The 144,179-nt window shown below is 33.8% G+C and overlaps 11 protein-coding genes, 2 long non-coding RNA genes and 2 pseudogenes across 17 annotated transcripts; 8 read left to right on the top strand and 7 right to left on the bottom strand.

Moving 5' to 3' along the window:
- Positions 1–835: 835 nt before the first annotated feature.
- Positions 836–5,093, bottom strand: LOC146907620 (tropinone reductase homolog At5g06060-like; annotated as a pseudogene). The gene is made up of 6 exons (XR_015020167.1): positions 4,875–5,093; positions 4,567–4,774; positions 2,610–2,634; positions 2,204–2,395; positions 1,999–2,099; positions 836–1,031 (listed from the first exon to the last, which is right to left on the bottom strand). The product of XR_015020167.1 is annotated as a tropinone reductase homolog At5g06060-like (transcript).
- A 4,280-nt stretch (positions 5,094–9,373) lies between these two features.
- Positions 9,374–9,929, top strand: LOC146907619 (uncharacterized). Its single transcript, XR_015018729.1, has 2 exons — positions 9,374–9,493; positions 9,598–9,929. It is a non-coding gene; the product is annotated as an uncharacterized LOC146907619 (long non-coding RNA).
- A 762-nt stretch (positions 9,930–10,691) lies between these two features.
- On the top strand, positions 10,692–19,934 carry LOC146907618 (transcriptional adapter ADA2b-like). Its single transcript, XM_085724912.1, has 12 exons — positions 10,692–10,864; positions 16,649–16,704; positions 17,196–17,395; positions 17,618–17,683; positions 17,804–17,929; positions 18,024–18,099; positions 18,230–18,276; positions 18,322–18,403; positions 18,529–18,745; positions 18,873–19,083; positions 19,185–19,394; positions 19,493–19,934. The coding sequence occupies exons 1-12, from the start codon at positions 10,692–10,694 to the stop codon at positions 19,682–19,684; spliced, it is 1,656 nt and encodes a 551-aa protein (XP_085581038.1). The 3' UTR covers positions 19,685–19,934.
- A 3,086-nt stretch (positions 19,935–23,020) lies between these two features.
- On the bottom strand, positions 23,021–28,726 carry LOC146907617 (tropinone reductase homolog At5g06060-like). Of its 2 annotated transcripts, none has more exons than XM_085728924.1 (5): positions 28,454–28,726; positions 27,736–27,943; positions 27,441–27,657; positions 24,889–25,001; positions 23,021–23,385 (listed from the first exon to the last, which is right to left on the bottom strand). In XM_085728924.1, the coding sequence occupies exons 1-5, from the start codon at positions 28,543–28,545 to the stop codon at positions 23,218–23,220; spliced, it is 798 nt and encodes a 265-aa protein (XP_085585050.1). In that variant the 5' UTR covers positions 28,546–28,726; the 3' UTR covers positions 23,021–23,217. The 2 variants fall into 2 exon arrangements, with proteins under 2 accessions (XP_085585050.1, XP_085585051.1); XM_085728925.1 differs by having other exon boundaries at positions 23,021–23,357; positions 28,454–28,691.
- A 5,654-nt stretch (positions 28,727–34,380) lies between these two features.
- Positions 34,381–37,730, bottom strand: LOC146907616 (tropinone reductase homolog At5g06060-like). 2 transcript variants are annotated; one of them, XM_085728923.1, is made up of 5 exons: positions 37,587–37,730; positions 37,147–37,354; positions 36,849–37,065; positions 36,585–36,755; positions 34,381–34,652 (listed from the first exon to the last, which is right to left on the bottom strand). In XM_085728923.1, exons 1-4 carry the CDS (start codon positions 37,676–37,678, stop codon positions 36,586–36,588), a joined length of 687 nt encoding a protein of 228 aa, XP_085585049.1. In that variant the 5' UTR covers positions 37,679–37,730; the 3' UTR covers positions 34,381–34,652; position 36,585. The 2 variants fall into 2 exon arrangements, with proteins under 2 accessions (XP_085585049.1, XP_085585047.1); XM_085728921.1 differs by having other exon boundaries at positions 36,643–36,755.
- An 18,831-nt stretch (positions 37,731–56,561) lies between these two features.
- On the top strand, positions 56,562–61,265 carry LOC146907615 (uncharacterized). 2 transcript variants are annotated; one of them, XM_085728919.1, is made up of 5 exons: positions 56,562–59,072; positions 59,671–59,817; positions 60,234–60,409; positions 60,492–60,563; positions 60,849–61,265. In XM_085728919.1, exons 3-5 carry the CDS (start codon positions 60,374–60,376, stop codon positions 61,074–61,076), a joined length of 336 nt encoding a protein of 111 aa, XP_085585045.1. In that variant the 5' UTR covers positions 56,562–59,072; positions 59,671–59,817; positions 60,234–60,373; the 3' UTR covers positions 61,077–61,265. The 2 variants fall into 2 exon arrangements, with proteins under 2 accessions (XP_085585045.1, XP_085585046.1); XM_085728920.1 differs by having other exon boundaries at positions 58,669–59,058.
- Positions 61,266–65,852: 4,587 nt separating this feature from the next.
- On the bottom strand, positions 65,853–66,359 carry LOC146907614 (uncharacterized). Its single transcript, XM_085729131.1, has one exon. The coding sequence runs from the start codon at positions 66,357–66,359 to the stop codon at positions 65,853–65,855; it is 507 nt and encodes a 168-aa protein (XP_085585257.1).
- Positions 66,360–72,816: 6,457 nt separating this feature from the next.
- LOC146907613 (uncharacterized) lies at positions 72,817–73,448 on the top strand. Its single transcript, XR_015019263.1, has 2 exons — positions 72,817–72,979; positions 73,265–73,448. It is a non-coding gene; the product is annotated as an uncharacterized LOC146907613 (long non-coding RNA).
- Positions 73,449–74,014: 566 nt separating this feature from the next.
- On the bottom strand, positions 74,015–76,943 carry LOC146907612 (uncharacterized). Its single transcript, XM_085729130.1, has 4 exons — positions 76,796–76,943; positions 75,211–75,305; positions 74,803–75,048; positions 74,015–74,408 (listed from the first exon to the last, which is right to left on the bottom strand). The coding sequence occupies exons 1-4, from the start codon at positions 76,941–76,943 to the stop codon at positions 74,124–74,126; spliced, it is 774 nt and encodes a 257-aa protein (XP_085585256.1). The 3' UTR covers positions 74,015–74,123.
- Positions 76,944–82,291: 5,348 nt separating this feature from the next.
- On the top strand, positions 82,292–83,383 carry LOC146907611 (transcriptional regulator TAC1-like). The gene has a single exon (XM_085727049.1). It carries the CDS (start codon positions 82,396–82,398, stop codon positions 82,873–82,875), a length of 480 nt encoding a protein of 159 aa, XP_085583175.1. The 5' UTR covers positions 82,292–82,395; the 3' UTR covers positions 82,876–83,383.
- Positions 83,384–95,212: 11,829 nt separating this feature from the next.
- LOC146907610 (uncharacterized) lies at positions 95,213–97,121 on the bottom strand (annotated as a pseudogene).
- A 5,374-nt stretch (positions 97,122–102,495) lies between these two features.
- Positions 102,496–105,930, top strand: LOC146907609 (glycosyltransferase (DUF604)). Its single transcript, XM_085726689.1, has 3 exons — positions 102,496–103,454; positions 104,206–104,751; positions 105,475–105,930. Exons 1-3 carry the CDS (start codon positions 102,582–102,584, stop codon positions 105,586–105,588), a joined length of 1,533 nt encoding a protein of 510 aa, XP_085582815.1. The 5' UTR covers positions 102,496–102,581; the 3' UTR covers positions 105,589–105,930.
- Positions 105,931–113,137: 7,207 nt separating this feature from the next.
- LOC146907608 (protein PSK SIMULATOR 1-like) lies at positions 113,138–114,970 on the top strand. The gene has a single exon (XM_085726718.1). It carries the CDS (start codon positions 113,422–113,424, stop codon positions 114,880–114,882), a length of 1,461 nt encoding a protein of 486 aa, XP_085582844.1. The 5' UTR covers positions 113,138–113,421; the 3' UTR covers positions 114,883–114,970.
- A 955-nt stretch (positions 114,971–115,925) lies between these two features.
- LOC146907607 (L-type lectin-domain containing receptor kinase S.4-like) lies at positions 115,926–118,887 on the bottom strand. The gene has a single exon (XM_085726435.1). The coding sequence runs from the start codon at positions 118,476–118,478 to the stop codon at positions 116,484–116,486; it is 1,995 nt and encodes a 664-aa protein (XP_085582561.1). The 5' UTR covers positions 118,479–118,887; the 3' UTR covers positions 115,926–116,483.
- Positions 118,888–119,113: 226 nt separating this feature from the next.
- On the top strand, positions 119,114–124,217 carry LOC146907606 (uncharacterized). The gene is made up of 9 exons (XM_085727935.1): positions 119,114–119,572; positions 119,652–119,741; positions 120,172–120,281; positions 120,412–120,504; positions 120,953–121,059; positions 121,182–122,761; positions 122,859–123,028; positions 123,529–123,613; positions 123,812–124,217. The coding sequence occupies exons 1-5, from the start codon at positions 119,463–119,465 to the stop codon at positions 121,000–121,002; spliced, it is 453 nt and encodes a 150-aa protein (XP_085584061.1). The 5' UTR covers positions 119,114–119,462; the 3' UTR covers positions 121,003–121,059; positions 121,182–122,761; positions 122,859–123,028; positions 123,529–123,613; positions 123,812–124,217.
- Positions 124,218–144,179: the final 19,962 nt, after the last annotated feature.

Raw genomic sequence — 144,179 nt, 5'->3', positions numbered from 1 at the left:
AACGAACAACTTATCGGTCGAACATAACTTGATCTCCACTCACCAACGAATTTCAAAAGAAAATATCAATGAATGGTAGATTGAAGGAATTGATAAATTAGAGAAAGGTGGGTCGAAGGAGCGGAGACGAAAGAGTTAAAGACGGGACACGAGGGATGAAGGAGAGGACGACATGACGGAGGTGAGGGTCGGAGGAGAGGATGGTGGAATAGATTGGGCTTGTTTGCAATCTCATATTTAGTGTTTGTGATTATTGGGGATCTGGAGAGTGAGAGGGAAATTTTGGGGTTTGAGATTTGGAGAATGAAATTTTGGGGTTTTAAGCGTGTGTTTGGGGAAAATATAGAGGAGAGTATCTATCTATATGTCAAGGGCAAAAGCGAATAATGTAAAAAATGTTGCGGCGATTGCCCAAAAGGGTCGCCAGAACCGTCACAGTAATTAGATTGCGACGGTTATTTTTGAAGGGTTGCAAATCTAGTGTTGTAAAATTGCAAATTTCTTGTAGTGCAACAAGGCTAAGTCTATTATGCAGCTTCTTGATAAAGTTAAAATGTCTATATTTGGTTGGCTGAAAACTAGAAATGTTTGCTTTCCATTTGGTTATCATATGCGGTGGCAGCAACCCCTTATATGTTTGGGGATTAACCAACTATTTTTTCGTTTTTTTCCTTTGTTCTTGTTGATAATATAATTCATATTCACTTGTTAAAAAAAAGTCTTGAAACATAACATATATACTTATAAGTTTGAACAATTACAAATAATTTTGGTTTTGCAGATTGTACACAAACCATGAAACCAAGTTAATCCATAGACTATGTTATTTTCTTCATTTTCTAATTTTAGGCAATAAAACTTTAAAGTATTAAACCTCCATCTGCAGTGATAATCTGTCCAGTGACATATGAAGCAGCTGGGAGGCAAAGAAAAGCAACCAATGCTGAGATGTCCTTAGGTTCTCCAACACGACCAACAGGTGCACTAGAAGCTAGATCATCCATGGTGATCATATCAAAAGCCTTAGATTTCTATAACAAAAGTGGTTTAAATAATGGTTAAGAACATTATTGCTACATAACTAATTAACAACATAATATGCAAGAGGATATAAGAGGAAGCTTCTTGTTAATTTTTCTTACTTGCTTGTAATCTTTGCATAATTTTAATGTGTTATGTTACACTATTCTTGATTAAGCATTTCCCTTCTTGATTTTGTTAATGTTTTGTAAAAACTCATTTAAAAGTGATTTTAGAACTACCGTAAAAAGTAAGTAGTTAGCATTTAGTCTTCCTTCAAGTAAAATTCTTTAGAAAAAATAAATTCCTACAATTTAATGAAAAATGTTGAACGGCTTAGTTTTTTTACAATGAACCATAAAAAAATGGTGTATAAGATTAGGAAAAATTAATGGCTTTTAAGTTTCATTCATTCCCTCAAAAAAGTTTCACTTCTTATCCATCAATATTTCCCTCACTGTCCATCTTATCAGGAATATCTAAATTAAAGTACACATTATTTGATATATCATTTATATAAATGTTATAATTTGTATCTACAGTCCATATATAATATAAAATATGTTAAATTACACATGATGTTCTTTAAGTTATTTAATTATAACATTTTGGTCCTTTTAGTTTTTTTCGTGACACTTATGTCTTTTAAGTTATATTATTGTAACAAGTTAGTCCTTTAAGTATTTTTCCGTAACACTTAGATCCTTTAAGTTATTTAATTGTAACTTTTACGTCCCAAATAACTTATGTTTTTAAAATCTGAAATCCCCCAAATTGTTACAGTTAAATAATTTAAAGTATCAATTGGTACGGAAAAAACTTTAAGGATCAACTTGTTACAATTAACTAACTTAAATAAGTGGTACGTAAAAAACTTTAAAAGACCAATTTATTATAATTAAATAATTTAAAGATCTGTGGTGTAATTTAGTCTATAAAATATCACAAATCATAATAAAAAAAATTAAAATCACAAGCCAGGATAGATTCCAAAAGGTCAGTAGGTGCAACGACATTTGCTCGAATATTATCCTTTGCCCATTCCAATGCTATGTTTTTGGTCAATTGATTCACTGCTCCTGAATTTAAAAATATTATATTTTCAATGTTCAATTATCATATGCAACTCAAATTTCTCCTTCATCATTTCCATGTTAAAGGATATAAACATAAGAAAACATACCTTTAGAGGCCGCATAGATAGAACAAGCATCAAATGCTTTTAAACCTCCAACAGAAGATATGAACACTATGCTTCCATATCCAGATTCTTTTAGGAGTGGGTATGCTAGTTGACATAGATGGTAACCAGACTCAAAATTTGTACCCATTGTGGTTATTATATCTTCGGCTGTATAATCTATTATGGGTTATGATAGAAGACACCTTTTGTGAAGGTGTCTTTTATCAAGTTACTCTATGAGCATTTGTTAAAAGACACCAACTACTTTTTATGAAGGTGTCTTTTATCAAAGTTATAACTAAAAAAGTGAAAATCACACCTTGAGGTGTGACTTGATAAAAGACACCACACTACTTTTTATGAAGGTGTCTTGTAACATAACCCATCTATTATTTTCTTATGTGTAGTGTACATGTGGCAGCATTATTTACCTAAAAAATAAATATAAAAATACATCAGTTATAACCGTTGATTTGACTGAAAATTAGATAAATGAGAGAATTTTAAAATAATAACCGAATATCAGTCGCATATATGATCATTTACAATACAAAATGATGTGTACATGGTTGGAAGTAATAATTGATAATAGAAATATTAATTGATTTTTCAAAGGGAAGCAGGAATTTTAGGAAAATAACTTGGACCTTTCAAAAATATAAAAGAAAAAAACTTGGATCAAATGGATATACTATTTGCTTACAAAAGGAGTTTGGATGATTGTGGTTAGAATAATTAGGGAATTTAATGTGGCTCTTTTGGGAAAGTGGTGTTGGGGTTTAGGGAGGAAAGAGATAGGTTGTAGTATAGAGTTTTAATGGCACACTATACCGAGGTTGGAGGTAGGATTGGTGTAGGTGGAATGTTAGGTTCGGTTTGGTCAAAAATCTTTATGGCATAAGTGAATGGGTCCATTTGGGGATAGGGAATTGATTCTTGGATAATTTAGGTCGTATAGGTCGGTGATGGGTCGTGTACGTTGTTTTGGTGGGATTAGTTAATTGAGAACTAACCGTTAGAGATTAACGTGACCATGTAGTTTACTTGTTGTTAAGTAAACCATAGTTAGTTAAAGTTTACCATTGTGTATAAAAGAAGAACACTAGTTGTGTATATAAATAATGTGAACACTAGAATGCAATTGTATAGATAGATAGTGAGTGTGAATCATTGTTGATTCCATTACAAGAGAATAAAATTTTCGCATTTCAATTTCCACTTGTCCCTCTTTTCCTATCTCTATCATTTTCCTCTCTGATTTATTCACTTTGTTTTTATGATTCACATGAGTTTTATCACAAATTAGAAGCTTATCTTAACATTTTGCAATAACATGATCTTTCACGATGCATGTAGAAACTCATAGATACGTGGGAATGTATTCAAGAAGTTTTAATCAAAAAGTTGTAGTGTGGATTATAGAAGAAGTATTTACGAAACCAACCAGATCAATTTCAATTTCTTTCTGAGTTGGTTACGGCAAGGAACTCATCAATAATGTAACAACCACGACCTCTCCAAAACTCATTAAGTGTCAACCAACTCATAATTAAATTATGTAACAACCACCACTTGTGCGTTTGTTTCAAATTATCTTCGTAGATTTCTGGAAATAAAACGATAGGAATACACATGCATATGTTTGTTACAAGTTTATCAAATTTGGTAAACTTGAAACAAACGCACTAACATCAAGTTTATGGTTTATAGTTTATAATACGATTAAAAATTTCGTTTGATAAACTATATTTTATAAGAACTTTTTTTTTTTAGGGAAATATTTTATAAGAACTTATAACTTATTTTCATGAGATTATAAAGATTTTTGATAAATTAATTTAAGTAGCTTATAACTAAGTTTATAGTTTATCACTTTTCTATCTCTATTTTATCTTTGCAATCTTAATTGAAAAAAAATTATATGAATTAAACGCATATTTTTTTTGTGTCACTATTTATAAACTAATTCAACTGTTAATTTTATCAAACATTCTAAACTCAATCAACTAACTTATTCGTTATTAGTTATAAACTAGCTTATAAGTCATTCGTTATAATCGCATCTGATATAAACTAGTTTATCCGTATCCGTTATTTTTTATCAATCAGAACTAAGAGTTAGTTAGAAATTGTTAATATATAGTTAGCTTGTTGATCGGTAGTTAGTTTGTTGATTCTTTACTATACATCAAAATGCAAAGCATCTCATCCTCAATCAATCAATGAGTTCTCTTTATCAAGCTTTCAACTTTATTTGTCATGTATCTTTTACCATGTCAATTGTAACAAATTGTAATCAAGATCAAATATAAATGATTAAATCTTACTAGAATATTCTTTCAAAAAAAAATAAAAAATCTTACTAGAATATTGAGTTTTCCATGAAAGATTGAAGCAACAGTTTCCATCAATTTTTCACGTTGGTCACGCAATAATAAATCACAAGTTGACCCTGTCACACAAAATCCTTTGCCTTTCCACTCTTCCAAACATTTGTTAATATCATCTTGATTTCGTGCACATATATGCACACTTGCCCCAAATTCCGCTAATTCTTCCACAATTGCGTGCCTGATTCACAATTGAAATTGAAAAGAAAAAATAAAATGAGAAAATAATTTGTATACATTTCTTAAGCAAATTTATGAACATAAGAGATAAGATAACTGACCCTATGCCTCGAGTTCCTCCAGTTACAAGAGCTGTCTTCCCTTGAAGTGACCATCTTTGATCTTTGAATGTCAACTTTGTTTCATCCATATTTCTTGCTTCTATAATCAGTGAGGAAAGGAAAAGCAAATTACGATTTAATAGCTCTCAAAATGCAAGAATACATAAATATAAATACTTATATACAGATGGATAAATCCTTGAATAAGATGCAAACTTAACCCGTGTTTGGTGGCAAGGTTGATGAGACACAATACAATTTTTTTATAAGAGAGACTAACTAATATTTTCTTCATAAGTAAAAATAAGTGTATAATTTTTTTGTGGGACAATAAAAAAGTGTACAATTATATTAAGTATTAGAGTTTTTCTTTTTAGCGTATTTAAAAAAGTATTAGAGATTTTTTTTTTTAAGAAAAAAGTATTAGAGCTTTTTTTTTTGAAGAAAAAAAAAAGTTTAGAGATATTGACAAACGAATGTGGCCATATTATACAAGTGCCAACCGAATAGTAACAAAAAGAAAGTAAAAACGATAAAAACAATGCCATCTTAAAAAACAGAAGAAAAATAAATCCATCAAAATAGATTGTATTTTGTATGTCCTCGTGGGCTTATCTTAGTTGATAGGGACAATGCATAAAATATGCAAGGTTCGGGGTTCGAACTTCGGCCACCACAAAAATAAAAGATTGTATTTTGTATTTTAAATGAAGACGGAAAGTATATACCAACAAAATAGTCACTCATTGATCCCTAAAAAAATAGTCACTTATTGATAAAATTCAACTCAAAAGTTGCGTATTAATAAAATTCAGCTTAGAAGAAAGAATTCACTTGTGTACAAGGGATTCTCCGTCAAGAATTAGTTCCAGATAAATAGATGTGAAAACTTTATACGTACTAGTGTCAAGAAAGACACTAACGTGTCCGTCTTTATGTTTTTCAATAAAGGATAAAATTGGAATAAAAGATGTTACGTTGAAGCATGTATTTTTTCATACAAGGTAAAATAAATTTTTTTATAGTGTCTAATATTGTCGTGGATTGTTTTTGTTTTAACGGGATTTGACAAATTTATTAATTGATAATATAAATAATATTATAAAAAACAAAAAAAAATTAAAATAATGGTAAAAATAGAGAGAGAGAGAGAGAGAGAGAGAGAGAGAGAGAGAGAGAGAGAGAGAGAGAGAGAGAGAGAGAGAGTGTGTTTAGTCCAAAAGGATGTGCTCCTTTTATATATTGTTATAGATGAGATTTAACTAATTCTTTAATTGGTAATATAAATAAGATTATAAAAAATTGATATAAAATATTATAAAAATAATAATAAAACATAGTTTAAATGAAGGGTAAAACCGAAGAAAAAAACATTTAGAACATAAAGTGTATCCAGGTTATATATACCACATAAAGGTATAATAAAAGGGCATAATTGAATCCCAATGACCACAAAACCCTAGTTTTTTAGTGAGAGAACTACACCTTCTTTTTAAGTTTTCTTTCTCGTTCACTCATCGAGGAGAGATTTTAGATCATTTTTTGACTTAGAATCACCCCTATGCATCTTTTTTCTCCTTTCTTTCAATCTCAATAAGTGATTTTCACATATATCAAATTTTTTCTTTCGTGATTTCGTCGTCTGAGTGCGGTGTTGTGTATTTCATCGTCTTGTGCGGCGTTGTTTAATTTCGCATTTTGTTGTGTGGTGTTCGTTTGGTTCATATTGAAATATCAGCTTCAGACAATCACAAATTCAATCAATGATTTGGGGGTCAACGTTGTAGTTCTAGAATCATGGGTATTCTGGTTATTTAGATTTTATCATATTGTGTGTATGCATTTTGTCGTTGGTTGCTAATAATTTGGGTGTTGTGAGTTTGTTCGCAGATTCACCCTTTACGTTTTTAACGATATTGATAATGTTATTGTCTCTGATGTATTCTATCAATTTGAATGAATGAATATCGTTTTGCTTTTGTAAAAAAAGAAGACAAAAAAAATGAGTTTTTAACTGCGATTTTTTTAATGACAATTATCAGTAGTTTGTTTATTAGATTAACATATTTACGTCTTTGTTTAAACTCAAGACATTCATCTTCTTTTTCCATATCTCAAACAAGTTGACTTACCCCCTAGTTTTTAGCTAGGATTGAGTTGATCAAAGATAAATATCAAAATTTGTCAAGGTTAACTTCAAGCTAACATATCAATTTTTTTTTAGTTGCACTTTTGATCTCTCTATTTTCAAAACAAAAATTTCCTCAAAAAAAAAATAGAAAAAACAAAAATAAAATTTTGATCCTTCTATTTTGAAATTCCGTTTTTTGGTCCACCTATTTTACTTTTTCTGAATTTTGGTCCTTATCTTTATTTTTTTGGTATTTTTTAGGATGTGACCTATCATTTATTACATGACAACGCAATTATTAGGTAGATATTTTGTTGACATAGATATTTATTGTGGCCTAATAAGCATTGCTAGATGGTAAATTAATTTTTTTTTTCCGATAAACAAAACGATATTCATTCATTCAAATTGATATAATACATCACAATCAACATCGCTAAAAACGTAAAGGGTGAATCTGCGAACTAACTTACAACACCCAAGTTAATAAATAGCATACAACGGCAAAATGCCTACAAATAATATAATAATATCTAAATCACCAGAATAATCGTGCTTCCGCATCTGCAATGTTGATGTCCAAATCATTGATTGAATTTGCGATTGACTAAAGTTGATCTTTTAATATGAAACAAACGAACACCGCAACAAGATGCGAAATCAAACAACTTCGCACATGACGATGAACAACACAACGCCACACTCAAACGACGAAATCAAGAAAAAAACACAAAAAAGAACACTTGATATATATATATATATATGGAAATCACTTATTTAGACCGAAAGAAAGGGAAAAAAAAGATACATAGGTGATTCTAGGTCAAAAAATGACCTAAAATCACCTTTCTTCAATGAGTGAAAGAGAAAGAAAACTAAGAGAGAAGTTGGAGTTTCTCTCACTGTTAGATTAGATGGCAAATTAATATTCTCTATGTTCCTTGTTATATGCCAAAAACATCAACTTTTTTTGTTCTCTAGTATAAGCAACTTTTTTTTAGGCCAAACATATGATGCAAAGCATCATCAACAATCAATTAAAAACAAACCAGATTACAAAAAAGGAAAATGGGGACCAAGCCAATACCTTTTCAAAAGTAAACAAACATATAGTAGGTAATTCTTGTTTATTTCAAATGTAGTTATATTTAACAGACTGAGGAACTTCATTCCATCAAATAATAGAGTTATCAGTAAGTTCAAGGGCCAATTTGGTTAAACCATCAGCACAAGAGTTGCTCTCTCTATACACATGAGACACCATCAATGTTACCTTTGATCCATAAAGAAAGAGGAGGGGGCCAAAAGACCTCCTTGATGGTAGGTTCTTTAGGAGGATGGATATCCACTTTTAAGTATTTGAGAATGATAAACTCAATCATTGTAATTGTTAAGGTTAGCTTAGTCTTGTTACCAGTAAGAGAAGCATTAAAGATGATGACGTTAATGGCAGCTTTCCAATGAATGTGTCTGAAATCTGGTGTGATTTCTTGCATACCATATAGTATTGAAAATGTTAACGAGGCAAGCTAGAATCACCAAACATCCATATATCTTCTAAAGAGGAACATTGTAGAGTCTTGTTTAGAATAGTGGCCAGCCAAGACCAGATTTTAAAAGCAAAACCACATTCAAATTAAAAAAGAGGTGGAAAGATGCAGTTGTTACAAATATAGGGTAAGTTGCAGCCCCTCACCATCAGATTATCATCAGTTGGTAATTTTTTATGCATTATTCTCCAAAGCATCATGGATTTTTAGGGTGGAATATCAACATGCCAAATGGTTTTGGCCCAAAAATATCCTTGACCTTGAGAATCTTTAAACTTGTATGCATTTTTTAGAGATAATGCATCAAAATCTGAAGGGTACCAAATTAATTTGTCCTCTCTATGATCAGAAGGCAATATGACTTTTTGAACCATATTTGATAACTTTCAAGGGTACATTTTTTAAGAATGAAGAGATTCTTTTATTCATGTTCCCTTGAATGGGATCTCCAAATCCAACCACATTTTATTTAATCATAAGATTCGAACATGAGACATAGGTTAAGATATCTGAGTTTAATTCCACTCAGACGAATTTAATATAATGTTGGTTTTCAGTTGCCTGTTATGAAAGGCTAGATAGGAAATAACAAAAATAATAATGAAAGGTTAACAAACAAGAATGATCTCAAATTATAATTATTATAAGTTCGAATGATCAATTTCAAGAGCTGAAGGGACACATATATATGCTACGTCAATGTTCAATATTGATATTTAATATTAATATAATTTTGATGAAGGATTTTTTATAATAAAATAAATATAAAAATATGTTTAATTGACGTAAAATAGCATGACCTTTTTTACTATATAAAATGATCAAACAATTGTACATTTATAATTATTTGTGAAGGTGAAAAATGATTGAAATTCTCAAGTTTGTTTATACTATGATCCTTTTTGTTTCCATATTTATCATTGTAGCCAATGTTGAAGGCAAGATTATTTTTTGTAATTTTTAATTAATGTTTTTATTTATCTTATACACAATCGTTCACCCCTTTTTAGTAATATTTCTTTATTCTTATTTCACATTGCAGGAAAATGTGTTTCTGATGCCGAGTGCAGTGGACATACGTGTCCCTCTCGAACACACTCTGTAACAATATTAAAGTGCATTAAAGATGAATGTGCATGCATTACGTGTCCCTCTCTAACAATTTTACAGTGCATTAACGATGAATGTGAATGCATTCCTTATGGCTAGCTAGCTCTACTTTTTTAATTTTTACTGTTACCGTTGTTTTGTTGTAATCCTTAGGATATATTTATGTTTTGTGTTTTACATTTGAGTTTGTAAACTTATGAATTGAAATGTTATTGTATTATTTGTTTTTCGCAAAATCAATGTTATGTTTTTATAATGTGAAAATCCAATGTGTATAAGCTTTTTATTTTTAGGCTAAATTGCATTTTTGGTCCCTTAACTATTTAGATAATATCGTTTTGGTCCCTTAATTAAAATTCGATTTATTTTGGTCCTTTAACTTTCTATCTGTTACACATTTTGGTCCTTTACGTTAGTTTTAATTCAAAAATGTTAGAGTTTTTCTATCTTCTTCTCCTCTTTTTCATCTTCATATCATCACCATCAACCTTCAACAACAAAAATCTCAGAAAAATTCCAAAAAAAAATGAAGAAACCCTAACGTTTTTTAATTAAAACTAACGGAAATGATCAAAAGGTGTAATAGAGAGAAAGTTAAGGACCAAAATAAATCGAATTTTAATTAACGGACCAAAGCGATACTACCTAAATAGTTAAGGGACCAAAAATGCAATTTAGTCTTATTTTTACTACGTTTTCTAGTGTTTATATTTAGTTCTATATATATAGCAGCTCAGTTGGTATGGACAATGCATAAAATATGCAAGGTTCGGGGTTCAAACCCCGACCACCACCATATATATTTATATAGTAAGTGTAAAAAGGGGTAAACCTATATTTATGACCCAATCATCAAATCTAACCCTAACTTGAGGATTAGGAGAAGTATGAACACTTGTAGAAACAGGCTCACCAGCAATAAACGGTGGCACAAATGTCCTCATTTATGGTTGTGTCATTGGAGCGGTTATAGTCGAACCGGATGTGGAAGCGGTTACTCCCATTTCCGTCGAAACCGGCATAGCCATGGTTACCCCCAAGGCCGTTGATACACTAGCACCCACTGCAGGGGCGAATGCCCGTGTAAATTGTGCTTGTGATGAGGATTGCGATGATTGTGATGACATAGAAGCAACAATATTGACGGATTTAGTCATTATCTTCAAAGCTTTAGCACTTCTTAAATGCATGCACCAAATGCAAATTTTTCCTTAGAAAAAGTTTACTGAAAATCGTTGCTAATCTTCAGAAAACCGTTTTCACAAGAAAGGTTTTTAGAAAACAAGTTTTGAAAAAGTTTTGGAAGATTATGGCAATTTCTTCCAAAGAGTTTTTTGTTTGAAAAAAGTGCAATCGAAATTTCTTCCAAAAGTTTTTAAAAATGATGCACAAACAAGGTCCCATTGGGTGTGCCAATTTGTTTACCGGTTTTTTGGTAAACTACGGGGGCTGGTTTTGGTTATTACGAGCAGGATCAAATCAGAAATCCTAGAACATGTTGTGCATTTGTTTATCAAGCGTTCGTTGAGTTCATAGGCTGCTTTGCGAACAGGACGAGACTGTATGGCGTCTTTCCACAGAAAAAGAGTTTTTAAAAGCAAAGTAAAGGCATTAAATTTAAAATTGCAGAAACTTAAAGGAAAAATAAAGTACGATGCATTAAAAATAAAGGTGGTTCGACAAATCATTTACATACATTCTTTATGACTCGTTTCTTTTGCGCTGGTACTTCGAGTGTTTTAGAATTCTGTATAGGTGATTTGCGACCCGTTTTCCCTATGGAAAACTACTATTTATATATAGAAAAATAACTGTAAAAAGTATAATCCCACGATCAGCACTTCTTCCATGTAGACAACTGCTTGTCTCCCAGTTATCCATTGAGAAAACTGCTTCTCTTTGAAATTCAAATCTTCCCGCCTCACCAGAAGTTGCTTGACTTCGACGGTTTTGCATTCCTGACTCGTGTCTTGCCGAACCTTAAGGCTTTTAGACCTTTTCATACTAAGTTCAACATCATGACGAAACTCGTTAAGTCGAAGAAAAGACTTTGATTCCTGCAAGAATAAAAGTCAACTAATATTGACCACATTAAATGAGGCTCGTGAAATTACCAACTAACAGCTTCAAACTATTTTTCTTTCTTTGGTACATTGCATTAAAATATTCTTTTTCATTGGTCCATTGCATCAACTATTCTTTATTTATTTTTTCTTGGTTCATTGCTTCAAACTATTATGTTATATGATTATAAAAAACCTTATTTCACTTTAAAAAATGCTATTATATATGTAAAAGAAACTCTTATATTTAAATTTATATATATAGTTAATAATAAAAATAAACTAATACGTGCATATATCTTTATATCGTGTTTGTTACATTTTTTTAATATTTAAATTTATTTTTATCTATTTCTTTTTTTTTTAAGTCAGGGGAAAGGACAAGTATCAAGAGGAAACAACGGTATCCCAACTAGGTTGACATCCAGCGAAACCTCCATCCTATGCCGTCAAACTAAAAAAAAGATTTTATAAAAATAAGGGGAAAATAATATATACACAAGAGGGGGACTAGACCAAAGCCCTCAAAAGCTGAAAATATAAGAAAATGAAAAAGAAAAAGGCAACAATTCCTGTTAAACTTTTAGCACGAATCCTTGGAATTGCATAAAGTCAACTTCACCAGCAACATGGCTTTCATTTTCATCAAATCAACCAAAATCATTAACAAACATTCGGAATCATTTCGACGCCGCAAAAATAAAAGGTTCCGCAATAATAATTAACAATGGTTTAAGAGACAGAAAGCAACTCTTATCTATTTGTTACACGTGTTATTTGTATTTAAAATTGAGAATATTTTTGGAAAGTGTAAAAGTCAGTCCAAAATAGCTGAAATGAGTTATTTTTATATATATATATAGTATAGATTATTATTACTACTACTATTAATTATTAATAAATCTATGAAAAATTTAATACAATTACCTTTTTATTTTTTCTGCATGACTTATCCCTTAAGAGAGTCCTTCTAGAAACTTTAAAAGTTCTTAGTTGACCCTAATTATTAGAGGGGATTTAAAAATTAGTTTTGAACCTACAATAGATGTGTCTCGATTAATATCCTACAAAATTTCTTAGTTGACCAATAGACTAGAATGTATTTTATTTCTAATAAATTTTAATATATTTTTTAATTTACTACAATTTTTTAAATATTAAATAGAGACGCACATGCTTAAAAGAGATCGGTGAAAAATTACGACATATCAAAACAACCTAGGCAAACTCAAGATTTGGTGCTTTAATGGCTACTTCAAAGAATGACGTAATGTGCTCAAAGATACAACCACCGGTAACACGATCAGCGTAAGTTTCTTTCATCATTACTTATTATCAATTTAAGAATTATAGATATTTTACTACTCTAACATGTAATTGAAAAAATGTAAAGTGAATAAGTGATGAGTCTAAATCATTAGTTATAATATATTATTTTTTGGGGTGTTCAATTCAAAATGGTCCAAATATTAAGATTGAAAGAAAAAAAACCACATAATTAGAATATCATTCAATGTGTTTGAATGTCATTTTATGAAAACCTCTTAGATTGAATCAAATTTTAGATCACTTTATCAAAATCAAATCAAACCGAACTAAATCATAAGTAAATTCTAATACTTTTTTTTGTTAGTATATTACATTAATCTATTGTTTTTTTGTCAAAAAAAATTAGTCTATTGTTTGTTTGTTTTTAATTTCTTTTAAAACAATTATTATTAGTTTTATTTAATTTACATTTTTACTGATTCATATATTTCAAACATAATAGATCATTATAATTTTCATAACATACTAATATTAATTTCTAATAAATTTTCTATCAAACTTATTATTTTATTAGGATTTTTTTTATTAGGATTGTGTAGTATTAATAAAAAATATTTACAATTGTATTTTGAATAGTTAAAATTTCATCCAAATAAATCTGCATTCAGTTGGATTGGATCAAATCATTTTTAAAATTGTGATTCAAACTAAATCAAACCACACATGACTTTTATTTGGATCGGATTATTTGTACCTCAAAAGTACTGATCCAAACTACACCGCGCCTACAACCACTTAATTCACAAACAAACAATGATGTACAAAAATATACTTTGGAAAAACAAATTTGATACAATAGTTAATATATAAAACATGATTCTCACAAATGATAGATATGAAAATATAGTATTTTTTTCTTTAAAGTCAAATTCTTTTTTTGACAAAATTTATTTAAAGTCAATAATATAAATGATGTTCAGGGCCATATACGATAAATTTATGTCATATTATTATTTTTATTTTATTATATTCCAAAAACTAAATAACTAGTTATATAATGTAGGCTACCAATTATTATAAGCATTAAGCACTAAAGAAATAATAAGTAACTATTATTTTACAATGAGCTATTATAAAAAGTTCAAACAATAAATAAATGTTTTTTTTTCCTTAAAAAAAAAATATAATTTTTTTTACTACAATAATATGTATTTTTTTTTATAAAAGTTCTTATATGATTGTATCGTTAGGTAAAATATAGATAAATGATATTTGAACATCCATTTGATGACAATTTGATGTCACATTATTTTTTACTTTATATCTCTATTGCTTTAGTTTTCGTGCTAATACTACTTTTTCTTTGTAAATTATGGTTGTAAAATAAGTTGTCACCAAATTGGTTGTTCAAATAACACTCCTCAAAATATAATATATCTCTTCAATTTTATTGAATATTTTATAGCTCAACAAAGACTATATTAATTTCCCTTAAAATATGATATTTAAATTATAAATCAATACAAATTTTAATCCTATGAAAATATTCCCTAATTTTGATATAAATTAATATTAAGCATAATCAAACCACCCTAAAATTCATGGTCAAACATTGTTCAACGCAGGATGATATTTTAATAAATGTTCAAACATGTAACCAAAAAAAACATGTTGAAACATTGAACTATATAAAATGATTATATTTGCATCTTTTAAAAAATAATTATATTTACTAAAATTCATCAATAAATATTTTAAGTATGTATTATTATAATAAACATGTTCAACGCAGGATAATATTTTTTGTAAAAAAAATGCAGTGATAATAATACAGTTAATCTACAAATTAAGAAATTTTATAATTAAATAAAGAATTCAAGTGTGTTTGAATAAAATGACACGAGTCTCTTTTAACTTAACCAAATTTTAAATTAAAGTTAGGACTTGGACATACAACAATATTAAAACTCTTTCTCCTCAAAATATCGGGTTGAAAAGACTCGAATGATTAGTCTATGTCGTTTGGATAAAATACCAGGTTTAAAAGAAAAAATATATATTCTTTCTCTCACTCAGAATATAATCCTTTTCTCATACAATTTTCCTCATTTTGTTGTTTTAAAAAAAAACTCTCCAACTTTCCCATCTTTCTTGTTCCATTTTTCTTGTGCTACTCTCTTCCTCCATTAGCATCAATGGAGGTTTATCCTAAGAAAAAAGCATCGATCGAGGCATTAAAAGAGTTGTAAGTGTTCTCTCTTGCGTTTTGAAACAATGTAAACAAACTTCATGTATTCTTTTTCACTTTCATGCGTTTTCCATTTTTTTTTTCTTTTGATGTTGTTTCTTTTCATTCCCCTGTTATATTATTTGTTGTTGTTTTTGGGCATGCAATATCTTCATTCGTAATAGTGAATGTTTAATATGTATTAATGCAAAATGAATTTGTAAGATGCCTTTTGAAACATAATAAAACTCAAAAGAACTGTAACAAAAATACATTGCAGCATGATACTACTAGAGAGTAAATGATATTAGGCCTTGTAAGCAAAGGATTGTTCATTCATTTTAGAATTTATACAAATTTATGCTAGAATACATCCTGAATGAAATTTAATTTAAATGTGTAGTCATAGGTGTTGGAGCAATACATCACAAACTTTTGCTTGCTTAGTACATCTTTGAGTTTATGTTTTTTTTTTTTTTTTTTTTTTTGAGGCTACTTTGAATGATTGCGGGTATTTTACTCAACAACCCATGAAAATTAGTCACATAAGTAAATTTACAAATGGTATCCACAAACTAACTTTTACTTCACCTACACAAAATTGTTTATGTAACTAATTTTAATTGGATGATAGGTAAATTACTCACAATTTTTCAAAGGTAACCTATAAAAATTGACCAATATGAATGTAAGTATTTTGCCATTCCTCTTAAAAAAAAAAAGGTATTTTTCCATTCATTATTGGCTATTCTTTTCCATAAACACTACATTTTATTTTCTTTTGACTAAGATAAATATTTTACTTAACCGAGTCAACTTCCTTATTTTCATCCAATCCCAAATCATTTATTTTAATGAAAATCATTTGGTCAAACCAATTCTCATTAAGTTGTATGGAGAGACTAAATTAAATCTTATTCACTTTTTTTTTACTCTACTACTTGCTTACATTTTTAAAACGATATTTTTGACATTAGCATCGGTCGGGTCCATCAGTTATTTTGGTCTCAAAATCAAAAACCAAAAACCAAATTAATTTAGGTGAGTTCAGTTTGGTTTTGAACCGAATCAGACAAGATACATTTTTCAATTTGGTTAGGTTTAAATTTTTTTATTTTGTTGGCCCGTACGTATTGCACACTCAAACTCAAACACAAATATCCTTGTTCCTTTGTCAAACTTATCCACAGAATCACTATAAAATAAAATCCTTTATTTATTATTTTGTAAAAAAAAAAAATCCGAGTAATCATAGAAACATAGGGTTTCTTTTGAATTGTTAATATTACGATGATGATCCATCATGCAAAAGGTTTGATTTTTATTCATATCTATTCTTTAATATCTTTTTATTGTAATTAGGTCATAATGCAAGTCATAATGCAACTATATGTTTTACGTGGTTAATTTTATTTACTGTGTAGGTCAAGGAAAAAGAAGAATGCTGCAAGTGGAGATAACTCAGAATCTGGAGCTGCAGGTACCTTTTCAATTATCATGCTCTATGAGATTGTAGCATATAAATGTATTTATATTGTTTCCACATTTTTTAATTTACTATGTTTAGAATGAGAAATGTTTGTATATTACGAATGCGAAACACATGACCAAACTTGTTCATTTCCATCCAAGTCAAAGTTTAAAAACCAATTGCATATAGCCACATTTTCATTCTTTAGTTTCGTGTAAGTGTTTCTCGATCTTCGTAAGGAATAGCGTAGCTGTTAGTATAATATATATTTGCACCAATGCGTGCATTCATTCACTTTGACAATTTGTAGCTTGGAAATTATCGTCATGGAATGAGTATCGGGATGTGAGAAAAATGTTTCTGATGCGTTACCAAACGAAAACTTATTGTGTATGTTTGGATCGAAGCGTGCTTTGGAAACATAAACCCTAACAACCCTAAATTCAATTGTCTATTTATTTATTCATTTATGATTAATGGATAATGTTTGAACATAATTTTCTGGGGATTTTGTGAGTTAGGTCAAGGAGCGGGTGAAGCGAAAAGGGCTCTGTATCATTGCAATTACTGTAATATCGATATTACAGGACAAATCCGGATTAAGTGTGCCGTGTGCCCAGATTTTGACTTATGTGTTGAGTGCTTTTCTGTTGGAGCTGAGCTGACACCCCACAAAAGCAATCATGCTTACAGGGTCATGGTCAGTAACCATTACTTTCAAATGTTTTCCTTTGATGTCTTGTTAAACTTAACATTTTGATCGATAGAAAGGTTATGCGACAATTATCCTGCATAAATGCTTGTGAATCTGCCAAATCGCCGTTGATATAATTGCATTACCACTGGTTTCGGCAACATTGTTGTTTGTTATTATTGTGTTGTTTCTCTATATCAGTTTTTTAATATGGTTCCCTATTGACAGGATAATTTGTCTTTCCCTCTCATTTGCCCCGACTGGAACGCGGATGAAGAAATTTTGCTTCTAGAGGTACTTGGTTTAAAGTCGATGCGACTAATGGTGGAATATGATAAATCATTATATTTGGTGTTGAAGAAGAAATATCTTATTAATATCTAACTTTTCTACCAATAATTTTTTTGGTTGTAGGGACTTGAAATGTATGGCATGAATAACTGGGAAGAAGTTGCTGAGCATGTTGGAACAAAGAACAAAGAGGCATGCACTGAACACTATAGGATTGTGTACTTGGACTCTCCATGCTTCCCTCTTCCGGTATGAGATGCTTCAAATGAAGCTGAAATCAGTGTTTCTTATCATATTCGTTCGTATAAATGTATTTTAAATGCTAATCGTTCTTATTTACTAGGATATGTCTCATGTTGTTGGAAAAAGCAGAGAAGAACTTCTTGCCATGGGGAAAGGGCAGGGTGATGACAAGAAAGGTTTGTCACAAATCACAATACTGAACATCACATGCATTAATTTTTGTAGTTTTTAGTTTTTGTGAAAAAGTGATTTCATTACATAACATACTGTTATAAATCATGCATGTCTCATTTATCATTCTTTCAGATAGATTTAGGGAATTGATGTATTTAGAATCATCTATGACTTCCAATGTGAATTATCATTTTCTTTCGATATCTATCGTTTATATATTATAGGATCGGATTCTGGGCCCTCACGTCAAGACACATGCTGCAGGTGGAACTAACAAAAAGGCATCCAATAGAGGCCGGGGAAAAGGTGTGAATTTTATATTTGGTCCTAAATCCCAATTGACATTACACAATATTGATTCTTTGAGGAAACTTATATCATATCATGACATTACATTCTGTATTTAACCATAGTTCTTTTGTCATTGACAGACTCCTTAAGAAATTCTGGAGGAAATAAGCCAAAATCCTCAAGAAATGACGACCCTTCTTTGGTTGAAGCTAGTGGTTATAACCCGAAAAGGCAGGAATTTGATATTGAGTATGATAACGATGCTGAGCAATTACTCGCTGATATGGAGTTTAACGACTCTGACACTGCGGAAGAGATAGAGATCAAACTTCGTGTGATACGTATCTATAATAAAAGGTAAACAACCATTTTAGTTTTGTTGGTTTCTTTTCTTGTGTCATCCACACTCAAATTCATAAAAAATAATGTTATTTGTTGCATAGTATTGCTCACGTTCGTATCTTTGAATTGAAAAATATTGAAGGCTTGATGAAAGAGAGCGCAGGAAGAAATTCATACTTGAAAGGAATTTGCTATATGCAAATCCATTTGAGAAGGATTTAACACCAGAGGAAAAGGCAATATGTCGTCAATATGATGTGTTCATGCGCTTTCATACTAAGGAAGCGCACAATGAATTGCTTAGAACCATTATCTCTGAACACAGAACTAAGAAAAGAATTCAAGAGCTTAAGGTTTGATTCATGGATGACATTCAATTGTTATGGACATTCACTTTTTTCACTGCATGGAAAATAGAACAGTTATCTCTGACATTTGTTAAACATGATCGCAGGAAGCTCGTGCTGCTGGAAAAAAGAGAAGAACTGAAGTTGAAGAAAGTGCCCTTAGGGCAAGAGAAAGTGCTTATGTGGTCCCGAACAATCGCGGGGTTCCAAATGCCTTGATGTCTGCGGACTCTGCTGATCCCAGACCTGCAGGGCGAGCTACTTCAAGTTATGTCAATGAAATGGATGCTGCAGGAGCGAATTTACTTTCTGAAGCTGTAAGAATCTTTTTCTTATGTCAAGTTTGCATTTTAAATCTGCACATTGCTTCTTATATTTTTGTTTTCTGAAACCGTCGGCTGTAATGTTTTGTCAGGAGAAATGTATGTGCTGCGAGTTAGGGTTGCCTCCAACTGTGTATCTGAAGATGCAAGAGGAGCTGTCAGTACAAATGATTGCTGGAAACGTCTCTTCAAAATCTGATGCTCATCGGATGTTCCAGCTGGATACCATGAAAGTTGACATGGTGTATGATATGCTCATTAAGAAGGGATTTGGTTCACCCTGAGACCTCTCTTAATCTATTATTATGTTCTAGAACCCCATAATTATAATCAAAATAAAATCTAGTTATAGTTCAAACTATAAACAATTCTAGAAATTTTGAAGTGATATATTTTCATGCATCGTGGAGTATTTGAATTTCATAGGGAAATTAAAGACTTGTTGCTTTTATGAATAAAATGACTTATTTGCTAAGATATTGTTTTTGGGGGACCATTACCCTTGAAAATTCGTTGCACATTAGTTGCTTTTTTAATTGTTTTACTCAAGTGTTTGGTAGAAGTTACTCTTGAAAATTTCATGCATAAGGTGTTTATACTTTACAATCATTTTCAAACCATGTTGGTTTGCATGAAGGCAAGTTTTCTTGAAGGGTGCCAATTTATCTCATGATGATAGCAATGATATAGAATATTTTATGTTTTTCTCTTTATGTGTTGCACGATTATCATGAGACTATGCATACTAGTTTGGTTGCATATGGTTAAAATTGAGGCTAGGCAAGGTTGGGTGTTGGGAATCATGTGATTTAGTCATGGAGTGGCAATAGGGGATTGAGGTTAAAGATTAGAAGATTCTTGGAAGTGAAATGAGAAATGATGTTTATCATTGCCACCATGATAGTTTAACAATATTATAATAGAGTGGTGTAGGTCAATGTCATAGCACGTGCAGTCGCATGTAGATGTGTGTACATGGGTTGGGTAAAACCGTAAAACCTGTCAAATTGTGTGGATCGATCCAATTTGACAATTTGAATTCAGTAAATTTGGTATCGATGATTTACTAACTTGCAAAACCAGTTAACAATTTGGAGTAATGGGTTTACCATGGACCGAACCCTCATAAACCCGTCAAACTGTAGAAAAGAGGTTGGTAAAAGCCAATTAATTTACCAAGCTCATCCCAAAAATTTACATTTGACCCAACCCTACCCAATGATACAAATGTGATTTTAAAATTAGATTCAAACAAGAGTTCTCTACATGGTTTAATTTTTGGTTTAGGCCGATATCGAACCCTAGTTAATGGGGGCGGAAAACAAACAACGATAATCCTCCAATGACCCTATCTCAGAGGTTGGTGGAGCTCAGACATCGACCATATTTGACCACCACCACTTCACCAACACATCTTTTTATTATATTTATATTTATTAAAATAAATAGTCTTTTTTTTTCTTTCTAAAAAAGTTAACAGGTTTTAGTATAATATTAAAATACCATTGACCATCATTGTTGACTCACATTAAAAATATTTGTTTCTTTTTTAATTTTTTTTTCTTTTAGTTTTAAACATGTTAATAATATTTAAGTTAAATTCATTTTTTTTCAATTTTTTCCATATTTTTTTTCCAGTTTGATTATTTATATATTATTATCAATATTATACCAAAAATATTACTTATATTAATTTTACAAATAAAATAGTTACACTTTATGCATTGAATTTAGACCGTAATTTTAATTGATCTATTGAATTCAAAAAAAAAAATAACTGCATGGATTGTGATCCGTTCATAATATAAAATGGATGGATTGAATCCAACCATTAACTAATTTTTTGTTGGTTGGATTGTATGGATGAATTAGTGCGAGAATAGATGAATCGAATTGTCAACCCGATCTTTTTTTTTGAACAAAATTGTCACCCCGACTTAATAAAAGATTTGAATAGTATGATACATATGATCTATTTTCATTATGTGACAGATGAATAATGTTGAATGTTACAATCTCTGAGATTGCTTCTCAAACCACGAAAGCCTGTTTACCACTTCTTGTTTGGCCATGAGATTGAGGGGGAGTCTCACTAGATTGGATCATTTCATTGAGTTAAGAGCAACCACAAGTGAGATTGAACACCACATCTTAATCCAAAACCTTAATGAAAATACTTCATGAGTCCTTTCACTTATATGTTGCTTAACCTCAATTCTTTCATCCAATGTGGGACTTTAACTCACTTGACACATCACAACATCTCTTCATCAAGTGTGAGACTCTTTGCATCTTTTCATCCAACACTAGGAATATCTCCTGCTCCCCAAGAAATTTGAAATGGGCTAGGGCCATTTTTGGTTCAGGATGGGGAGTGGTTGTCGGACCATTAGGGGTACCCTTTCTTGGTTGGATCATCAATTGGGATAAAAGCAACCACATAAGTGAGTTGAACACTTGATATTCTTCAAATATCTTAAGACGTTAAGTATACGAGTTCTCTCACTTAAGACGTTATATATAAGACGTTATATTTGCGTCTTTGGTCCAAGATCAAGAATCAGTCCCACTTCCCCGTACCCCCACTAAGTCTAATCAGACTCTAATATTGACGTTCTGCCATGAAGGGGAGTCTCACTAGATCACATCATCACATTGGATTAAGAGAATCAACACAAGTGAGTTGGACACCATATTTTCTCTCAAAACTTTAAGGTATTAGGTAAATGCATCCTCTTACTTATATATTGCTTAAATTCTACGATTCTATCCAATGTTGGATTTTAACTCACACTTGAAACATCACAAAATAAAAACCTTAAATAGTGGTACTAGAGTCTGGTTCCACTTGGTGCGTACTTTGGGGCAAAAGTTGTTTCTGATGTTGGATCAAAGACATGGAGAGTCTCACACTTGAAGGAGAGAGTGTTGCGATGTGTCATGTGAATTAAACTCCTATATTGGATAAAAGAGTAGAATTTGAGTAATATATAATTGAGAGGTCCCATGTACCTAATTCCTTAATGTTTTGGAAGAGTTCACCAAATGTGGTTCTTTTTTGAAAAATCAAATGCGGCTACCTTGTCTGCACAAATGTTGCCTTCTCTATAGTTATGAAATCCAATTTGAGAACACAAATGTTGCCTTCTCTAATCGGTTTTTTATTCTCCACGGAATAGATTGAGAGAAGTCTTAAAAGTCTTCACCACAAGCAAGAATCACATTCCAACTTCCAACTAAGTACCAACCTTTATCAAGATAAACTACAATTGCTATCGTAGCAGCTGTTTATTTTTTATTTTTTGAGTAAGTAGCAGCTTAAAAAACAATTGCATTCTAAATGAAAAAAGAAATGCAGTCAACAATCACAAAGAAAAACTTTCAACAACGTGAACTTTATCTGAATATCGTGAAGGAGTTATTTTAAAATATGTATTTTTTAAATCAAATAACATGAGTAAAAGGATTACAATAACAAATTGAATTATTACGGTTTGCAAGATAATTAAGTATTTAAATTAACAGAATAAAATAACATGAGTAAAAGGATTACAATAACAAATTGAATTATTACGGTTTGCAAGATAATTAAGTATTTAAATTAACAGAATAAAATAACATGAGGGAAAAGGTAAATAACAGTATTTGATTATAATAAATTTGAAGGAATATAAAGATAATGGCCATGGAGGTCCAACCAACAATGTCAATCAAGATTTATAACTAACATGACTGTTGGGTAAATTATTACATTTATTCATCTAGGGTTATAGGAGGTCGTATGTCTTTTGTTTGCCAAAATCAAATTAATAGCAATTTAAGAAGTGTAACCTCCATCAATAGCTATAACTTGTCCAGTGATGTATGATGCAGCAGGAAGACAAAGAAAGGCAACTAGTGATGATATCTCTTTAGGCTCTCCCATACGACCCATAGGTGTTTGAGACACTACACCATCTACAGTTTCAACCCCTTCATCATCATTCTGTAAGAAGTTACTCCCTCCGTTTCAAAATATAAACAAAATTCACTTTTTAGGTTCATTCATTTAATGATGGATGTGGTCCATATTATGAACCACATACATCATTAAATGAATGAACCTAAAAAATGAATTTTGCTTATATTTTGAAACGGAGGGAGTAATTGTATTGTAAACATTAATACCATTATTTTCATAAGTGATATTTATCCACAATTCTCATAAGACAATAGATTAGTCAATTGGGATTTTCAAGTAACACTCCTCCAAACACACAGTCCATAGTTTGAAAATAAAATCTCAGAATCGACCTTGAAATATTTTTTTTTTGTACGAAATGGCAAAGCCATTATAAAATCACACACACAAGTGGAGGTACCGGGGTTCGAACCCCGGTCATGACATCCGACCTAACAATTTCGGCATTTTGCCAGTTGAGCTAGGACTTCTGGATATCGACCTTGAGATTTTATTCCTACAATATTTGCCACATTTGCAAAAAATAGTTTTTGTCAAAAAGAGTATCATTTTTAGGTTTCAATGCAATTTTAGTTATTATTTTTCAATTGTATCCTTTAATGAATGTTATGTGCAATTGTGCATCACTCTAAAGTTATTTTTCTCTCTGCATTTATGATGATGAAAATGCATCAATAGTTTTTTTTTTTTTAATAAAATTGTAATTTTTTTTATTTATGATGATTTTGTTAATACATGTGAAATGATCAAATATGACAAATATTATGGGAAGTAGGAAGTACATAAAAATTTGTTTATTGTTTTGTCAAAAAAAAAATTTGTTTATTGTACTTTTTGTTTCAAAATCATAAACAATCTACTCATAATCAAACTTTAACCCCATCTTTTTGTGTGGAAGGAAGTAATTTAAATGAAACATCCAAACATTTGTTTTTTTATTGTTCTGTTGTTGGCAAATCATGGTCAGGTGTTCATCTTGGTTAGGAATAAGTTGTGAATTGACAAACCACACCTTTTTGTCATGTGGTTGATATCTCATGGAAAGAAAGTAAAAGATTGTCTTGATTTGATTTGGTTAGCTTGTGTGCGTCCAATTTAAAAGAATCGCAACCATGTGATTTTCCGGCAATCATGATTGTCTATAAGGTTTACTTATCACAATGGTTAAACTAATCAAATAGTCATGATTAAGTTTAAATTTCATGGTTTTTCTTATGATTAATATAGGTGGAGAATTCAACCTCTCAAATGTTTAAATTTTGTTTTATCTACTACTTGATTATCTTTATGTTTTTTGGTTTGGTGGCTATGTTTGTTTGGACGTCTAATTCGTAATCCTTGACTATTGTATATTCTCAATCTCTACGTTTCTTGTCTTGTGATTGTGATTTTTTAATATATCACTTTTGATCTTTTAATTTTTTTTTTTTTTTTGACAAAATGATCTTTTAAAAAAAGTTAAAAATCAAAATATAGATTTAACTCTCTAAGAAATTTCTCTCTAAAATTCAACAAGCAAATACATACCCTGATTGATTGCAAGAGTGATGTCTTGACAGGTCCAGGTGCCACAGCATTTGCACGAATATTATCTTTTGCCCATTCCAATGCTAAGTTCTTCGTGAATTGATTCACCGCTCCTGAATTGATTAATTAAATTTGCTTAGATAGTTTAATTTTGTGGAGTGCATCTAATATCAACTTCAAAATAATAGTTTAAAGGTAGACTTAGCTTTTAATTTAAATAATTCAAATAGAACATTATACTTTACCTTTTTCTCTATAATAAAATTTACTATTTTACCAAAAATAGTAAAGAAAAGCACCTTTAAACCATATTTTGGGTTCATATTAAAATAACTTTTTTGTGACATTTTTTATATAAACTAATTTATTGAAAAAGAGTATAGAAATACTCATAACTCACTACAATGAAATAAAATCATACTCTTAAGATAAGATAGGATCAATCCACTCCTCTGAAAAAACAAAGGTTTCATTTCTACGCTCTTACTTAGGGATGTAAATGGATATCCATGGATGCAGATAGTGTGATATCTGTGTCCGTTCCGTTCGATAAATATGAAATCCGTATTCTATCCATATCTGCGCGGATATCCGTTTAGCGGATAATCCATAGATTTTGAGATATCCGCGGGTTTATGCAGATACCATGGATAAGATTTTAAAAAAAAAATTGTTAATTTTTTTCGTTGATATTTAAAAACAAAAGTTCAGCACATGCATTTTCTTTAGCAAAACATAATATACATACATTACAATAACAACAAAGATCATTGACTCAACAAAAACATAAATAAAGTTCCTTATATTTAATAAAAGTAAAGTTGTTTGATTTAACATAAGTATAAACAAATAATCATATTCCACAAAAACAAAGTTTCTTGCTTCAACAATTCCGACCACTTTCACTACCTTTTAAAGGAGCGTAATACAGTTCTTGTGAGCTTAGCTCAGTTGGTACGGACAATGCATAATATATGCAAGGTCTGGGGTTCAAACCTCGACCACCACAAAAAAAAAGGAGTGTAATACAGATTTGAACAGTCGTGTAATAACTAATAACACTCACAACACTAAGGTTTTTTGCTTAGGAAGTTGAAAAGTATTAAGGTTATTTATGTAATTTACAATATTTAATAACGGATATGGATATCTACCGGTGCAGATACCATTAAATCCGCATCTATATCGATTAATTAGTGGATAGTTAAAATATCTGTTTATTTTATACATAAATATCTATTAAGGTATCTGATCCGTGTCCATGGGGGATTTTATCCACGGATATCCACGGGTGCGAATTTTTTTTGCCATCCCTACTCTTACCATGAACCAATATTGCCAAATAAATATTTAACATTATTGCCCCGTGAGTTTAGCTCATTTGATAGGACAATACATAATTTATGCAATGGGTCGAACCGCAAATACCCCACTTTTTCACATTTAATTGTATGAGCTCTAACCACTAGGCTAGTTGACAAAAATAAATATATATTTAGCATTGTTCACCACCTCTTATATGTTTGTCACCTTTCCGTTAAAATGGATATTATTACGTTCCAACTAAATACACCAAGAGAAACACTTGTGTGGACCATGACCAAGAATTTTGGTTTGGTCACACACACAAGATTTTCTCCTTCTCTCTCTTCTTTTCTCTCTTCTACATGTTCTCTCTCTTCTCTCTTCTCTCTTTGTGTTTGACCAAACCAAAATTCTTGGTCTTGGTCCACACAAGATTTTCTCGTACACCAAACCTTTGTGAGTCAAACTAAATAAATCATTTTCTTTTTCCATTCTTCCTTCTCCACAATGAATTACAAAGAAGAACATTGTCCACCTTTTGAAAATTGTAACCTAAAGTATTTCAATTCAACCATTTGAAAATTAATTTCATTCTAACTATTTGAAAATTGATTCCACTTAAAAGAACACAACATTGTGGATAGATATTATGACACACTCAAAGAAGTTTGAAAAAAAATTATACAATAATTGATGATGTGGGATCCACTAAGTGTAGGACTCACTACATAATAATTTTTGTTTATACTGTATCTCTCTAAATAAAATTCTCCATTTGTATTGAAAAATGAAGAAGGTCCGAACTCCCTTCTTTATCTAATTAAATTATCAATTTAGTCTCTAAACTATTGCATTCTCTTCAATCCCTGAAATATATGAATATGCTAAGTATTCCTTAAACTATTATTAATCCGTCAAAGAAGTCTTGAACCCAACATTCACTGCACTCTCTTGCTTTTTAGAGATTTCAGGGACTAATTACAGGGGTATTTTTGTAATTTCACGTTTGTAATTACAGTGATGTGGCAGTAATTAACTGGAGAGGAACCAATTTTTAAGTAATTAAATTTTGGCAGAACAAAATGTCAGGATTAAAGAATACAAGGATCATTTTTTAAATGACCCCTGTTTGCAGTGTCTAAACACACACACACACACATATATATATATATATATATATATATATATATATATATATATATATATATATATATATAAAAGCCTATTTTTTAATCAATGAAACGTACCTTTTGTGGCTCCATAAACGGATAATATGGGAATAGCTTGTAAACCAGCAATGGACGAAGTAAACACTATGCTCCCATATCCAGATTGTTTTAGAAGAGGGTATGCAAGTTGACACAAATGGTAACCAGACACAAAATTTGTACCAATTGTAGTGTTTATATCTTCATCAGTATTATCTATTATTTTCTTCGAGAGGGGTTTCGCAGCATTGTTTACCTAAAATAAAAACAACATAAAATTATATACATGTTTAATTTGAGCACTTAAAAAGGAAAAAAAATACATGGACCGTACTAGAATATTGAGCTTTCCTTGAAAGATAGAAGAAACAGCTTCCATTAGTTTCTTGCGTTCTTCATGAAATAGTATGTCACATACTGATCCTGTTACATTAAACCCCTTACTTCTCCACTCTTCCAAACATTTATTAATATCTTCTTGATTTCGTGCACATACATGCACAGCTGCTCCAAATTCTGCTAACTCTTCCACAATTGCGTACCTAATTCATAATAGAAAAATAAGAAATAACAAGGTATTATCACATCATTTTTTTTTTTTACTAAAAGACTATATTCATTTAATTGGTATACATAAAAAAAAACAGAAATTCAACGTTAGATTAAATGTCGTTAGAACCGTGAAGAATGAACATACGAACAAATGTATACCAACCAAGTAAATAACATAAAACAACAAAATTTTATAAATTAAATCGATTGAAATATTCATGTCGGGATCTAAATAATTGATTTAATTTTTAACCGATTGAATTTGTTAAATAAACATAAAAAATCAAACAACTAAGCACAAAGACAATAAACAAAACGGTGTCCCAATTTGACAACAAAATTATAGAAACCACAATTATTTACATAAAAAAAAGGGAAGAACGATGGTTATGAGAAAGAAAGAATAGAAAATTTTGAGAGAAGCTAACTCAAAAGAAAATTTAATTAGAAATTGATTTGTCTACTAATTTTGTTTTTAAGAGTAAAGATAAGGAAATTACCCAATGCCTCGGGTTCCACCTGTTACTAACGCAGTCATACCATGCAGTGACCATCTTTTATCCTTGAAGCTGCTTAACTTTGTTTCAGCCATTTTTCTTGTTTATGACTACACTTGCAAAAACCAAAATCTGTTATATTCTGTTTTCCTTGATTTTGTTTGTAAAGTAGAAAAAAACTAGCAGACAAATTTGATCTCCTATGTAAAAGTCGTTGTAAGGAACATTGTGGTCATAATGTCGGTCTTATCAGTTATCCACAAATACAATTGGAGATAGGGATCGATTTCCATGTCGACATCAAATCATATATACATTTGAGATTTCAATGACCTTTTAATCTTGATTGGACAATTTAAAAATTTTACTTTTTGTGATTTAAAAAATCCATGAAAATATAGACACCCTTAGATAAAAGTCCATAGAAATAATAGACATCATGAATAGGAGGAGGATTAATTTTATGTGGATACAAGAAACTAAATAGGTGAAAATGCAAAGAATTAGATAGTTTTGAATTTAAAATTTGGTACACAGATAAAGTTCGATCGTTAAATGAGGTAGGTATTAGTGTTGACAAAGACCATAAGAAGCATAATGTGGATGTAAATATGGTAGGAGATCATATCACACCCTTGGTGTAACATGATACATTTAATGTTATTAGTGTTTACGCAACTTAGATTTGGGTTAACAGATTACCTTAAAGTAAAGTTTTAAGAGGAGATCGAATACTTATTTTAGGATGTACTATTAGGAGAATAGACTTTTCTAGAAGGGAACCTAAATGGACATAGAAAAATGCTCTTCTCACAACAAGATTTGCTCATTCCACCAAACTTTCAAAAATACCCTGCGTGAGTTAAGTCACGCAGGTGTTAAACTCAGCGTGACTTAACTCACAAAGTGTGACTTAAGTCACACTGAAAATTCACACTGAACCCCAGCATGAGTTAACTCACGCTGGTTTTCTTTCTCACTTTCACTAATATTCTAACTCACGCTATCCTTTACACTATGTTTGGTTGTGAGAAGAAGTTGAGAAGAGAGAAAGTGGTGAGAAAGAGAGAAAAAAAATGAGAAATAGAGTAGATTTGGTGTATTGTTTGGTACAAGAGAAAGAAGAGAGAAATAGAAGAGAAAGAGATACTACTATTTTTTGAAAAGACAAAAATATCCTTGAACTAAAAGTAGCATATAATTTATTATATTTAGCTAAATTAATTTATTGATTCTTTATTGGTTCTATATAATTAAATTATTGTTAACTGATTAAATTATTAATATACTTTAATTCAATTTTTTACAAAATTAGTTTATTTAATTTAATTCAATTAATAAATTAATTTAACAATCAAATTTAAGGTGTATTATGTATTTTCGAAACCAAATTTTGAGCACAATTTTATTTTTGTCTTGTTGTTGGTCTAGCCTCATTTATTTTATTTTTTATAATACGCACGCCAAGTTTTATAGCTTTTGTGGTATGTGTTGCAAAAAAATGGGTTTGGCATATTCATCCGAAAGAATTAAAATTGCATAAGTAATGAAATTGGAGTGGCATAAGGGTACATTCGCTATCTCCACGTCACTCCTCTGTATTTCTTCGCTCAATTGAAGAGAAACAAAAAGGTGGTAGGGCCCACCTAATTTTGTTCTCTCTTCACAAATTCTTCGCTGTCCAAACAAGAGAAGTATGATCTTCTCTTCTATTTCTCTCTTCAGTAACTCTCTTCTTTAATTCTCTCCAACCAAACAGAGTGTTAATGCATGATGTGATGATGTCATGATTCCATCATTTAGACTTTGTTTGGTTGGTGAATGAAAGTGAAAGGAAAGAAAGAGAAAGGAAAGATTGTGTAAGGAATGAAAGAGAGTAGAAAGTGAGATGATTGTTATGGTTGTTTGGTAAAAGAGAAAGTAGAATAGAAAGTAAGAGGAAAGAAAGATATATGTTTATTAATTGACATAAATACCCTTGTATATTAATAAAATATTAATATATGCAATATATATTATAATTATACAAACATGCCAAAAAAAAAAGAGAGAAGAGAAAGATGAATATTTGTATGTGTATTGTTGTCACAACATTATATATTATTTTTTGTGGACATTATATATTGTTTATTTCATAAAATAGCATGCATTACATATTGTTAATATTATATTATTAAATAGGGTCATTTTTGTCTTTTTAAGCAAAATCATGGTCTCACCCCTTGTTTCCGTTCAATCTAGTGAAGAAGAAAGATTTTTGGTGTGGGTCCCACCTAAAACTTTCTTTCCTTACCTATATTTTGGGGTTCCAAACAATGGAAAGAATATCATTCCACAATCTTTCTTTCCCTCTTCTAATCTTTCCACTAAACCAAACACACCCTTAGGGTGTGTTTGGTTGTGAGAAGAAAATAAGAAGAGAGAAAGAGGTGAGAGAGAGTAAGGGAAGAGAGAAAGAGGTGAGAAATAGAGTAGATTTGAGGTATTGTTTGGTATAAGTGAGAGGGAAGAGAAATAGAGAAGATATAAGTGTTGATTATTTTTGAAAGTACAAGAATGTCCTTGAAAAAAAATCCTCCCATCAAGTTATTTTATTTTTATTTTTATTCAATTAATTAATTGAAATACCTCAATTATTAAACTGAATTTATTTTATTTTATTTTTACTTAATTTTAATTTAATCAATAAAATAATTAATAGTTTATTAATTTTAATCAAATAAACCCAAGAAAGAAAACAAAAAAGACACATAATATAATAACAACAGTATAGGTACAAGAGAAGGGGCACTACATCACAAATTAAAGGGTAGAATGGTAAAAATAAGAAAACCAGCAGTTTCCCATGGCTTTCTTCGCTGTTTTGGAGAGAAACAAAAAGGTGATAGGACCCACCAATATTTGATCTCTCTTCTCAATATTTATGTTGTGTTCCAAACTAAAGAAAAGCCTATTTCTCTTCAATCTCTCTCGTCTCTAACTCTCTCTTTCCTTTTTCTCTTCAACCAAACATAGTGTTAATGATGCCACTTGTTTATATGCATGATGTCATCCTTTAATATGCACTTCCACATGCTCTTAGTGCGTGTCACCTAAAGTTTAACATGCCAACTCTATCCTTTAATGCATGATGCCATCCTTCAATGATGCCACTTGTTTATATGCATGATGCCATCCTTTAATGTGCACTTCCACCTGCTTTTAGTGCGTGTCACCTAAAGTTTAACAAGCCAACTCTATTAGTGAAAGTGAGAAAGGAAACCAACGTTAGTTAACTCACGTTGGGGTTCAGTGTAAATTTTTAGCGTGACTTAAGTCACGCTGAGTTTAACACATGCATGAGTTAACTCACGAAGGGGTATTTTCGGAAGTTTGGTTGGGAATGAGCAAATCTTGTTGGGAGAAGAGCATTTTTCATGGACATATTGTAGGGAGTGTATGAAGAGATTTTGAAGGGAACTCACATTGGTTTTCTTTCAATATTTGCTTTTGCCTAATAGCGATGAAGGGAAATTTGAAGGGAATTCCATAAAGGGCAATTCACATAATTGTTTTGGAAGATGAAGATGTAATCAATCGTAGGTTTTGAGTTGCCTTAATGAAGCCACACAATTAGATCTTTCTAGAATTACATATGGCATGTTTTTTTGTTGTAGACAGCTGCTGCTAGACCAAAAGGCCCATCTCCTACGATCATCGGTCCTTTGAACAAACACGCGACGTTTCGTTGATGATGATTTATTGATTTTCATTGTTTTCATGAATAAAGGATCATGGGCTTGTTTTCCTTGAGGAATATTGCGATATAAACAAAAGTATTCAAGGTTGTGTGTTGAATTGTGGTATATAAAACTTCGAGAGAGAGGAAATGGTTGGGAAGAAAAATACAAAAATTAAAAAAAAAACCAATGTGATTTAATTCGCGATGGGATTCAGTGTGAATTTTCAGCGTGACTAAAGTCAAGCAGCGTAACTTAAGCCTCACAGATAAATTGTGTCAATTTTTCATCGAAGAAGCGCAGAATTCTCTTATAACATGCTATTTTGCTCAACTTCAACTAAGAAAATTGTGTCACATTGATATCCGATTGACTACAACAACCACCACATCAGACATGTGTCGTTAATTCATTGCCTAGCTCAAAAGATTTGAAATTTCAATCACATCCACTCCTTATCTAGATTCTTCCCTTTTTTATCAATTTTTCTTAGATGCTAAAAAACGACAAACGACAAAGAACAAAGAACACCAAACGACAAAAAAGGAAAAATCGTTTCATAATCTTCTTTACAGCAATTTTTTTTGACAAATCTTCTTCTTTGCAGCAATTGACAAACCATTATTGTGCTCCCGTTTTTTATGTAAACAATGATTTTGATATTAATCACACACGAAAATACAATTATTGAACTTATCATAAAATTTAAAAGCAAAAAATATAATAAAGGGAATTGTTAACTTGTATTTTTGGAGAATAGATTTAAAAACTAAACATAGAAACATTTTTTTTTGAGAAGTGTGCATTCAATATAGTAAAAGTTACTCTCTCCGTTTTAAAATGAGTGTCGCTTTAGCCAAAAAAATTGTTTCAAAATGAATGTCTCTTTCAGTTTCCAATGCAATAATAACTTTTTCTTTTCAATTGTACCCTTCAATTAATATTATGTTACATTACTTCCAAAGTATTATTCTTTCTTTAATAAAACACAAATCAATAGTTGATTAGGATAATTTGGTAAAATTGCTATGACATTTGACTACTTTATTTCATTCCTTAATCTATGTGCAATTGGCTAAAGCGACACTCATTTTGAAACGGATGGAGTAAAAGTTTTATCATTTCAATACAAAAGTTATTTTTTTAATTCTATTTTTAATTTCGTAACTTATGGGACACAAATTAGCATGACCCTAAAATAAAAATCAAACCGCTGAAACTGTATGGTTTCAAAACGTTGGACGTTATATGTGATGAAATATAGCGGGTATGTTAACGAAGTCAATCTCTTTAAGTTAATAACATAAATCCACAAAATGCATATAAAAGTTATAAAATTAAAATGATCAAAATATACATGATTTTGATTCTGATGTAGTTGACGTTCAAGTCATTAATTAAAGCGTTATATTAACCGGTGTCCGCAGGGCATTGGCTAAGAAAATAAAAAAAGAAAGTTTTAAATTAAAAGAAATGCTTTTTAGATTTTTAAAGAATTAACTATACAAGTTTCAATGTGATGTTACTATATTTGCTTCCTTAACATGTGTCTCAGGGACAACGGTTAACATTACCCTTAATTAAATAAGTATTGGATCAAAGTTACTATGTCAATCTAAAATAAACAAACAGTACAATTGTAGTTTTTTCTGGTAAAATAAAAAAACACTACAATATTCCGATCAGTAGGTGGCTTCTCAAAGAACATTTGTTGCTTTTTATTTGATCTGATTTTCTTGTGTTTGGACTATTTGGCGCGAGATGACAGTTTCCAACAAAAGTGGCTTTCTATTAATCAACTTGTGGACAAAATTAAGCTACAATCCTTTTAGTGGTTGACGGCAAATCATCCAAATTTTTCTTTTAATTACCATATGTGGTGGCTTAATCTCGTTTTATGTTTGGGAGTTCATAATTAGTTTCAATCTATTTCTTGTGCTTTTTAGCGTGCATGCTTTGTGACTGTGACACTTAATTTCTTGTTGGTAACCTGATATAACAAATACTTTTCTTAGCTCTTCTTTAGCACCTCTTGTGCTTGAGAGACTAAGTTTTTGGTCAATATATTTCATTTTAGCTTCAAAAAAAACTACAATAAGATAGAAAACCAAACAACGTAGTTACAAGACATCGACTGAAATAATGTCGCACTCAAACGACAAAATCATGGATGATGAAGAAAGGGAAAAGAGAGAAGGAGAGAAAAAAAGATGTAGACAATGATTTCATATAAAAAAAGTATCCAAATTTATGGATGAAGAAGATAAAGGAGATAGAAGGTGAAACTTCATTCATAAGAAACATTTATTCATCTATGAAGTGTAACCTCCATCAATAGCTATTATTTGTCCAGTGATATGTGATGCAGCTGGAAGACAAAGAAAAGCAACTAGTGCTGATATCTCTTTAGTCTCTCCCATACGACCTGTAGGAGTTTGAGACACTACACCAGCTATAGCTTTATACCCTTCGGAGTCATAATCCTGTAACAAGCAGTATAAACATTTATACTTATCAACAATTCTCAATTTTAAATATGCCTATAATGAATTGTAATTCTTTGAATATTAATCATCAAAGATGACAAGAATTATTACATCTTGTAGAAATTTCAAGATATTTAGGATATAATTTAAAATCAATATAAGAGAATAATTATACAATCCTCTCAATAATTATCCTTACTCTGTAAAAAAAAAAAAAAAAAATTATACAATCCTTTCTATGCTAAATAAAAAATTTAGTGACTTCTAAATCTGGATCTAAAAAAAATCCAAACGTGAACTATTACTACTTTTAGTAGTGGATTAATAATCTAAAAAAAATATATATATATTTTTAATATTTTAATAAAAAATTATGAAAAATAGTAAGAGTTTATCCGTAAACAAATTTTTAGAAGTTCATATTTTTTGATGCACCCTAAAGATTAATTCATAACCAAATGTGATACTCTGAGAAGAATAAAGCCACTATTTAGTCGAGAACTTTTTTTTTGTGAAGTAGCACAGTGGTTAAAACTCACACATATTTTTTTTTTGGTAGTGGCTGGGGTTTGAACTCTAGACCTTGCATATTTTATGCATTGTCTAGGGTTCAAACCCCGACCTCTGTATATAATATGCAATATCCCTACCAACTGAGCTAAGTTCACGGAGATTGGTCGAGAACTTTAATAACATGTTGGAACTATCACTACTCATAGTCCTATCCAGGGGCGAATGGTAGTATAAGGGAGGGGTAGCCCTTGCTACCCCAATTATTTTTTTTTTTTGAGTGAGTAGGTATATTTTTATATTTAGCTACCCCTAATAATATATATTTAGCTACCCCAAGTTTTATTTTAAGTGAACTAATTTTTTTCTATCTTTATTTAACTTTCGGTTGAACTTCAAATTATTTAATCGTGTCGTATAGGAACCGGAAGATTAACACCCAAAAGAGATAAATAATAATAATCTTTATAGTTTATCTAACAGTAAAATAATACAAAAGTGGACACATACCCACAGTCCACCACACAATTATTATTAATAAAAAAATAAGGTAAAGTGGCTTTTTAACTCTTCATATCACAACGCAACACACAACACGGGATCCCCACGCAACACAATTACACAGTACACACGAGAGAGACAAACAAACAATCTGTGCGGTGCCATGGTGACCTAAAAGTAACAGGTTAACAACAAGCAACATTAATTAGATTCTCAATTCACCTAGGTTACCAGGTATGATCTCAATTCACATTTCACAATAATCTCATTTAGTTTGAAATCAATTTTTTATGTTTTGCTTTGGAATTTAGCGATAGCAACACAAACCGCTAAAATTTAGTTAGTTTTTATGGTTACTATGTTTCTATAGTTAGTTTTTTTATAACTTTTTATGTTTTAGTTTAGCAAATTTATAAAAAAAATTAGTTTTAGGTTAGGAAAAACAAATTAGGTTAAAACAATTTGTGTTATACTGTATAATTTTACTTCCGGTTCTTATGTTTTTTTTTTGTTGTTGTTGTGATATTTGATTTAAACAACAAAAATTCTTATGTTTATTTGATCTATTATTTTAGGTATGAGTAAAATGAAAACTATTGACAACTTCTTTAAAAGAATTGATACAAATGATACAATTATGGATGAATTTGAGTCTTTGAAGGGCCGTCGAGTTCAATTTTCATAAATAGCTACTATTAGTCTTTATTTCTTTTGTTGTAGCTTTTTTGGTACAATACGCTATTCTAATGTGGCTTTTTTGGTACAAAATAGTTTATTGCCGCATTTTTTTGTATAATCCGTTCTTGTTGAATCAATTGTATATTTTATTAAGAACATTTTATATAAGTAATAGTTATTGTGAATTTTTTTGCCTACTGCATTAGATTAGTTTAAAAAAAAAAAATTATATGTGGCCACCTCATAGAATTATCGCTAGCTTCGCCGCTGGTCCTATCTTACATGAACAAATGCATACCATGATTGATTCCGAAAGTGATGTCTTAACAGGTCCAGGTGCCACAGCATTTGCACGAATATTATCCTTTGCCCATTCTAATGCCAAGTTCTTGGTGAATTGATTCACCGCTCCTGAATCAAATTATTGTTTTACATAGGTTATATTTTATATCTTATCTCAAATTTAATTATCAAATTCAATTTATTCAAGAGGAGGAAACATACCTTTAGTGGCTGCATAACCAGATAAAACAGGAATAGCTTTTAAACCTGCAACGGAAGAAGTAAACACTATGCTCCCATATCCAGATTCCTTTAGAAGTGGGTGTGCAAGTTGACACAAATGGTAACCAGACACAAAATTTGTACCAATTGTAGTTGTTATATCTTCATCAGTGTTATCTATTATTTTCTTCATGGTAGGTTTGGCAGCATTGTTTACCTAAAAAGGTAACATTATATACATTATATCTTGTCAAAAATAAAATAGAATTATATACATGAAAATATAAATGGATCGTACTAGAATATTGAGCTTTCCTTGAAAGATAGAAGAAACAGTTTCCATTAATCTCTTGCGTTGTTCATGAAATAGTATATCACATACTGATCCTGTTACATTAAACCCCTTACTTTTCCACTCTTCCAAACATTTATTAATATCTTCTTCATTACGTGCACATATATGAACAGATGCTCCAAATTCAGCTAACTCTTCAACAATTGCGTACCTAGTTTAAAAATAGAAAAATATACATGTAAGAAATTATCATATAAAGATGTTTTTTTTTTTTAAAGGAATGTAAATTTTTTAAAAATAGTCATCCATCAATTACCATGTCAAACATATTAAATTAGTAACAAAAATTTTAAAAAATAAATTACAAAATCAATTTAAAAGGCAATATCTTTTTTTTTTTTCATTTTTAATTTTGCCATTAAGAGTTAAGATAAGGAAAATACCCAATGCCTCGGGTTCCACCTGTCACTAACGCAGTCATACCATGTAGTGACCATCTTTTATCCTTGAAGCTGCTTAACTTTGTTTCAGCCATGTTTCTAGTTGATAACTACACTTGAGATGCTATAGCTAAATCTTGTTTTTGTATGTGAAGTATCAATAATAAGCATATATATAATGTGTTGTCAGAAATTGTGTGGTCGTAAAGCCAATCTTATCGCCAAATGCTATGTGCCACACAGCCTGTAAGTAATTTATTAATAAAAAAGAAGGGTTAGGGTTTCATAAGATTACATTAACAAAATAAGAGGTACAAGATACTCCATCCGTCCCGGAATAACTGACCCATTTTCTAAAAAAAAGTGTCCCAAAATAACTGACCCATTTCAATTTTTAATACAACTTTCATCATTCCCAATACAATATAACACTAAATAATACTATTTTTATCATTCTCAATACAATATATTCCACTTTCCCCTTTATTTATACATTTTTCTTAATATGTGTGAAAAACAAAATTGTGTCAATTAAATTGGGACGGAGGTAGTACTACTTAATGGACTAGTTTATTAACTTGAAACCTAAAAGACTCAACAACATGAATATAATAACTCATTATCGAACACGTTCTCTCAAACTTATTAAATTGAAACCTAAAAGATTCAACAACATGAATATAATAACTCATTATCGAACACGTTCTCTCAAACTCATGATCCAACAACACGAAACATCAAGAGATTGTTAAACAATAAAATATAGTTAATAATATAAGGGTTTTGTTTAATCATATGTAAATTCGCACATGTTAAAATATTTAAAATAATAACTTTGAATTGGAACTTGTACATATAAGTTTTTTGATAAATAATTGTTGTTTTTCATATAAACTTGCTACTTTTAGTTGTTTTAACTTGTGTAGTAGGTGCGGCCTTCATCATGAGACTTTTCTTCATTGTGTGCGTGATTGCACCCATTCTAAACACTTGTGGCAGCAGGCCGGATTTAACCAATCTATTTTTTTCTCCAATGAGGACGCTATAAATTGGATCAAGAATAGGGTGATGGGTCCCTTACTCATTCCTTTTTGCATCAACAATATGATGGGCATGGAGGAATCGAAACATGATGTGCTTAGGCAATGAGAACTGGTCGAACGCTCAATTATTCTTCAACATTCAAGGTATGGTTTGTTTTATCTTGGTTTTCGGGTGTCAAACATTGATTACGTTTGAACCTTTTAAACCGGTGATATCTTATTTTTTCTTGGGAAGGGAAAAAGTAAGCAAAACCCTTGAGAATCGAGGTCCGGGAGTTGTTTTCGCTACGGGAAGGTGTTAGGCACCCATAACGACTATAGTATCCTATAGGAACCGTCTTTAATTTCTACGCGCGCGCTTTATTTTTAAATGCTATTTTGAAAGTAGTTATTAGGCCTAAAGGTATTCTAAGTGAAGAATTGGAGGGAGAAGAATGTTTTTTGGGTTTTTATTTTATTTGAATTGAAGGAGTTTTGTTCCTTGCCTACGTACCCGTTTAAGGGATCAAATCCACCGTAGTTCTCTTCCAAAAAATGTTTTTGTTTTTGTTGGTTGATTTTAAGTTTGAAAATTGGAGTTTGAAGAATAGGAAGAGGCCTCAAGGGCATGAGATTAGGAAATTGTGAGGTTGAATTATTCATTTGCAAAATATGGTCTAAACATGATTATTTTCATTGAAATTTGATTAAGAAAATGAAAAAGGAAAATACAATGGGATTTTGATCCCAAGGTTTATTTTGAAAATGGTTTGAATGATGTTTGTTCATATTTTTTGGAAATTGATTTTTCTAAGTGTAAAAGCCTAAACATTCATCTAAACATACAATCCTGAACATACATCTAAACATGCATATTCTAGCTACATATCTAAAGTGAAGTGTGTGCATGTGTCGGTGCTTGTGTCGGTGTACATTATTAGAGTCCATTGTCCTTATTACATCGTACCCTAGGTACATTCTATGGCCTCTTTGCCAAGAAATTGAAATTGCATAAAGGAAAATATTACAAAACTCCTAAGTGTTTACATTCTAACTTTGGTACAAATTAAATTGCAAGAAAAATAGAGATGAATATGGGATGAAATGGAGATGCTTATGAAATGATGAAACATGAAATGAAAGGAGTTAGTAGCACATGACAATATCAAAGGAAATAAAGCAAGAGAAGCATTAGAATATAAAGGATAGAAAATAACGGCAAACATGGCTAAAATTTGTTCATAGAATGCAAGAACCATATGACCTATAATTCTCACATTCCAATACATTTTCAAGGGTTTAAAATCAAGTCTTGGAATGGGACCTAAGGCAACATGATTTACTTGGCATTTTAAAACAAATTTTAAGCATATTTACATTATTTAACTACACAATTAACTTGTAAGCTAAGTAACTAATCAAGATTCATACTCATGCATTAATATCAACACAAACAGTAGCTAAAACTCCCTCAAATCAAGTGGCATAGGTCACAAGTGTTCATCAAGCAATTGGGATTGAAATCAAGCAAAGTTTCATTCATTTTTAGCACAAAATATGGCAAAAATAGCAAGAAAATTAACACCTTATTTTTTTAACCAATTTTAACATGTGAAAATTATCACAAAATGCTACAAAACTATCAAGAAACCTATATGAATTTTTAGGAATTTTTTAAGGGTTTTTTAAAGGATTTTTTAGGCTAAAAAGTGCAAGAAAATTACTAATTCTAACAAAAATAAAGAAAAAAAAACTTCAAATACTTTTCTCAAGTTTTAGCACAAAAAATGTCACAAAAATGTTAAGAAAAATATTAAAAACATATAGAAAAATTTTTAGGATTTTTTTTTATGAAAAGATTGAGCAAACAGGGGTGTAAATAGCGAAAATCAACAAAAGCAGCAGATACAAGGGGTGTGTGAATAGCAGAACTGGAAAAAAGGCAAAAAACATTGGGCTTGGAGCGGATCAGGTAAATGGATACGGGTCATGGATTCTTTCTTCTTCAAAGTTACAAAACGTGAAACACACAGACATGAAGCTTCTTCTCTCTCAAAACATTTTTCTCTCTATTCAAAGGATAAATCCTTCAATTCTCTTCTTCTCAATCGTCCAACCCTCTTTTCTTCTTCTCTTTTCTTCATTCTTTTCAAAACAATCGATTATACAAGCCAAAACATACACATGAACACTAAACACAAAGCTAATCAACGACGAACCTGTGAACGGTGGTTCTGATTCGGTGTGAACCTTCCTGATCAGTATCGACGGAGTCTTCAAACGAGAGCCGCAAACGAAACCTTCATCTCCGTCGTCTTCTTCTTTGATTCCGTTTCCAAAGCCGTCGGATTCGCCGTCAACCTCGGTTTCGTCACCGTTATCGAATGAATCTTCGCGGTTCCTTCTCTGTTCACGTTCTTCGCAACTTCGCCGTTACCGGAAACTTGAGGCTTCGACTCTGTATCCGTTCTGAACTTGTGTGCTTGTGGTTCTTGATGAAAAAAAACGCGGAAGCAACGCCGTAATGATTGTTGCAATTTGGAGTGGGATTTTGTTGATTTTTGAGAAAAAATAGAAGAAGAAATAGTGTTGTAAAGATGATGATGATGATTTGCGAAAATGATTTGATTTGGTGATGTGAAAATTGTTGTTGATGATGATGGTGGATTATGGTGAGTTTGTGATGAATTTGGGAGGTTGTGGAGGTTGTTATGGTGGTTGTGGAGGTTGAAGGTGGTGGTTGAAGGTGGTTAGAGTTTGTTGTGGTGGAGGAGAGTGGTGGTTGAAGGTGGTTATGGAGGTTTTGTGGTGGTTGGAGGTTGTTAGAAGAGAGAGAAAGTGGAAGAAAGTTAGTTAGATGGGAGGGAAAATTGAGAGAGAAAATAATTAGGAATGTTGTGATTTTTTGTGGAGTTTTGTGAAAAATGATTGAATGATTGTAATTGACCAACTTTGACCTTTATAGGCTAGCTCATTGGCCTTGGACCAATATGATAGAGACATGTGGCACTTGGACTCTAACAAACTCTTATGGACCAATAGCATTTGGACACATGGCACTTGGACTCTAACAAACTTAAAAAGGGATTAAAATGTAAATAACAAAAATGCGAGGACTAAAATGAAAATTAAAACTAAAATTGAATTGAAAGAGTAAATTGAAAATTAACGTAAAACGAGGCGATTAAAAACAACAAAGGAGATTAAAACGAATCAGAAATATTATGTGAAATGACCAAAATGCCCCTGGAGGCTTAAAACGACTAAAAATGACTCAGATGAGATTTTAAAATGGATTTTTAACAGGAAATTAAAGCAAGAGTTCATACAAGCGAATTAAAAGACTCAGAGGCAATTTTTAGAATTTAAACAGGGTTTTAACACATGAAAAGACCAAAATGCCCCTAGGGGCAAAACTGACTCAAAAATGACTTCAAATGCAATTTTAGAAATAGATTTTGACATAGAATGAAACAGAGACTTATTCTAACCAAATGAGAAGACTCAAACAAATTTTTAAAGATTGAAAGAAATTTTGACATAGGAAATGACTAAAATGCCCTTTTTCACGAATTTTGCAAATAACATTGAAATAAAATGCAGAGAAAGATGCAATTGATCAGAGACATATCAGATGACTTGAAATGCAAGAAAAGAAGAATTGATTAGTATTTTTAGGTCCAAAATTAGAGTATAACAGCTGCCCCTATTTAAGTTTCTTTGTCCGGAGAGTCAAGAGACGAAGTCATAGAGTTGACGGGACGAAGATACTTAAATATTAACATTTGCACTGCTTTTGGACATAAAAATACGCTTTCAGATTTTCAAAAAACATGAACGCCATGCAACATTTTGATTATGAATGCAAGACAACCAACTGGAGTTTATGGAACCTGTCATGTCACCGGGGATTCAGATAGACACTGACAGGGTAGACAAACCAGGGATAGAAAATAGGGTACAAGTTGTTCTTTGGATCGAACTAGCCACTTGACCAAGAAATACAGAACAGGAGATAGGTGCAAGCTGTTCTTGGGATCGAACTTGGCACTTGACCGGAAACATAGACATATAGGCAGATACAAGCTGTTCTTGGGATCGAACTTGACACTTGATTGAAGATACAAACAGATAGGCAGACACAAACTGTTCTTTGGATTGAACTGGCCGTTTGGCTGGAGACATAGACAAAAGGGTTGATACAAGCTGTTCTTTGGATCGAACTCGCTTGTTGGATTATCACCACGTCATGTGGGAAGGTGCAAACTGTTCTTTTAGATCGAACTTGCCGTTTAACCGATAACAAAGCATAAGCTGGGTACAAACTGTTCTTTTAGATCGAACTTGTCGTTTGTCCGGAAGCATAGGTATATAAGCAGGTACAAGTGGTTCTTTTTTGGATCGAACCTGGCACTTGACCAGTAACAAGATACAAGTTGAAAGTCTGGTTTAACAAGATACCAATTGAGGGTAAATTGTCATTGACTTGATTTGAAAATAGACATGACCATTTTTGTTGGCCCAAAAGCAAATTGAGAGTAAATTGACATTGATTTGAGTTGAAAATTGGCATTGAAAGTTGAGATTGAACAGAGACATAGACATTGGATTGGAGAATTGCAATTGACATTGAGATTGGATTGGAATTGATTTGAAAATTGACATTGACATTTGACATTGAGATTGGATTGACATTGGATTGACATTGACATTGGATATTGACATTGACATTGACATTGACATTAACATTGACATTGAGATTGGATATTGACATTGACATTGGATATTGAAATTGGAATTGAAATTGGAGATTGGAAATTGCTTCGAATTGACATTGAATTGAAATTGAAATTGAGATTGCTTCGAATTTGACAGTTGAAATTGAAATTGACAGTTGGAATTGAAATTGAAATTGAGTTTGACATTTGGAATTGAAATTGAAATTGGCATTGAATTTGACAGCTGACAGTTGGATATGCAACATGTATGCATGGTATAGCAAGATTATTGGATGTATGAGCACATAAAATGCATGATTATGCATGTATGAATGCTTGAAATGCATGATTGGTTGGCAATTTGGCAGAGAAATTTCACAAAGGCAGACAAGACATTGGAAGATTGGGCACGTAGTGGCTCGTGCTGCGACATATTTACAGGGGAAAACCTCTTTGGAGAGACCGTCGTTGAGAGACGTATCAAAACCATGGCTGAGGGCAGTAAAACTTGTAAAGGAGGGACCCTTGGAAGGTTCTTGGATACAGGTCGCCGTTGCTAGGCGTGTCAGTGCTGGGTAAACATTGGATGTTCGCATCTGTGGTCAATGCTTTTAAACCCCACTCTTGCCTGAACCGCCCTTTCGGGTTTTCGATTCACCGGGGAATAAAATTCTTTTCATTGCCCCATTTTTGCCTGAATTGCCTTCATAGGTTGTCAATCAGCGGGGTGCTCATTTTTGCCTAAGCCGCCTTTTCGGGTTTTCAACTTAGCGAGCCTTTCATTTCCATTTTTTCATTTTTTTCATTTTCATTCTATTTTTTCATTCTTGCCATTGACCACAGATCATCCTGGGGAGTAACCTGCTTGTAACATGTATTGAAGTAGACATTGACACTCATTCATTCATGCATGTTTCATTGAAATGTACCCTGTTGCTCAGGTTTGCTTTCAAAATAGACATAAAAAGATTTTTCAATTTTCAAAAATGTTTGTTTCAGACATTAACATCATCAAAATAGAAAGAAAATGTTCTATATACAGCATTGAAAGTAGAAAGAAAAATAGAGTTTCAAACAATAGAAAGGCTCAAATTGATGTAGGAGAGTGAAAATCAGCCAAAGGCATGACTTCACGGATTTACAAAGCTTGGAAAATGGTAATTTTATTGGTTGGTGATACATTGAACACGATGACCGCTACATTTCATAGAAATTTTGAATTCACAAGTGCAGAAGCCTCTGATGAAGACGATCATTGACAGTTGTAGATGCCCCAAGGGGTGATGGTGATTTGCCAGATATAGTTACTTGTCTTTTATTGTCAACCTCATTTTTGCATGAACCGCCCTTTCGGGTTTTCGGCTCATCGAGGCGCTCATTCTTGCCTGAGTTGCGTACAATCTCAGCGAGCTTTTTCATATTCATTTTTTTTTGTCCCTAACTTTTGCCTGGATCGCCCTTTCGGGTTTTCGATCCACCGGGAAGCGCATTTTTGCCTAGGCCGCCCTTTCGGGTTTTCGACCTACCACGCTGTTCTTTTCTTTCTAGACAAAGTATTTCTTGACTATATCGGCATTAACAGGATTTGGGAGTTCAACACCATCCATGTGTGTAAGAATCAAAGCACCACCAGAGAAAGCCTTCTTGACAACATAAGGACCTTCATAGTTAGGTGTCCACTTGCCCCTTGGGTCGGGTTGCTGGCTTATCCTCCTTTTCAATACAAGTTCGCCTTCCTTGAATTCTCGAGGTCGGACTTTCTTGTCAAAAGCATTCTTCATTCGCACTTGGTACAATTGTCCATGAGTCATAGCATTCATACGTTTCTCTTCAATCAGATTCAATTGATCGTACCGACTTTGACACCATTCAGCCTCAGTTAACTTTGCTTCCATGATCACTCGAAGAGATGGAATCTCCACTTCCAGAGGGAGAACTGCTTCCATACCATACACCAGAGAGAAAGGGGTTGCCCCGGTTGAACTGCGCACTGTAGTACGGTAACCATGCAGGGCAAAAGGTAGCATTTCATGCCAGTCTTTGTAGGTAGTGACCATCTTCTGAACAATCTTCTTGATGTTCTTGTTAGCGGCCTCAACTGCACCATTCATCTGAGGTCTATAAGGAGAAGAGTTGTGATGTTCAATTTTGAATTCTTCACATAGAGTTTGCACCATGCTATTGTTCAGATTGGAACCATTGTCAGTGATGATCTTGTTGGGAACACCGTATCGACAGATGATGTTATTCTTGATAAACTTGACAACCACTTGCTTGGTCACATTTGCATAGGAGGCAGCTTCAACCCACTTGGTGAAGTAGTCAATTGCCACTAGGATGAAACGATGTCCATTGGAAGCCTTCGGTTCGATTCTTCCGATCATGTCAATGCCCCACATAGAGAAAGGCCATGGGGAAGATATAACATTGAGAGCGTGTGGAGGCACATGAATCTTGTCCGCATAAATTTGACATTTGTGGCATCTTTTAGCATGTTTGTGGCAGTCATGCTCCATAGTTATCCAGTAATAGCCGGCTCTTAACAGTTGCCTTGTCATGGCATGGCCCGAAGCATGGGTCCCGAAAGTACCATCATGTACATCATGCATCAACTTCTCAGCTTCTTGTTTGTCAACACATCTCAGTAAGACCATGTCATAGTTCCTCTTGTATAGGATTTCTCCGTCCAGAAGGAATTTGCTAGCCCATCTTCTCAAAGTCTTTTTATCCCTATTGGAAGCACCAGTAGGATATTCACGATTCTGCAAGAATTGTTTGATGTTGTAATACCAAGGCTTTTTATCATTCACATCTCTATCAGCTTGATCTGGCATATTTTCAATTGTAAACACATGAGCGGGTCTATCAAGACGCTGCACCTTGATCACAGGCACATCATTCCAGTGATTTACACGAAACATGGAAGACAAAGTAGCGAGAGCATCAGCCATTTGATTTTCATCCCGAGGGATGTGGTGCAGCTCAACCTTGGTAAAGTATGTCAATAGACGTCTTGCATAGTCACGGTAAGGGATCAGCTTCTCATGATGAGTCTCTCATTCACCCTTTATCTGATTAATAACAAGTGCAGAATCTCCATAGATGTCAAGGTGTTTGATTCTCAGGTCAAGGGCTTCTTCAATGCCCAAGATGCATGCTTCATATTCAGCTATGTTGTTTGTGCAATCAAAGGTTATTCGAGCGGTGAAAGGAATGTGGTGCCCCTGCGGAGTTACAATGATGGCCCCAATTCCTTTACCATAAGCATTAACAGCACCATCAAACACCAATCCCCACTTGCTATTGGGATCCGGCCCTTCATTGATCAGTGGCTCTTCACAGTCTTTCGCTTTCAAATACATAATCTCTTCATCAGGGAAATCAAATTTAATTGGCTGGTAATCATCAAGAGGTTGACAAGCAAGATGCTCAGCAAGGATGCTTCCTTTGATTGCTTTCTGAGCTTTGTACACAATATCATATTCAGACAACAACATCTGCCAACGCGCAATCTTTCCAGTAACAGCAGGCTTTTCAAAGATGTACTTGATTGGATCCATTCGGGATATCAACCAAGTTGTATGATTCACCATATAATGACGCAGGCGTTTGGCAGCCCAAGCTAAAGCACAACAAGTCTTTTCAAGCGTTGTATACCGAGTCTCACAGTCGGTGAACTTCTTGCTCAGATAGTAGATAGCATGATCTTTCTTACCAGTCTCATCTTGCTGACCGAGAACACAACCCACTGAATCATCTAACACTGAGAGATACATAATCAAAGGCCTTCCTTCCACTGGCGGGACAAGGATAGGTGGTTCCAACAGGTATTCTTTAATGCTATCAAAAGCTTCCTGGCATTCATCATTCCATACGACAGGTTGATTCTTTCTGAGTAATTTGAAAATTGGTCCACAGGTAGTAGTCATGTGAGATATGAATCTTGAAATATAATTCAGACGTCCGAGGAAACCTCTGACTTGCTTTTCAGTTTGAGGGGCCGGCATCTCTCTGATGGCTCGGACTTTGTCAGGATCAACTTCAATGCCTTTTTGGCTGACAATGAAGCCCAGCAACTTTCCAGATCTTACACCAAATGTGCACTTGTTAGGGTTCAACCACAGCTTGTACTTTCTTAATCTTTCAAACATCTTTTTCAAATATACCGCATGCTGCTCCTCATTACTCGACTTCACAATCATATCATCAACATATACTTCAATCTCTTTGTGAATCATATCATGAAACAGAGTTGTCATACCCCTTTGATAAGTAGCACCAGCATTTATCAAGCCGAACGGCATCACTTTATAACAGAACGTTCCCCACGGAGTAATGAAGGACGTCTTTTCTCTGTCTTCAGGTGACATTCGTATCTGATTATAGCCAGAGAAACCATCCATGAAAGAGAATACTTTGGATTGAGCAGTACTGTCAACAAGCACATCAATATGAGGCAATGGGAAGTTATCTTTTGGACTGGCTTTATTCAGATCTCTGTAATCAACACACATTCGAACTTTCCCATCTTTCTTTGGCACTGGTACAATGTTGGCAACCCACTCAGGATATTCAGCTGTCATGAGGAAACCCGCATCAATTTGCTTTTGTACTTCAGCCTTGATCTTAAGAGCCATGTCTGGACGAGACCTTCTCAATTTCTGCTTGACGGGAGGACATTCAGGCCTTGTCGGTATCCGATGTTCCACAATCTTGGGATCTAGACCCGGCATATCTTCATAGGACCATGCAAAGACATCTGGATAATCATGGAGAAGCTGAGTGATCTTCTTTTTCACCTCTGGCTCAAGTGCAGCACCGATCTTGATCTCTCGCTTGTCCTCTTCAGTACCCAGGTTGATAAGCTCAATTTCTTCCTGGTGAGGCTGAATGGCTCTTCTTTCTTGCTCAAGCAGTCGAGTGATCTCATACGGTATCTCTTCATTATTTTCCTCATCTTCAGCTTCATATACAGGGAATTCAAAATTTGGAGGAACCATAGGGTCACTGTGTTCAACGGGTTTATTGTGGTTCAATCTGCATAATATGATTGGGATGATTTTAGAAAAATGTTTTTCATGCAGATTTTTGAAATTAATAAGAAAATACAGATGTTTTGGTTTTTTCTGGCATTACCATTATTTCCAAGAAAAAGGCACTAAAAAGTAAAAAACAAAGAGTCGTGAGAAAGACGACAACTTTTATTGAAAACGGCAATGCCGAAACAAACACGCCCTTACAATGATATCACTTTCGCCTTGGGCAGAGCGAAAGGATTGTTATTTTGAGAACAAAAAACATGAGCAACAAAACACATTACATGGAAGCATGCATGACTAAAGGAACATCAATGGCCTCCCAATTTCTCACAGTGCCTCCTGGTATAACAAATGTAGGCACGTGACTTCCTTCAGCAGCATCTTCAGTAATAGCGTTGATGAACCCAGCACTGTAGAAAGTTCCTGTTGAAACACCCGATGTTGGGGAGAATCCAAGGCCTTCTTTTCGCATGTTTTCCAGAATCTGAATCACTTTGCCCCAGCCAGCAGCTTGCCCTGCTTGAACAGCCTTCTGGGCGTCTTTCAGTGATGCCATAGCAGTACCAGCCCTTCGGGGTTCTGCACCCTCCACGGTCAAGCCTTGAAACGACGTCCCTTCAGCAGACCCTGCTTCAACACAAGAGAAAGATGACACTTGGCTAACCAGATATGCCTCTTTACCATGCACCGTGACAATCTTACCATTCCTCATGAACTTGAGCTTCTGATGAAACGTAGAAGTTACTGCTCCAGCGTCGTGGATCCACGGTCTTCCGAGGAGACAACTGTAAGAAGCATTGATGTCCATGACTTGGAAAGTAATTTGGAATGTCTCAGGACCAATGGTAATTGGCAAGTCTACTTCCCCAAGAACATCCTTGCGGGATCCATCGAAAGCCTTAACCAGATAGCTGCTACCCCTCAGGGAAATTCCATGATGACTTAATTGCCTTAGTGTGAACTCAGGCATTACATTCAACGATGATCCAGTGTCCACCAACACGTTGGATATCATATCAGACCCACAGTGCACCGAGATATGTAGAGCCAAGTTGTGATGTTTCCCTGCTTCGGGGAGTTCATCATCACCGAATCCCAAACTGTTGCAAGCAGTGATATTACCCACTATTCCATTGAATTGCTCCACAGAGACTTCGTGATCAACGTAAGCTTGCTCAAGTATCTTCATCAACACCTTCATGTGAGCTTCTGAGCTCATGAGCAGAGACAAGATGGATATCTTTGATGGGGTTTGTAGCAGCTGGTCAACAATCTTATAGTCACTTTTCTTGATAAGCCTCAGGATTTCGTCCAGATTGGACTCTTCGATAGATTGGCCTGCTGGGCCGGTGTTCTCTTCCTCAAGGTTAGCCATGTTTCTTCTCTTGTACAATCTTGTCTGATAAACTCTATCTGGTTGGTGAATCTTGCGAGCACGAGCCACCTTTCAGACTGCGGCGGACAAAACCAGGAGGCGATGAGCACGAGGGAAGTTTTTTTGTGACCAATGAATGCATATGATGCATGAAATGTGTTAATGCGTATGCAAAAAGACTCTTTTTGTGTTATCGAAGGGTTTTAGACAAATTATAAACTTGTAAACATTACTAAACAACAATTATCATAAACAACAACCAACATATAGTTTTACGAAACAATTTCAACATAAGCAAATGGAAATAAAACAGGAAATGGAAGTCCTCAAGCATAAGAAGTGGAAGCATCATCCTCAGACTCATAGTCGCAGTATCGTGCATAGAAGTCATGGGCACTCCTAGCCCTCTTGGAGTCTCTCATAAGCAATCTATCTTTCTCCTCAATCTCTCTCCTAGCCTTAGCTAACTCTTTCTTCAGTGTCTAGACCTCATGAGTCTGCTGCTCATCCTTTCCATCCAAAGTCATGATCAAGTTCTCAGCCTCATAGTACCTAGCCCTCCACTGATGCTTCTCCCGACCCTCCATAGCTAGATGCTCCTGATACATCTCCTGGGTAGGTGGGAGTAGAGGCAAAGGCATGGTAGGAACAGTTGCAGACACATATCTCATAGAGGGGTAAGGCATACCAATCTCCTCAGCTTGATTTATCACCCATTGTGTATAGGCCTCATGAGCGATACCGGACCTTACACCCATATGCTTCACCTCTTTCTTCCGAAGTTTAGACCAAGCATCCATGAAATCCTCTTTTATACCCGTGGGAGCATTGGAGTAGTGGAAGAAGTAAGGAGCTGTAGCAAGATTGATGGGTTTATCTTTCATCGGGAAACCAAATTGTCGCAAAGCGAGCTCCGGGTTATAGTTGATTCCACCCCGGGTACCAAGAAGAGGTACATTAAGAAACTTTCCACCACCAAAGATAATTTCCTTAACCCTAGAAGCGGGAGTGAGCCAAACCACTTCATTAGGAGTGAGAGCCATAATCCTCTGTGAAATAGACCAATTCCCCGGATTGTCATGGAAAGACTTCGGAAGGTGCGAAATAAACCACCTATAGAGGAGAGGCACACAACAAAGAATATATCCACGACCCTTGCCGGAACGATCGTGAATAGCATGGTATGTGTCAGCTAGCAAGGTAGGAACCGGATTCTTGGAGTGGAAGATCATAATAGCATTCATGTCCACGAAGTCATCAAGGTTTGGAAAGAGAATAAGCCCATAGATGAGGAGTGCAAGAATAGCCTCGAGAGTGTCCTGACAAGTGGTGTTGAGGTTGGCTTTCCCAAGAAGATACTCTGAAGTGAATCCTCGGATACGTGCCTTAGTAACAAGATTCTTGGAGACATCGGTGGTCTTGAGATAGAGATCTTTAGCAATAACCAATTGAGTAGGAGGATTTTCAGGTCCTGAGAAAGGTATCCCCTTAGCAATAGATAAACCCATCAAGGAAGAATAAGCCTCTAGAGTAGGCATCAACTGAAACTCTGGAAAAGTAAAGCACCGATACTCCGGATCATAGAATTGCACTAGAGTGTGCACAAGCTTCTCATCCACATTAGTCTGGAGAATAGAAAGTAAAGCCCCGTAACGACGTCGGAAACCAGTCGGATCCTCGATCTTGAGTGCCAAATCTCTCAAACTAGCCAAATCCACTTCCTTGAACTTGTAGGAATTAGTCCTCTTCATCCCTACAATGTTTACAAATTCAACTTGTCTAAGCCCTTCGATAACAATGCATGGAAAAAGTTTATGCATGTATGCATGTATGCATGAATGCATGATTATGCTCAAGTTCGGAGAAAACATGGTGGGTTGAAGTTCAAAGTCGAGGAGTCATGGGTGGACACGGTGTCCGGTGAAACTAGGGCTTTAGGAAATAGTAACCGGGTTCTAAAAAGGTTCCCAAGTTGCAACCTCTCCGACGTATCTCATGGTGTCACGAGACAACACTCGCTCCATGATTATCCGTGGAAGGCCTAACTTGAGTGTAGTATCGCGTGACGACTAAAACTCGAGACAACACTCGGTTTAGCCTCCGCACTACATCCTAAAAAATGGCCATGGATGGGTTTGGTTATCTACGGTTCATAGCGTCATAGAACAATTAGAGGCAAACTGCCTAAACGCGACAACACGCGCCGACAACATCACCCCCAAAATGCCTCAGCTATGTGGGATTGATAGCATAATCCAAAACACGAGGCAACCCCCGGAATGAATTGTCGATTATATCCCTCCTAAATCCTAAGTTCACTCAGCCCGGGTGCAGGACTTTTGATATTCTCACCCCACACGTTTGCAAGAATTTAAGCATTTATTCACATAGGAAGGCAAGTAAAAGAAACAAGTAAAAAGAGCGCAAGCGTGGAAATAAAGACTAGGCGTAACCCTCGAATCTCCCCAGTGAAGTCGCCAGCTGTTTTATCTTGGTTTTCGGGTGTCAAACATTGATTACGTTTGAACCTTTTAAACCGGTGATATCTTATTTTTTCTTGGGAAGGGAAAAAGTAAGCAAAACCCTGAAGAATCGAGGTCCGGGAGTTGTTTTCGCTACGGGAAGGTGTTAGGCACCCATAACGACTATAGTATCCTATAGGAACCGTCTTTAATTTCTACGCGCGCGCTTTATTTTTAAATGCTATTTTGAAAGTAGTTATTAGGCCTAAAGGTATTCTAAGTGAAGAATTGGAGGGAGAAGAATGTTTTTTGGGTTTTTATTTTATTTGAATTGAAGGAATTTTGTTCCTTGCCTACGTACCCGTTTAAGGGATCAAATCCACCGTAGTTCTCTTCCAAAAAATGTTTTTGTTTTTGTTGGTTGATTTTAAGTTTGAAAATTGGAGTTTGAAGAATAGGAAGAGGCCTCAAGGGCATGAGATTAGGAAATTGTGAGGTTGAATTAGTCATTTGCAAAATATGGTCTAAACATGATTATTTTCATTGAAATTTGATTAAGAAAATGAAAAAGGAAAATACAATGGGATTTTGATCCCAAGGTTTATTTTGAAAATGGTTTGAATGATGTTTGTTCATATTTTTTGGAAATTGATTTTTCTAAGTGTAAAAGCCTAAACATTCATCTAAACATACAATCCTGAACATACATCTAAACATGCATATTCTAGCTACATATCTAAAGTGAAGTGTGTGCATGTGTCGGTGCTTGTGTCGGTGTACATTATTAGAGTCCATTGTCCTTATTACATCATACCCTAGGTACATTCTATGGCCTCTTTGCCAAGAAATTGAAATTGCATAAAGGAAAATATTACAAAACTCCTAAGTGTTTACATTCTAACTTTGGTACAAATTAAATTGCAAGAAAAATAGAGATGAATATGGGATGAAATGGAGATGCTTATGAAATGATGAAACATGAAATGAAAGGAGTTAGTAGCACATGACAATATCAAAGGAAATAAAGCAAGAGAAGCATTAGAATATAAAGGATAGAAAATAACGGCAAACATGGCTAAAATTTGTTCATAGAATGCAAGAACCATATGACCTATAATTCTCACATTCCAATACATTTTCAAGGGTTTAAAATCAAGTCTTGGAATGGGACCTAAGGCAACATGATTTACTTGGCATTTTAAAACAAATTTTAAGCATATTTACATTATTTAACTACACAATTAACTTGTAAGCTAAGTAACTAATCAAGATTCATACTCATGCATTAATATCAACACAAACAGTAGCTAAAACTCCCTCAAATCAAGTGGCATAGGTCACAAGTGTTCATCAAGCAATTGGGATTGAAATCAAGCAAAGTTTCATTCATTTTTAGCACAAAATATGGCAAAAATAGCAAGAAAATTAACACCTTATTTTTTTAACCAATTTTAACATGTGAAAATTATCACAAAATGCTACAAAACTATCAAGAAACCTATATGAATTTTTAGGAATTTTTTAAGGGTTTTTTAAAGGATTTTTCAGGCTAAAAAGTGCAAGAAAATTACTAATTCTAACAAAAATAAAGAAAAAAAAACTTCAAATACTTTTCTCAAGTTTTAGCACAAAAAATGTCACAAAAATGTTAAGAAAAATATTAAAAACATATAGAAAAATTTTTAGGATTTTTTTTATGAAAAGATTGAGCAAACAGGGGTGTAAATAGCGAAAATCAACAAAAGCAGCAGATACAAGGGGTGTGTGAATAGCAGAACTGGAAAAAAGGCAAAAAACATTGGGCTTGGAGCGGATCAGGTAAATGGATACGGGTCATGGATTCTTTCTTCTTCAAAGTTACAAAACGTGAAACACACAGACATGAAGCTTCTTCTCTCTCAAAACATTTTTCTCTCTATTCAAAGGATAAATCCTTCAATTCTCTTCTTCTCAATCGTCCAACCCTCTTTTCTTCTTCTCTTTTCTTCATTCTTTTCAAAACAATCGATTATACAAGCCAAAACATACACATGAACACTAAACACAAAGCTAATCAACGACGAACCTGTGAACGGTGGTTCTGATTCGGTGTGAACCTTCCTGATCAGTATCGACGGAGTCTTCAAACGAGAGCCGCAAACGAAACCTTCATCTCCGTCGTCTTCTTCTTTGATTCCGTTTCCAAAGCCGTCGGATTCGCCGTCAACCTCGGTTTCGTCACCGTTATCGAATGAATCTTCGCGGTTCCTTCTCTGTTCACGTTCTTCGCAACTTCGCCGTTACCGGAAACTTGAGGCTTCGACTCTGTATCCGTTCTGAACTTGTGTGCTTGTGGTTCTTGATGAAAAATAACGCGGAAGCAACGCCGTAATGATTGTTGCAATTTGGAGTGGATTTTGTTGATTTTTGAGAAAAAATAGAAGAAGAAATAGTGTTGTAAAGATGATGATGATGATTTGCGAAAATGATTTGATTTGGTGATGTGAAAATTGTTGTTGATGATGATGGTGGATTATGGTGAGTTTGTGATGAATTTGGGAGGTTGTGGAGGTTGTTATGGTGGTTGTGGAGGTTGAAGGTGGTTAGAGTTTGTTGTGGTGGAGGAGAGTGGTGGTTGAAGGTGGTTATGGAGGTTTTGTGGTGGTTGGAGGTTGTTAGAAGAGAGAGAAAGTGGAAGAAAGTTAGTTAGATGGGAGGGAAAATTGAGAGAGAAAATAATTAGGAATGTTGTGATTTTTTGTGGAGTTTTGTGAAAAATGATTGAATGATTGTAATTGACCAACTTTGACCTTTATAGGCTAGCTCATTGGCCTTGGACCAATAGGATAGAGACATGTGGCACTTGGACTCTAACAAACTCTTATGGACCAATAGCATTTGGACACATGGCACTTGGACTCTAACAAACTTAAAAAGGGATTAAAATGTAAATAACAAAAATGCGAGGACTAAAATGAAAATTAAAACTAAAATTGAATTGAAAGAGTAAATTGAAAATTAACGTAAAACGAGGCGATTAAAAACAACAAAGCAGATTAAAACGAATCAGAAATATTATGTGAAATGACCAAAATGCCCCTGGAGGCTTAAAACGACTAAAAATGACTTAGATGAAATTTTAAAATGGATTTTTAACAGGAAATTAAAGCAAGAGTTCATACAAGCGAATTAAAAAACTCAGAGGCAATTTTTAGAATTTAAACAGGGTTTTAACACATGAAAAGACCAAAATGCCCCTAGGGGCAAAACTGACTCAAAAATGACTTCAAATGCAATTTTAGAAATAGATTTTGACATAGAATGAAACAGAGACTTATTCTAACCAAATGAGAAGACTCAAACAAATTTTTAAAGATTGAAAGAAATTTTGACATAGGAAATGACTAAAATGCCCTTTTTCACGAATTTTGCAAATAACATTGAAATAAAATGCAGAGAAAGATGCAATTGATCAGAGACATATCAGATGACTTGAAATGCAAGAAAAGAAGAATTGATTAGTATTTTTAGGTCCAAAATTGGGTATAACATGGTTGATATCCTCAAAGCTTGTTATCCTTCCATCTCTAATACTACCAATGAAGACCAATTCATCAAGCGGAACAACAATAATCATTCTTGTGTCATCTTAATGCTGATGTAAGTTGCCTTGAATCTCCTATAAGAGCTAGTTATGAAGGAATTTTACGAAATGATGCAGATTTTTTCTTGTCAAGGTTTTTTGGGTACATTCAAAATTCATCTGATATCTTGTATGCTAAGCTCTATGCCATCTTTAAGGGTTTCTTGTTGGCGAAAGAAATGGGTATTACTGATTTTGTTTGCTACTCTGATTCTTTACATTGTATCAACATCCTCAATGGTCCTCCAATGAGGTTTCATACTTTTGTTGTTTTAATTCAAGATATTAAAAAGTTATTGAAGCAATGAAATGTTATGGTTAATCACACCCTTAGGTGAGGAAATCAATCTCAAGAATTTTTTGTCAAGCTTGGTGCATATTCTGATGTTGAGTTTCTTCAGCATGAGTCTCCTCCGATGAACCTCAAGAATTTTCTCCAAAGTGATGCGGCTGGAATTTTCTATTTGAGGGAGTAGCTCTCTTTTTGTTATGTTTTTCTTGTTTTGTAGCATTGTACACCAAAAAAAAACTTGTGCAATATTGCACATGTTAGACAAATACATAATATAGACTCAAGACATCTTAATCTAATACTACTCTCAAGCTAAAGCTAATTAAGTTTTGAACTTGTTACAAAATTAATCCTTAAAATAAACCAAACTCGTTAATATTATAATCAATGGAGAGGAGCAATCAAAGTAAGTAATGATCATAAAGAGAAGTAACAATCATAGTGAAAAACCATCGAGAAACAACAATTACAAAGAACCGTATGAGAGAGAGAGAGAGAGAGAGAGAGGTGTCAAACGAAATCAAATCAAATCGAAGAACCAAATTGAACCAAACAAAAAACAAACCAAAATGCCTCAAACTCATTGTTGTACATCTTAAATCTATAAGTGAATTCTCGATAAGACCCTCCTAGACCTTTAGGAGTTCACCGACATTTTCAGCACCGTTTTTAACGTCAGATTCAGGTTTGCTAAAGGACACTTCAATATGAATTGAACTAAGACAATTCACCTTCACCAACAACTCATCAGTGAAAAGTAAAATCCATATAAGATACCAAACAGAAAACCAAAACCCACAAGATCCACAACCAATCAAAATTTATCAAGTGGAATTTTGTTTCCAGACCATCGTATTGTGTTTTTTTCTTCAATGGTACCGATCTTCAGCAAACATAAAACAAACCAAACACATTCTTAAAATTTTAGGAGCTCAATAGCCGAAGCGACAAGTAGTTTAAGATAGATCAAACCATACTATTGATCATGGCCGTCCCTAAGAATTCGGAGGCTCGGCTCTGGGAATGAAAAGAGGCCAGTGATAAAATCAAAACGTATTTTTTTTAAAAAGCAATGTTCTATTTATATTTTTTAAAAGATAAATATAAGGTGCCGTATATATGCGGTACACCCAAAGGTGAAAATGACTACCGTATACATGAGGAACCCCCACCTAACACCAAAAGCAAGAGGACCTAATTCTAATAGGCCTAAAAGGCTAAAACAAGAGGACAGAAAATGGCTGGGGGTATTAAAAAAAAAATTGGAGGGCAGTAGTACTAGTGGTATTAAAAAAAAAATTGAGGCCCATGGCTGGGGGAGGCCCAGCTCTGTTGAGTTGTTTGCACCCCCTCAGGGCCGGGCCTGCTATTGATGACCAGTCAAATCCAATCAAGGCAAATCATGTGATTCCATTCAGTTATCATAACAGTTCCTTTTCATTTTTATAGATTTAGCAGCTCTTGAGGTTAGGATCGGTTTCTTAGTGCACGCTTGCTACATGTTAGGATATTAAAGTTGGATCTTTAAAATTGTTGATAATTTGTTTGATTTAGCTGATAATTTTATCACGACAAACTTCACTTTTAGTGTAATTTTGCCTCCCTCTTTGTTCCTCCTATATTATATTATTTGAAGTTATTTATTCTACTCCCTCCGTCTTAATTTATAAGCAAAAAACACAAATTCACACTTATTAAGAAAACATAAACATAGTAGTTTGTGGTATAATTTTTTGTGTTCTTCATGAAATAAGTTTCATGAAAAGATGTAAAAACAATTCTTATTGGTTAATGATTATGGAAAGAATAGAAAGTTGAACAAATTGAATGCAATTTGCATTTAATTTTACTTTGGAAAAGATGATTTTTTTGAAATAATATAAAAGTTGGTCTTTTTTGCTTATATTTTGAGACAAATAAAATGAGATTTTTTTGCTTATAATTTGGAACGTAGGGAGTAACTTTTTATTCGCACAAATCACTAAACTAGATTATAATATTATTTTGCTTTCTCATTTTGACTTTTGAAACATGTCTACTATTTTTAATTTGCTTATTTTAGTTAACAAAGAAGGATTTCAAAGACACAACCTGATGATAGTATTTGGTAAAAAAAAAAAAAATTAAGTTAATAACTTAAATTGGTGCAATTTTTGCATTTTTTTTCTTGCTTTTTGCAATCATTTCATAATAACACAGTATTGAATGTATCTCCAATTAATACTAATATACAAAGTTCTATAAAACTCGTGCATCGCACGGTTAGAGTCTAGTTGTTAAATAAATCCTTATTATCTAATCCTAAGCTACAATGTAAACAACTTTGAAAACCCTAATCTTTGCTAATGAGCGGGAAAATCTTGCTTAACTACATTTAATGTCAAATTCAAATTTCAAATCTCTTACACTCTTAACTAGGTATTATAACCAGAAATGAATGTTTTCATTTTTCCGATGTTTCAAAACTCACAACTAATTGCCTGCCACATTAATCATCACCTCATTTATTTCCTTCTCTTTTCTTTTCTCACGCCTCCCAATCTCTCTCTTTTCACAATCACACGCTTTCACCATTTCTGCCATTCATTCTTCCTTCAACTCCATGTCTCTTTCTCATCTGTTCATCTCTCTGTCTCTCTCCATCTCTCATTTTACCTTGATTCCAATTGTTAACAGCTCTATCTCTCTCTCTCTCATGGGTATGCATCGCAAAAACTTTGATACGACAGAGCAACGTGACGAAACTGATGCAAAGGAGATCAAGTGATTTGAGAAGCTGCGAAGAAGCAAGAAGCGTATGCATGAGGAAGGAAGAAGCGTTGGAGGAAGAAGCGGGATTTGAATCCGCCACCACCAACACCACCACCGCCGCAAACGGTACTTCACCGGCGACGAAGCTTTTGATTCCAGAAGTTCCGATGAAGGAAAACGTGGATGTAGTGAAGGTGAAAACGATGGGGTAATTTTCTTTCAATTTCCATTTTCATTTTTAGTGAAGGTGAAAACGATGGGGTAATTTTCTTTCAATTTCCATTTTCATTTTTTTTGAATTTTTTGAATCTCTTATGATGCTAATTGAAATTTTAACACTGACAGTGTAAAAAGTAGTCAATAGATCACAACCATTAATATGTGTAACTTTAGAAATAGTTATGATTTAAGTAAAAAGTTTATAATGATTAATTGATAGTGTAAAAAAATTGATTGTATGGTATACTATGATTTTCTCTCAACATCCAAGAGGCTTTCTTTCTTTCCTCTAATGTAATTTTTTATATTTCACATAAATTTTATTAATTTTATGGTATTTTGTTTGTTTATTCATTATTCAGATTGTTTTTTTAGCCGTGTAGATACTATCTTCCCTAAATCATCAATTTGTTGTTCCTAAAGTTTCTGAATATCAACCATAGAAAATGTCTCTACATTGGATTTGCCTATGCCTTTTTAACCTGAATTCAAATCCCCTTAAAAATTAGTAATTTGTCCACAATTTAGGTGTAAAGGTAACTTATCTTAATATAAAAACTGAGTTTAACTATGCCTTTTTAATGCAGGTGTCAATTACAATGTTAAGACCATTGATATTAAAGACATTTGCAAAGGAATTTTGTTGGAAGCTTGCTATAACAATCATAGATTTTAGGACTGTGGTGAACAATGATGGGCCATGAATATATTGAAATTGTGTCATAAAAGCAAAGGTAAATGTGTTGTTTGACAAGAAGATATCTCTATAACTGAAAACGGCTTACTTGATGCAACCGTGTTGCTGTTATTGTTACATGACTTTGGATGAAAATTGTTTTTTTAGAAGAATTAAAGCACAAACTTGAAGGATTATTGGGCCATACATGTGACGTTTTGAAATGTGTGAATCACTTGAATATATGATGTTATAAAATAAAATAGTGGCATGATTCTCTGGATAGCCAATCACTTAACTGTTGAAGTCTATTTAATATAGTCATTTTTTGATGCATAGCTTCAATCGAAATTGTTACTAAATAGCAGTGATAATAATAAGCGCAATGAACAATAAACTTCTTATAAATTGCGGTGCGGCTGTTCGATCGTTATCTGATACTGTATGTGTAACATTATTCCTGTGTATATGCAGAATAACAATGCAGCTAATTTTCCTTCTGAGCTTGATATTTTCTATGGGAAACATATGCTGTTCAAAGTTGAGGTCACCAATGGAAATCTTATACATAATTGGCCAGCTACGCTGTTAAACGAATCACTGATGATGGGGATATGATAAAAAGGTTCATGGTTCTACATAATATCAAGGTGTTATGTTCATACAATATCCATATGGTAATCAACCTATTATACGAGGACTGTTTATAATCGAAGCTTTTATTTTGTGCAGGCAATTACCGACGATGATAATGTTGTGTATGATGACAATGTCGTGACTTTGAGCGATTTTGTTCCAACTCAGGTATATTAATTGTATTAAAACTAATGAACATATACATGCAATGATAACAAAATAGATGTTGCAGTTTAGGAATTAAAAGCAAAATTTGCTTATGATAGTTACCTTAGTTCTGTCTAAAGTTCTGTCCTATAGCAAAATTTGCATAAAAACACTTGATTTCTATAATGTTTTTTTTTTGTAGTTTTAAATCACCGCAATTTTAAAACTAAATTTTTTATATGAGTTTCCTTTACGGATGTTTCAATCTGCTTATGGTAGGCTTATTTTGTTTATTGTATCATGAAGGTTGAGAGCGATGATTCATCCAAGTCTTCCGTTAATCAAAAGGCAACTGAGGTCATCCAGGTGAATGACTGTGAGAAAAAGGATGAACAGACACCTTGCAGCAAAGTTGCGGGGAAAAGATCAGCTGAAAAAGGTGTTTTAGAGCTGACGGCTTATGAGTTGGATGGCGATGAAGCTGCCACAAAATCAGTCAAACTGAAAAGTGTGAAGCTTGAGCCCAAAGATTAAGAATAGTGCATGTTGCAGTCTGTTTCATCTATTATTTTAAAAATTGTTTGGATGTTATGGTTTATTTCTTCCGTATTGTTTTTGTTTCTTGAAGTACTATTTGTTCGTGTTACTTTAAGCGCCGTTTATGGTGTATGACATTTCTTATCCGTGTTTTGTTTAATTCTAAAGTTATCCTTTTTTGATCTATTCAATACCTTTGTTAGCATTATTTTACAATTATGAGCAACCATACCGTAGAAATTGCATGTATATTCAATTTTATGACAGGGTCTGTTTTGTTTAGAAGTACATTACTAACCTATTAGAGGATCTGTGCCCCCAGAGGTATATATATATATATATATATATATATATATATATATATAGGGTTATGTTACAAGCCACCCTTTGGTGGTGTCTTTTATCAAGTCACACCTTAAGGTGTGATTTTCACTTTTTAGTTATAACTTTGCTAAAAGACACCTTCATAAAAGTAAGTTGGTGTCTTTTCGCAAATGCTCATAGAGTAACTTGATAAAAGACACCTTCACAAAAGGTGTCTTCTATCATATCCCATATATATATATATATATTTGCAGATGTATTGTACATCAACATTGATAATGCCACTGCATGTTTATTATGTACAGCTATGATCCTCATTCGCAGTAAGGTTTTAGTAGTGAATTGTAAATTGAACAGAAAATAGGAATTTCTGTCGCATCTAATGTTGATGGTTTATGGAACTGTTATTCTGTTTGTATAAGTAGCAAAAATTATATGATAAATGATATAAACAGTGTCATTTTAGAAGTATTAGGCAAAGAAATATGTTTTTTTTGCTGCCCTATTTTAATTCAGTTGCATATTTGTTAAGAAATATCCTCATTCACCAAGATTAGGCATATGTGACTGAACAAACAGAGAAGGTATTTTTTCTCTAATTGTTAATTTTAAAAAAAAAAATACCTTCTCTATTTAGTGCTTCCACTATCCTGTGAACAATATCTAACGAAATTGGCGACCTATAGCTGCTTAGATATTGTTAATCCTTCTCCCATATGCTAAATTATAATGAATATACAAACTTCCGGATTTTTATTTCTGAACAAACTATTATTATGAACAGATTTAATTTCGAAGATATCAAGTTAATATGTACAGATTTAACTTCCAAGTGTATGCAATATTTCACACCATTCCATCTTTATAGTAAGTGCTTGATATATCATTCATGAATAAAATTGTGGTTATATTTACAAGGAGATTTTCTGCAATCTACCGATTTAATGTCTTTTTTTATTGTATTTTTTTATAAACAATTTATTTTGTACCGCAAGCATATTTTAATTTCAATATATTTGCATGTTTTGTTTCCAATCGATATGACCCGTGCGGCAGCACGGGTGGATGGTCTAGTTTAGTAGATAGTTGAGGTTGACACTATTGCAGCTCGTGGGAAAAAAGACGCGTAATGTTAACATCACAAACTTACACTGTTTTATAACTGACACAGTGCACCGTATTATTGATATCTCATTTCTGCAAGCCTTCATTATGTCACCAATATTGCTTCTGATGCATTATTTGTGGTCCAGAGCTTTAACTGCAAACCATGCATTATTGATTGTAATTTTTCCGTTTATTAATGTTTCCGTTTGATATCACCAGTAGTCAAGTACAACATAATTTTTCCAATTTTGTGTAGTTGTTGGTACTTGGTACTCCCTCCGTCCCATATTAAGTGACCTAGTTGACCATGTCACGTATGCCAATGCATAGTTTTTAACTTAAATATCTTAAATAATTTATTAGAAAAAATTATGAAAATTTCATATTTTGAAAATATTCATCGTGACGAATCCAACAAGATCTTATATGCTATATTTTGTATTTATGTATTAATAGAAAAATGAGGTCAAAACATGTTATATGAATAATACACTTTTTAAAATTAGGTCATTTAAAACGGGACGGAGGGAGTAATGTTTTAATCTTCCTGACACAAGATGTAAATTTCCCTTGGAGATCTATGATTTGAAAAATCCACAATGGTAGTTCTCTAACAAGGACTCCTTAAATGGACCCCACGTGACACATCACTTATTTATAATTTTTTAATAAAAGTACATATTAAGGACTCAATGACTCCAATGGCAATACACTAATAAGGACTCAAATGAAAAGTACTTAAATATGTCTCACTATCTTTACATATTAAACAAAAATAATTTATCTATTACTCACTTTTACAAGTGGGACCAAGTAGTACACATTTTATTACTTCTTTATGCAAGTGGGACCAATTAGTACATATTTTATTACTTCTTTATGCAAGTGGGACCAAGTAGTACACATTTTTATTACTTTTTAAACGTGGGACCCGTTAGTTACCCAGGAGAGAGAGTCCTTATATAGTTGTCTGTTCCTTAACGGGGACTCAATTTTTCTTCCTCCAATGGAGGGTCCTTAACAGGAAGTGGTCCTTGTTAAGTAAGGACCCCCCATTGAAGATGCTGTTAGTGATAGTTATCCTTCATTTCCCTCCAAATTTAATCATCCATGTTCGCATTATTTCAATGTGTCATCAGAGAACACATGTGTGTTGTACCTTGTACGACTCTCATAACCTTTTAAAAGCATCAATTAAAGTTACTCATGCATTTGGTGAAACAGACAAACATGACATTATTATTCAAGACTGAAATTTAATAATGTATGGTGATCAAGTCGATATTGTTAGTTTATGTCGCGTCATTTTTCAGAGATCAAGGCTATTTGATTAGCTTTTGATTCATTAATTTTTTCACGACTGAACTTTTAATTTAAAAGAAAGGGGAAAAGTTCAAATACCTTATTTTAAAAAGTTTAGAATTCGGGGGTTGGTTACATAAAAGGAAGGTATTAGCACCTTTTATGTTCGTAGTACTCTACGATAACCTCTTGATTTTATTTAACTTTTTATGCTTAAACTTGCTTGCTTTAAAAAGAAGGTAGAGTGGTGATTAAATAAAAGAAAAAAAGAAAGTTTTTTATTTACATTTTTTTATTGATTTGGAAGGACGTGGTTCTTTGCCTACGTATCCATAAGGGATCAAAACCTCGTAGTTCGGGGTAAAAATTTACGTTTGATTGGTTTTGTATTTTTTATTAGTTTTGAAAAAGGTTTTAAAATAAAAAGTCAAGTGACAAATAAGAATTGATTTGTATTTTTTATAACGAAAGAGAATAGACTTGACGTAGAATTAAAATTGATTTGAAATTTGATTAAGAAAGAAAATAAAAAAAAAGAACGAACACTTGATTGATAATCAAGGTTTATTATGAAAATATTTTGTGACTTTTGTTATTTGAATGTTTTTGTTATTTTGAGTGTTTTTTGTTATTTTGAATGATAAATAAAACCTAAAACTAAAGCATGAGAATTTTGTAGTGAGGTTGGATCACCACAAAATCTCTTTAACCTAATCTAATTTTGGTGATCGGGTCTATTTTAAATTGTCATTTTTTATAACATATAAGAGGAAAAATAAAAATAAAAATACATTGAAACCAAAAGGGACAGGAAGGAGTAAAAAAAGAAGAAAAACTCGTCAACACAAGTCGAAGAAGGAAGAAGAGAGGAATAGTCCATGTTAGAATTGTCAAGTCTATTTTAAATTGTTATTGTGTTAAATATCTTATCATATGTTGATTTAATAGTTATTTTTTCCGGCGCATCTATTATTATAATGACCCAATAGAAGAGAGATGAGACCCCACGACCTAAAGTGGCTTAAAGACCGAGTCTCCGTCGATCATGGGCGAGACTTGAGAAGCAAGTAGCCGTCTCAAAATAGAGTCCCCTAGCTAAACTATAATTCACTCACATTTTACCCCAAATACTAAAATTTCAAGTCAACCCTAGTTAGGATATGTTTGTGCGTGCTTTGAAAAATTGCTGAAGGCAAGGCATATCAATGAGTTCCTGGCTCAAAAACTAGCACCCAACATGTTATAGATCATGCGACAAGTGGAATGCTACACAAAGGGGGAGTAGATGAAACATTAAGAAGCGAAGTTGAGAGGCGGGGGTTTGGGAAGAAAAAAAAGAGGAGTAAGTTAAACAAATAGTGGACGTTGGAAGGAGGGGCTTTGGGGGCTTATTTATCTTCAAAATATAAAACCCTTCTTATTTTGATAACTAAAAATTGTAGAATTCTGCTCATTACCCAAATGGATTTGCTCATGCCCAAAGTAAAAGTCGAAAATGCCCCTACACATGTTAACATGCGCTAGTGCAAATCACAACGTAACTTAAGATGCGCGTGACTTAACTCACGCTATTACAAAATGTAACGCAACTTAAGTCAAGTTGCTTGACTTAAACCACGTTAGGCATAAAACTGGTACAAAGCAAGCATCACAACAGAATTTGAGTAGCGTGAGTTAAGTCACGCTAGTTTTAACACTAGCGTGAGTTAACTCACGTTGGTGCTGATGCTACATGCGCAGTAGACTTGCATGGCAGTGGCAATGGCAGTAGCTGCTGCCTTGTTCCATCTGTCCCTGTTTAGTGCAATCATTCAATAATTTATTTGGTACAACCATTCATTGATTCATCTAGAACTCGTAATTTAGAGAACATGCAGTCATTCAATAATAACTTAGAAAGACAATTTTAACGAAAAATAACGTAAATGTCATAAATAATGTCAACCGTGCAAATGTAAATATATTACAACCAAAGTGTCAAGAAAATACTACAAGTCATAAAAAAAAAAAAACAAGTCATAAACTAAAACCCTACTGCTGCTACTCCTGCGGACTATGACTCCTAGACCTCCTCCTCGGAACCTGCTGATGGTCAAACACGCTATAATCGGTCCGGAGGCCCTCCAAAATGCGAAAGAAGAGTGGATTTGAAACCACCTCTGGAATCCCCATCGCATGCTCCACTCTGCCTCTGATGCTGTTGATGACCTGCAATGGATCGGGAGGATGTCTGGCCCACTCCTGGTCAATAAGAATATCCTGGTAGACAGGTCTCGGCATGACAATGTCAGGCTCTGGAGCAGGGTTGACGATGAGAGGATGGGACACACGGTAGAACCACCTAACATATCTATCTAAATGCTTCCAAGGCTCGTCGTCCAGGACCTGGGCACCCCTATGCTGCTGGGGAACGACATGTAGAGCAAACTCCAAGAAGGCAGCAGCCACATCTGGTGGGGCAAGAGGCATAATCGTAGTAGGCGCTCGGGGAACGGTCTGAACATAACCGTACTGCCTCAGCACCCGCTCCGGCAAGTGACGCACCATCCTCTATCTGCCGGCCATGATGCATCCGGAGTACCAGCACACGTCCTGAAAAGGCGTCACATTTCGTTGGTGCTCGTACGGCCTCCAGGTGACATGACAATGCTTCATCGAATCCAACAAGCCTCTAAAGTGGTCAGCATCAACAAACCCCTTTTAGGTTTCCATCTAGCCACATATGGGTTCTCCCGTTCGTAATCTAGATGTCTGGACCTCGGAACCACATGTCTGAAGTGAGTTATAACCCATCCCTGCAAACACAAAGAGACAAATCTATATCAGCACACCAGTGTCATACAAGAAACTATACATTTACGTTTAACTTAAGAAAAAGAAGAAAAAATATATTACCACAAGCAAGCCCATGTAACCACCAACTGAGCCAACATTTGAGTCTGAGGTAAGATTTAGCTGCTCATACAAGAAAGCAAGTCCCATCGCGCCCCATGACCACGTGCCTATGTTAGCCAAATCCCGAATCGCAAGCATCCACAGCAGACTAACGGTTTTGTTGTTCTTGCTGGCAAAAAGGGTGTAGCTAAGCAAGAGCAACAAAAACGCCTTCACACAGGCGGGCCTAATATGACCCAGCTCCTCCTCCTCCTCTGATAAATCATCCCCCATCAAATGGTTACACCTGTTCAACAGGTGGTCATAACGGTCTTTCAGGGCCGTGTAAGAGATAGAGGCACCAAAATCAGTCACTTGCCCAATCGCCTCCTCCACCGGAAACAAAAGGTGGGTCACCAGCAGATCTACAACATGGTCATGATTTAAATCCTCTTCCTGAATGAGCCGTCCAGCGATGGGGATGTCTAGGAGACAAGCAATGTAACACCCCATTTTCCCAACGTAAAAATTTCATAATTAAAAATCAGAGTAATTCAACTTTAAACGGAATGCTACACTTCTTAAAAATTCATAAACTGAATAAATAACAATTTATTTTTCAAAATCATTTAACATAAGTAATTCAAAACTTCGCAGCGGAAATTAGTTCAACAATAAAAATAATCTTTGGCACGCAGGCCTCAACATAAAAATCTCATAAGTCTTGTTCAACATTTATTCATAAAAATCCATAAGTAATACGTAAGGAATAGATTTATTCATAAAAATCCATAAGTAATACGTAAGGAATAGAAATAGAAGACATAATCTCATCCCGTTACGTATCAGAGCACCTAAGACACACTTGTGAGGAGTCCACTCACGACCGCAACTAATCCTGGTTACCTGCAAGTTACCCGTACGAAGAGCAACATTTCCAAGCAGAGGGGTGAGATTTCTCAAACAATAATATTAAGCATATAAATCATATAAAGTACATTCAACAACTTAAACATCTTATAATCCATTAATCATATCTAACAACTTAAACTTCCTTAACTAGTGTCATTAATCTTCTTATATTGGTCGTAAAACTATCTTAATATTAATCATAAACATCTTCATATATTATCAATTACTAATCTTAACATCATCATATAACATCAAATAATAGTCTCCAACAATCATCACATAACATCAATATTAATCACAAACGTCACCACATTTCATCAAACATTATTTATAAGCATCAACACCTAATATCAAATATAATCATAAGCATCATCATGTAATTTCACATAAGTATTATTATCAAAACATAGCATTACCGAGAACAACTTCATAATCAAATTCGTAATCAACTTCATATATCAACATAATTATAACCCACGTAACATCTTATCATAAATCATTCGTCTTCATTCATCATAACACTTCATTAATAACTTATCAACTTGACATCTTAACAACTTGACAACTTGATATCTCAACATCTTAACAACTTCGACTCGACTATGCAACTTCTACTTCTCAAATCATCTTAAATCATCTTAGACATCTTCATTATGCATGTGGTACCACCAGGGCATTAAACCCTCTTCTCTAAGGTCATAAAGGACCTATCGGGCATTGAGCCCCCATCTCTAAGGTCATAAAGGACCTGTCGGGCATTAAGCCCCCATCTCTGACTATGCAACGACACAACTCTAATGCTACGACATAACTTTCGTACAACTTAGGAAACTTCATGAACATCTATGACATCCTAACATCTTGACATCTTGACAACATAACATCTTAACAACTTGATGACTTCATAACGACTTGACGACTTAACAACTCTTATCATCTTAACATCTTAGCATCTTGACAACATATGGATCACATAAATAATTCATGTCATATCATAATATAACAATATCAAATGATAATAAACAACATCTTAAAACATCATATTCATCAATCATAAACAACTTCATATATCGTATTTAAACATCAACAATAATTCACTATGTATCTTCGTAAAAACATAATAAATTATCCACAACATATTTTCATGTCAAACCAAAGCTACTGGAAAGATATCACAAATATCAACAACTTTCATGTTTACAACAAGGATCGATTCAAAACAGAAACTTATGAACAAAACGCAAAAACATGAAACAGAGAATGTTGTCACCGTAGAATTTTGCTAAGACCTCCTTGTAGTATTTTCATCATAACTCAAAGACCAAACATCATTTTCATATAAAACCAAAGCCACTAGAAAGCTGACAAAATTATCTAAAACATGCATGTTTACGCCTAAGACCAATTCTGTACTGATCAATACCAGTTTTCATTTTAAATTCGGAAAAGTTGTGCTGAAAGTCCATAAAAATTCACCGTGACCTACGTGCAGTAATTTGACAATAACTCAAGTTCTATAAATCGTTTTGACGTGAGACCAACGACATTAGAAAGCAAACATCCATACCTACAACTTTCATGTTTACACCTAAGACCAATTCCGCACCGATCAATACCAGTTTTAATATCAAAATTCGGGCAGAATGCAGATTTTCTTCAAGTTTCACCTAATCTCATGGTGCTAACCTCAAAACTACTTCCAATAATCATCCAATGGATTATCTAAGATCTGTACACAATTTCTACATCAATTCAACAAGTTTTCATCATCTAAATCATCAAATCTCTCTCAAAACCCTAGTTCTCAAATTCTCACAAACTCTCCCCAACTTGTTAGATGTAATCTAATGATTTAACAACTTAATATTAATGCAAGATAGTCTCACCCTCACCTTAGATTAATTCCTAAATCAGCAGCAGCGTTCTTCTTTCCTAAGGTCTTCTCCTCTTCTCTTAACTTTTCTCTTCTCTTCTCTTCTTTCTTGTTCTCCTCTTTTGCAAAAAGCGGTTTAGGGTAAACTTTTTCCAACCTAAGCTTCTCTATTTATAATACTAAAATATTCTTCCCAAATCTATTTAGGCCCAACAACTTATTCTTCTTTCTATTCTAACCCCCAAATCCACTCACATTAATAATCCTCATATTCTAATAAATAATATTTCTCTACTAAATATATAATAATACACCAAATAACAAATATATTATGCTAGTAAATACCAACATATAACATAATAAAATATCACTCAACAAAATATATTAACTAAATTATAAAAAGACATCTAATCTCAACAAATCATATATCCCTCATATACATCATATAAATATATAAATATATTCTAAAACTAATTAAAATAATTAAATAAAAAGGATGGTGTTACAACTCTCCCCAACTTAAAAGAATTTCGTCCTCACAATTCAAGCACAATAGAAAATAAATTTAGTCAATACTACTTCAAACAAAACACAAAAACCACATCAAGTTAGTCAGTTAAACATGATCACATAAAAACATAACTACTAACTAGAAAACATGACGACACGACACAACGACTCATCTACTTGGCCGGACGGACCGACCTGCTCAGATACCAATTGTAACACCCCGTTTTCCCAAGGTAAAAATTTCATAATTAAAAATCAGAGTAATTCAACTTTAAACGAAATGCTACACTTCTTAAAAATTCATAAACTGAATAAATAACAATTTATTCTTCAAAATCATTTAACATAAGTAATTCAAAATTTCGCAGCGGAAATTAGTTCAACAATAAAAATAATCTTTGGCTCGCAGGTCTCAACATAAAAATCTCATAAGTTTTGTTCAACATTTATTCATAAAAATCCATAAGTAATACGTAAGGAATAGAAATAGAAGACATAATCCCATCACGTTACGTATCAGAGCACCTAAGACACACTTGTGAGGAGTCCACTCACGACCGCAACTAATCATGGTTACCTGCAAGTTACCCATACGAAGAGCAACATTTCCAAGCAGAGGGGTGCGATTTCTCAAACAATAATATTAAGCATATAAATCATATAAAGTACAATCAACAACTTAAACATCTTATAATTCATTAATCATATCTAACAACTTAAACTTCCTTAACTTGTGTCATTAATCTTCTTATATTGGTCGTAAAACTATCTTAATACTAATCATAAACATCTTCATATATTATCAATTACTAATCTTAACATCATCATATAACATCAAATAATAGTCTCCAACAATCATCACATAACATCAATATTAATCACAAACGTCACCACATTTCATCAAACATTATTTATAAGCATCAACACCTAATATCAAATATAATCATAAGCATCATCATGTAATTTCACATAAGTATTATTATCAAAACATAGCATTACTGAGAACAACTTCATAATCAAATTCGTAATCAACTTCATATATCAACATAATTATAACTCACGTAACATCGTATCATAAATCATTCGTCTTCATTCATCATAACACTTCATTAATAACTTATCAACTTGACATCTTAATAACTTGACAACTTGACATCTCAACATCTTAACAACTTCGACTCGACTATGCAACTTCTACTTCTCAAATCATCTTAAATCATCTTAGACATCTTCGTTATGCATGTGGTACCACTAGGGCATTAAGCCCTCTTCTCTAAGGTCATAAAGGACCGGTCGGGCATTAAGCCCCCATCTCTAAGGTCATAAAGGACCTGTCGGGCATTAAGCCCCCATCTCTGACTATGCAACGACACAACTCTAATGCAAAGACATAACTTTCGTACAACTTAGACAACTTTATGAACATCTATGAGATCCTAACATCTTGACATCTTGACAACATAACATCTTAACAACTTGATGACTTCATAACGACTCGACGACTTAACAACTCTTATCATCTTAACATCTTAGCATCTTGACAACATTTGGATCACATAAATAATTCATGTCATATCATAATATAACAATATCAAATGATAATAAACAACATCTTAAAACATCATATTCATCAATCATAAACAACTTCATTTAACATCGTATTTAAACATCAACAATAATTCACTATGTATCTTTGTAAAAACATAATAAATTATCCACAACATATTTGCATGTCAAACCAAAGCTACTCGAAAGATATCACAAATATCAACAACTTTCATGTTTACAACAAGGATCAATTCAAAACAGAAACATATGAACAAAACGCAGAAACATGAAACAGAGAATGATGTCACCATACAATTTTGCTAAGACCTCCCTGTAGTATTTTCATCATAACTCAAAGACCAAACATCATTTTCACGTCAAACCAAAGCCACTAGAAAGCTAACAAAATTATCTAAAAATTTCATGTTTATGCCTATGACCAATTCTGTACTGATCAATAGCAATTTTCATTTTAAATTCGGAAAAGTTGTGATGAAAGTCCATAAAAATTCACTGTGACCTACGTGCAGTAATTTGACCATAACTCAAGTTCTATAAATCGTTTTGACGTGAGGCCAACGACATTAGAAAGCTAACATCCATACCTACAACTTTCGTGTTTACACCTAAGACCAATTCCGCACCGATCAATATCAGTTTTAATATCAAAATTCGGGCAGAATGCAGATTTTCTTCAAGTTTCACCTAATCTCATGGTGCTAACCTCAAAACTACTTCCAATAATCATCCTATGGATTATCTAAGGTCAGACTATAATTTCTACATCAATTCAACAAGTTTTCATCATCTAAATCATCAAATCTCTCTCAAAACCCTAATTCTCAAATTCTCACAAACTCTCCCCAACTTGTTAGATGTAATATAATGATTTAACAACTTAATATTAATGCAAGAGAGTCTCACCCTCACCTTAGATTAATTCCTGAATCAGTAGCAGCGTTCTTCTTTCCTAAGGTCTTCTCCTCTTCTCTTGACTTTTCTCTTCTATTCTCTTCTTTCTTGTTCTCCTCTTTTCCAAAAAGCGGTTTAGGGTAAACTCTTTCCAACCTAAGCTTCTCTATTTATAATACTAAAATATTCTTCCCAAATCTATTTAGGCCCAACAACTTATTTTTCTTTCTATTCTAACCCCCAAATCCACTCACACTAATAGTCCTCATATATAAATTGTCTTATGTTTGGTTTTCTTTTGACATTTTAAATTCTAACCTTGTTTTTATTTATAAATTGTCTTATACTTGCATTGTCTGTATGCTTTATTGCAGGCCTGATACAGTTTGGCTCTGTTGTAACATCATCAGACAACAGGTTGTGCAGCCTGCCATCTGCTGCGTTTAGCCAGGGTAAATGAGCAGTGTCAGGAGTGTTTGTGGCCTATGAGCTGCTGCGGCTAGAGTTGCTGTCCAGAATTCTGAGTTGTGTTAATTTGGTTAGTGATTCTTGTTTCTTGATGTTGGTGTCACTGAACTTTTTTAATTTTCCGTTGTTTCTGCCATGATATAAGCTTGACTTACGCAATGAGATCTTAACTTTGATTGAAATGGAGTCATTTTGTTATTCCTATGTGTCATTTATCTAGGTATACATGTCATTGTGCAAAGTTTATAAGAAAGATTGAGATGTACTTGCTGGCTTTCTATGTTGATTGTACCACTGATGGAATTCTCAACTGTGGTCTTACTCACGTGATTGTTATTCCCCTTATTATTTGTAGGAAGAAGTTATCTTGGTATGCATAGTTTGATTGATGTTGTTGATGGTCTATTTACTCAACTCAGGATCCTTGGACTTTGTCTTTCAATTGATGAATAATAAGACAATTTTGTGGTCTCAGGACAAAAATAAATGTTATATAGAATGATATATGTTGGATGTTATTTAGATGATATTTCAAATTATTTATGGAATATTGTATATGCTTGTTGAATATTCAAATTATTATGGAATATATACATTTTAAAATGTTTTATAAAATTATTTTAATTATTAAATTTTAATATTTTGATTTTTTAAACAATTAAAAAATGTTTTTTTTTTTTAAAATTTCGTACGCATTTTGCCAGGGGTTAACCCCTCACAAATCCCCTGGCAGCGTTTGATTTGATCTCTGAAAAGTGGGTCAGGACGCGTCAGAAAAGTTGCCAGGGGTTGTACCAGGGAATGGGCCCCACGAAATTTGCCAGGAGCTAAAGCCCTGGCAGGGTCATTTGCGATGAGCATATTTGCTGGGTATTCTGCTCCTGGCAAAACTCCTGGCAAACATCCATTTGCCAAGGATTTCTGCATTTTGTCAGGGCTTCTGCCCCTGGCAAAATGCAACATTTCTTGTAGTGTATTCTAATATATAATATTTCTCTACTAAATATATAATAATACACCAAATAACAAATATATATATCTATAACAATTAACAAATATATTATGCTAGTAAATACCAACATATAACATAACAAAATATCACTCAACAAAATATATTAACTAAATTATAAAAAGACATCTAATCTCAACAAATCATATATCCCTCATATACATCATATAAATATATAAATATATTCTAAAACTAATTAAAATAATTAAATAAAAAGGAGGGCGTTACAAGCAACATCATCCAGTGTGATGGTCATCTCCCCAACATGCATATGAAAGTTGTTGGTCTCCTGATGCCATCTCTCAGCCATGGCACACGCTAAACCGTGGGAGATGTTTTCGTACCTAGTCAGAAGGAGGGGCCTTAGACCCGATCTATCAACCGGTTCCAAGAACCAAGGGTTATCATCTACCGGCAACAGAAGGGACAAGGCAGAAAGCTTCAGTTTCCTCCCGTGCGAGATGCCTTTCATCTTACGATGCACTTGCAACTGAAATACAAAAAAAATAATTAAATATGTAAAATAAACATGAAATAATAAACTATAAATATTCTACGTAAAATAAACTTTGACATAATAATAAACTATATATATTATACGTAACATAAACTTTGACATAATAATAAACTATATATATTCTACGGAACATAAACTTTGACATAATAATAAACTATATATATTCTACGTAATATAAACTTGACATAATAATAAACTATATATATTCTACGTTAAAAATAAATCAATTATACTTAAATATGTAAAATAAGCATGACATATTCTACGTAGTTATACTTAAATTAAATAAACATAGCATATTATACGTAAAATAAACTTCACATAATAGTAAAATATCATTAAATTAAATAAAGCAATTTATACTTACTGTTTTATCATTCCAAAGATTGCATGCCACGTGTTTACCGAAGTCCGGTAAAAGTGACAACTCGTAAAGCCCCCCTGGAAAACCCCCATCCTCGTCCTCCATAACAGGCTTTGCATGCTGCTGCTCAGGATGCTGCTGCTGAGGAGGCTCGACATACTGCTGCTCAGGCTGATACCCATCGTGAAACTGAGGGTGATACTCATACCCATCCTGATAGTGATAACCCGGCTGAAATCCAGCCTGCTCCTAATAATGCTGATCCTGATAAGCCAGCTCCTGATAATGCTGATCATGCTGGTACCGTGGCGGGTCCACAATCTGGGATGCACCCCTCTGTGATGTCGATGCCCCCGCAGCATCAACGGTAGCAAGACTTGTGGCCCCCAGTCTCCCTCAACCTCGACCAACCGGAGGCTGTAACGCTTGCTTCTTCCTCCGTGCACTACCAGTAGGGGCACGCCTCCCAGTCCTAAAACCGTCATTCCTCTCCTGCTCAGACATATCTGCACAAAAACCAAAAAAGCTTTAACACATTTGCACATAATTTCAACAACAAAACATGTGTCATCTTTAATAATACAACAACAACACTATAATGTCGACAATGTCATTTGAATCCATAAACTACCACATTGCAGTCAAATTAACATTCATCAACATTATCAAACATAATTCTAACTAATTACATCATTAACATTCCAAAAAAACAAAAAAAAAATCATTGAGTCATTTTACCGAACACGTAGTGTGCAATTTTCAATCAACTTTGTAATCTAGCATTTTCTAAACCCTAAACTACCACATTGCACCCTAAACAACATCTAAACAACAATTCTTAAGTTAAATCATCACTAACAATCATAATCTTTAACATGCAAGACAATTTTTTTAAAAACCTAAAAATATTAATTTTCTACAAAAATTCGAAAATTTCAACCAAAATAATGCAAAGAAGTAGTATAATAATCACTTACTTGATATTGTGGACGAAATTTGGTTTGAATGGCGCAAGAATGGTGAAATTTGGATTTGGAGGTGAAAATTTTGTTTTTTGAAAGGTTGAGAAATGGAGGAATGGAGGTTCTGTGTTGCTGTTAACTGACTTAAGTAACGCTGCGCAACTTAAGTTACGTTAACGTTATAACTGGCGTAAGTTAACTCACGCTACGTGAGTTAACATGCGTAAGGGCAAAATTGTCTTTTACTTTGGGAATGAACAAACTGTTTGGGTAAAGAGCAGAATTCAAAATTGTATTGGAGAATGGTTTTGAGGGATATGAGAGGGTTTATATGAATTTTTCAAATTTAATATATGTATTTATAATATTCTTAAAATTAAAAATATATTAATCGAAAATAGTAATTTATCACTCTCTAAAAAATTTATAATATTTTTTAAAAAAATTTCTTAATTTCCTCCTATATTTCTGTCTGCCAAAACCCTTCCTTTCCCTCCCCTCCAAATTTCAAAACAAAGCCTATGAGTCAAGACAACTTCCCTCAAAGCAAACTGACCAATAATAACTCGGATAGACTCTTTCATGACTTTCTCACCTCTCCTCTAAATTCTAAAAATCTCATGTACGCCAAGCTGCTGAAAGATCCACCCCCTGCAAGAGGACTAATAGTCTTAGATAAAGCCAGCTAGTGTTCTTTCCACCAAGCAAACAATCATGACACAAATGAGTGCCACCAGTTGAATATAGAGATGGAAGAGTTGATCCATAAAGGATACTTAAAAATATTCATGAATGATGATAGATCAGGATTAAGAATCAAGTTTAGTCAATTATCCTTCAAAAAAAAAAGTTTAGTCAATTATATTCATTAGTTTTAATGTTTCAATTAATAGTATTCAATATGTTACCAATACACAAACATATGAATATAAATAAAATAAAAAAATCTATTAGACACACAACCATTATACAATTACAATTTGGTATCAGTAGTTTTAGTTTTCAAGATCTTTTCTTGGTTACATCATGGTAACCGTGTCGTTCACGTGTACACATGGTACAAATGGCCATTGAGCATTTCTTCTTTCTGCCACCGTGCATCTTCCCTCCGGTGTGCCACCACCGTAAGGTTGGTTTCACTCTGACTACCTCTGCAGCCTTGCAAGTTGAACCTAAGTCCATTGGGGTTCTAGCACCAAATAAAACCACTCGGCCACATATGCCGAGATGATATTCTACCCACGTTATTAGTATATATTTCTTTTTTACGTGCATTATATATATATATATATATATATATATATATATATATATATATATATATATATATATATATATATATATATATATATATATATATAACATTTTGGGCCTCAAAATTTTTGAGGCCCAACTCCATAGAGTTGTTTGCACCTCCCAAGAAACGGTCCTGAGAATAACAAGAATGAGCCAGATATCAACACTACTATACACATTGCTCAAACATGCAGGCAAGCTCTCAAGAGTTCAGAATAGGTGCTTACCTCCTTGAAATGACTTTTACAAAGTCATTAAAAGCGATGCAAACCTGGAGATTGTACTAGAGGAGATTGTACTTGACACTAGAGGAGCAACCATATCAATAACAACACGGAGGAAGGAAGAAAGCTAAAACCATCTTTTTTAAGTCGGTTCAACCAATTTTAAAAGTGTCAGCGGCAGTTAATTGCCGTTGAAAAATGTCGAGCGACGGTTAACTGTCGCTGATATATGAAAATGATCAATTTCATAAGTGAGAAGAGTAATTTTCATATATTTGTTCATTTAGCCCACAACTTTATTAATATTGGATATTGCTAAGAAAAAATAAATATTGTTGGATAAAAAGATTAACCAAGTGAGCTCAAAGCCCAGTTGTATCTTGACATAAATGCTTAATAAATCTAATTCTTTTATTAAAAAAGAAAAGCACATCTAAAATCTAAATACATCCAATAACAAAGAATTATTCTTCATGATTAAGGTGAGTTTCAACAATCATGACCAACTCTGATAACTTTTACCATCAAGTGGATGGCAAACAAGAATCAATGCAGGATTGTCGTTCGGATGAATGTAATAGGGATGATGAAGGGATAAGTTACCAAAATGACTTCATTACACAAGAAAAAAATACCAGTTTTCCCTTATATACTAGGAAGTAAGAAATTACATCCCTGTAACTAATTCTTTTGCTCTTAATCTGTGTGGTAGTTTCCACTTCACTTGTGTTTACTTTCTTAATTAAGTTTAAAGCTAGTCATTAAGTTTTTATTGTATGAATATGCAGTTAAGTTTTTAACTCAAACACTCTCTAAGTAGCTAACCTTTTGGTTAACAATTTTTTTATGGTACAACCTTTTGGTTATCATTTAGCGATACTTATATTAATGTAATTTCAAACTATAAACTCCATTGTTAGACATCTAATGACGTAATCAAAAGAATTAAGGTTGAGTGAGATTATTTTGAATTTGTTACTTGCTAAGTAGATTTAAAATGGTAGGTATAAATATTGTTAATTTCAAAACATGTTTGGGCATATCACTGACGAATGTGTACATATCAGGGACTAAATTTAGAAAGTTTTGATGGAAGGAAGGTTAAAATTTGCAGACAAACTAAAACATGTTCATGGTGCTTTCTTCTTACATGTCAATATTCTCAAAGTTGTTGCCAGAGAGCCTATGATGACAAATTTGGTAAATGTATTAAACCGTTCCAAGTAATAAGGTAGTAATGGATTGTTGTTTTGACTAGGCAATTTGCTAGCATATAAATTAAAACACTAAATTAGTGGGAGTTTACAAGTTTTCTTTGATTGGGTAAAGCAAGTTGATTTGATTGGAGAAATAATAAAAGGGTGTTGATTTAGATTATTATCGGCAATTAGAATATTTCAAGTCCCCTCTACCTCCTTGTTGGACAAATGCAAATATCTATATCAATTATGAACTAATGATTATATATAAGTGGTTAACTTTGTGGGACAAGGTCGCATCCGATGTAATGTTGTTCCTCATCACCCTAAAGGTGATGCATGCAATATGGTAAAGGATCGTCACTTCTCTAGACTTCAATACACATAAATATTGTTATATTAAAGTAGAGATTTACATTCTCACAGGTAATTGAAACGAGATAACTGTTGAAATTTTTAAATTGTCGTATAAAAAAACCACACGGTACACAAACCTTAGAACTTAATCACATATCCTAAATTTCTCAAATAAATTGAAAACATTAAAATAAAATTCATATGTAACGATTCTGATTAAAACAAAATCTTAAACCTTAATCTATATTCAATCCTCTGGCTTGGTATGTCAAAGCCACCCCAATTAACAAAGAGTCATAAAAGAAGGCACCAACGTGCCTACAAGACATATCCATCGGTTTTTTTTTTTTTTTAACAGACGTAATGGAATGGGTTAGGCCCCAACTCTCATGCACATATTAGTTCATTTTTTTGCCGAAAATAACATGAGTTTCAAACTTTTCAAATAACCCAAACAGAAGCTAGCCAAATAGTATGCAAGGAATGTCTTACTCTTCTTGCAATATTGCACAATGAGTTAAAATGTAGAACATGGTCAGATAAATGAAATGCCCGACCATGGCAAAACGAGAACTTAAATGCTTCAAAAATAATTGCACCTCCAAAACAAATGATGAACTATTTCCATATGATTGCAACCATAGATAGAATCATTCATATGTGGTTGAAGAATTTTGCGCGTAACTAGAATATCCTTTGTAGTAATGTGATTCCTAAAACGCCGCCACGCAAAAATAGACACTTCCAGAGGAAATTTTTTGTTCCAAAATATATCCTGAAAGTCATCACGATGGGGAACCTCCCCACCGTCAACAACTGATGAACCCCTCGTTCATTATAATTTTTTTTAGGCTATATTTGCCACCTCCAAAATTCATCCACATCGTTCTGCCATCCCCCCCCCCCCCCCCGCACGCAAATAAATGACGATGTCACTTCCAACCATCACCCCCTAAACTCCACCCTAACGCATACATCTCACCTACTGACACCTCCTTATTCTCCGCTAATAATCTCCTATACCCTCTCACAAAACACTTCATCGCCATCCCACACGTACGACCAAAAGAACGTATTGATCCCACCAACAACTACCCTCACAATATTTTATCAAACCACCTACCTACCGCCAACCCATCTCCGCGCCTAACTTCTTGCAACTGGTTCTACCAAACTAACCCTAAACGCCCTCTTCCTCCATGTATTATTTAATCATCATCTATTATATTTATATATTATTCCTCTCAAAAAAAATTATACATTATTTATATATAATATAAAATTATATGTGCGTTTCAATATTAAATATAAGTAAAAGTTAAATCTATCTAATTTAAACTTAGACTAAATATATTTAACTTTTTTTTACAAGAATATATTTAACTTTTTGTTAATATTGAAGATTGGAGGTTGTATTATTTGATTTTTTTTTTTTGCAAAAATATAACAGCACTAATTTTATTCTATGTAAAAGTATTTTTTTTAAAACTTTGTTTGGTAGATTTTTTTTTTTTTGTTTGGTAGATTTATGGATTTATGCTTTCGTAAGGTTAATATAGCTATTAGATATTCATTTCATTTTTCTTATTCTTCACTTTTTTTTTTTTTTTTGTGGTGAATACATTTCTTTTCTTTCTGAATTCTGCTTGCCATTTTTCCTTAACACCTTACAATTGTTTGATAAATAAAATTTCAATTATTAGCAAAGAAAAAAGATAATTAAAATTTGTACCACGAAATAAAATAATCATAAAATCAAAATTTGAAGAGTTTTGTGTACAAACCGCCAAATCTAGCCTTTCTTATAACAATTTTAAATTGTCAGATGAGTATAGGGATATTTGTTGTACTGTTTCAAGAATGCCATAGCTATCATCGTCAGTCATATATATCAAAATAGATTTTAGAATGAAACTGACCGTGCACTCATCTGCACCGAAGTGATAATTTTAATAAGAAAAGCGAATCATTTAAATAATTAAACAATTCGATTGAAGAAAACAACACATTATGAACGAACCACACGCAAGTTAAAAATGTATATATATAAACTAAACTAAACTAAAGGGTTTTTTGTTGGCAAAAGATAAAATATGATATATAAACTATTTGATGAATCAACATGATATTTATTATATAGTGTTTCTTTGGTTAATGTAAAAAAAGAACAAATAGAATTTGTTAATGTAAAAAAATAAATAAAATTTGATATTAAATTAAATTATGTATAATTTTATCAAAAATTTGATTATGTCATTATATATATTCTAAAATAAATTATAACATATTGAAATTAAAATATTTTAAAATAAAATTAGTATAAGTTTTAAAATATATGAATACAGATTTAAATTTTTAACAAATTAAACATAATTTTTAACAAGGGTAGTTTGTCATTTATATATAATATATATCATTATATAACTTATTCTACGTAGGAGCTACTCATATGAGTGGAGAAATTGAAGAATACGGTTTTTATTTTGTATAAGTAAGGTATCCCTCTTGTAGATATTAATTTCTCGAGTTGGATAGAACCATAATGCACGACAATACTCGCCAATGATTAGATTTGAACCCCTAATCTTTAGTTATATTGTAAGAGACATGAATCGTCTCATATGATAAATTTGTTATTTGGTAGTGTTAGATAGATTTGTCATAGTCTTTCCAAAAAAAAAAGTAGATTTGTCATAATCCCTACAATTTAGTCAATAACATCCTATGTATAACCCCATTGACTAATTGGCGACAGAAGTAGTATCATATTATGGGTTTTGTCTAATATGTATCCCTCAAAAAGGTCCTAACGGGTGCTCTTATCATTTTTAGTAAAATAGTGAATTTTATGATAATAAAAAAACGGGAAAAAATTATATTTTATTAATAATTACTAAAAACAGTGAATATATATTTTTGGGCCATTTTTTAAAAGATTTATATTATATGCATAAAACATATTATAGTATATTTCCTTTCTTTTCTCCCTAATTTATAATAATTGAATATCACCTTATTGTAAATGAAGAGTCTAATGCCACTACAATTGTGCTTAAAAGTTTATTTGATTTTTAATTTGTCAAATATTGTAGTTCTTTAACCAATTAAGAAAATCTTGCATATGACAGTTATAGTTTCAAAGACATATTATTGTATTTGCTTGAAACACACAAGCTAATACAATGAGTAAAATCTTAATTAACTTTTCATCCTAGGCGAAAACATTTTTTAGCTTTTCACAAAGCCTAAAAGAGCACAAGATAAAAATCATATTAATTCTTATTGATCCTCTCAAGGTAATCTGAAAGGAAAATGTCTAGTAGAATCATTGAATGAGTAACTAAAACAAAGCAGTTAATATTTTATTAAATTAATTTTAGGGTTATCTCACCTTTTTAATAGCATTCATGTTAAATTGTATACTATATATTATTTATCTAGGACATTAAAATAAGTGGAAAAAAAATACTATTGTAGTTTTCCAATCTTACTATAAATTGTGGTAGCTAACCTTTTGACCCCAAGTTTTGTAATCCACTTTTCTCCTTTGTAAAATTTATGTCTTATAGCTATTTCCCCATTGCTTTCCAAAGAAAGATGGAATACACCCAAAACCCTAATAAATCTGACCAAATAAGATGGAGCTCTGACGACCCTGGTCAAGTTAGGTCTTATTCTTGTACTTTTTGCAAGAGAGGATTCTCTAATGCACAAGCATTAGGAGGCCACATGAATATCCATAGAAGAGATAGAGCCAAGCTCAAACAACAATCTTCCGAAGAAAATTTGCTTTCTTTGGACATCGCAAACAAAAACCCTAATGATCAAGCAGATTCGGAAGAGAATCATGAAACTCAAAGGGGTAAGTTAATTACTAGAAAAGAACTTCCTCATAGTTCTTCATTTGTTGACATAAGGGGATCCAGTGGTGTTATGGCTCAAAGGATTGAAGAGAAGAAATGTGATTTAGACCTTGAGCTTAGGTTAGGTTATCAGCCAGTGGATTCATCAACATTGAGCACTCGATCATTTTTCTGACCTTGAAAAATTGGCAAAATTATAGGTCACTTTTTTTTTTTTTCGTACCTACCTCTTCTTCCACTTCCCATTTGAAAGTACTACTCGATTTTTTTATATAAACAAAAGGTATATGTATTTGATCTATACCTTTATGCTTATGTAAAATACATGATGGAGTAAATAAATGTGAGAATTTAATTTTGGTGTGTTATTAGTATATCAAAAAAATTACATTTTAATTCAATGACATGTTTCTACATTATTTAATAAATTTTGACATTTACAGTTATTGTGGTAGTCAAATTTATTCAATAATGTAGTTATATATTATTGAACGAAAGTGTGAGAGTTTTATATACTGACGCTACATATATAAATTAAATATCATGTTAGTGCAATCGTGGGAACACTACCATAAATATATATGCACTTTTTTTATACATGTTAAAATTACTTGTATTTTAGAACCGAAAAAAAATTAGTTGTATTTTTGTACCAAAGAATATATATTTTTATTTTTCTGCCATTTGGATACGACCTTTTTTATTTGGGGCGCTATTTTTTTTAGGGGTGCTATTATTATCTTTTATTATAAAAGCTTGTTATTTTTTTTTTGAACAAATAAAAATGGAATATATTGCTCAAACGTACAGTGATTCACCCCGCACAAGGTGTACTAAAAGTGATGAATCACACAATATCTGTTACAAGATCATGGCACCACAAACCAAAGGTTGCCTCCACCAAAACAAAATAAAGAATTACATGACATCCATACATAACAACGGATGCCTCCACCAATCATGAAAGCTAAAAGCAATAGGAACCACATTTGTAGAAAGCCATAAAAAAGAAATACGTTTAACACTCTCAGTTATGTTGTAAGGATCAATGACCACATTTGAAAAAACACGGTTGTTCCTCGCCTTCCACATTGCCCAGGAAGATGCCAGCCAAATTACTTTAAAGAATACATATGAAGACCGCGGCATACCCGCCAATTGAGTAAAATGAAGGAAATGATCAGTAATCGAACCAGGACAAACGAAAGAAATCCCGAGCCAATTACAAATTAAAGACCAAACGCTCCCAAAGAGATTACAAGCAAGGAACAAGTGGTCAACTGTTTCGGGAACACCACACCCACTAACACACACATTACTATCATGCTGAAGTACCTGTCTACGTACCAGATTATATTCTTACATTATATCTACAGTATATAGAAAATTAATTATCCTTTCAAAAAGAAAAGGAAATTAATTATTGCTTCTCATATAGCATAGCTATTCTTATTTTACTTTTTTAATAATAAAATTTTCGTGTCATATAGCTATGATATAATCGTTGTTCGGTGTATTATTATTAGTAAGAAGCAGCTTTTCGTTGGCTTATTAATATGATCATTTTATATTTTTCTTTCTATTTTATTAAATATTATATTATTTGTTCATAAGGTCTACCTCAAATAAAAATGTAAAAATTCATAAATTGATACTGTGATTAGAGTTCAAACCTCAGATCTTCCACTTTTGTGTTTGATTTTTTAATGACTAATGTTATTTCATCTATCTATTTAAAAATAAAAAGATTAGTCTTTCCAAAATTTGGGATACGGCACAAACCTTTATCTTTAAATTTTAAGCAACAGATGCCGCTATAAATTGCAAGATTGATTATAATTTCCACATTTTCTCTCGGCGAAAAATGAAGACAAATTATTCAAGCAGAATTATAATTCGTTTAACTTTGGCACTTCTAATGGACTCGGGTTCTATATATCCACTGAAGCTGCAATCGGTCATCATACCAAATGGAAAGGCTATATATGGATATGTATTAAATTAGGAAGACAAGAGTGTTCCAATATAAGACCGTGATCGTACCTGATCAGAAGATGACAGTCGGTGTTGTGTTTTCACGGTAGTTATGTTGACCGGAACTCTTCGTGTGTGTGTGTGTGTGCGTGCGTGCGTGCGTGTGCGTGTGTGTGTGTGTGTGGGGGGGGGGGGGGGGGGGGGTTGATCTATATGCCAAGATAGAGTACACGCTAGACGAGGTTGAGTAGCATTTCAAAAAAATATCGAGTTTTTAGCAAAAGCGAGTTTGAAAACAATTTGACTAATTGGATTTGTGCTCGAAATAATGACAATGACAAAGGCATTAAGACAATGTAATACACTATAAGATTTACTATTGAATTGAGAGATTCAAATGATAAATCTTAATACAATCAATGATTAATAATTCTCACACAATATACAAAACCAGACAATTCTCAAACCAAACCTACCTAAGAGCAATTAAATGAGCTATAACTAATGAACACAAGGTATATGTGTTTGATGAATTGATAATAGATTGAACTCAAATGTAATCAATATGAATTAAAAGAAAACTCAATTCAAGGAATTACGTCAAGGTTAACAAATTGAAAGAAAATCACATTCAATCAATTCTAAACAATCATCAAACAATCATATACTCAAATTAAACAAAGAGGAAATGTAAGAGAAACGACACCGAGATTTATAGTAGTTTTCCCTTTCGTCCTCGCTCCGGGGTACGTCTACTCTTCTTGGTAGAAAACGTCTCTACCAAGGACTTCCACTAGAATTTGAATGTTTGGTTACAATGTTGTGATTACAAGAACTCCTTCAATTACCCTGATTTTCAATTTCTATGCAATCACGCTGCCAATCTTCAAATACCCTTTGAAATTGGTGTTTCTTTAAGTCTTCGAATCCTCAATCACCCGTGCAATCCTTGAAGCTCTTCCCTGGAACTCTTCATATGCCCCTAGATGAAGGTTGGTACGATTCAAAAAAGTGTGATTCGATTCAACCAACCAAAAACCAAGACCAAAGGATATCAATGATACGATTCAAATAAGTGTTGATTCGATTCATAATTATATGGTTCAAGAAATCATGAATTGAATCAAAATGTATGAAAAATTGGCTGAAACTTTTCATGATAGGATTCAAAAAAGTTTGAATCGAATCAATTGGCTAGACAAACGTTTTGACCAAGAAAGACCAAGTTTTCTTCATACAAACAACATACAAGTCAACAAGGGATCATAGGACACATGTGGCATGATTGCTAGGTGTGATTTAACATGATACTAGGCAATAACAACTAATATCTAAACATCATCAAATAAAAAACTACCTAATGAACATCATCAAAACACAAACCTATAACTACACACTTAAGGTGTATACCTGCAGACACCCTGACACTCAAGTCAATATTTGAGTCAGAAAGGGGGTTAAGGGTAGAAAATAAATGTCGTACATTTGTTGAGAGTCCCTTATATAGTGAGGAGATGCATGTGCCGTTAAAAGGAATATGTGGGTGCTCGGAGGTTATGGAATCGGTGGAATCGTAACTGTCGAGGTGCATTTTAACACATTCAAAGAGACATTACAGTTGTTTAAATAGGTCTCCTAAAGTGCTTCAAGCACCTCCCTCGTGAGGAGGGGGTGTGCAGCTAGCAATGGCCCAAATACGAGATTTGGGTCACTTTTGGATTGGGCCAATGAAGGCGGACCTTATGTTTTTGCATTGATACACCTTGGACATGCACCATACACCCTAGGTAAACGGCATGCCCCTTGGGAATGCAAATTTGCACCTATGCTCCCCAGCATGCACCCCGGGTATGCTGTGGGCGGGTCAGAAACTGCTTTTTCAAGTTTTTCTGTTCAAAAACCCCAGTTTTCAAGCCCAAACCCAAGTTGAAACTTGCTTATATATACAACTTCTCTCATTTATAATTTTTCATTATGAACGAAACTGTTCAAGAAGAAGGCAGGCACTAGGAGCTTTAAGTGAGGAGTCTCTCCTCACTCTAAGTCTCTAGGGTATGTTTTATTTCTTTTGTAATTTGTCTTTATTTACCATGAGTAACTAAACCCTATTAGGGTTCTAAGATGAACCTCTATTTTATTTGTTGTATTATTTAATTTAAGTTTTTTATTCAGTTATCTTGTGAATCCTGTTTAATTTTACTATTGTCTAAGTCTTTGTTTCTTCTCAATCGAAATTACCATGAGATAACGATACTTACGGAAGTGACATATATATATATATATATATATATATATATATATATATATATATATATATAATAATAATATTGGTGCAAAACTACTCGAATCAGAAGTAACTAATTCAGGGATTTAAATCAGCATAATAACTTTGATTCAGCTAGTTGTTCTTCATAAATTTGATTTTGAAAAACAAAAACTAATGCTTTGTAGTAAAATAAATCTTAAATAGAACTAAAATTACATAAGTTTTATTGAATTCAAATGCTAAAAACACCCTAAATTACGATTTATCACCTTCCAACAAAAGACAATTTAAGCAAAAGGGCCGCAATTCCGACAATTGCTCAATCTTGTGTGGGAAATAGTGGTAATCTAGAGGATACAACTCATCTTTTTCTTCATTTCCACTATTTTTGTGAGGTTTGAATCGATGTTTATGATTGGTTAGACTTAGTCATGGTACCTCTTTACTGAAGTAGCAATAAACGTCACAAGAAAGGGGGGTTTGAATTGTGACCCTTTTAAAAATTATTCCTGGAAGTTAAATAAAAATATATGCTCAAGAAAATCTTGGTTAGTGTTAGTAATAATAAAATATTATAATATTAGGACCAGAGAACTCTGGATAATAAAATAAATAAAAGGACCAGAAAGTTCTGGAATAAAAGACTGAAATAAATAAAGCAGTAAAGGACCAGAAAACTCTGGATATATAACTGAAATAAATAAGCAGTAAAGGACCAGAAAACTCTGGATAATTAACTGAAATAAATAAAACGATAAAGGACCAGAAAAATCTGGATATATATAACTGAAATAAATAAAGCGATAAAGGACCAGAAAGTTCTGGATAATTATTAAGTGGTAGGTTAATTATTTAATTTTAGTTTTAAGGACCAGAGCACTCTGGAAAATTAATATATTTAATTATAGTTATATGTGACGGCCAGAAATTAAGAGATGAGAGAAGAGAGAGAACACAAGAGATTTATCCTGGTTCGCCTAACCGGCTACGTCCAGTCCCCACACTACGTGTGAGATTATCCACTATAGTATCCTGCTATCAGAAACTTCTGAATAGCACTATAATTTGTTGATCACACCAGATCAGTCCGTTACACTCTGTATTATCAACCTCAGCAGGCTTCTACTATTCTTGATCACACAAGAAAAGTTCTATCTCAAACTATTAAGCCTAATAGACTTGAGATCTAGTTACAATTTGTATGGTGGTGGGTGTTGGTAAAAATGGAATCTCAAAAGAGAAAAAAAAATATCTCACGTGGAGATTTCAAATTAATATCTCAAAGAGATATTTTAAATACAAACTCTCAGGGATATCTAAGCTTTAAGAAGAAAGATATGTGTAGCTTGCTTTGTTGTTGTTGTTGAAGAGCTTGAGAATATTTCTTTTGAATATTCACGTGAATGAGAGAATGGTATTCTTGTGTGTAAGCTCTTGAAGAATTTGCCTTGCTATATGCTTGTATTTATAGAGGCTTGATTTGTGAAGCTCACTTGAAATTATACATGAACATACAGCTGTTTAAGCGTGTATGAAAAACAGCCCATGTGCTCTTGCTTTTTGTTGCTTGATGCACAAGTGTTGCAAAAAATGTGTTATTCCAAGTGAAGAATGTTCTGAAGAACATTCTCTTCTTCCTAGCCATTTGAGACAGCCCACGTGAGGTTGTAATACAGCTGTGCATGAGTTGTAATTGGCTGTGTTTGAATGACAGCATCCTTATCCATATTTGTAGTTTCACCAGAATGTTCTCAAGAACATTCTTTCTTTGTAAAACAACTTTGTTTCTTCTTTTTCTATGGCACGTGCTTTTCCATTTCTTTTCTAAGTACATAGCCTTTATGTAATCATATGATATTCTATTTATGTCATGTATCCCAAGTATCTTCTTTTGGTGAGACATAGAGAATATTTTGCTTCTTGAATTTGTTCCAAAAAGTCCAATTATGTCCTTTTGCTTGATTGATTTGATAAGGACGTTTTAACTTGTCTTTGTGAGCAAAGAACCTTCTTCTTATGTTAAGAACATTCTCATGAAACATTTCTCACAAAATTCATTAGTAGATAACAAGTTAAAAAACAAGTATTAAATGTTTGTAATCTTTAAAACATCAAATAAGGATTTTGTCCTCAACAATCTCCCCCTTTTTGATGATGACAAACATTTATAATTTGTTGTTGATTTTGATATTTAAATTTGAGATTTGATAATTTATTTGTGAAATAATTTTATCAATAACTCCCCCTCAATTTTAGCATCCAAGATCTTTTTGAATAAATTGAGAATATATGCAATAATGCACCAAATTAAATAATGAACCGAAAATATCATTTCATATATAAAGATAATGATACATACTTCAATGTTCACATAAGGTTCATATATCAAAATAGCATAGAGTAGAAAAATAACATAGAAACAAAATATAAAAAGTGCATAATACAGAAGTACATGGAATGTTTTTAATACAAGGCAGCAATAATATTTAAAGCAGCAAGCTAGCAACCTAAAATATATCCTTGTATGCATCATGTGCGCAGCAACACCATTCCAAAAACAAAAGTTGTACTTCTAATTATCTCCCCCTTTGTCACATAAAAAAGGAGATAAAGCACCAAGTTTTCAAGCTTCACTTAGAAGGAGAAGTTCCATCAGAAGAGGATGAATTAGATGGAACCGGCATAGGAATAACAGGTGGTGGAGGAAAAGGATTAGTCATAGGTGGTTCAACACCCCATTTGGCACTTAGAGAATTGTACCATTGCCTTAAACATGTATTTTCCATAGAATCATACACAGTATGATTCATGATTCCATGAAATGCTTCAAACAACTTCAAGACATCCTTCCTAATCTTTCTTATTTCCCTTTCAACTCTTGTCTTCTTAGGAGGAGGTTCATCCATGGAAGGAGGGAGAGATGCGCCAGTTAGCACATTGAAAGAAGGAGAAGAGGATTGCATTTTATGATGAGGAGTAGGAGACTCATAAAAAGGTGGATCCATGAAAAACTTATCCCAATTGATTCAGATCTAAACAAGGCTGAATAATTGTGTTTTAGAGGAGACACATAGAGTGGTGCAGCCACTGACAGTTTGTTTGTGGGAGCAATTTCACCAAAGAAACTTTGCATCTCATACAAGTTTTGAAATTTTGGAAAGTTGGGATTTTGAGCAAAGTTTTCTAACAACCTAGCATGGTCTTTAGACACAGGAGAACTCTTTCTAAGAGGTTCTAACTCAGGTTGAAGACATTGAAAAAGATGTTCCATAGAAATAGGATTCTTTCTTTTGGTACCTTGAGAGTGTGACACATTTTCAGCAGGTGGAATGTGAATCTCAGGTTCATCTTTCATTTGATGAACATTCTTAGGTCCAAAGGTTGAGAACTTAAAGCTTGAGAGTTCATCATCAAGTGGAACATTGAGTTCTTTAAGAATTTTTGACAAAGCCATTCCATAGGGGAGAGTGCTTTTTTTGCTTGGATTTTTGGCAGCAAGTATCATGTTTTGAATGATGATGTGAGGTAAATTTAGTGGCTCACCTTTGAACATGTGATAGATGAGTAATATGTCATTGTGAGAAATTTGATCATAGCTGCCATTTTTAGGGAGGAAGCTATAATGACACATGTTTGCTAGAATTTTTGTGGTTGGAAGCAAACTAGAGTATGTGTGGTCTGGTGCATTCGGTTTAAAGATGGTTTTGCACACAGAGTCATAATCTAGACCTAAAGCATCGTACCACTCATCACCAAAAACAATTGTTCCAGAGATAGGAATTTTTAGAATGGTTGAGATTTCATCTAAAGAGATGTGGACTCTAACCCCCTTAATGTTGGAAACAATTAAGTCTTTTTCAGGATAGCATTCAGCCATAAGATAGAAGGCTTGAATGGCCTCTGGGTAGTGTCTTTCCCTAATTTGAAGGAATGGAACCCAACCTAGTTTGTCAGGATATTGTTTGATGAAAATTTCATCTTTTTATAACTTATCAAAGTCATAATATCTACCTATACCAATGGGCCTAGAAGACCATTTTTCATAAAAGGTAGTGTTCAGGGAAGGATCAATCAGCAGAGGAAACTTAGACTTAGACACAGACAAGTTTCGAGATTTTACCCTTTTGTTTGGACCGACTTCTTTGACAGAAGAACGTTCTTGAGAACGTTCTGATCTTTCAGAAACTTTCCTTTTTCCTTTCCTCCTTGCAAGAGAGAGTTCTGGAGTATCTTCTTGACCAATTTCCTTCTCCTTTTCTTTGTCACACCGAGGTGGAGATGCATCCTTTTGAGTTTCGATTGGAGATGAGGGTTTTTCAGGAGCAATTGTTGATTGTTGTTCATTTTCAACAACATCAGAGGGATTAGGAAGAGATTCGCTTTCCTTTTCTATTGGAGGAGCGATTGTTTCCTCATTTGTAGTGAGAGGAGTAGTTTCCTTAGGAGTAGGAAGAGGAGCGACATCCTCAGAAGTAGAAGTAGGTTGTTGAGCAATTTCCTTTTGGACAACATCATCATCATCATCGCTGATTACATGCACTGTGTTGTCAAGTACATTAGTCTTCTTCTTTCCTATTAACCTTTGCGATTTCCTTGGAGCCAAAGTTGGGGCTGAGGTTGCTTTCTTAGGTTTAGATTTAAGATGAGGAGGGGTTTGATTCAAGTTAGGAGCAGAGGCTTGAAAGAGTGGTGGAAGCATGAAGTTTAAAGGCATGGCCCTTACTGGAAGAGAGGGTTTGGTTGGAGTGGGTTCAGGAAGTGAAGAAGGTTCTTCAACAATGTTAGGGTTTGAAGATGGTTTAGGGTTAGGCTTGGTTTGAGGAGAAGAGTGAGGGGTTGCTTCGTTTGGAGTTTGGTAGTCTGAGGATTCCGGTGAGGCTGGTGGAGGGTTCGTCGGAGAGGATGGCCGTGACGGTGGTAAGGGTGGTGATGGAGAGCGCGGTGGAGAAGGTGATGGTGAGGGAGTTCTGAAGTTAGCATGGTTTCGTTTTGTTCTTGCCATTGTTATGGAAGAAAAAAAAGTTTTGATTTTTATGGAAGAAGGTTTGTGTTTTTATGGAAGATGAAAAGGTTAGAGTGTGGTGGTTTTCCAGAAAAAGAAAGAAGGAATACGGTTTTGAGAGAGAGAAGGGAAGAGAGTGATTTGATTGAAAGTGGTTTTGGGAACAATAGAGAGTTCAAGTGGATCCCACTTAGTGATGTGATTAGCATCAAATTTGTGTTGGGCAGTGCTAAATTTTTTTTTAGAAAAACTCTAATGATGGTTTTAGTTCACTTAACTAGAGAAGTACAACTAAAATTTTTGAACGTGAGCCCCACATATGCACACATAGAGAGCACACAAAAAGAATGTTCTAAAGACATTCTAAGAATTTACATCCTATTTTTTATGAGGATTTTGAATAATATTTAATTTATCTTTGATAAAATTAAATCTATCCTCAACAAGAGGTTTAGTGAAAATATCAGCTAACTGATTTTCAGTGTCTACGAATATTAATTCGATTTCACTTTTATTCACATGATCTCTAATAAAATGGTGTTTTATTTCAATATGCTTTGAATGGGATTTTTTGATAAATTTATAGCACTTGTATTATCACAAAAGACAGGAATATTTGTGTACCTTTTTGAGAAATCTTCGAGTTGATTTCTGATCCACAATACCTGAGAACAATTTGCTGCTGACACATATTCTGCTTCAGTCGTTGACAGAGCGATTGTGTTTTGTTTTCTGCATGACCAACTGATAAGTGCATTCCCGAGGAACTGACATGCTCCACTTGTGCTTTTTCTTTCAATTTTGTCTCTAGCGTAGTCAGCATCACAATAGGCTACAAGATCAAAAGAAGAACCTTTTCTATACCAAAGGCCAAGATCAGTAGTACCTACTAAATATCTGAAAATTCTTTTTACTGCCGTTAAATGAGATTCTTTTGGAGCAGTTTGAAAACGTGCACACAAACCAACTGCAAAGATAATATCTGGTCTACTAGCAGTTAAGTACAACAGGGAACCAATCATTCCCCTGTATTCTTTGTCAGAAATATTTTTCCCGTTTTCATCCTTATCTAAACTTGAGGAAGGATGCATGGGAGTAGCCATAATTTTGGCTTCATTCATTTTATATTTTTTAAGGAGATCTTTAATATATTTTTCTTGACAAATAAATATTCCATCATTTTCTTGTTTAATTTGTAAACCAAGAAAAAATCTTAATTCTCCCATCATACTCATTTCAAATTCACTTTGCATGAGATTGGAAAATTCTTCACACATTTTTTCATTTGTTGATCCAAATATGATGTCATCAACATAGATTTGGACAATTAAAAAATTTGACTCATCGTCTTTTCTAAAAAGTGTGGTGTCAATTTTTCCTCTAGAAAAATTATTTTTGATTAAGAATGTACTTAACCTTTCATACCAAGCTCGTGGAGCTTGTTTAAGACCATATAATGCCTTTGTTAGCTTAAACACATGATTAGGTTTGTTAGTGTTTTCAAAGCCAGGTGGTTGGTGCACATAAACTTCTTCGTTTAAGAATCCATTTAAAAAGGCACTTTTTACATCCATTTGAAATAATTTAATATTTTTATGAGATGCATATGCAAGAAGAATTCGTATTGCTTCTAACCTGGCTACTGGAGCGAATGTTTCATCGTAGTCAATACCTTCTTGTTGATTGTAGCCTTGTGCTACTAATCTGGCTTTGTTTCTGATGACTTTTCCTTCTTCATCCAGCTTATTTCTAAATACCCATCTTGTTCCAATTATGGAATGACCTTGAGGTTTAGAAACAAGATTCCATACTTCGTTTTTCTCAAATTGAGAAAGTTCTTCTTTCATGGCATTTACCCATGATTCTTCACATATAGCTTCATGAATATTTTTTGGTTCAATATGTGAGATCATTGCCATGTTGTTGTTGTTATCTTTGAAGGATAGTCTTGTTCTAATCCCATCAGATGTATTTCCAATAATTTGTTCTGGAGGATGATCACCAACAAGCTTCCAACTTTTTGGAGGAGTTTGAGATGAAGATGCTTGATCTATATTGCTTATAGTTTCTTGATTTTTCAAAATTTCCTCATCATCTTCTTTGTTAGTGACTAAATCATCAAACTCATCAAACACAACATGCATGCTTATTTCCATGGTTTGATTTTTTAGATTAAATTCTCTGTAACCCTTAGAATTTGTTACATATCCTAAAAAGATTCCTTTATCTGATTTGGAATCAAATTTTCCTAGGTTTTCTTTATCATTTAAAATATAACAAAAACAACCAAAAATATGAAAATAAGAAATGTTTGGTTTTCTGTTTCTCCAGAGTTCATAAGGGGTTTTGTTTAGAATTTTTCTAATAGAAACACGATTTAGAATATAGCAAGAAGTGTTAATGGCTTCAGCCCAAAAATATTTTTCAACATTTGATTCATTAATCATTGTTCTTGCCATTTCTTGTAGGGTTCTATTTTTTCTTTCAACAACTCCATTTTGTTGAGGAGTTCTTGCACAAGAAAAATTGTGTGAAATACCCTTTTTATCAAAGAATGTTTTAAATGATAAATTTTCAAATTCACCTCCATGATCACTTCTGACGGAGATGATGTTTGATTCTTTTTCATTTTGAACAAGATTACAAAAATTTTCAAAAGCATTAAAAGCTTCGTCTTTGTGTTTTAAAAATAAAACCCATGTATATCTGGACTAGTCATCGACTATAACAAAACCATATTGTTTTCCAGCAAGACTTGCAGTTCTAACGGGTCCAAATAAATCTATGTGAAGAAGCTCAAGAGGTTTTTTAGTGGAAATAATATTATTTGATTTAAAACTACTCTTGACTTGTTTTCCTCTAGTACATGCTTCACATATCTTATCTTTCTCAAAATTGATTTTTGGAAGACCCCTTACCAAGTCGAGTTGTGATATTTTTGAAATAGTTTTCATACTTACATGTCCAGCTCTTTTATGCCAAATCCATTTGTCTTTGTCAATGGACATAAAGCAAGATTCAGTTGGAAGGTCATCTAAGTATAAAACATAAAGATTTTTCATTCGAGAAGCAGTGAAGAAAATATTTCCCGTGGAAACCTTTTTGACTTCACATATGTTAGGTTTAAAAGTCACTTCAAAGCCACTGTCACATAATTGACTTATGCTTAGTAGATTGTGTTTTAAACCTTCAACATATTGAACATCTTCTATTTTAGCAGAGTTATTCTTACCAATAATACCTTTACCTTTGATTTGACCTTTGTCATTGTTACCAAAGGTTACTGCTCCTCCTTCTCTTTTTATGAAGGAGATAAAGCAGTGTTTGTCCCCTGTCATGTGTCTAAAACAGCCACTGTCCAAGTACCATGGCTTTTTCTTTGCATTTTGAGAGGATTCCTGCATTTTGAATTAGTGGTTTCTTAGGTACCCCAGAGTCTGTGGGTCCTTTTTTGTTAGTTTTCAATAACTCAAGATTTCTAATCTTGAGAAAACAATCAACATCTAAGTGACCACTTCTTTTACAAAAAGTACATTTTTTAAAGAAGGTTCTTTCTTGGTGTTGAAGAGAATGTTCTTTCATTCTTTTCTTTTGAAAGCACATAGATTCACTATGTCCATTTTTGTTACAGAATGAACATCTTAATTTGTCTTTTCCTGGTATAAAAATGTTTTCATATATTTTTTGATGTTTAGAAGCATCAAAACCTATACCAGTATGACTGTTCATTCCTACTTGAGATCCTATAATTTTTTGAAAAGTTTCAGTTGATTTAATGAAAAGAGTTAGATCGTTTCTCAAACTGTTGATTTCATTTTTTAGAAAAATGTTTTCATTTTTAGTGTAAATAGGATTTTGATTTTTGCTAAGATCTTTCATTTTTTTTCATTTATTTGAAAATATGAGTCTTGCAAACTTTGAATGATTTTCTTTTGATCATCGTTCATAGTTTGAAGTTTTTCTTTTTCTTCTTTTATTTCATTTATTTCTTTTTGTAAAGAATAACATTTGTTTGTTAGAAAGTTTGAATCAAATAAAAGATTGTCAATTGTATTTTCTAATTCGTTGTTTAAAGGAGCTTTGTCGAAGAGAATTACCTCTTCGTTGTCTGAGTTTGCCATCAAACATATGTTTTCTTCTTCTTCTTCTTTTTCTTCTTCTTCTTGTGGTTCTTCAAGATCGTCCCATGTCATTAATGTCGTTTTCTTAAAAGGAGACTTTTGGTTCCTTTTGTTTTGTGGACATTCATTTTTATAGTGACCTAGCTTGTTGCATCCAAAGCAGGTTACTTGACTTTTATCAACTTCCTTCTTTGAGTTGTCTCGTCTGGTTGGGAAGTATCTTTTGATTTGGTTTCTTCTTTTCATCATTCTTTGAATTTTCTTTGATATTAGAGCTAGTTCATCTTCCGCTTCTTCTTGAACAATATGTTCTTCTTCTATTTGTTTTTCCTCAATTTGTGAGGATATTTCATCTAGATTGTCTTGAGTAGCTTGAGATGCTTTAAGAGCAATCATTTTTCCCTTCCTCATCGGTTTGTCTTCTTGAAGTAGAACTTCATGAGCTCTTAGTGTCCCAATGAGATCTTCTAAAGCCAAAGTATTCAGATCTTTAGCTTGAGTGATTGCTGTAACCATAGGTCTCCACGTGCTTGGGAGACATCTTAGTATTTTTCTTATTCTGTCATGAGGGGAATATATTTTCCCTAATGACCTTAATTCATTTACTATCTGGAATACATTTCATCAATGCTTTCCTCTTCATTCATTTCGAAAATTCCAAATTTTCTTACGCCAATATCTATTCTTGTTTCTTTTACATGGCTTGTTCCTTCATGGTGAATTTTTAAAGTGTCCCAAATATCTTTTGCAGTATTGCATTCATATATTCTTTCACTTTCTTCCATGGTTAAAGCACATTGTAAAAAGAGTTGAGCTTTAGAGTTTAAGAGAACTCTCTTTTTCTCGTCATCAGTCCATGATGCCTCAGATTTGATAGTCACTACAGCCGTGACTGCATCAGTGGTTTGTGGTATGAAGTTACCGTCAGTGACAACTTTCCACATGTTTATATCTTGAGATTTTAGGAATAGTTCCATTTTCCCTTTCCAGAAGTAATAGTTCTTTCCATTAAATAATGGAGGTCTAGTACAAGAAAGTCCTTCTGGTATGTAAGACATTGCTTCTTTCTGGATCTTTTCCTCTAGCACGTGTTAAGTGCTTTATCTTTTTCAGAGACCGGGCTCTGATACCAATTGAATTAGCAATAAACGTCACAAGAACGGGGGGGTTTGAATTGTGACCCTTTTAAAAATTATTCCTGGAAGTTAAATAAAAATATATGCTCAAGAAAATCTTGGTTAGTGTTAGTAATAATAAAATATTATAATATTAGGACCAGAGAACTCTGGATAATAAAATAAATAAAAGGACCAGAAAGTTCTGGAATAAAAGACTGAAATAAATAAAGCAGTAAAGGACCAGAAAACTATGGATATATAACTGAAATAAATAAGCAGTAAAGGACCAGAAAACTCTGGATAATTAACTGAAATAAATAAAACGATAAAGGACCAGAAAACTCTGGATATATATAACTGAAATAAATAAAACGATAAAGGACCAGAAAGTTCTGGATAATTATTAAGTGGTAGGTTAATTATTTAATTTTAGTTTTAAGGACCAGAGCACTCTGGAAAATTAATATATTTAATTATAGTTATATGTGACGGCCAGAAATTAAGAGATGAGAGAAGAGAGAGAACACAAGAGATTTATCCTGGTTCGCCTAACCGGCTACGTCCAGTCCCCACACTACGTGTGAGATTATCCACTATAGTATCCTGCTATCAGAAACTTCTGAATAGCACTATAATTTGTTGATCACACCAGATCAGTCCGTTACACTCTGTATTATCAACCTCAGCAGGCTTCTACTATTCTTGATCACACAAGAAAAGTTCTATCTCAAACTATTAAGCCTAATAGACTTGAGATCTAGTTACAATTTGTATGGTGGTGGGTGTTGGTAAAAATGGAATCTCAAAAGAGAAAAAAAAATATCTCACGTGGAGATTTCAAATTAATATCTCAAAGAGATATTTTAAATACAAACTCTCAGGGATATCTAAGCTTTAAGAAGAAAGATATGTGTAGCTTGCTTTGTTGTTGTTGTTGAAGAGCTTGAGAATATTTCTTTTGAATATTCACGTGAATGAGAGAATGGTATTCTTGTGTGTAAGCTCTTGAAGAATTTGCCTTGCTATATGCTTGTATTTATAGAGGCTTGATTTGTGAAGCTCACTTGAAATTATACATGAACATACAGCTGTTTAAGCGTGTATGAAAAACAGCCCATGTGCTCTTGCTTTTTGTTGCTTGATGCACAAGTGTTGCAAAAAATGTGTTATTCCAAGTGAAGAATGTTCTGAAGAACATTCTCTTCTTCCTAGCCATTTGAGACAGCCCACGTGAGGTTGTAATACAGCTGTGCATGAGTTGTAATTGGCTGTGTTTGAATGACAGCATCCTTATCCATATTTGTAGTTTCACCAGAATGTTCTCAAGAACATTCTTTCTTTGTAAAACAACTTTGTTTCTTCTTTTTCTATGGCACGTGCTTTTCCATTTCTTTTCTAAGTACATAGCCTTTATGTAATCATATGATATTCTATTTATGTCATGTATCCCAAGTATCTTCTTTTGGTGAGACATAGAGAATATTTTGCTTCTTGAATTTGTTCCAAAAAGTCCAATTATGTCCTTTTGCTTGATTGCTTTGATAAGGACGTTTTAACTTGTCTTTGTGAGCAAAGAACCTTCTTCTTATGTTAAGAACATTCTCATGAAACATTTCTCACAAAATTCATTAGTAGATAACAAGTTAAAAAACAAGTATTAAATGTTTGTAATCTTTAAAACATCAAATAAGGATTTTGTCCTCAACATTTACAATATCTCAAAACACCTTACTCAATTTTGTGTTTTGGAAGGATTCTCAAAAAACAAATGGAATCTTCTCCATTGGATTTAGGCTTCCACTGTTTGGATTATTTGAAAAGAAAGAAAGGCTTGAATCTTCAATGATAAAGAAGAGTTCATTCACCATCTGCTTAACAAAATTAAGGCACATTTTTTGAGTGGTCAAAGGCGAAACACATCAACTTTGCTTTTAGTTTCCATATGTGGTAGCTCAATCCTCTATTATGCTTGTATTTGTAACTTTTTATTAGCTTTGTTTTTGGTGCTTTTAACCGGTACTTCATGTAATTTCACTTTTCTCTTTGCTTCTCTCATGCACTCCTTGTGCAGGGAAGGTAAAGTAGTTGACAATAAAATTTCATTTTAACTTCTTAAAAAAACATAAAAAACAAGAACACATTTTTCATTGATAAATATCACAAATAAAATAAATTTATTTTTCACTAATACATAAAAATACGATACATATATTTATTACTAATAAACATTAAAAAAATACAGCCCCTTAAAAAATAGAAAAAATAGTGAAAACGTATTTGTCTTTGTGCCATAGAAAATAGGAACAATATGAAAAAAGACACTGGATAAATAATTTCATTGATAAATAAAAATAAAATATAATGCATTTTTTAGAGATTAAAAAAAATATTTTGTCACCTTGTGCATGACACGAATTAACACTAGTTTAGCAACAAACTAACTACCTTTCAATGCCTTTAATATAATATCATTTTAAATTGGAGTAGTTTTGCACTAAATGTACTTTTTTTTCTTCTTTCAATTAGCTTGATGGTTGCAGCTCACACATTTTAAACGTGAAAAATATTGGAACAAGAAGGGTCTTGAAATTCCTCTAAGGTTTCGATGATAACAAAGTATTGAAGAACAATTGGATATACTAATATTTGTTCAAGTGTGCAGGATCATAGTATATATCCATCAAAGTATTAAACATGTATTAAAGCATCAGAAGCACAAAAGAAGCTCAAAAGACTATGGTAGACGATATGAAGAAAGGTCAACCAGAAGTCAACATATTGGATCAAAATAAAAAGACGCCTCTCAGAAGCCGAAGATTTGCCTTACCAGACTATTTGGAGATCATCAAACACAGTAGACTCCATCAGACTTGGAAGTCCTTCAAAACGTCGAAAGAACTTGAGGGACACAGACTCCACATCAGATTTGTCGTCTTCTATAACTGTTCACATCAAAAGATCTGAGCATAGTTTTGTCTTCTTCTAACCACGTGTAGAAACAGATAAAGAAATTCAAGGGCAATAAGAATGAACAGATACTTCCTGTTTCAATAAAGAATTTTCGAATGACTATCCAACAAAATTATCCATATTAGGCAATGATTCAACGTCCTTGATTTGAAGCTTCTCAACGACTCTTAATGTGTTGGAACACTTCTCCAACGTCTCTCAAATCCCTGCCTATATAAGAAGCTGAAGACCTGAAGAAGATTAACAAGACTCTGCTAATTTTACTATGCCATTACTCTAGCAAACCATATAGCGCAAAAACACTTAGGATTTTCGTTTCAACTTTTGTATCTTAGAAATCCTAAAAGTCAAAGAGTTTGCTCAAAGATTATTTAGTTTACACCAACAATTGTTTATCTGGTGTAAGAACAAGTTTGTTTATATTTGTTGTAAACAAGTAGAAGTCTCTTGCTTGTGAAGCTTGAGCATCATAAGTCTCTTGGAGAATCCTTGAGCACCCGAAGTATCTTTAACTTGTGATTAAACAATAGAAGTCTCTTGGGATAACCTTTGAGCATTGAAAGTCTCTTGTCTGCGTGCTTTAGCAATAGAAGTCTCTTGGAGTTGTCCTTGAGTAGTGGAAGTCTCTTGGTAGTGCTCTTGAGCATTAGAAGTCTCTTGCAAGTATGCTTGAGCATTGGGAAGTCTCTTCAAAGAGTCCTTGAGCAATTGTAATCTAGTTAGATTATACTGAAATCCATTAGAAGTGCAAGGGGAGTATATTACTCCTGTATTGTGGGAGGAACCAGTATAAATGGCTTGTATCTGCTCTTCTTCTCTCTCCCTATCTTTTATCTTCGTGTTATGTTATTTCGCTGCACTCAGACTCTGTGTCAGAATCTGAACCCTCGACCAGCTTTAAACACTAAGAAAAAGAACCTGAAAATACCAACACAATCAACGCCTTTTTATGTTTTTCTCACCATCAAAAAAGTGAAGTGTTCAGGGTTCGAATCCAACTCTAAATAATTGCATAATGATATTCCTTTTCAAAAGGGAGCATAATATTCTTTTTTTGGCAAAGGGAGCATAATATTCTTAAAAATGTAACAATTTAAACTCGATTAATTGCTTTAAATGCAATACAACTTTATGTATGATGGTATTTTTCTAAAGGAACTCATGTGTTGACTAAAAATTCATTATGAGAATATAATAAAACGTTATCAAATCAGCATTTGCATCATGTTATGTTACTCATTCTATAATTAGCAATGATTTTCTAAGATTTTTTCATGATTTTTGACAATGAATGGATTTGAATGTGCAACGTATTTTTTTCTTTTCATTTTAGCATACTCATTGACATTGTCTCAATTAAAGGAAGTAATCACAATTCAATATCCAAAAAAAGAAATAAACACAATGTTTTTTTAGCAAGAAAAAATCACATTTTTTTTAATGGAATTCACAATGTTAATTGTTAATGGATTATAAATATTTGAGATTTTTACATAAAAATTGTATCAAATAATTTTAGATTTTCTTAATGTGAAAATTTAGGTTTGAATGCAGTTTTAGTTTCCTACCCTGGAAAAATTGCAATTTTAGTCTCCTATTTTCTAATTGCGAAATTGATCCCATTTTAGATATTTTATCCAACTTTTGACTCTAACCGTCTAATTTGACGACATGATAATATATTAGGTGGTCTGAAGTGAAAACGATAAAAGATTTAATTTGTATATTCACCGACAAGTAGTATATATACACGAAAGTGTAATTTTTTTCACATGTATATATCCATCCAATCAAATCATATCATGATGTCATTTTCTATTTTCTAGTTAGTTCCTAAAATATTTGCATGTGATTTAATTGGATGCGCGATTAAAAAACATATCACACCATCAAAATTTATCTCTAAATAAATCATTTTTTTCTAATGGAAGAAATATCAAATCATATTTCTGATATAATACATTTATAAAAAAAAAAATATAGATAATTTGGTGTTTGAACCCACCCCTATACTTCTTTTTTTTTCTTGGTCAGGTAGCCTAGTGGCTAGAATTCACCTTATAAGGTGAATTAGTGGGGTGTCCAGCGTTCGAACCCCTGGCCCCTGCATATAACAATGCAATGTCCCTGCCAACTAAGCTATACTTCTAAATTAATAATATATATATATATACATAAGATAAGATTCTCATACTTAATAATAACATGATTATAGGACCGTTCCTCCCACCTAAAATAATGGAAAACGTTCACGCCACTAGCACTAACTAACAACTTAATCCACCACACTTGCCTCCAAAAGAGAAACACTACACTTACTATATACGTGTGTGCCTATACAAAAATGCTTATATAAAATTATACACACCCTTTTTAATCCATAAACCTCAAAATTATAATCATCTCTCTAATTCCAATTCCAATTTTCAAATGTCTTCTTCTTCGATGGAGTCATTTCGAGACCTTCTCATCAAACCATGGAAAACATTTCCCTTCCCCACCATCAAATCCAATGATCTCTTCTCTCTCTTCCTCAAAGTGGGTCTAGCAATTTCCACAATCTTTCTCATCTCCCATTTTTTCTACCTTTCTCATACTTATCATCAATCACAAACCCACTACTATTCAATAGCATCCAAACAAATGTTCCAAACCCGCACTCCAAAAACCCTAATCATAGAATCTGCCGAAGCCGAAGAGCCGACCAATATCTCTCACATTTTGTTTGGAATCGGCGGCTCTTCAGCTACATGGCACACACGTCGCCACTATAGCGAACTCTGGTGGCGTCAAAACACCAGCAGAGGCTTCGTGTGGCTAGACACAGAGCCGTTTAAAAACGAGACGTGGCCAGAGACGTCACCGCTATATAAAGTCTCTGCCAACACGTCATCGTTTAAATACACATGTTGGTACGGCTCTCGTTCAGCTATTCGTATAGCACGAATAGTGAAAGAGAGTTTTGAATTAGGGTTAGATAATGTGAGGTGGTTTGTAATGGGTGATGATGACACCGTCTTCTTCCCCGACAACCTCGTTACGGTGTTGTCGAAATATGATCATAATCAAATGTACTATGTTGGTGGAAATTCAGAGAGTGTTGAACAAGATGTTGTACATTTTTACACCATGGCTTATGGCGGCGGAGGGTTTGCTATAAGCTACCCTTTGGCGGCGGAGCTTGTGAAGATTTTGGACGGTTGCATTGATCGTTATTCTGAGTATTATGGTTCTGATCAGAAAATTCAAAGTTGCATTAGTGAAATTGGTGTTCAGATTACCAAAGAACCTGGTTTTCATCAGGTACATTTTTTTATATACATTGCTTCATTCTTTTTTTTTTTCCCTTGAATATTCATTGGTTTATTATTTTATTTTATTTTATTTTTACACATTATTGGTTCATTCAACATCATGAATCAAATTTTTCGGAAACACATCATTAATCGATTGAATTCTCTATAAAGGGTTTTTTTGTTTAGCCATTAATTATTACGTATTTATTATTATTGTTGACTTTGAATTTTTCGATGATTTCTACAATCATAATTAAGAATTATGAATCATCAATATATTAACGTTAAATGAACCGTTCAAGTATTTACTATCCTTTATTCAAAAAAAAGTATTTACTACCCTTCAAAAAAAAATATTTACTCTCTTCCTTATTTTTAGTTTTCGACGATATCTTTTATGGTTTTTTTTTTTTTTTTAACAAGGATATCTTTTATGGTTATAAACGCAATATTTTGACTAGAGTTATGTATTTTGTTGAAGAAAATCAAAGTTCTACCAAAAAAAGAAAATCAAATAAATTAAAGAACAGTTCCTTTATTGGTATGATATATTTTATTTAAATACATTTCTCATTCAAATTTTTCTAACTACCATTTTAGATTCGGTCAAAATAAAACTACCAGTTTGGGTTACTTGATCTAATTATGAATTTCAAGTCAAAATCAGTTAATTTATATTCTAAATATCTAAACATTCCATTTTACATTCCAAAAAATATTCCATTTTAGCTAATTTATTTATTTATTGATTAATGCAGGTAGATATACGTGGTAACCCATATGGCTTACTAGCAGCACATCCAGTTGCACCATTGGTCACATTACATCACTTAGACTATGTGGAACCAATTTTCCCAAACATGGAACGTGTTGATGCTGTAAAAAAGTTAGTAACATCATACAAATCGGATCCGGGTCGGACTATCCAACAATCATTTTGCTATGACCACTCAAAAAATTGGTCAATATCAATATCATGGGGCTATAGTGTTGAATTATATCCCTATTTAGCAACAGCTAAAGAGCTTGAAATGGTTTCCCAAACATTTAAAACGTGGAAGACTTGGAGTGATGCCCCATTTACTTTTAATACCCGACCCGTTAGTCAAGATCCGTGTGTGAAACCGGTTGTGTATTTTATGGATCGGATTGAGGGTTTTGGTCGGGGATTGACCCGGTCCGGTTATAAAAGATATGATGATGGTTCAGGGAAGGAGTGTGACAAGGTTGATTATAAGGTGGCTCATGGAATTCAATATGTGAATGTTTCAGCTCCTATGCTTTTGCCTCATTATTGGAAAGAGGTATGATATTTTTCTGCCCAATTTGTTCTTTTTTCTTTATTAAAAACATTAACATAATAATTATATGTGGGATTCAAACTCTATCATTTGAGGTTATAAATGTATGATCTAACCGCTTAACTGACACTAAACACACTAAACGTATGATCTTTATTTTGGTAGTGTACTAAACGTATGATCTAACCACCCAAGTGACACCTCTTGAACATGATAATTTAGTTGCTAATATTTCATTTTGGTTATCAAGTTGTTGCTTGGGTGGAATGCCTATAATTTAAAATTAAGTTTTTAATTTAATTAATGCGGATAGATTTTTTAAAATGTTTATAATTAATTTAGATATGCCTAATTTGAGAAAATTAGTGTAACATATTGTTATTATGAAAATGTTGATAAGTGTGTCATGTATAACCATTAGTAATAAAAATAAAGAAAATGTTGATAAGTGTCCTCGTTGGCTTGAACATTGTTTTAATAATAGAGAATGTTAATGAGTGTTCTAAGGTACTCGTTAACAACCATAAATAGTAAGTTTGACAACCTTTAATGATAAATCAGAAAAGGTAACTTTTGATTTATGGTCTAGGGTTAATGCTAAAAGTAAACCTAGACAGTGTTTTGACTTCTCTACAATTTCAACGATCAATTTGTACATTCACTCACTCCTTTATCTTTTTCCAATAAGTAATTAGTGCCTAACTAGATTGAAATTTGGATTAATAGGCACCAAGAAGACAATGCTGCGAGATAATCAACAATGTAGAAGGCTTGAACAGTATTGTGATCAATGTCAAAATCAGAGGATGCCATAGATTTGAGAGTGTAACTCCTCGTTAGAAATTTACAACAAACACATTGAAGAGAAGGGTTAGGGTTCATGATGTATTTTTGCAAATGAAGACTCAAAGAGTCTTGGCTCAAAAGAGCCCGATGCAATACGATAATGAGTTTATTAGAAGACAAATTGAAGAGACTTCTTTACAATTTATAAGTGTTCAACTCATTTTTTGCACATATATAAATGAGTGTGTAGATTAGACTGGCTCTAAAATTTTATGATTTCTAATAATATAATTATTTTCTAACTTGTAGAACATTTTTTTTTTTGGTACAACTTGTAGAACATATATTGCTAACCAAAATGTGTTGACTTAAAGTATCATGAGATGTTAAATTTTAGAGTTGTTGATTTAAGAAGTATTTCATCTTTGGTGTTTGCCTGTTGACTCGAAGATTAGTCTAGCATTATGGAGTAAAATACCTTGATTATAGTGAGTTATTTTTTAAAAGATTAATACCATGAGATGAGATATTGACCTTGTTTTCGTAAACACTCTGATTTTTAGAGAAAATGACTCTAGTAATCCAGTGTTCGGCCAAAATATAGGTAAAGTCTCTCAAAAGATTGTCTTAGGGAGAGGTCATTAACCAATTATTTTTTTTTCATTAACCAATTGATCCAATAACTTGTTATATTAATTTTTATTTGAATTTGAATAATGAATTGAAAGACATCTTAAAAATTATAATATGTCGAACCATTTTTCTTTTTTTTTTTTAGGTGAAATATCGAACCATTTTTCTATCCACCAAATTTATGAAATTTTGGTACTAACGAGACATTGCAATTTTTAAATAACGAGGTGTGGAGCTCCATGACATTGTTATATTTTAGGTGAACCAACGACGTGCTCGGAAATATGATTTTGAATAAATATTCGTGGCTTAAACTATGCCTAACATGTTGTATTCAAACGTTTCTTCTAAAAAAATTGTTGTATTTAAACGTGGAATGGTTCAACAACTCACATTTAACTTCTCATAAAAAAAAAAGTTGCAAAGAATCTACCAAAAATAAAAAAAAATGGTAAAGAAAAATAATAGAATGATTTTTAAGTACTTAATTAATTAAGTAGGTAGCTCACCTAACCACACATATGCGGGGAATGGATTTGCTCAACCATGCGATGATAAAAATCTTCATCACCGCAATAGGGATGGATTTTTTTAGTGGCCCCACTCTGGACCAAACATATGTTATGCATTGTTTCTAAAAATTGAGTTAAGCTCATGAGGACCGCAATAAGGATGGATTAACAAATTGACAAAATTTTCAAGAAAAATTGGAAACCTTTAATGCATAAGTCAATAAAACATTATTTTTGTTTAAAAAAGTATATAGGTCAGTAAAACTTTGGCAAGGCCCAAAAGGCCTAAACTACAAGCAGTCTTAGGGATATTTGTTAACTTCAAGAAAATTCTCTAAGGTTGTTATGCAATAATCAAACTCTGTAACATCAACCTGATTAATATGGAAAGGATCTGTAATTGTTTTTGAATCAAGCATGAAGTCGACATTATCAACGTGAGAATGATGACAACGAGTGGACCATCAATATATTCCTAAGGGCTCGAATGCCCTCTAGAAAGGCTTAGGCATCATCCAGAAGAGCTCATGAGGCTTAGGCGCGCCCTTCCAGAGGCGTCGCCTCAACTAGCTTCTAAAAGCATCTAGAGCTTAGTAAAAAGACTTAAGGCACAACTTGCTTGGGGCTTAAGTCGCGTAAAAACAAGCCCACAAAGGGCTATAAATACCACTCTTGGGATTATTCTCAAGGCATCTCATAAACAGTATAAACCTTAGATATGATTATTGTACGCACAACAAGTACAGTTTGCGCCGTCTGTGGAAACCTCGGTAAAACTAACCTAGGCCACACTCAAAAACCTAAAAACCTCCCAGCGATCTCGAAAGAACGATGGCCGGCGAAGACCAAACCAACATCGTTGCTCACCTAGCCTCAAGATCTCATAAGCATGCCAATCATCATGGACAACACGTCACCGGTGATCATAGTAGGTTCTTTCTTTTCAAAGTTGTTATTCCTGAATCTAACATCTTGCTGGTTCATGATTCAAAAACCGGCATCTCCAATCCTAAAGCTATGAATCGTTGCCTCATCTAATTTAAACAAAGTTGACTTTTTAATTATACATCAAACATAAACATTCAAGGATTTTATGCATAGCACGTATACATATTCATCACTCCTAGAATACTAACATCACATGAATATTATCTCCATATACAATACAAATCATATTATCGTATTTCTATCATAACATAGCAAGCATATTCATTCTTTAATCAAAAATCATCATCAAAAGTTTAACACCTTAACAACATCAACCAATACAAGAATTTCTCACCTCATTCTTTATTTATCTTAATCAACTCAACAGATACAATTCATCATTTTAAAAGTATAAGCAAGGAAATCATCGTCACCAAAGAAATCACCAAATCACTTACATATAATTCACACTTCATTACTATCATCAAAATAACCATCATCAATTAAAATCACATGTAATTTGGTGATTTCTTTGGTGTATCTGTCGTGTTTATCTACCAACAAGAGTTAGCCTTTTAGATAAGGGTGTGCAATTCCCTACAATATTTTTACTTTAGGTGGCATTTTCAGGTGTCAAATACTTGACCAATAATCAGTTGTCGAATATGCGATGTGTTAACCAACTCTTCTGCACAAAGCCGATAAGAACTTTTAACAGAGTACAACCCATTTTCCTCCACTTTCCAAATCAATTTATCATTTCGGATCTGTTCTAGTAAATGACCTTTTTATTCATATGATAATAATATATTATTTGACTCAATAAATCAAAAAACGACAACTAATGTCTATAAACTAAATACCACACTATTAAAAATAACATAAAACTTAAGTAAAAAGATTCTAAAAATGTGATATGATAGAGTGTCATCAGACATCTAGTTCGAAAGTGGTTAGGCATTCATTCAGTGGATCCTAATGCTATTACGGAACATTTCCTTCATTTTGGAAATCTAGCAGGTTTTGCAAAATCTAAGTGATCTTTTATGTTGTTGATTTGGTTTGCTAGTACTTAGGTTATTTTGAAGGAAAGGAATGATCGAATTTTTCATCTCAAAGAAAATCCTCTGTTTCAATGTTTGGAGAACATTAAGCATTTTTCATTCTGGTGGTTTAAGGCTAAATTTGTTTTTTTTTCCTTATCGTATCATACTTGTTATCTAAGTCCTTTGTTATGTGTGAGCATTGGCTAATTTTCGTTGAACTTCTGTTGTAATTTTGTGCCTTTCTTTTTGGCACGCCTTGTGTTGGGAAGATAGTCTGCTGGTTTTAATATATCTCATTTTGATCTTTTTTTCAAAAAAAATTAACAATATAGAGATAAAATAATGTTTTAGTAATTACCTGGTTCTAAGAAGATTGGACTTTGATAATTTGAAGTTCGGTTAAGTAAATAATATAAATTAAGTAACAAGTAATATATTTTTTTATATATTCGAAGGATTAAAACAAGTATTACTTATTAGGCTTTAAACATACTCTTTTTGGGTGATCTTAGATTAATTAATCTCGTAATCTCATCTTACAAAAGTTAATACACCGATTGGAGCAATCATTTTAGTATTAACAAATGTTTATTAGAAAATAATTCACTTGCCACCAAATCCCTCTTGAATATTATCCACAACAATACTCTCTGTCACTTTGGATTAAACCTCTAACTTTTCAACATTGTCAAAAGCTAACAATTACTCATTTTAAAATAAAATAAAACATTTAGAGTAAAAAATTCCTAAATCAACACTAAAAATATACTTTTTTATAGCAGGTTATAACAAAACTCATCAATTTATAAAGAGACAAAAGAAAGAGGCCACCACCATCACATTCATAGTCCTCGCCAACTTGGTATGTTGTTATGCTTCTAACATATGTCTCACATTCTTCCACGCTAAAATATCATCACTGTTAGAGACTCTTGGTATCCTTTTATGTCGTTAAAACAATGTGATGTCTCGTATTCTTTTACAAATCATTAACTGACATTGAAATCCACAAATTTTGTCGCCGCGTCATCAAATCCAAAGGTGTGTCTCACTTAATCCCCTTAACGAATATTTCTTCCTAAATCTCTCTCTTATCGAACGACTCCGAAATCTCAACTAGGTTGCCATCGTATCAACTCACGCTATTGAAATAAGAGTCTTACACATCTACGCCAGCATAACAAATGATGTCATTGATTTTAAAAATATAACAAAATTATGCATGAAAAATGTTCAAAAATAACTGAGGAATGGAGAAACTCATTTCTACAATAGGAATCTTCACAATACAACGGAATTTTTGTCGAAAAATTGATTTTTCAAAGTTAAACATTTTCCCTTCTAATAAAACATATACTCCAAAATAATAAAAAAAGAGTTAGAGAAAACCCTTAATCTAGTTTATATTATAAAGGCAAAGACTATTGGTACGGGAGACTCACCACTAGAATCAAACCCAAAAGCTATCAAGTCACAAATCCAAGTTATTTCTCTTCTACACTTTTGTCATCATCGCGATCTTTGTCTTACTAGATCCACTCGAATACTAGGCATTTAACTTAGTCCACAACACTAGAAAATGGTCACCAAATAAATACAACATATATACAACTAGCATGTTTGCAAAACATCAATCATGATAAATATTAACACATCCGTAATGCAATGCCAACATGTCAGTTCATAAGATAATGGAATATCACCTCCAATATCACTATGGAGCTCAAAATATAATTACAAAAACAGCAGAAAACCTAGACATATACAAACCCTAATCTCTCTGCAGCTCCGAAGGATTTGGCTAGTTCCGGTCCTCAAAGAAGTTATGTTCGTGTAAATGTGTAAATGTATTGCTGTACTTTCTTTTAATTTCTCGTGATTATAAATGATTCGATTACAAAGGTTATGTGCTTTAAGTGGTAAAAAGCCGTGAATCCTTAAAGGGTTTAATTATGTGTTTAATTTGTGATTAATGATTTAATCAAGAGCTATTCATTGGGATTCGTTCCGCTAAGAGGATAATTTTTTTTTGAAAAATCCCTTTTTATAATTCCAACATGAGTAGATGCTACAAACTTGTATTCACACTTTTTTTTTCTCTCCTATGCCAAGGAGACATTACATAAAATCTTCTAACTCTTGATCTTAAGTAGTGGTGATCAACTCAGTTTGTGTTGAACATGCTAGAACCCACTAGTCGTTTTTTAAGCTCACTTACTCTCATTGAGACATGAACGTTTAAGTTCTCATTTCAAATGCATGACATGAACGTCCATATCTAAAGAAGCCAAATAAGCTTGTATGTTAATTTAATCTACTGGATTTGGTTAAAAGTACTCATTTCTCACAATAATAATTAGTTCTCACTGGATTCGCTCCTATCACAATTCATTTTTATTATCTTTTTTCATTTCTCACTTGTATCTTCATTCTAAATGTTTCCTTTGTCTTCTCTGTACTCTTTTTCTTTCAACTTTCTCTCTACATTAACTCTATTATTATTCGCTCATCTTTTATTTTTTGTTAATTAAATAATTTTTTTTTTGTTAATTAAATAATTTTTTTAATTTTGTTTTTTAAAAATATCTCAATTGTGGTAGTTTAGGGCGGCCACACATATTTTTCTTTTTAAGAAAAATTTAATGCCCTTCAAAGGCGGGCTGCAAATGTGTGGCAGCCAAAGCGAACACAAATTATTGCTGCTAGAGTGGTTATAAACCTCACCGGTACAAAAGAAAAAAAAAACAAAGATACACTTTGTGGTGGCCGAAGCGTCGACAAATATTTGTGACCGGCTCAAATATGGTCACGTTTTGGCTGCCACAAACACTTGATTTGTGGCCGCCTTTGATGATTTATGGCTCTTTTTAACCGCAATAATTACAGTTTTTTCTTGGGTTCATCAAGTAGGCCTAGTTTTCTTTCCTTTATGGGTGATATTTCATTCGTATGACCGAAGTATATGTACCATTTCGAGAGTGATTGAAAAGAAATATTGATAACAACCGAGAATGTTATGGTGTACTATAAAGACTTGCATTGAAAATTTTATGAGAGAACTGAAGTTGATGTGACTATCATTGTTCAAAAGACATAAAGATCTATTGTTAATATTATGAGTGTTAGTGAAATACTATTGGAGAAGATAAGTGGGGATCTAAACTTCAATATATGTGATATCTATGTGATGTTAGGTGGACACCACCCTTAGTGATTGTTATTAGCTTAATATTGGTGCAACACTTTTGGTAGAGGAGGGTAAGAGGGGTATTGTTGTATTGGTGTTGTGGTGAGATCTATTGATGGTGTTGTGGTTGTTGCTAATTATTGATAAACCCTTTTTTATAAGATTCATATATAACATAGGATTTAACTATATGAAAAAAACGTTAGAAAATTTGCAAAATAATAAGTCTTTCCTAGATCTTATAGCAGAATATGATGCTTCAAATATGGTTTTGAATTCGGACATTGAACCCTCATCACCAATTTCCCGCTTATGTTGGTTTTATTACTAGGAGTTGTATTAATTTTAATGCTTATTTTCATAGTTTAAATATTTTACATATTAAACGTGAGGTCAACCAAGTTGTCTATCATTTAGTTTAGTATGTTCTTTATAATTTTATATTTTTGCAGTCTTAACCTTCGATTTATTTTCAAACTTTCATTTATAAAATAATCTTTGCATAAAAAAAAGATTTTCTACTCTACCTCTCAAACACGATCGATGATCACTATATATTTAAATTAAATTAAAATCTTAAAGTCATAGAAATTTTGGTTTTTAATTTATTAATAATGTAAAGAAAATTACACCGATAACATATCAAAATTAATAAATTATTGTGTGGATTTGATTTTTTTTATTTTATTTAAATATTTTGGACATATTTATGTTTGTTCACTCTCTTTATCCTAAGCAGCAAAATTCTATGGTAACATACATATATATATATATATATATATATATATATATATATATATATCTTCTAAAATAAATTTATAATATAAAAACAAATAACAAAATTTCTTTTGTAATAATAAATTAATAAATTATTGTGTGGATTTGATTTTTTTTATTTTATTTAAATATTTTGGACATATTTATGTTTGTTCACTCTCTTTATCCTAAGCAGCAAAATTCTATGGTAACATACATACATACATACATACATACATATATATATATATATATATATATATATATATATATATATATCTTCTAAAATAAATTTATAATATAAAAACAAATAAATATTTCTTTTGTAATAATTTTTTGACAAAATTTCTTTTGTAATAATAAAAAGTGAAAATTCAAAATTCAGTTAAGAAGTAAAGTAAGTAATATAAATGATTTATTTAGGAGATATATTTTTATCCATTAAGGGTTAAATTAATTATTAGGCTCTATGTATAAATCTGGTAATCTCATCTTGCAAAAATTATTACACCAGCTAGGGCACTCATTTTGGTGGTGATAAATGTTTATAAAAAGCAATCTTCACTGTCCATACATAATATCTTCAAGATTATCCACAACAAATTCTCTGCCACCCTGCACTACCCCTCTGTCCTCAACATCACCAAAAGCCAACACCCACCCATTACCAAAGAAAGCAAAACAGTTAGACAACAAAAGCCGTAAATCAAAAATAAAAAAAATAACTTTTTTTCTTCTAAAATAGATTATTATTATCAAACTTGTCAATTTTGAAAGAGACAAAACTAAGAGGGCCCCCACCACCGTAACGGCCGTGGTCCCCACCATGGCTCGTTGTCGCGGTTCTAATCTATGTTTACCATTCTTTCACGCCGAAGAACCATCATCTATAGAGACCCTCGGTATCCTTTCATTTGACGTTGTTAAAACAATGTGTCGTCTTATCTCCCTCTACAAATCATTGACAGACATTGAAATTCACAAACTTCGTCGCCACATTATCAAATCCAAAGGTGTTTCCCACCTTAATTCTCACGACGAATGTTTCCTCTTAAACCTCGCATGCGCCGAACGCCTCGAAGATCTCAACTTAGCTGCCATCGCTGTTTCACGTCTCGGCTCACGCTGCTCCGACAAGAGTCTCACCCATTTCGAAGCAGTGTATGCCGAGATTAAAAATGGTGCGGTTGATCTAAAAAAACTCGAATTTGGTACGAGAAATGTTGAGAAAATAATTGAGAGAATGGAGAAACTTGTTTATGCAACAAGGAATCTTCATAATGCTATGGAATCTTTGTCAGAAATGGAAGTTTCGGAAAACAAGATACAAAGATGGAGAACAATGAGAGCTAATAATGGGCTTAAAGTGAAAGTTGAAGATTTCAATGATAGAATTGTTTTTCATAGAAGACAAGTTCAATACTACAAACAAATTTCGCTTTGGAATATTACGTTTGATAAAGTTGTTGGATTAATGGCTCAGATTATTTGCCTTGTCTATGCTAGAATCTCTTTTGTTTTTGGCTCTTTGATTACGGGTTGCAACAACAACAACAATAAAAACAACAATGATGTTAAGGTTAAGGGTGTTTTTCGAATGAAAATGGAAAATCGTTGTTGTAAAATTGAGCATAGTGAGTTGTACAAAATAAACCTTTGTATCTTTGATAAAGAAGAGAAAAAGAAGAATCATTTTGGTCATGGTTTGAAGAGCAATAGAATGGGTGTGATTCGGTTTCATAATCATTCTCCGGCGCTGGCAGTGGGTTCTTGCGGTGAAGGTGAGGTGGCGGCGAAGAATAATAGTGTTTTCCGGTTGGCGCCGCCGACAACGGTTGGTGGGGTAGGGCTATCACAAAGGTATGCAAATGTGATTCTTTTCACCGAGAGGATTGTGCATGCTTCGGCGGCGATTGGAGACGATGCTCGGAGGCTATTATACGAGATGTTACCGGAGAGGTTGAAGGTGAAGTTGAGAGGAAAATTGAGGAAAATACGGTTGAAATGGGAGGAGACTTCGGACGAAGAGGAAGAGGGGGAGGAGGAATGGACGACGTCTGAACGGCGCGGCGCCGCGGAGGAGGTGATGAATTGGTTGGCACCATTGGCACATGATACATTAAAGTGGCAAGCAGAGAGGAATTTAGAGAAACAAAAGTTTGAGACTAAACCAACTGTGTTATTGATGCAAACTTTGCATTACTCTAATTTGGAGAAAGTGGATGAAGCTATTGTGGATGTTTTGGTTGGTTTGAGTTGTGTGTATTGGAACCAAAAACAATGGTAGTGTATATTGGTGACGATTTTTTAATATCACCACTATAAACTATTTTGTATTTTAAATTGTTGAATGTTTCAATTCTATTTGTTCATAATTTTTAGGTATTTTAATTTAAAATTTATGTTGAAATATAGTTATGAGCATAAAATCTTTATGTCAAGGTTGGTGATTAGTGAAACATTGTGGTAGTGTGATGAATGGTGAGGCTAGGTGTTAAGAGATGGATGCCATTTGAAATTTAATTCAAGTCTTTATCAATTTCAAGCACTTTTTTAATTAAAAATGAGTAATTAATCATTTTTGCATGTGGAGTTCTATACAAATAAAATTAGAGAGAATGAAAAGCTTCAAATTAATTTAAAATTACAAGGAGGGCTTTTGAATGTTAAAGGCTTTATGGATTAGGATTTTAAAAAACTTTGTTGATGAAAATATTAAATCATGACTTATAAAAATAATTTTTAGTTATTTAACTAGGTGAGGCTATCAAGGTTTATGTTGAAGAAACTACAAAATCCGGTGGCATTTGATTGATTTTTTTTTTTATTCCCTCATGTTTCCAGCATTTATTCAAATGCAAATTTTGTTTTCACTTTGGTTTTTCATAGATTTCTTTCACTAGAGCATCTTATTTCAACCTTGTCAAACACTAGATATATATAATTTTTGTAGCTAAGATTCAAACTTTGGTTCACGTTGTGGGATTCTATTCTTATGATTAGACCCAACCTGATCCGAAAAAGGGACATACAATTATTTTCCATATGTGGAGTATGTTTGAAATATGCATGACATCTTTTTTCAAAAGAAAAGTGAGATAATGTTTTTTTGCATCTTCAATCTGGGTAATGAGTAATGACCAAGCAACACTATGTACATGATTACTGTATGTACTGAGAGAATATTTTAACGTCAGTGACTATTTTGACTATATATCGTGCTCAATTAGAGATTATTTTGAAATTTTGATATATTAAGAAACTATTGTGTCTACTTGTTACCGATTCAGGGACGAAAATGACAACTTGCCGGTTTCTCTTCTCTTGTTGTTTTAGCTTAAAACCTAGTTTCTTAGTTTTATTAGTGATTGCTTATAGATCCTATCAGATACATTCAGTTTCTTAGATAGCAGTTCACAGCAGTTACACACAAACTACTACTATTTATAGAGTTACATACACACACCTAATAAAAGTTTGGGTTTATAGTGCTTTTCTCCCCCGTAAAATAGGTCGTTTCCGGTTTACCCTCCTAAGAAATTTTCGGTTTGAAAATCGTTCTTGTAATATTTTTTTCTTCTGGAATGCCCCCCTAATAGGCCATTTTCAGATTATTTTTTCCAGAATTTTCGTTTTTAAATGGCCTATTAGGGGGGGTATTCCGGATTTTTTTTTTACAAGGACGAATTCCAAACCAAAAAATTCTTAGAAGGGTAAACCGGAAATGACCTATTTTACAGGGGAAAACACTATTAACCCTAAAAGTTTTCATGTCAAGAATAATTGACACAATTAATTAACATAACTGGTCCTAATAATATGCTAACTATCACTAATAATGTAATAACTGCCTAACAATATCTACTGATATGAAGTCTAACATAGTATTCATGTCTTATCAAATGAAGAAGTTCCAAGATAGGAGCTTGAATTTGTCTTATCAAATGAAGAAGTTCCAAGAGAGTGCAAAAATTCATCAAACCCCTCTTGTGATTCAATACCTACTGGCTTTCTCATTTCATTTGGTAACTCAACTTCTCCATCCAAAATCCTCACTACTTGTCTCATACTAGGCCTTATAGTTGGAACATCATTTGAACACATCAACCCTAATTTCAACACCATTATTACCTCACTTTCATTGAAATCACCATTCAATTTAGGATCCATTACTTCAAGTATTCTTCCTTCTTTGTACCTTTCCCACACCCATTCCACCAACACCAGCTCCTCTAGTAATGCCTTAAATTCAATAGGCCTTCTTCCGCAAGCAACCTCGAGAAGAAGCGCGCCGAATGCAAAAACGTCGGAGCTTGTCGATGCCTTTCCTGTTCTAGGCAATTCTGGTGCCAAATAGCCTAATGTTCCCACCACTCTTGTCGTGCCAGGATTAGAACCATGTTCATACAATCTTGCCAATCCAAAATCACCTAATCTTCCGTTGAGTTCGCAATCTAAGAGAACATTACTAGCCTTAACATCTCTATGTATTACCACTTGCTCATACCCTTCATGTAGAAACAAAAGACCTGCAGCAACACCCTTTATTATCTTAAACCTTTGTTCCCAACTTAGCACGATTTCCGAATCTTCAAACAAATATTTGTCTAAGCTTCCATTTGACATGAAATCGTACACGAGTAAAAGGTCGCCTCTGCGGCGACACCATCCAAGTAACTGAACCAAATTCCGGTGGCGAAGCCGGCCTATACTTGCAATTTCCGACACAAATTCCCTCAACCCTTGTTTTGATTCATGTGAAACTCTCTTAACAGCCACTTGAATCTTCGATTTCGGCAATATCCCATTGTAAACTTTGCCAAAACCACCCTGCCCAAGCAACTCTTTATCCTTGAAACCTTTTGTAGCTTTCTTGAGCTCTTCATAGGAGTATCTATGTGGCCCAACTTCAAGCTCCCATGCTTCGATTACATCAGCATTCTTGATTTTTCTGAAAATGTAAATACCAAATGCTATAGAACACATAGCAATCAAAGAAGCTGTGAGTGAAACACCAATTATCAAAGAAGTTTGTTTCTTCTTTGGTTGTGGAAGTTGAGGAAGTGAAGACAAGTCAAGAAATGGTGCTACTCCATTGATTTTGAAATTCCAACCCAATAAGTAATGAAAGGCTGCAAGATTACCAGTTGAAGCAGAGAAACCAACATACATAGTATCATGAAAAATAGGTGATAGATCCACATGAAAGGACAAGATTGGTTTTTTTGGTTTAGTTGAAGTTGGAGAAAGTGTAACACTAATAAGATTCAATGAAGAATCATAATCAACCCAAACAAGAATTGGTTTCCCACTTTTAATATTAAGATCTTGTTTGGTTGAATCATCAGTGTAATAACCAGCAGAAACAGAAGCATTTGACCTCAAACTATTGATGTCTATACCAACATGGTTATCATTAATATCACCAAACTCAAAGTCTTGAGCAGTGTCAAACTCAACAGCAAAAATATGGTTAGAGAAATTACCAAAAACATTGCTTGCATTGAAAAGACCAAGATATTGAATAGGTAAAGCTTTGAGATCCTTGGTAGGTGCTATTGTGAAAGCCATGCCATGACCACCAACTCTAGGATATTCAGGAACAACAGCAATGGCAAAGGTTGATGAAAAGGAAAAAGCTTTACCAGTTGTTGAATTCTTTAGCTGAAAAGGTTGAGAGTAAAAAGCATGGCCCATTAATTTGTTTGAATCATTTGTTAACCTTATTATTCCATTTTTCTCTATCTTTGCAACACCATTTAAGGTTAAATTGTTGGCACCAACATCCTTAAAACCAGTGTATAGTAGTTGGTCAACTTGGGACAATACTTGGAAAAAAAGGAATGGCAAAAATGTTACCAAGAATTGAAGATGGGTTGGCATGATGAACAAGAGAAATCAGCTAAAGGAAAGTGAAACGTAAGGGGTTGAGATATGATATTTTTGATGGAACAAACAAGCACACTAGGTTGTGTTGAGCTAAGTTTAAAGGAAGAGAACCCACTTGGGTTGGTCTGGTGGTATTGACTTGGAACCTGGGAGTGCGTTCCTCTTCGAGATCTCAGATTCGATTCTTCTCAGTGCCAATTTAGTTGGACTAATTTAGCTTCTTCAAAAAAAAAGTTTAAAGGAAGAGGATTAGTGATGACAAAATATGGAATGTGTATATGATAGATTTCATAACACTACTTTTCCAAGTGTGATATTTTGATGCTTAGAAATCTTGCATGTACTATATAGATTTATGAATAGAAATTAAAGACGAAGAAATGGAAAAATCATAAACATGACAAAGTCATATTGATTATTGGCCACTATTGACTTGTGCAGTTGGCTTCTTCTTGATATTTTTCCTTTCTCCAATTAATTCGTATGGTCATTTTCTATGGTGCCATGAATATGTTTTGAGTACTAAATGGTATCAAGACTGTAACTACCATTGACTTGAGGCACTACTAGAAAATATACATTTGACATCAGGGTATCCACATCAGTGGCCAAAAACCTGAGGTGAAAAGTAACACGGTGGCAATATGACATCAGTTGAATAAACGCCTGAGGGGAAAAGTAGTCACTGAACCTTTTTCACATCAGTGGAAATTATGCCTGTAGGGAAAGATAAACGCAGTGGCAGGTTTGTAATTTTGATGAACTATAGTTGACATCAGTCTCATTACACCTGTAGGGAAAGAAGGTAGTGTCACTTTTTACAATTTTCACTTTCCCTTTCACACTAGTACGTTTTTCCTTTTCACTAGAAAGCCTAACCACAAACCCATTCTTCAATCACTGAATCGTGAATCGCTCAAACACAATCGTGAATCGTGAATCGAAAACCTCTCTTCACACAATTTCAAACAATTCGCAATGTCTTCTACCAAAGCTGGAGTCAGGAAGCGAGAATCCGATCTCGAACGCATCAAACCTGATAAGAAGAAACAGAATTTCGATCTCGATTTGGATTTCGATCTCTCTGAGTGAGATTCTTCTTCACTGCTTTTGTTGATTTTCTTCTGTTTTTGTTTCAAATTTTCCGATCTAATGCTTTTTTTGCAGTGACCTCAAAGGAATCGTGTCGGCGCTGCATCTGATTAGAGATAAGGCACAGAAGGACGGTCAGAAGAAGAACGAAGAAACTATTTCCAGGTACTGCGTTTACGTTTCGATTTCACTGTAGTTTGAATTTTGAAAATTATACTTGAAATGAATCGTATGTGTGAGAGAAGCTTTCACTGATCTAGATTTTTAACCGTTTCACCTTGCTTGTTGCTGTTTTTGATTTTCGAAATTCTTTCAGATCTGAACACTTTTTCTCATTTTTTATTATTATTTGAGCTTGTTATGGAATTACGTTTCCAGATTGTAATGGTTAGGTGGGTTATACATCTACTTAATCGCCATCCTTTCATTTCCACTTCAAAAGCAATTACTGTGGGTCCTTGTATAATATCACGTTTTAAAAAAGCATAAATAGTTTAATGGTAGCAAAAATAAATATGTTTAGTTTATTTCAGATGCAATTACTACGAAAACTGGTGACCAATTTGAATTCTTTATATTATTGTTATGTATACAGACTTGAAGGTTCTAAAGAGAGTCGGGTTGGATTTGCCTCCCAGTTGCATCTTCTTGTTGATGCATTGCAAATGTCATTTGAGGCGCACTTTATAGAAGATTTTGTTTCAGGTTCAAATTTGTTTTGGTGCATTATATAGTAAATTTCATTTATTCATGCAGCCTTTGTGTTTCTTAGTTAGTATAACTATACAATTTTGGTATAGTATTCAGCATTTTCCCTTGTTTTGGCTTGTGACAGCTGAAAATCCTGGTTCCGATAATTTGAAATCCTCAATGGTTATACCTTCACTGACTGTTAGAGATCGTGTGCTGAAAGAACTGTTTATTGAAGGTAAGGGTTGTTACTCACACAGTTGAATGTTGATAGTGTGCTGATTCTGAATATATTGTTGCTTCTTTGGCCCCATTCTTTTGTTCATTTTTATCAAATTTAGAGAGAGCAGAATTTAGGTACATTACCTTAAACAGTAAGCTTTTGATCTTTGGCACCTAATATAATTAAAATGATATATTTCAGGTTTTCATGATGCATTAACTGATATGCCAGTATGCCTTTTATTTCCTTTGCCAAATTTTCCAAAATCACTGTGCCTGGTTCACTCTCCATGTTATGTAGCTCTTGCTTTGTTCTGCTGTTAGGAATAATCATGGATTTTGTACCTCATTCAAGTTACAAACTCGTGCCATGTTCTTGGAAATATTTTGGTTTTTTCCCCTTTATAGTAGACATAACTGCTCATAATTTACACAATTCTAATGAAGAAAACCACTGTTAACAGAAAGCCTGAAGTTACGGACCTGTATAATGACAAAAAATCTTCAGACTTAACTAGGAGAGGTTCAGCTGGTATTGTTGATTCTATGATGCTTCTCAAGTCATATCAAAGTATGCATGCCCCGTACACACATGTTTCTCCAACACCCATACACTATTTGGCCTTGTCAGTGTAGTATTCTTCGCCAATGTTGCGGAATATAATGCTTTTCATCTTGTTTTCTATGCTACAGGAACCACCTCTTATGACAGAAGACATGCATGAAGAGAGGATGCAAGCTGTTGAAGCCATTGGTGATTCATTTGTAAGCTCAAACTTTTATTTATTTTTGACAGAAAGCTCAATTATGCATTGCATATATATTAATCATTGACTATAAAATCTTAGAGCCTTAGAGACCCCATAGACCTCTCAGATTTCACTGTTAGTTGTCACTGCAAAATCAATCATATGAAAAAACACTACAAGAAAACATTTGGTGTTCATATTGCTATTGCTGGATGTGATTGTCTGCTACTGTTCTGTCAAAGATGAAAAAAATGAATTCTGAAAGTGACCCGCAGTCAACTTTACTGGTTCAGTAATTCACAATTTTGACAATTAGGACATCTGAACTGGGTTTCGAGATCACATGAGAGTTGTAGATCTTCATCTCAGCTTTTCGACGAATATGCGTATGCTTCATTCCAATTATCGCAGCCCAAGTTATGGTCTGAAAAGCGAGCAAGGGTAAATATGATAATAATTCATAAAATTAATCAAAGAGACCCCAAGTTATTGGTATGTTGTCTCCTGCTAAAATTAGACGAAAAGTCCAATTTATTCGTATGTTGTCTCCTGCTAAAGCTCATGATATCTCTAAATGTCTTCTTGTTTCCATGTCTTTTACTCCTCATATGATATGATTGTTTCTTGATGGATTCTGGTTGGTGTTTGTTGATTTTTAACTATTTTGAAGTTGATTCTATTGTTGCCTTTTGTACATTAAGCCTCATAACAAGTAATTACTTTAAATTTTTCATTGATTATTCAGGCTAATTTCTTTTAATAAGTTCTTGGTTGAGTAATGCGATTAGTTTAAATTTATAGCAGAAGGATCATTGTACATACACTCCATTTAAGCACAGTAATTATCATTTAATAAGTTGGACCTCACAAATTCTCCTGTTCGATTGCAATGTTTTCATTTATTTGATGACGTGAAAACATATGTCTTTATATCAGCTTGCCTTCACTAATAAGTTTAATATGTCAAACTCTGCAGCGTCAAAAGGAAAAAAACGAAAGATTGGTTAAGGAGTTGAGGTTTGATTTGGTTGACAATGATCTTACATACACAACCCTGGTTTTTCTCTTTTGGATATCTCGTGAATGTCTTCTCAAAATTGCTTTCATCTGTTTAAGCTTCCTTGACCAAAATGCACAAATGCCCAGTTCTTGTAGCTTGTACTGTCATTTATATTTAAATGAAAATATTATGTTTTATTAATTGAAGATAATTATTGCGCTCATTTTCCTTGGTTCTATTACAGTATGCCATTGCTGCCTCTCAATTATCTGACTATTCTATCCTTTTGGGTCACAGATATTTTCGATGGCATTAATTTGGTTCTGATGCAATGCATAATTGTTTAACTTTTTATCATTTGATTACCACTTTAAAAAATGATAACCTATCTTAGGGCATTATCAGCTCATCACATGTTAATATTTTTTTTAACACTCCTTGCAGCTTGTAAAACTTACTCGTTCACCAACTGTTGATGAAATTCTGACAAAGTACCTTGAATACAAGTCAAAGAAAGACAGCGTGTAAGAAATTATGGCTATCTATTTTTCTTATTTGTTCATCTCATACGTCTAGTTGTGATAGGGATGATGGCATGTACAATGTGTTTCTATGATACAGAGAGGCTGATTCAACAGGGGAAATTTTAAAAGGAATAAGGCTTTATTTTGATAAAGCATTGCCTATCATGCTCTTGTATAAAAGAGAACGCAAGCAGTGTAATGAAGCAGTTGTGGACAATGTATCTCCTTCAACCATATATGGGGCTGAACATTTATTACGCCTCTTTGGTATGTTCATTACTTTTTGCTGCTTCTAAGCATCTGCTTGAAAGAGGATACTCTGTGTGTGCACATATACTTTTATTTTCTCTTGGGACATATTTTTCTCACCCTTGTTTCTTTTGGGGATTATTTTGAGTCTATTAAAATAATGCTTTATTGTTATTTGATGGGAAATACAATTTTGAATTTGGACGTCTCAATTTTGAATTTTTCAAAGGATCTTGGTCAGGAGTTTAGGTTATAGTTTTTGTAGTGATTGCTGTGCTATGTTACCAGAATTTTAATCTGCTCTTATCTTTAATGATTTTTGGCAAGTTGCAAGAATTTTTAATGATTCTTTGATGTGTTATTTGTATTTCCAGTCATTGCAACAATATAATAATTTTAGAGACATTGATATATCACCATTAAGGATGTAGCATTTGAACATTACACATATGCACATACCTAGCAAAAGTTTCATAAGTGTGTATGCAAAACAGTCAAATTTTTTCTTGTGCTTGCAGTTAAGCTACCTGAGCTTTTGTCATATGTGAACATTGAAGAGGAAACGTTAAGTCGCTTGCATCAGAAACTACTTGACTTTCTCAGGTAAAAGCTTAAACTCGTCTCATTATATTAACCTGTCTCGAGTATTGAAGCAACTATGTGTGTGAACCAAGCAAGTTTGCTGAACTGCTGTAATTTATTGAACTGTGTATATAGTCAATTGAAAATATTCCACTTGTATTTGCTGAACTGCTGTGATTTGCTAAACTGCTGTAATTTCATGAACTGTTGTATATCCAGGAAAAATTGCAAGCTGAAATGTAAACCACTCAATTTTAGAATGAAGCATTTGTCAAAGTGTTTGGATTGATTGATTATTGGTACGTGCTGGATTTGGTTATATTTTATTTTACAATTGTTAGATTGTTTTTTTTAATAATTGTTAAATTGTTAATTAAATTAGTAATTGTTAAATTATTCGGCTCATTAGTAATTGTTAAAATATTCCATTTTGTTAAGTTTTCGTTTGCTGTCCTGTTATCTCTTTCTATCTTCTTATTTAAGCACCATTAGAAACTTGATTGTATGGTATAATTTGGTAAGTTTACATATTATAGATAGAGTTGTATTTTTTTTTTTCATTTTTATTGTATGTTTGAATTATAACTAACAAAGCATAAAAATATTTATCTGCTTTGGGTTCTAATTTGTTGCAGATTTGGTACTGTAGTAAGATTTTGCACAATAATAATATATTATCACTTATTTTCACATCTCTGGGAATGTCAACCGATGTGAAATATGAATTTGAATAAATATGGGACTTAAATTCACATCGGTGAATCTTCTGCCTGATGTGAAATAAACTTATTTGACATCAGTTACAATAGTAGGACCGATGTGAAACCGTACTCTTTAGTTTAAATTATCGAATATCACATCAGTGATTGGCTGCCCGATGTGGAAAAGAACTTTTCACAACGGTTTCCAACCCGATGTGAAATGTTGTTGACATACAACATCACCTTTAGTTACATCGGGTGGGACCCGATGTGAAATGTCGTTTTCCACTGATGTGAAATGTCATTTCTGTAGTAGTGAGGTCAGCTCAATGTATATATCAAAATCAAATACAGTATAAATGTTAAAAATTAAATATCTTAAAATAAATTAAAATAATATTTAAATCTATTGTTGTTTTTGGTGTGTAAATCATGTATATTTAGGCTTCTTGACTAGATTTCTTCACCCAAAATTTCTTTTACTTCTAGAAGCAGTTTGTATATTTAGGCTTCTCAACTTAACTTCACTAGATTTTTTCTCCCAAAATTTGAGTAATACCTCAAATTCGTCCTTGAATTATCAGCAATCCATCAAATTCGTCCCTGAATTTATCAAATTATCTATTTAGTCCCTGAATTTACAAAATGTCAATCAAATTAGTCCCTCCGTTAAGTTGGTCTGTTAACGGAGGTGACGTGTAACGTTAACCTTTTACAAGGCTTGCCACGTCAGATGCCACGCAAGCAGGGACCAAATTGATTGATTTACAGAAAATTTCCAAGGACCAAATTGATGGATTTTCAGAAAATTTCCAAGGACCAAATTGCTGGATTTTCATAAAATTGGCAACGGCTCTTTCTCCTTGTACTCAATAACGGCTCTTTCTCCACTTCCAAATTAACGGCTCTTTCTTCCCCAAATACATAAATATGAAACCCTAATGTTATTATTTGTCACCTAGAGTTCAAAATCCTCCAAAATTCTTCCATGAATTGAGTAGGTGTTCTTCCCCAATTCAAAAACATAATACCCTAATTTTGTTGATTCAATTCAAAATTAAAAAATCATTGGTCATTGTTTGAAGCTAATTTCTACTGGTAGAAAAGAAGTTAACAAAATGGCTGATATAAAAACAGACAGTTTTGAAGCTAACTTCTACTGGTAGAAAAGAAGTTAACAAAATGCTGATATAAAAACAGTTTCAATCAAAATGGTCCCTGAATTATATGCATATCCATCATATCGATCCTCAAATTAGTGAAATTACCATCAAATAGGTCCTTGAATTTTCACACCAGATATCACTTTGATCCGTGGGCATACATTTGCTGAATAAAAACATTCGCCATCTTCTCAATGTCCCACAAGCAAAACAGATCAACATCCATTTTCTCCCAAACACAAAATTCACCACCGACGTATTGCAGCCTCCGATACTAATCTCGCTCTAAACAACCACCGTGATGCAGGATTACCGTAATACAGTCTTCCATCCTACGAATTTGGCCAACATCACACTTCAATACCAACCTCAAAAAACCCTTTTTATAAAATGTTTAAATCAGGACGTGATTTCGTTCAATACTAATATAATGTTCTTCATTTTTAGTAACCAAACATTAAGACATTAAATTATTATGTTTCTACCAAAAAACCCTAAAATTACTAATTAAAAAACACAATCAAACACACAACAGTCACAAACAAACATCAACGAAACATGATATGAAGTTAAAAGTCGCAAAAATAATGCCTAAAACTAAAACTGATATTCACAAAAAACGGACAAAAAAAAGGGAGAAACGAACAGAAGTGAATGGAAAACGAAGTTCAATGGCGTTACCTTGACAATCCACGAAATCTGACTTCAAGACCGAATCTTTTCCAAGGTTGATCGCTGGTGATGATGATGATTTTGGAGAAGTGAAGGGGTGACGGTTTAGGCGGGAAGGTGAAAGATTAGGGACTGGTTTGATGCTTCTGAGTGAAAAAAATGTGAGGATGAAAGACAATGGTAATAGAGGGGTATAATTGGAAACACAGGAAAAATTACCCTCAAAAGTTAAATCTCGAATTTTCTCCATTTCCATCAATTTCGTCCCTGTACACGTGGCTGCCTTGTTCACACGTGTACAGGACAACAGAGCATGCAAGGGGACATATCACCACTATCGGTGCTTTTGGACGGAGGGACTGATTTGATGGACGTCTACAAAATTCAGGGACTAAATAGATATTTCGATAAATTCAGGGACGAATTTGATGGATTGCTGATAATTCAAGGACGAATTTGAGGTATTACTCCCCAAAATTTTGTTTACTTCTAGAAGCAATTAGTTTTTGATAAAGAAACCTTTGAAAAGGTAGGGATGCTTCTTGTTCTTTCCAAGGTGTCCTTCCCCATACGCTAGGGAACTAAAGTCTCGAAGACCCCAAAATAATGATGCTTTAATTTTTCTACATAGCATAATGTTTACATAAAAATTAGCAATATTAATTTGGAATAGCGACATCTATATACAAAAAGGTTAGACCAAGGATTTGCAAATAAAGATGGGAAAAGCTGATTTAGACCAAGGAAATATTTCTATTTTTAGGTTCCTTAACATGTGTCATAAAGACACAAATTAGCATGACCCAATAAAAATTAGCGGAAACCAAACATAGGTTGGACAACATAATATTTCTACTTTTAGATTTCTTAACATGTGTCATAAAACACAAGTTAGCATGACCCAATAAAAATCGGTGGAAACCAAACATAGGTTGCACAACATAATGTTTGAAAGAAAGAATAAGCAAGGCAGATTCAGCAATGCCTCTCCCTGTGAAGTTGGTAAACAAATTTAGGAAGTATAATGTAAAGGTTAACATTCATTCCCTTTTTAGTGTTTTCCGGCACAATAAAATGGAAATAGACCAACCAATGTTGATTCAGTCATGCCTCTCCCTAACCCCCATGGGATGCCCTAGTACTGTAAGTTTGAGATCACGGAGTGTGCTCCTTTCAAAGACTTAGGTTCAAATCTTCTAGGTGCTAATAATTCATGTGTTGGATTAGTCCACACAATTTTTCTCTATTTCAGTTGGACTTCCTGCTAGTGGACGATGAGATCGATCCTCCGGATTAGTGTGTCTCAAAAAAATGTCATGCATCTCGCTATTACTTCATTTACTTTTGTTCAATTTCTCAAAGCTGCCTTGGAGCCCAGGGACAGACCTAGTAATAAGTTTTCCGTCAGGCTAAACATTTTTATTTTTTTTACAAAAGTGAAGCTAAACAAATAGCAACCGATTATTCTTTCAAAAAAAAAAAATAGCAACCGATTATAATATTTTATACTATAGAAATCAAAATTTCGGTCACTATTTCAGTCGTAAAACAAATTAATGATCGATTTTTATATCTTAACAACCAAAATTTAGGTCACTAAAGAAGAACTTTCTAATAAAATCGATATCTTTTTTAAATTCTGGTGTGACGGCTATAATCAACCACTAAGGTTTAAAAAGAATAGGTTTAAAAAAAATATCATCCTTAATGTAGGTTTTATTAAGAATAGGTTTAAAAAAAGAATATCATCCTCTCACTCATTTCTTACCTCCTGGACCTTCACATAAGTTACCTACTTACCTCGGATGATCTGATTCGTGAGTGGCAGGCATGATGTACCTCTATTTACCTATGAACTAACTTACCTCTATTTACCAATGTACTAAACAAATAAGATACCAGAAAATACTAATTAATGCAAAGCAAACAACAAAAATGAAGTTGAATCAGAAAATACTAATTATGTTATTTTTACATCCACCGCAGCACTTGGATTGAAACATTATATCCATATAAACATCCTTGTCAAAGAGAGAAACCATAAAAATAAAAATAAAAAAAAACCTAGTTTAATTAAAATATATTTTAAAAAGTGTATAGTTTTCTCACGAGTAAACCACAATATTTGTTCCTAATCTTGTAGGACACTTTCTGATACATCCTTGAGATTATAAATATTTTAAATTAGTCTCTCATTCAGTCAAACATTACTCACTTCCATCCTTTTGTTACCGTCCGTGTTGATTAACGTCTTCCATCATTATTATCCAGTTTGGAAACTTATTAAATGTCAAGAGATGCCCAAAACCAGTAAGACACATATAAATCTTGTGCAACGTATTATAAACAAAAATGGTAGTGAATAGTGTTTGACCAGGTCGATGACCAATTTGAAATATTCATAATCTTATAGACATGTATTTTAGAGTGTCCTAAAGAGTTGAGATAGAATATCGTGGTTTACTCGTTTTCTCACCACAACCAATTGAAAAAAGGATAAATCTGAAATGGTAACCTTATCTTACTTTCTCTATCTGTAGCAATGAATAATGAAGTAAGAACACAAACATCACTTATAACATTCAAATTTTGAGATTTGAAATGAAGTAAAATTTGCACGGCATATTAAAAAATTAAAGCATGATTCAAATTGATATTGTGGAAGAGGTATAACCATCAACCACTATCTTTGTTGCGTTGCAATTTTTAGTTGTGTGATTGTAAAGTGTGGAGCAGGAACAGAAAGGCGCTGTAAAAGTGAAAATTAGTATAGAAGGAGGTAATTGCTTTATAGCCCCTCGCATTGCTTAAAAGCTCCTCAGATATATATCGGATGTGAACTCTCGATCTTAAAAAATCTATCTAGAGTTAGGATCTTATCGTTGTTTTATTGGATTTGATTGAAATTCTAAATCGATTTATTTTAAAGATTGAACAATTTGAGAGTCCATAGAATAATCTCCTTGGAAGAACGAAAGACTTTGAAAAAGATTATTGCTCTCCGCCCTGCACTTTTCACTCGCGCCCTGCAGCCATTCTGAAAATACCCCTGCGCTAGTTAACTCGCGCAAGTGTAAAACTATGTGTTAGTTAACTAACGTTGCGTCACTTCAGTAACGCACGTGAAGAACACTGCGCACTACGTGAGTTGTGACATCCCGCTAAATCCTCAGCAAGTTGTTGTTGTTAATTGAGCCTGATCAACTCAATTTAGCATTTGACAATTAGAACGGACGCCTGAGAGCTGAATAGGAGCCTGGAGGAACGAAGAATGTGATGAAGATGCACTGGAAAGTGTGAACTGTAAGAACTAGGAATGAGTATTAGTAAGAAGTTGATCATGCCCGTAGGTGGCCGGTGAACTAAGCAAGTAGAAGTATATATCCTCCGGGAATGTAAGACAAGTATAATATATTCATTCGAAGATTTATTGTTGTAATTTTTTTTATGTATCCAATACTAAACTAATACACATGCTAGACTTTCTAGATATGTCTAGTATGGGTGTTACATGAGTTAACTCACGCACATTGCGTGACTTAACTCACGCAGGTATACAAGTCACGCTGGTTTCTTCTTTTTTTTCCAAAACACAAAAATGCTTCTTGCACTATTGGTAGTTATACTTTGCTTTGTGAAGGAGCTTGCATCATGTTTGGTAAAGTGGTACAAGCCTTGTAGGGAAGTGATTAACATGAGGGGAACCCAATAAAGCATAAAAAAGATCGTTGGTATAACATCAGATAACAATTATCCCTTTGATCATTATTGGAAACATCAACCAGTTTGAAAACAATCTCAAACAAATCAATGACAAAGTCAACCAACTCATCAAAACCACTTAGCAATTATCCACCGACTCATCAAAATCATTTAGCAATTATCTATTTTATGGAGCATCTTCATTGTAAGGAGAGTATCAAAACGGGATTAAACATAATAAATCGTTATCCATTCAAATCAACAAAGCCACCGAGGAACTTGAACTCCTGCTGAACGAAGAATGGTGGAGAAGAAGAAAGCAGCGTCACACAAAAATATAAGGTGCGTAACTTAACTCACGCAGCGTGAGTTAAGTAACGCAGGGGTATTTTTGTCATGGTTGCAGGGTGCGAGCGAAAAGTGCAGGGTGAAGAGCAAAATTCTTTGAAAAATTTGTGATTTTGTGTCTTGGAGATGTTACTGTCGGGTTTGGGACAGCAAGGGAAGAAAGAATATTCATTTTTGGGAATTGGGTTTTTCAATTTTTACGAGGAACATTTCTTTTTAATCCCCCCTAAAATCTCCAAAGACCCCCTAAAATACCAAATTTAGCCTTTTATACAACATAAGGTATATATATACTGAACTTGTAATTAAATTTGATTTTACAAAGAATGCAACATATATTGGTCATAAAAGTTTTCATATAATATTAAGAACGAACTATCCAAAAGGGTTAAGGTGTAAGATTAAAACACGTGAATGATTTTTAAATTATATTTCTAATAGGTATGATAGTGTGAAAGGAAAAAGAAATGAGACAGTGAACTTATAAATACAAAACTTGCACATACGTACAGTACATATCCGGTAGATACATACAGAACTCTTGAATTAAGGGCAAATTGGGAAATTTAGGGGGCATAAAAGTTTTTTTTTTTTTTTGGGGGGGGGGGATAAAGAAATGTTCAAGCAGTACATTTTTTTCTGAAGTGGGCTGCTGGTATGGGCCGTTCATGGGCTTGAAAATGATAAATCTAACAATTAAAAGATTTTATTTTCCCACCCTTAGAGCTTCTCGTGCGCCCTCCAAAATACTTATTTTGTTCTCGTTCGGATTATACAATCTGAATCCATTTTGAGGAATTTCAGATTTTATAATTTGAATCCTGTCGAAATTAAGAAAACGTATTGTAATTGATACGAAGGTCTTTTATGACCATAATATCATCACCACAAAAACTGCACAACAATTTTGGGGATGGTATGAATGGTGAGTAGTGTTCATGGTATCATAACTCACTTCCAAAGGATAAGTAAAAGAGAAAAGAGAAGGAATGAAGAGATAATTGCTATGAAAAGGGGAAGAATGTCAGGCTATTTATAACCACATCATCATCTTAAACTTTAACTACAATCAAAGGACACATTTAAAATGGCCCACCAAACAAAAAAATAAATAAAACACAACATAAACTGTCTAAACCTTGCTTGTAACGCCGTGTCCACATTCTAAAAATTTTCAGATTGTATAAATTTGAAATCATGATTGATTGGTTCAAATGATATTATCTAAAATGTCCCAAGAAAATGTTAAAACTTGTGCTTTGAAGGGTGACATGTTTCGGTTTATATAATCCAAGTTGTGCCCAAAACACAAAAATTTGAAAAAAAAAATGTCATTAAATCAAATTCTACAACTACAACATACATTAAACATAACAATTCAAGCAACATAATTCAACAACGTAAAACAGTATAATTAAACACAAAAAAGATCATGGATCAACCAAACTAAACCCTTCATCAAATATATTCATGCAAGCCCTGATTTCTTCGTAAGTCCTCAGCTGAACAAATCTTCCCTAATATCATAAACAATATGACTAAGGAAGCGTCTAACTCGATCGATCACTTTGAACTATACTAGCTAAATATAAAGAACAATGTTTTCACATCATTGTCATTCCAAAGCTTCGCCTGGATAAACCCACAATACTCAACATTGTATATCCTTCTTATGTCTCTGATTTGAAATTTTTTAGCTCAATTATTTATTGTAAATTTTTTTAAGCAAAAGTGAGATTTAGAAAGAAAAAAAGTGGAAGCATATGAATTGGCTGAGTTGATAAAAACAATTTAAATTAATTTTCATATTTTAGTAACTTTTAATAATAATTTATGTTTAAAGATTTTTTAATTTTCATAAATTAATTATTAATATTTTATTTGTAATTAATATAAAAAAATTATTTACATTTATATTTATTAGATTTTAATTTTTATATTTTAAATTATATTTGATAGGGGTGAATCAATAGTTATCTTTTATCCTATTTTGTAGTTTTCTTGCCAATCTCATATTCAAAATAAGAATTTTAAATAGTGAAAGAACAAAATATATATCAAGTGCAAGCAATGCTTAAACTTGTCATTAATTACCAGTTTGGTTAACATATCAAGTGCATTATAAAAAGTATGAATCTTTTCAAGTAATATATTTTAAGATGCAAACATCTATTTAATCTTATGAAAACGAGTGTCTTTGATTGAGCATTATATACATAAAATGTTTTCTTTGGTGTTAAAGAGATACATAAAATGCCATATCAATATAATTTATTTAAAGTTGGTCAAAATTTGTGTGTGAGCTTATGAAATATAAAAGAAGGTAAACTAAAAGGGTCAAAATTGCTCAATTAAAATTAAAAGGTTTAAAATCACACAAGACGGAAAAACCACTTAATTGAAATTACAGAGTTCAAAATAACACAATTAAAAAACTAGAGATGTCAAAAGTACAATTAAATCACTTTTTTTTCAATATTATATTACACATAGGTGATGAGGGAGGAGAGAGGCCGAAGGTGTTGAATAGGAAGGAGGAGTTAGAGAAAGTGAAGGTGGAGGCCATTAAAACGGAAGAGGAGAAGGAGAAAATAAGAGACAGAGAGAGAGAGAGGTAAGGAGAGGGTTCCGGTAAAGGTGTTGGTAGGCGGGGTGGATGTTCCGATTGTGCTAAAGAAGGGAAAAGTTGCTAAGAGGGAAGACATAGTTGTAGGGAAGGGGATGGGATCGGTTGTTGGTGAGGAAGGGTGTAAGGATGTGGCGATGGTAGCCAAGGAGAGGATTTATAGCGCTGTTCCGGAAGACATAGCATGGGCTAGTAGAGGTTTAACGACACATATTCGTAATGGGGTGACGGTTTCGACTTTTCAGCAAATTATTTTTGATATTGGTTTGGAGTTTTTTCAAGTGTTTCCTTTAGGTGGTGATAAGATTTTTCTGCAAGCTGTTAATGAGCAAGATTTTACGTCTCTTTTCAACAAAGCTTCTGAATTTTTTAATGAATATTTATATGATTTTCGGCCTTGGTCAAAGGACTCTGAACTGTTATACGAAAGAGGTGCTTGGGTTAGGAGTTATGGTATATCGTTGCATGCTTGGAATATTCATTTTTTTGCCTTGATCGCTTCTTGCAAGGGTAGACTTTTGAAGGTTGATGAGTGTACAGTGAACAAAGTTAGATTGGATTATGCCCGCCTATTTATTACTACATCCTCATTCAATGAATTAAATGGGGTGGATGATTTTTATATAGATTGTTCAAAATTTACAATCCATTTAGTCCAAGATCTTGAGATCGGTTTAGCGGAAGATGCTTGTCTGGTGGAGTATGAGGCGAAAAATGTTTCTCACTGTTCTGAGCCCGCAGGTTTGGATGTCAATGAGCCTTTGGTGGATACGTTAGTTGATCAGTTACAGGAAGAATGGTCAAAATGAAGTAAGCATGTTTCTGAAGAAAAAAAAGGAGAAAAACTTGAAAGAAGCAGTGAAAAGACTAGAGGAAGCTTATGCGGCTGCAGGTGGGGGCGCTAGAAATGACGTTGGAGGTGATAATATTCCTCCTCCAGGTTAGCAAGAAATAATGTCTCAAGGTCCGTGGAGTTACAATGTTTGTAAAAAGAAAGGGTTGGTTGTGGGGGAAAAGACGGTATCTACTTTATCCGCAAAGGAAGCGACATCTAAGAGTGACACATCTTTGTTGAATCTGAAACGTATTGCTAGACTCCCTTTGAAAGACAGGTACAGGTTGATCTGTGCTATAAAAAAGTTAAACATAAAGAAGTCTGCTTCTATCGTCTCACGTTCCTCCAAGAGAGGTGTTTCTTTGTCACATGGTTCTAATTCTTCAGGGTCTTCGACTGAGTATACAAACTGGTTAGCTTTACATGGGAAATCCAATGACGTAGCAGCGGATGTTGCGGTGGTGGGGAAGGCTATGGGGGTTAAGATAGATGTGGACTGTTCTAATAAATATGATGTGCTAGCTAGGGGTAAGGGTGAGGGAGATAAAAATGTTAAGGGGGTGGAAGGGGCCAAGGGGCCGAAGTTGGGGGAGGAGGGAGTTTGAGGGTGGGTTGTGAGGGTGTGGGGCGGTGTGGTTGTGGGAGTTATGGGGTTTTTAATGAAGCTTCTATCATTTAATGTGAGGGGTTTAGGAGGATGGGAGAAGCGGATGGAGGTTCAGAGGTTGGTGAGGGAGAAGAATCCTTTTGTTTTTTGTATTCAGGAGACCAAGTAACAGGTGATTGATGATTTTGTGTGTCGCTCGTTGTGGGGATCTGAGCCATACGGTTTTCCCTATCGTCCTTCTCTAGGGGCAGCAGGGGGTATTCTTACTCTTTGGAATTCTAATGAAGTTGATGTTCAGGTATCTATGAGCTTTGAAAATGTTTTGATCATTAAAGGGCGGTTCATTAAGAGTGGTGTTGCTTTTGCCATAGCCAACGTGTACGCGCCTTGTGATAATGGGGGACGCGTACATCTTTGGGAGAGAATAGAGGCTTTGATTGTTAATGATATTGGGAGTGCCTGGCAATTTTGAGGACTTTTCAGCTTTGAATAATTTTATCGATAGTACCGAGTTGGTTGATTTGCCTCTTTGCGGGAGAAATTTCACGTGGTATAGGGGGTGGTTTATCTATGAGCCGACTAGATCGTTTTCTTTTATCAGAAGGCTGGTTATTATCTTGGCCTAACTGCTTTCAGGTGGCTCCCCCTCGTTCTATTTCTGATCATTGTCCTATCTTATTGTTGTTATACCCTAATTTTGGACCTAAAAATACTTGATCAATTCTTCTTTTCTTGCATTACCAGCCATTTGAACTGGCTCTGATCAATTACATCTCTCTCTGCATTTTATTTCAATGTTATTTGCAAAATTTACCTGCAAGGGTATTTTAGTCATTTCCCATGTCAAAATTTCTTCCAGTCTTTTAAAGTGTTGTTTGAGTCCTGTCAAGTAGTTTGAATAAGTCTTCATTTCATTCTATGTCAAAACCCATTTTAAAGATTGCATTTGAAGTCATTTTGAGTCAGTTTTGCCCCTAGGGGCATTTTAGTCTTTTCATGTGTTAAAGCTCTGTTTAAATCCTAAAAATTGTCTCTGAGTCTTTTAATTCTGCTTGTATGAGTCTTTGATTCAATTTCTGTTAAAAATCCATTTTTAAATTGCATCTGAGTCATTTTTAGTCGTTTTTAGCCCCAGGGGCATTTTGGTCATTTCACACGAAATTTCGGCAGAGAGAGGTTACTTTAAAGTACCTCATTTAAGCCATTGGTTCGTTTTAGTCCGTTTTGTCAATTTTATTCGTTTCACTTTACGTTATTTTCCAATTACCAATTTTAATTCATTTTATTTTTTATTTTTGTCCTAAATTCCTAAAATTGCATTTTAGTCCCTTGAGTCACTTTATTTTCTTTTAAGTCCTTTTTTGATTCGAATTTTTTTAGGTCAAACTTCTTAATTCTTTTGGTCAATTGCAACTAAGTCCTTTTTGCAGTCCAGTCCTTTTTTTTCAAATTACAAGATTAGTCCTCCAACTTTCAAAATTTGCAGGAAGGTCCCCAGGTCCAAAATAAGCCAAGGCCGAGTCATTTCAGGTCCAAATCCAGGTGTCCTATTCCTATTGGTCCAATCATTACAGTTGGCACCTATAAATAAGGGCCAACTCATCATTGCACAGCAGAATCACCATTCATCAGATTACACATCATCAACAACGTAATCACCTTTCTCTCTCTCTCTTTTCCAACTCTCTCCGCCGTAACAAACTATTACGGCCACCTCAGTCACCACCGTAACTGAATTGAACCACCGTAACAAACACCAAATCACAACAATTTTTCACAAAGTTCGAACCAATTCATCACAAATTCATAGAGCTTCATCATAGAAAACCAAAATCCAGGGTTTGACAGCAAAAACAATTGGAATTGAAGTGTTTGTTTCGAAGAGTTCTCAGTGATTCTTACGGGAATCATCATCATTGAACTTCAAATCTCTGCAATTCAAGCATGAATCCGCCACCGAAGTGACGAACCACGCGATCACAGAGAGATTGGGAAGAGAAGAAGAAGGATCAAAGGGAATCTGAACCAGCGAAGAGGAAGAAGAGGAAGAACTGATTTATTTTCAGTTTCGGAGTAAAACTTACCACAGAACATCAAAAGAAGATTCAGAGTCCAAGTTTCTCCGAAGAATCCAGTTCAAATCTCCAATCAAGCTCAAGTAAGTCCATAAAACCTCCTCGTTTCTTCATATAATCATCATCGAAGGTTTAATTGCGAAAGTAAACGGTGAATCAAAGAGGATTTCGAAAAGATTCCAAAAAATTTTGAAACGAAACCCTAGGGCACAAAATCTCAGGGATTCACCGTTTGTTTCACGAAACAAAGTTCAGATTCGTAATCAGCGAAGGAAACGAGTTAGATCAGGGTTTAATTCCAAGAATTTTGAGAAAAAAGTTCGAAACCCTAAAAACGAAGGATAAAAGTCCGATCTACTTCGTTTTCTCCATGTTTTCACAAAAATAACCTTGGATTCGTAAAGAGGGAAGGAAGACGGACGTTTTCATGTAAAATTTTCTTTCAGATCGTCGGAGAAGATGAATGTTCATCTTCCTCCGCCGTTCCTCCGCCGTCCTTCCCAGTTTCCGGCCAGGGTTAGGTTGCAGAGGTTTTAGAGAGAGAGAAGAGAGCGTTTAAGTTAGAGAGAGAGTGAAAGGGAAGGAATGAGGTGAACCGGCCTCAATCTCCCTTTATAAACATGTTTGAACCGGCCGGTTCACCCAAACCTTGCTGGTTCACTTGGTTCAGTCTTTTCCTTTCAATCTGGACCACTCGTTTTTGGATTGATGATGACGTGTACGGCTAGGATGTCTTGTTTCTGTGTGTCTACGTGTTCTTACGGTGTGCTGCGTGTTTACGAGCGTTGGATCTAGGGTTTGTGAATCTTGGATCAATCCAACGCCCCTGGCACGTTTGGATAGTCCAGGATCCATGATCCCTTGGGCCTGGGCTTGTTTTCTGCGTAGAGTGTCCCCTAGTTCATTTTTTTTTTTTTGCTATTTCATGCGTGGTTCTTGCTTCTTGCGCCTCTTTCAACTCAATTTCTTTTATAAAAACATCTAAAAATTTCTTGAGTGCTTTAATGTGTTTCTTGATACTTTTAGGAGTGTTTTACATGTTAAAATTGGTGAAAATTTATATGTGATGTGTCTTGTAGATAGTTTGTCCTCTTATTCAATTCTTGCAAGTTTTTACCATGTTTTGGTGTGATTTCTTTGTCCAATTGATGCATATGGTTATTGTGTGATATTGTGATGTGTCGGTAACCAATTTACATCTTCACATTTACTGTTTGTGAGTAGAATTTGTCAATTTCTTGTCTTGAAAGTAATGGGGAGTTTTTCTTGTGGAAATAAAGTATAAAATGTGTTTAAAGTGCGCTATGAGGCTTGGCATGGCATTGTTTCATAATTCTTGTGTTAGGACTGAATTGAAATACTTTGTGGAGTGTCAAAATGGGAGGGTTATAGGTCATGTATTTGCCTAGTTATTGTGATGGACTCTTAGGTATATTTAGATGCTTGTTTTGTCAAGTTTTTTTTGTCATTTTGTTAAGTGCTATCTTGCTTGCTTATGGTTACTATCCTATTATGCCTCATCTTCACTAACACTTTCATTTCATGTTTCATTCATCCATAAGCATTCCCATTTCATTCCACATCCCATCTCTTTCTTCACTTTAATTTCTTGCACTTTAAGTTTCAATTTCATGCAAAAATTAGAATGTAAACACTTAGGAGTTTTGTAATATTTTCCTTTATGCACTTTTAATTTCTTGGAAAAGAGGCCATAGAATGTATCTAGGGTATGATGTAAAGGACAATGGACTCTAATGATGTACACCGACACAAGCACCGACACATGCACACACATCACTATATAACTAGAATATACATGTTTAGATGTATGTTTAGGATTGTATGTTTAGATGTATGTTTAGGCCTTATACTTAGAAAAATCATTTTCCCAAAAAAACTTGAACAAACTTCACTCAAACGTTTTTTCATAATAAACCTTGGGATCAAAATCCCATTGTAATTTTCCCTTTATTTTTCTTAATCAAATTTCAATGAAAATAATCAAACTTAGACCACATTTTGCAAATGACTAATTCAACCTCACAATTTCTCAATCTCATGCCCTTGAGGCCTCTTTCTATTCTTCAAATTTCCCATTTTCAAACTTAAAATCAACCAACAAAAACAAAAACATTTTTGGAAGAGAACTACGGTGGATTTGATCCCTTAAACGGGTACGTAGGCAAGGAACAAAATTCCTTCAATTCAACTAAAATAAAAATTCAAAAACATTCTCCTCCCTCCAATTCTTCCCTTAGAAACTTTAGGTTTAATAAACACTTTCAAATAGCATTTAAAAATAGAGCGCGCGCGTAGAAATTAAAGACGGTTCCTATAGGATACTATAGTCGTTATGGGTGCCTAACACCTTCCCGTAGCGAAAACAACTCCCGGACCTCGATTCTCAAGGGTTTTGCTTACTTTTTCCCTTCCCAAGAAAAAATAAGATATCACCGGTTTAAAAGGTTCAAACGTAATCAATGTTTGACACCCGAAAACCAAGATAAAACAGCTGGCGACTTCACTGGGGATTATCGAGAGTTACGCCTAGTCTTTATTTCCACGCTTGCGCTCTTTTTTACTTGTTTCTTTTACTTGTTTTCCTATGTGAATAAATGTTTAATTTCTTGCAAACGTGTGGGGTGAGAATATCAAAAGTCCTGCACCCGGGCTGAGTGAACTTAGGATTTAGGAGGGATATAATCGACAATTCATTCCGGGGGTTGCCTCGTGTTTTGGATTATGCGATCAATCCCACATAGCTGAGGCATTTTGGAGGTGATGTTGTCGGCGCGTGTTGTCGCGTTTAGGCACTTTACTTCTAATTGTTCTATGACGCTATGAACCGTAGATAACCAAACTCATCCATGGCCATTTTCTAGGATGTAGTGTGGAGGCTAAACCGGGTGTTGTCTCGAGTTTTAGTCGTCACGCGATACTACACTCAAGTTAGACCTTCCACGAATAATCATGGAGCGAATGTTGTCTCGTGACACCATGATATACGTCGGAGAGGTTGCAACTTGGGAACCCTTTTTAGGACCCGGTTACTATTATCCTAAAACCCTAGTTTCACCGGACACCGTGTTCACCCGTGACTCCTTGACTTTGAACTTCAACCCACCATGTTTTCTCCGAACTTGAACATAATCATGCATTCATGCATACATGCATACATGCATAAACTTTTTTCCATGCATTGTTATCGAAGGGCTTAGACAAAGTTGAATTTGTAAACATTGTAGGAATGAAGAGGACTAATTCCTACAAGTTCAAGGAAGTGGATTTGGCTAGTTTGAGAGATTTGGCACTCAAGATTGAGGATCCGACTGGTTTCCGACGTCGTTACGGGGCTTTACTTACTATTCTCCAGACTAATGTGGATGAGAAGCTTGTGCACACTCTAGTGCAATTCTATGATCGGGACTATCGGTGCTTCACTTTTCCGGACTTTCAGCTGGTGCCTACTCTTGAGGCTTATTCTTCCTTGATGGATCTGTCTATTGCTAAGGGGGTACCTTTCTCAGGACTTGAGCCTCCTCTTACTCCATTGGTTATTGCTAAGGATCTCTATCTCAAGACCACCGATGTCTCCAAGAATCTTGTCACTAAGGCACGCATCCGAGGGTTCACTTCAGAGTATCTTCTTGGGAAAGCCAATCTCAACACCACTTGTCAGGACACTCTTGAGGCTATTCTTACACTTCTCATCTATGGGCTTATTCTCTTTCCGAATCTTGATGGCTTCGTGGACATGAATGCTATTATGATCTTCCACTCCAAGAATCCGGTTCCTACTTTGCTAGCTGACACTTACCATGCTATTCATGATCGTTCTGGCAAGGGTCGTGGATACATTCTTTGTTGTGTGCCTCTCCTCTATAGGTGGTTTATTTCGCACCTTCCAAAGTCTTTCCACGACAATACGGAGAATTGGTCTATTTCACAGAGGATTATGGCTCTCACTCCTAATGAAGTGGTTTGGCTCACCCCCGCTTCTAGAGTTAAGGAAATCATCTTTGGTGGTGGGAAGTTTCTTAATGTACCTCTTCTTGGTACCCGGGGTGGAATCAACTATAACCCGGAGCTCGCTTTGCGACAATTTGGTTTCCCGATGAGAGATAAACCCATCAATCTTGCTACGGCTCCTTACTTCTTTCACTACTCCAATGCTCCCACCGGAATTAGAGAAGACTTCCTGCAAGCTTGGACTAAGCTTCGGAAGAAAGAGGTGAAGCACATGGGTGTAAGGTCCGGTGTTGCTCATGAAGCCTATACACAGTGGGTGATAAACCAAGCTGTGGAGATTGGTATGCCTTACCCCCCTATGAGATATGTGTCTGCATTTGTTCCTACCATGCCTTTGCCTCTACTCCCACCTACCCAGGAGATGTATCAGGAGCATCTAGCTATGGAGAGTCGGGAGAAGCATCAGTGGAGGGCTAGATACTATGAGGCTGAGAACTTGATCATGACTTTGGATGGAAAGGATGAGCAGAAGACTCATGAGGTCTTGACACTGAAGAAAGAGTTAGCTAAGGCTAAGAGAGAGATTGAAGAGAAAGATAGGTTGCTTATGAAAGACTCTAAGAGGGCTAGGGGTGCCCGTGACTTCTATGCACGATACTGCAGCTATGAGTCTGAGTCTGAGGATGATGCTTCCACTTCCTATGCTTGAGGACCCCCATTTCCTGTTGTTATTTCCATTTGTTTATGTCGGAATTGTCTTGTAAAACTATATGTTGATTGTTTGTTTCCCGTTTATGTTAATTGTTGTTTAGTAATGTTTACAAGTTTTTAATTTGTCTAAAACCCTCCGATAACATAAAAAGAGTCTTTTTTGCATATGCATTAACACATTTCATGCATCATATGCATTCATTGGTCACAAAAAACTTCTCTCGTGCTCATTGCCTCCTGGTTTTGTCCGCCGCAGTCTGAAAAGTGGCTCGTGTTCGCAAAGTCTACCAACCAGATAGAATTCATCAGACAAGATTTCACAAGAGAAGGATGATGGCTAATTTTGAAGAGGAAAATGCTCAGCTCCGTGCCGAATTGGCTGCTATGAAAGAAGACTTGGCTAAGGCTCATGACGCTATGTCCGCTATGATGGCTGCACAGGAACAGCCAGCCACTTTTGTTCCAGTTACTGCTGAGGTGATTCCCTCTATCCCACTGTCTACTGTGGCTACTGATGCTCGTTTTGTTATGCCCAACGGCCGTCCTTATGGCCTCTCAGCTTACTACTCTCCTAATACTGCTGCTGGTGTCTCTGGTTTTGCTGGTCAAGGACAGGTTCCTGTATCCACTGCTATGCCTCAAGTAACCATTGTTGTTACCGACCCTATTGTACACACTGTGCAACAGGTGATTGATGTTGACACTCCGCGTGGACAAGATCCCGCAATGGAAGCTATGAAGAGACAGTTAAGGGAGTTGGCTAGAGAACTCCGTGAGGTCAAGGCTAGCCGAGGAAACAATGGTGCTCCTGCTAAAGCTCGTGATCTATGCTTGGTATCCCGATTTGAGGTTCCTAAGAAATTCAAAGAGCCAGAATTTGACAAGTACAATGGGACTTCTTGCCCACATAACCATGTCATCCGGTATGTCCGGAAGATGGCTAATCACGCAGATAATGATGCACTGATGATCCACTGCTTCCAGAGTAGCTTAACAGATGATGCAGCAGATTGGTACACTAGTCTGAGCAAAGACAACATCCATACTTTTGAGGAACTCGCTGCTGCTTTTGAAGGTCAATATGAGTTCAACACCCGTCTAAGGCCAAATAGGGACTCTCTTAAAGCCCTATCTCAGAAATCAGATGAAACCTTCCGTGAATATGCTCAGAGGTGGAGAGGGGCAGCTGCCCGTGTTTCTCCTCGACTTGATGAGGAAGAGTTGACACAGACATTCTTGAAGACTCTGAAGAAGGAATATAAGGAGAGAATGATAGTCTCTGCCCCAAACAACTTCTCTGATATGGTTACAATGGGAACTCGTCTAGAGGAGGCTGTCCGAGATGGTATCATTGTTCTTGAGAAAAGTGAATCCTCAGCCAGTGCACCAAAGAAGTACGGTAATGGCCACCATAAGAGGAAAGAATCCGAAGTAGGGATGGTATCTGGTAACCCATCTGCAGCTGCTACACAATTACCTCTGCCCTATCACTACATGCAGTACTCTCAACATCCTTTCTTCCCGCCATTCTACCAACAATATCCTCTGCCACCGGGTCAACCACCAGTGCCCGTCAATGCCATCGCTCAGCAAGTACAACAACAGCCTCCTGCTCAACAACAACGGCAGCAACAACAGGGTCCCCGACCCAAACCTTCTTTTCCAACAATACCAATGCGGTATGGTGAGCTGCTCCCAACTCTACTGGCTAAGGGGCACTGTGTCACTAGACCAGGCAAGCCTCCACCTAATCCATTGCCTCCTGGGTTCCGTCAGGGTGCTCAAGGTCATGATGTCGAAGGTTGTTTTGCTCTGAAATATATTGTGAAAGACCTGATAGAAAAGGGACGGTTGACTTTTGAGAACAGTGTTCCTCATGTCCTTGACAATCCGCTTCCAAACCATGCTGCTGTTAACATGATTGAGGCCTTTGAAAGGGTCCTCGTTCCTCAAGAAGATCCCATGTTGGATGTCCGCAATGTTGTTACTCCCATGGTACCGTTACATGTCAAGCTCTGCCAGGCTTCTCTGTTCAAACATGATCATGATTCTTGTTCAGAATGTCTGCAGAATCCTATGGGCTGTTGTGTGGTGCAAAATGATATCCAGAGCCTGATGGATGACAAGTACTTGATTGCCAGTGATGTATGTGTGATTGTGCCAGTGTTCCATGACTCTCCTGTTGAAAGTGCGTCTCAGACTAGAAATGTTGGGCCTTTGGTGATCAGGTTACCTGGTCCGGTATCTTATACCTCTACCAAAGAAATTCCTTACAAATACAATGCAACCATGGTCGAGAATGGGGTGGAAGTGCCTCTGGTATCCCCAGCTGCAGTTGACAATGTTGCCGGTGAAATTTCAACTCTGAGAAGCGGAAAAGTCCGTCCACCCTTATTTCAAAAGAAGGTGGTGACACCTATTGCCACAATAACTCCACCAGTTGTTCCTCCTGTTGACAAGAACACCGGCCCAGCAGGCCAATCTATTGAAGAGTCCAATCTGGACGAAATCCTGAGGCTTATCAAGAAAAGTGACTATAAGATTGTTGACCAGCTGCTACAAACCCCATCAAAGATATCCATCTTGTCTCTGCTCATGAGCTCATAAGCTTACAGGAAGGTGTTGATGAAGATACTTGAGCAAGCTTACGTTGATCACGAAGTCTCTGTGGAGCAATTCAATGGAATAGTGGGTAATATCACTGCTTGCAACAGTTTGGGATTCGGTGATGATGAACTCCCCGAAGCAGGGAAACATCACAACTTGGCTCTACATATCTCGGTGCACTGTGGGTCTGATATGATATCCAACGTTTTGGTGGACACCGGGTCATCGTTGAATGTAATGCCTGAGTCCACACTAAGGCAATTAAGTCATCATGGAATTTCCCTGAGGGGTAGCAGCTATCTGGTTAAGGCTTTCGATGGATCCCGCAAGGATGTTCTCGGGGAGGTAGACTTGCCAATTACCATTGGTCCTGAGACATTCCAAATTACTTTCCAAGTCATGGACATCAATGCTTCCGACAGTTGTCTCCTCGGAAGACCGTGGATCCACGACGCTGGAGCGGTAACTTCTACGTTGCATCAGAAGCTCAAGTTCATGAGGAACGGTAAGATTGTCACTGTACATGGTGAAGAGGCATATCTGGTTAGCCAAGTGTCATCTTTCTCTTGTG

Source organism: Medicago sativa, chromosome 7, assembly GCF_051527215.1.
Source record: "Medicago sativa cultivar Bolivia chromosome 7, Bolivia_mono, whole genome shotgun sequence".
Taxonomy (NCBI): Eukaryota; Viridiplantae; Streptophyta; class Magnoliopsida; order Fabales; family Fabaceae; genus Medicago; species Medicago sativa.
The sequence above is the reverse complement of the archived record's forward strand: the minus strand, read 5'-3'. Positions and strand labels throughout refer to the sequence as shown.

Bases quoted from the DNA above. Each gene is read 5' to 3' on its own strand.
- LOC146907618 (XM_085724912.1), top strand. From the start codon at position 10,692: ATGGTTACCCCCAAGGCCGTTGATACACTAGCACCCACTGCAGGGGCG. The intron at 17,684-17,803 runs GTACTTGGTTTA...TTTTGGTTGTAG, and splicing joins AAGAAATTTTGCTTCTAGAG to GGACTTGAAATGTATGGCAT. The intron at 19,395-19,492 runs GTAAGAATCTTT...ATGTTTTGTCAG, and splicing joins CGAATTTACTTTCTGAAGCT to GAGAAATGTATGTGCTGCGA.
- LOC146907617 (XM_085728924.1), bottom strand. From the start codon at position 28,545: ATGGCTGAAACAAAGTTAAGCAGCTTCAAGGATAAAAGATGGTCACTG. The intron at 27,944-28,453 runs GTAATTTCCTTA...ATTATGAATTAG, and splicing joins GGTGGAACCCGAGGCATTGG to GTACGCAATTGTGGAAGAGT. The intron at 27,658-27,735 runs GTACGGTCCATG...TTTTTATTTTAG, and splicing joins AAGGAAAGCTCAATATTCTA to GTAAACAATGCTGCGAAACC.
- LOC146907616 (XM_085728921.1), bottom strand. From the start codon at position 37,678: ATGGCTGAAACAAAGTTAAGCAGCTTCAAGGATAAAAGATGGTCACTA. The intron at 36,756-36,848 runs GTATGTTTCCTC...AATTTGATTCAG, and splicing joins TGGTTATGCAGCCACTAAAG to GAGCGGTGAATCAATTCACC. The intron at 34,653-36,642 runs GTATGCATTTGT...TGCTTGTTACAG, and splicing joins CACTTTCGGAATCAATCATG to GATTATGACTCCGAAGGGTA.
- LOC146907615 (XM_085728919.1), top strand. From the start codon at position 60,374: ATGATAAAAAGGTTCATGGTTCTACATAATATCAAG. The intron at 60,410-60,491 runs GTGTTATGTTCA...TATTTTGTGCAG, and splicing joins TGGTTCTACATAATATCAAG to GCAATTACCGACGATGATAA. The intron at 60,564-60,848 runs GTATATTAATTG...TGTATCATGAAG, and splicing joins GCGATTTTGTTCCAACTCAG to GTTGAGAGCGATGATTCATC.
- LOC146907614 (XM_085729131.1), bottom strand. From the start codon at position 66,359: ATGGTGCGTCACTTGCCGGAGCGGGTGCTGAGGCAGTACGGTTATGTT.
- LOC146907612 (XM_085729130.1), bottom strand. From the start codon at position 76,943: ATGGACTTAGGTTCAACTTGCAAGGCTGCAGAGGTAGTCAGAGTGAAA. The intron at 75,049-75,210 runs GTTGGTCGAGGT...CAGCATTATTAG, and splicing joins AGCAAGCGTTACAGCCTCCG to GAGCAGGCTGGATTTCAGCC. The intron at 74,409-74,802 runs GTAAGTATAAAT...TTTGTATTTCAG, and splicing joins ATCTTTGGAATGATAAAACA to TTGCAAGTGCATCGTAAGAT.
- LOC146907611 (XM_085727049.1), top strand. From the start codon at position 82,396: ATGTCTTATAGCTATTTCCCCATTGCTTTCCAAAGAAAGATGGAATAC.
- LOC146907609 (XM_085726689.1), top strand. From the start codon at position 102,582: ATGTCTTCTTCTTCGATGGAGTCATTTCGAGACCTTCTCATCAAACCA. The intron at 103,455-104,205 runs GTACATTTTTTT...TGATTAATGCAG, and splicing joins AAGAACCTGGTTTTCATCAG to GTAGATATACGTGGTAACCC. The intron at 104,752-105,474 runs GTATGATATTTT...TTGGATTAATAG, and splicing joins TGCCTCATTATTGGAAAGAG to GCACCAAGAAGACAATGCTG.
- LOC146907608 (XM_085726718.1), top strand. From the start codon at position 113,422: ATGGCTCGTTGTCGCGGTTCTAATCTATGTTTACCATTCTTTCACGCC.
- LOC146907607 (XM_085726435.1), bottom strand. From the start codon at position 118,478: ATGCCAACCCATCTTCAATTCTTGGTAACATTTTTGCCATTCCTTTTT.
- LOC146907606 (XM_085727935.1), top strand. From the start codon at position 119,463: ATGTCTTCTACCAAAGCTGGAGTCAGGAAGCGAGAATCCGATCTCGAA. The intron at 119,742-120,171 runs GTACTGCGTTTA...TTATGTATACAG, and splicing joins AACGAAGAAACTATTTCCAG to ACTTGAAGGTTCTAAAGAGA. The intron at 120,282-120,411 runs GTTCAAATTTGT...GGCTTGTGACAG, and splicing joins TATAGAAGATTTTGTTTCAG to CTGAAAATCCTGGTTCCGAT.